This window comes from Bubalus bubalis, chromosome 10, assembly GCF_019923935.1.
Source record: "Bubalus bubalis isolate 160015118507 breed Murrah chromosome 10, NDDB_SH_1, whole genome shotgun sequence".
In the NCBI taxonomy this organism is placed as follows: Eukaryota; Metazoa; Chordata; class Mammalia; order Artiodactyla; family Bovidae; genus Bubalus; species Bubalus bubalis.
In genome coordinates this window covers 41,643,606-41,782,976 of record NC_059166.1, presented here as the reverse complement: position 1 = coordinate 41,782,976, position 139,371 = coordinate 41,643,606, and the positions used below count along the sequence as shown (strand labels likewise).

At 40.2% G+C, this 139,371-nt stretch overlaps 4 protein-coding genes across 11 annotated transcripts; 1 reads left to right on the top strand and 3 right to left on the bottom strand.

Annotated features, from left to right (window-relative positions):
- Window positions 1-826: 826 nt before the first annotated feature.
- CFAP206 (cilia and flagella associated protein 206) lies at window positions 827-39,302 on the bottom strand. 5 transcript variants are annotated; one of them, XM_044924268.2, is made up of 13 exons: window positions 38,552-39,302; window positions 34,844-34,952; window positions 34,102-34,185; window positions 31,217-31,307; window positions 29,403-29,591; window positions 28,448-28,606; window positions 26,735-26,943; window positions 17,969-18,088; window positions 12,895-13,093; window positions 10,817-10,957; window positions 7,947-8,140; window positions 5,603-5,746; window positions 827-1,286 (listed from the first exon to the last, which is right to left on the bottom strand). In XM_044924268.2, the coding sequence occupies exons 2-13, from the start codon at window positions 34,949-34,951 to the stop codon at window positions 1,056-1,058; spliced, it is 1,869 nt and encodes a 622-aa protein (XP_044780203.2). In that variant the 5' UTR covers window position 34,952; window positions 38,552-39,302; the 3' UTR covers window positions 827-1,055. The 5 variants fall into 5 exon arrangements, with proteins under 5 accessions (XP_044780203.2, XP_044780202.2, XP_044780205.2 ...); XM_044924267.2 differs by having other exon boundaries at window positions 38,560-39,302; XM_044924270.2 differs by lacking the exon at window positions 5,603-5,746 and having other exon boundaries at window positions 38,560-39,302.
- A 39,373-nt stretch (window positions 39,303-78,675) lies between these two features.
- On the bottom strand, window positions 78,676-98,880 carry C10H6orf163 (chromosome 10 C6orf163 homolog). 2 transcript variants are annotated; one of them, XM_006041741.4, is made up of 5 exons: window positions 97,846-98,880; window positions 93,661-93,755; window positions 90,760-90,867; window positions 83,508-83,710; window positions 78,676-79,180 (listed from the first exon to the last, which is right to left on the bottom strand). In XM_006041741.4, the coding sequence occupies exons 1-5, from the start codon at window positions 97,991-97,993 to the stop codon at window positions 78,745-78,747; spliced, it is 990 nt and encodes a 329-aa protein (XP_006041803.1). In that variant the 5' UTR covers window positions 97,994-98,880; the 3' UTR covers window positions 78,676-78,744. The 2 variants fall into 2 exon arrangements, with proteins under 2 accessions (XP_006041803.1, XP_025150362.1); XM_025294577.3 differs by lacking the exon at window positions 90,760-90,867.
- Window positions 98,881-101,538: 2,658 nt separating this feature from the next.
- On the bottom strand, window positions 101,539-112,835 carry SMIM8 (small integral membrane protein 8). Of its 3 annotated transcripts, none has more exons than XM_006041739.4 (3): window positions 112,705-112,835; window positions 103,652-103,809; window positions 101,539-102,006 (listed from the first exon to the last, which is right to left on the bottom strand). In XM_006041739.4, the coding sequence occupies exons 2-3, from the start codon at window positions 103,784-103,786 to the stop codon at window positions 101,848-101,850; spliced, it is 294 nt and encodes a 97-aa protein (XP_006041801.1). In that variant the 5' UTR covers window positions 103,787-103,809; window positions 112,705-112,835; the 3' UTR covers window positions 101,539-101,847. The 3 variants fall into 3 exon arrangements, with proteins under 3 accessions (XP_006041801.1, XP_025150363.1, XP_025150364.1); XM_025294578.3 differs by having other exon boundaries at window positions 112,594-112,724; XM_025294579.2 differs by lacking the exon at window positions 112,705-112,835 and adding an exon at window positions 105,412-105,433.
- A 17,401-nt stretch (window positions 112,836-130,236) lies between these two features.
- On the top strand, window positions 130,237-138,821 carry GJB7 (gap junction protein beta 7). The gene is made up of 2 exons (XM_006041742.4): window positions 130,237-131,012; window positions 137,988-138,821. The coding sequence occupies exon 2, from the start codon at window positions 138,015-138,017 to the stop codon at window positions 138,819-138,821; it is 807 nt and encodes a 268-aa protein (XP_006041804.3). The 5' UTR covers window positions 130,237-131,012; window positions 137,988-138,014.
- The last annotated feature ends 550 nt before the right edge of the window (window positions 138,822-139,371 follow it).

The following is a 139,371-nucleotide window of genomic DNA, read 5'->3' as shown; positions in this document are numbered from 1 at the left end:
GAGTATGTAAGGCAGTAACAAAACAACGGCTCTAAAATTCAGCTCTCAGTAATTCACAGAGGCCTGAAACACAGCTGCCTGTGGAGTCAGGCAAACAGGGCAAAGGAGTGAAGCGGGAGCCCCGTAAGGTGGCCGGAGTTGCCCCCACTGCCTTACATTGCAACCAGATGCACCTGCCCTACAAAAGAAGGGCATAGCCACTACTTACGGAAGGCTGACCAAGTGCTGCCAGATATTCCAGTCTTTTCAAGCAGCCATAAGCCAGACTCCAAGTAAAATTTCCAGATTTTAAAAGACATCATGTGATCACAACTATGATTTAGGATTACATTTTAAGTACTATTACAATTAGAAAAGAGAAATGAGAGGTTAAAAAAAATGAAGAAGTGTTCAACAAATTTGTGCTAGATAAAAGATAAAAGATAAAATAATCTGAGTAAAGGAATACTGAATTATTAAAATCAAGACCTCAATTGGGATAAATAAAAATAAAAACATCATGTGGGCCTTTGTTCTAACTGTTCCAAATTAATGAAATCTTATACCAATTTAATTCATGTTACATTGGATAGCTAATGAAGCTGAAACTATTAACTACATTTAAAATTTTTAATGTTCAACATTAACTGTGATTTTAGAAATAAACTTCTATCCCAGGCATAATAATCTGATATTAATGTATAAAAACTTATCTAAATAAATTTCCATCCCAAGCATAATAATATTATATATATAAATATCTAATCATATGTTAATACATTAATATCTAATAATTTCAGTCTCGATGCTGCCAAACGTTTTCTTAGAAGTCAAAGAGGAATGGACAGAGTTTTACTTTTCAATTTTAATAGAATGAAAAATGTATTACAAAAAACAATGTTTCCTTTTTTGTAGGAGTTTGACAGTGCATATAAATGAGAATCCAAAAACATTCATACCACCAATGAATGTACCAGCCCCCCAAAATCAGTGAATTTTCACGGATGCAAACATACTCCTAAATATTTGCCACTGTTCATAAGTTGTGGCATCTACATTAAAAACTAGGTCTCTAACTAGGTTTCATCAACCGCTCTAGTTAAGTTCACCTTGACTCCATAGGTGGTCTTAGTTTGGCCCCCGCGGAGACCAGCTATGTAAATCTGGGGCCGGGGCACTCGGCTGCTGCCCTCCCTCATGGACTGCGTACCAACATCCTTTGAAGGGTACACCTGGGAACAGTTTTCTCTTCTCATGTGACTATGATCAGTCTGTACCGAGTGAGTAACTTTCCGACGCAAATTGGCCTAAGTAGAAAGAGAATTACACTGGAATGAACATTCCTCTAAAGAACAAATAAAATACTCTAAGATACTAGTTAATATCTACTTTTTACTCTAAGGTAATAGCTAATAAAAGGAAAGTTATGACCAACCTAGATAGCATATTCAAAAGCAGAGACATTACTTTGCCAACAAAGCTCCGTCTAGTCAAGGCTTTTCCAGTGGTCATGTATGGATGTGAGAGTTGGACTGTGAAGAAAGCTGAGTGCCAAAGAATTGATGCTTTTGAACTGTGGTGTTGGAGAAGACTCTTGAGAGTCCCTTGGACTGCAAGGAGATCTAACCAGTCCATTCTAAAGGAGGTCAGTCCCGGGTGTTCACTGGAAGGACTGATGCTAAAGCTGAAACTCCAGTACTTTGGCCACCTCATGAGAAGAGTTGACTCATTGGAAAAGACCCTGATGCTGGGAGGGATTGGGGGCAGGAGGAGAAGGGGACGACAGAGGATGAGATGGCTGGATGGTATCACCAACTCAATGGACATGAGTTTGAGTAAACTCTGGGAGTTGGTGATGGACAGGGAGGCCTGGCATGCTGCGATTCATGGGGTCGCAAAAAGTTGGACATGACTGAGCAACTGAACTGAACTGAACTGAACTGAATAGCTAATATCTGCCTTTTTTTTTTCCCCTCCTCTCCATCCACAAAGAAATTAGTCCTACAACACAGCATGTTTCTACAAAACATTAAAATATTAGACAATTTAGAGCATGTTAGAAAATAAATACCCTTTGCTGAGAAGTAGGAAAATAGATTAATGAAAATGGACATAAAAACCTAAAGAGAAAATGTACAGATTCAAATGTACAGTGAGCTCAATTCATTATTATACTTTGAGAGTCATACCACTTGGATTTTTTTCCCCCACCATTCTTGGTTTATTTGTTTAAAAAACAAAAATTTTAAGATTTCCACTGTCTTACTTAAATGAGCTTCACCCAACACTTAATTTGAAATGCTCAGATGTTTCCAGATAATATTTTATATTATTCTACATTTTCCTTACTCCTTTTACAGATTAGTAGTAAACATGAGGTTAAACAGATTACTCCAGCTGGGAAGCAAGGAAGAGTTTATATAAAGGAGAATAAGGGTTTTACTGAAGCTGTGGTGAAGCCCCAGGAAAAAACTCAGAAGGGATTAGAACATGTGCGTTAAGAAGGACAGACCTAGAATTAGAGGAAACATTTCAGAGTTTGAGATACTGCAGATGATGGAGAACTACTTCTGCCTACAACTTATTGTCTACATTAGCAGGGCTTTACTATTCCTATGTCTTCATTAGCATATTTTTACTATTCTGAGCATCTCTTGCCAAAGCAAATCACTTGACTTCATTATAGACCATCCTGAAAGACGCATCAACTGTTCAGTAGTAAGCATTAACACAGAGAAGAAACCCTAGGACTCTTTGTATCAGTTGCCTTCGGATTCACCTTGCTTACTTCCATCAATCCTGGACTGCTTGTTCATGATCTTTACCCAACCCAATTCAAGCCCCCAACCCATCACCCAGTTGATCCCAGGCATTGGAACACCTACCCTCAACTAAACTTCGAAGTCTCAATAAATCCTGACCTTACTCTTCCTCACTCCAAGACTCTGCAAAGCTCTGCTGAAGGGGTGGTTTCCCTCACCACTGTAAGCCATATACTCAGTTTTGTCTTATCAACAAGTTGTACTGGGTAATATATGGGGAGCTGGCATTCAACATGCTGCAAATCTAGGGGTAATTTGGTCTAAGGTGGGGATCAGAATGAAGCTGAAAAATGAGAAGAGAGAATCCAGTTAGTACAAAGTTCCGCCCCACTGAACACTCCATTCTCTTTTTAAAATTTCCAGCCCAGATCTAACAGTTACTTCTCACAGTCTGTCTAACCATCACTCCTCTCTTCTCCATTGCCTATCTGTATCTCAAGGTCAACTTAATAAGTCACCTATGTCAATGGGATAGAATTTTTATTTCACTTCTGTTAAACCACTTAACAGAAATGTATCAATGTCACCTACTAGACTATTAGTTTCTGAAGAACAAAGCAGCAGGGTAAGTAAGCTACCCAGTACACATCTGATGACTTCATGCAAGTCTAGTAGATAACAGAAAAGAATACAGGGAATGGGAGCTTCAAGAACTACAAAAGAGTAACTGGTGAGAATGCTAATGGGACCATGATTGGAAGATACACCAGGAAGCTGAAGCTTTCTCATCTCGAGAAATCAGGGGCTGAAAAGTTGCCACTAGAGAGGATAACAAGGGAATTGATATGGTTAGTGACAAGAGAGACTGAATATACAAACAGACATAGGCTGGACCTTATATGAAACAGAACTCTAACCTACAACCTCTGCAGCAACCAGTCTCAGAAGATAAACCACAACCTCAGTAGCTGTAGCAATCAGCTCAGAACAGCCCTATTTTTTTTTTTGGCTGCCTCCCCTTCCAACTCTGAGCCAATCAGAGAAAGCCTAATGCTCACTAAGCCAATCACATGAGATGCCCTGCTGCTAGTTAGCCCACCTCTAGTTAGTCTGCCTCTTGTTTCCTGTCCCTTGGACAGCAAGAAGATCAAACCAGTCTATCCTGAAGGAAATCAGTCCTGAATATTCATTGGAAGGACTGATGCTGAAGCTGAAACTTTGGCCACCTGATGCAAAGAACTGACTCATTGGAAAAAGCCCTGATGCTGGGAAAGATTGAAGGCAGGAAGAGAAGGGGATGAGAGAGGATGAGATGGTTGGATGGCATCACCAACTTGATGGACATGAGTTTGAGCAAGCTCTGGGAGTTGATGATGGACAGGGAAGCCTGGTGTGCTGCAGTCCATGGGATTGCAAAACGTCAGACATGATTGAGGGACTGAACTGAACTGAGTTTCCTGTCAACTTCCTCCAGAGGAATACCCAAGCCTCCCCCTTTTTCACTATAAAACTTTTTCACTCCTCTCCCCAACTCTGAGTCCCTGCCCAATGCAAGTGATGGTGACTGACTCCCTGGATACAGCAATCTTTAAATAAATAGCCTCTGTTCTCACATGAGTAGTCTTCGTTTATTTCCATACCTTATTTCAGTTGAAGAGATGGATAAAATATACTGAGAAAAGGCTACAGATAAAAGAGGTCTGTTCCTTCACACTGTATTTGCTGTTTAAAATGACAAGATGCCATAAAAAGGATTAGTGGAGGTAATTCCACTGAGTCAGATAAGGATGAAAGTTTTAAAGACAGACTTCAAGGGTAGGTGCATGCCTGAGTGCTAAGTCACTTCAGTCATGTCCAACTCTTTGCAACCCCATGGACTATAGCTCTCCAGGATCCTCTGTCCAAGGGATTCTTCAGGCAAGAATACTGAAGTGGGTTGCCATGCCCTCCTCCAGGGGATCTTTCCAACCCAGGGATTGAACCTGCATCTCTTATGTCTCCTGCATTGGCAGGCGGGTTCTTTAGCACTAGCATCACCTGGGAAGCCCTCAAGGGTAGGTACCTGCTGTGATTAAGATGACTAAGAATCAGAAGGACAGGCGTGTCAAGTGTCTGGAAAGAACAAGTTGACAGTAAGAGGAGAATGTATCTGTAATATAATAGAGGTAGTATTCTGCTTCTCAAGAAAGTCCAAAAAGGAGACGAGTATGCTTTAAATGATTAGAAGAAGCTAAGCTAAGCTAAGTCACTTTAGTCATGTCCGACTCTGTGTGATCCCATAGACGGCAGCCCACCAGGCTCCCCCGTCCCTGGGATTCTCCAGGCAAGAACACTGGAGTGGGTTGCCATTTCCTTCTCCAATGCATGAAAGTGAAAAGTGAAAGTGAAGTCGTTCAGTCGTGTCCGACTCCTAGCAACCCCATGGACTACAGCCCACCAGGCTCCTCCATCCATAGGATTTTCCAGGCAAGAGTACTGGAATGGGGTGTCATTGCCTTCTCCTAGAAGAAGCTGGAGGTCTTTAAATACTAGCATCCCATAGGTTGGCACGATAGATTAAAACCATTATATAGATCAATATAGAGACAGAAGGATAGCAACTATTACAGTTATAGTTGCTGACTGATAAAATTTGAGAGCAGCTTCATGCTTTTATATTTCTACATATGCTTAATACTAGAAGATAATGTTGTAAAGCTACACATTTATAAATTATGCTAATTATTTTTATTTTAGCAAAAAAACTGTACAACTCACTATTTCATGTAAATCATTTAGCATACCAACTCTATGAATAACAGATTAAAATTCTTCAAAATTCTCCAACTATAAATAATTTAGAAGATAATATTGTTACAAACCAATTTTATAGCTTTTCTTCTTAATTCCCATTCATTCCACTCATACGATCTCACAATTGTTGGTGGCAACAAGTGTGTATCTGTCTGAGTGCCAGTTTCACATTTTGTAATTGGTTTTATATAACGTTTGTCAACCTCTTTCATCTAAAGAAGTAGAGTTTTATAATTAATACTTATTAAAAAAAACATTGTTTTACAGATAACTAAAATATTTAGCTAAAATTAACAAAACATTAGAAAAAGAAGAATATGAAACTTACTTGTAAATATCAGCAAAGAAAAAAAAAAGAAAAGCTCATAATTAAAGTAAGCCAAATGTAATTAATTTCCTGGGCATTGTGGATTTGTGCCCAATTTTATTTTATACCTCCTTAATGTAGGAGGTATATTTTGAAAGGAGAAAACATAACATCACTCATTCCCAAATCAAATGCCCCTCTCCAATTTTCACAATTGAAGCATAAGTGAATACCTTATTGGAAATGGACTGAAGCTTAGAATAGCTATTAAGTATTAGGTATAAATCATGTTTGTTTAAGGTATCAGAACACCTTTAGAATATATCTTAAACAATGTATACACAGCAGATTATTATCCATTTTAGTTAAATAGATTCATTTTTCTGCCAAAGCACCCAGAAGCTCACTACAGTATTAAAATATTGAGTATTCAATAATTCCAGGCTAAACAAGTTATGATTATGCTGGAAATGAGGCTGCTGGAGCAGGTAGAGAGGCCTAAAAAACTCCAGTCCTAGAGAAGAGGAGGGCAAATAGATTAACTTCTTTCTCCAGATCAAGAAACAGATGATTTACTAAATGCCTACTATTTAGCATAAGATATAATTTCTGCCTTCAAAATGACCTTATGATATAATTAAGTAGATAAAAAGATGCTGAAAGATAACAATATTATATCAATACAAGTAAATGGCAAGTAAAAATTATGAATATAGTATTGAAATATGTAGAGGGAATACTCACTTCTAAGGGTAGTGAAGGTTAGTGAAGGATTAAATACACAGAAAGGGAAAACCAGGAATATAGGAGGAAATTGTCCTTTAATAGAAAAGATATCCACACTCAGCATACCTTTCTGATTATCTGAGTCTAGTCTTTCCCTGTCTTCCTGCTACCTTAAAAGGACAGCTGCAGTGTCACATCAACAGACTGGCAGAGGGGTGTCAGAACAAGAGTGCCAACAGCAGATCCCTTTCAACCATGTCATCCCTGGCTGGTTCTCAGTCTCCCTGCACAAGCATTCAGACCACCCTCTGTGCTCACAGTCACCAGCCCCATCTTCCTCCTACCAGTTACTGCTGGGGTCCTTGCCAACCCAGTTAGTCCAGCCCAAACCCACCTGCTTGATCATTACAATGTTGATACATATTAAAAAAAAATTCATAAATTATGCCTTGCAGGATTTTACTTTAGTGAGTTTAAAAGCGGTAAATTAAACCAGAGAGGATGACAGAGTTATTAAAAGTTGGAACAGTAAAAATGAGAGGCAAGAAGAAAACAAGGATCTACAACAGCAGAATGGGAACTCCTGCAGGCAGGGATTGTTACCTGCTTTGTTCACTGTGCCAAGAATCATGCCTGGCACATGGCAAGCAGTTCAGGAAATGTCTGTTGAATGAATTAGGGGATAGGCACCAATTCACACAGAAACACACCTTCAGATTCATTCTGCAGCCTTTCAGACTACTGCCATTTAAACTTGTTAAATGATTTCACACCTCTGAACGTGAGTTATCACCTGTATTACCTGTACTGAGCTACTTCAGTTTTAGACAAGGAAATACTGTAGTTTCAATGATTTATCTCAATTGGCACCCCACTCCAGTACGCTTGCCTGGAAAATCCCATGGACGGAGGAGCCTGGTAGGCTGCTGTTCATGGGGTCGCCAGAAGTCAGACACAACTGAGCGACTTCACTTTCACTTTTCACTTTCACGTACTGGAGAAGGAAATGGCATCCCACTCCAGTGTTCTTGCCTGGAGAATCCCAGGAACGGGGGAGCCTGATTGGCTGCCGTCTATGAGGTCGCACAGAGTCAGACACGACTGAAGCGACTTAGCAGCAGCAGCAGCAGCAGTCTTGTCCTTCCAGATTTTTTCCAGTCTAATTCATCAGTTTGACTCCTTATCTTGTTTTCATTTACTTTTTGTGGATTTCCTTAGTTTCCATCTTTGGATGTAAACGCCTTTCAGATAACCTGTAAAGGCCCTCGTCTGACCATGTCTCCTGCCTGGACTTGGGGAGCATTCTACAACAAAATGTAACTTTTTTATCAACTACATTTTTAAATGTCATAAATTCTTAAAATGCCAACCCTGCTTACCTGAGAATACTGAATAAGGCTTTCAAACTGTTGATGAAGTTCCAGTAGCTGAATCAATTCTGCATTTCTTTTGGCTTTTTCTCTAATTATATCAATGTAATTTTCAGGATTTTCTGCAAACGAATATGCAGCATCTCTGGTATTGAAAGTATAATACTTATCTTTATATTTCAAAATTCCAATTGATGGATTTCCTGAAAATTAAGAAAAGAAACTAAATTAGACAGGAAATACTCAGTGATTCTATGTTTATAATATGCTCATAGAACCCTTCCCTCATACTCCATTTTTAACACATCATATGTCTTTATTTAGCTAAAATGTTACAACTAGCAGTTTTAAGGTACACATTTTGTTAAATTATATTTATGTAAAATTCAAAAGAAATTTATTTTATATTTTTAATTTGGGGGGGGGGTGCCACACCATGCCACATACAGAATCTTCGTTCCCTGACTAGGGATTGAAACTATGCCTCCTGCATTGGAAGCGTGGAGTCTTAACCACTGGACTGCTAGGGAAGTACCATATTGTTAAGCTTTAAATTATGATTTTATCTAAATATAGTTCACTATCCAGATATAAGTTGCTTAAAAATCTTCTATGGGAAGCCACTTAGTCATCTAGCAGGTTTTTCAAATCTCCTTAAACCAAACCAACTACTAGAAGCATTGTTTTAAAAATAATTTGGTAAGAACTACAAAAATGAGACATTTTTCCCAAAATGCACATTTGCATGTTAGGAAGTATTTCCCACTATGAAAAGATACTACATATAATATGGGTTATAAGTATCCACAGTTTGTGGGAATTATATAGGAAACAGTAACACTCTTAATTACTCATTCTTTCACTTATTCAACAAATATTTATTGACCCTGTTCTTGGCACTGAGAATACAGTGAAAACAAATCAATAAATATAGCATAGGCCAGAAAGTGATCAGTGCTACAGAAAACAAATAAGTAAACAGGTTAAAGTAAAGCAATTTAAACAGTCAAAGGAAGGAGGGTGGGATTGATATTTTAAAGTGGGTAAACAGAGAAGGCTGAATAAGATGAGGGAGCAAGGTATGTAGCTATGTGAGGGTGAGGGGGAGAGTGGTCCAAGTAGAGGGAATAGTCAGTGCAAAAGCTCTGAGGTGAAAAATGGACTTGGAATGTGTGGGAATAGCAAGAAGGCCAGTGGGGCTGGAGCAGTGTGCAAGGGAAGAAGGGGCAGACAACAAAGTCAACGATGTCATCTGAAAGGACTCTGTCAGGTAAGCCCCAGCATCACCTGGGGACTCAAGCCCTGTGATCTGCAGTCTTGAGGAAGGAGAGACTCCTAGAGCATTCCTCCCAGGCAGTGTAGGTGGCTACTGCCCAGAAAACAATGTAGACGTAGAAGCAATGGAATAAGCAGAAATAAAGTCTCCAGACTAGCTGATTCAGAAAGGATGCTAAAACCCAAAGCCCCACAAGTCTGTCTACTTTTCTCATTCTCCCCGTTTCTTAGAATCATAGTTGATGGGAGCTGGAAGGGACCAAAGAGATTTCCTAATTGGTCCTTCTCCTTTTCTGGACCTGGAAAATGAGGTCCAAAGCACAAGATTTGCTCAAAGTTACCCTGTTTACTAACAGACAATGGGGACTAGAAACCAGGCTCTCCAAGTGCTGCTGCTGCTGCTGCTGCTAAGTCGCTTCAGTCGTGTCCGACTCTGTGCGACCCCATAGATGGCAGCCCACCAGGCTCCCCTGTCCCTGGGATTCTCCAGGCAACAACACTGGAGTGGGTTGCCATTTCCTTCTCCAATGCATGAAAATGAAAAGTGAAAGTGAAGTCGTGTCCGACTCTTTGCAACCCCATGGACTGTAGCCCACCAGACTCCTCCGTCCATAGCTTTTCCAGGCACGTGGTGGTACTGCTCTCTTCACTCTGCATCCATGTTTCTCTCTGTCTATCTCATGACTCCCTTCCTTTTGTATTTGTGAACAGAGAGAGAGAGAGAAATTGGGGAGAGAGGAGGAAAGGGAAGGAAAAAACAGAACAGAGAAGAAAGAAACCATCTCCATTCCATTGCTTTTCATTTCTTCATGGCTCTTGTTTGGTTTCTCTCCACTATCAGTGACCCTCATGGGACCTCAGAATACTATTCTCTCAGTTCCCCAAGGTAAACCTTTTATTACTCCCATAATAAAAAAATCTACTACCATAAAAAAATGAGTCAAAGTGTATGTTTTCTACCCCGCATATATACAATCCCAATAATTCTTTGTAATGATTCTATTTCTAATTCACATGGCACTTTTTGAATAATAATTTATTTTCCTCTCAATTTCTGATTTACTTTGTTTTGGAGAAGCTCCAGTAATATATATATATATACCTCATAGGGGAATTTGACTTGATAAAATACTGGCCATTTCTTTAGTGGGATCTGACTTATACAGAAATACTGATCTATGTTAATGGAATAGAGCCATAAAGTGACAAAGAATATTTTTTAATAAACATATCAGTCACACTAGTGTTGCTCTTTCAAGTAATCACTTTGGAAAATGACATATTTTAGGAATGCCATATAATGTTTCTGGAATCCTTCACTGACATATGAGTCATCCCCCTCTTATGACATTGCAGCACTTATATTTCATTATATACATTCCATCACTTATCACTTGCATTGTAACTTATTTATGTCAGTTTATCAGGTTATACTGCAAGTGCTTCAAAGATAAATACTTCATTTGGATCACATTTGTAGCTCCTTTCCTAGTTCAACATTAGATTCCATTAAGTTTTACAAAGTGAATGAGTGACAATAAGCACACTTCATTTAAATAAAAAAAATTGGAGAAGGGAGAACAGCATTATTTCCAATGATGTACCTGGAAGGAGAAGACCATCTGTTGTAGCAAAAGTGTAAGCACAAAATCCCCGATACTGAATCAATAATTTATCAAAATTGGCTGTTGTTTCTGGGAAAAGCCACTCCAGTTTTTTGAAATCTGCCACGTTTACTTTATCTTCTAAAATGAAAGAGAAGTACAAGAAAAACCTTATTAATTGGGTAAATGAGCAGAAGAGACTGGCTGCTATGTGACTAAAACAGAAATAAATTAACTAACAGCATAGCTCTTAGGAACATAATATGCTAGGTGACAAAATACTTGGAATACGATGCTCATACACTAGGACCGTCCCTTCTTGAAATGGTTGAGAATGAGCAGAAAGAGTCACAAAAACATCTTTCAGTAACTTAATTTTGATACAAGGAGTGCAATTTTTGTTCTTCACACTTGTAAAAAGTCTTCTTCATGTTGCTACTTTTTTTACACAAATAAAAAAGAGCGTTTACAAAGCACTGATGCCTGAGGGCCTTTGCTTTTGCAATGCTACCTACACTTCTGTTTCTGGCTCTGTATCCAAACAGTAGACACTATAAACGACCCTGTGGCTACAGCTGGAAGTAAATGCACACTTTAGAAAAAAACAAACCTTCTTCCCTCTTCTTTCCTGATGTGCCTGAAAGCTTCAAACAGTGATGAGATGTGGCAAGTATAAATTAAATTTTTTCAGAAGAACACTGGGTCTCCCAGTTCACTGGAGCAGTGACTTGATAAATTGTGTTCTAGTGCATAAACCATTCTGATTTATAGTACGAGATGACACGTCTTGCCAATATGGTTGAATTTAATATCTACTGCTGAAGTGGCTTTAACTTTTCAATTTCATTTAGTATTTGCATAGATATGCTGTTTTAAAATGACATGAGTAGGAAAAACTTTAACTGGGAGGATGTTTTAAAGTCTTTCTGATTTAGTGTTCAGGTTTTACATATTCTAGCAGTTTAAGAGTGAGTGTTACCACTATATTTTATTTTTCACTTTCAAAAACATAGAATTTGAAAAGGAAATTTAAAGAGTAAACTTTTTAATTTCATTTTCTCAAAAAACTTTCCATTTTAGGCAACAATTCAATTCCCAAACTCTATTTTGACATTTCTTATGAATTTTGAGTTGTATTTAACTCAAATTATAGAAGGGGCTACAAATATAAAAAGAAGTTTATTGGTAAAGACAGCCTTTCTATAAGAATCAGTGCATCTCTTAAAGGGTCTAAAATAAGCTCAATTTTACAGGAGTAACATTTATTAATTCATAAATTTCCACCTGAATCTGGGGTAGATATATGGCAAAAAGCACCCTGAAAAAGTGGAGCTTTGTTTGCACAAATAGAGCAAGGATTAACATCCTTTTCTACTACAAACCAATTAACAAAATCACTAAGATTACAACTGAAACCCATAAGCACATGAAATCACTCTTAACCAAAACACTAATAACATCAGGAATGATTATTGTTGTTCAGTCGCTAAGTCATGTCTGACTCTTTGTGACCCCATAGACTGTAGCATGCCAGGCTTCCATGTCCTTCACTATCTTCTGGAGTTTGCTCAAACTTATGTACATTGAGTTGGTGATGAAATCTAACCATCTCATCCTCTACTGCCCCCTTCTCCTTTTGCCTTCAATCTTTCTCAGCATCAGGGGCTTTTCCAATGGGTCGGCTCTTTGCATCAGGTGACCAACGTATTGGAGCTTCAGCTTCAGCATCAGTCCTTCCAGTGAATATTCAGGACTGATTTCCTTTAGGATGGACTGGTTGAATCTCCTTGCAGTCCAAGGGACTCTCAAGAGTCTTCTCCAACACCACAGTTAGAAAGCATTAATTCTTCAGCATCAGCCTTCTTTATGGTCCAGTGGTTATTGCTGGATAGCAGACTCTTCAGTTTATATATTTAGTTTTCTACATTTTCTATAATGAACATTAGTAGTCTTATAATCAAGAAAGATATTCAAAACTTTATCAGAAAGATAAAAGCTGAAAATTTTAAAACAAAAGAGTGACTTTATTCTAGAGGTAATTTTAACAGGAAGAGGAAATAATAGATGATTTCTATTACCTATGTGCTCTTTTATTCTACACACATCAGTTTTCACAGTCACTCCATCAAGAAGAACTTGTATCACTTTCTCAGGAAAGAACAGGTCATGAGCCCCCAGGAATGGCTCAAGATGAGTAGTTAAATTACTAAGGATGCTAATCAAGACAGTTTCATCTTGAAAGCTAGTCCACAGGTTGGAAAGGGCAATGAAGATGGGCTGCAGAAGAGACAAAAATTTTCAAAATGTCACTGTTTAATAAAATTATAAATCACTCTTAAAAATTAGTACAAATTTCTGTTGTGATAAAGAGATTAATTCTCTTGTAAGACAAGTGAAAGTCTCATGAAGTTAGACAATAGAATCAGTAGAAATTGGACTCACAAATTACAAGAAAATAAACTTGTATTTCGAAGTATATTATTTTGGTATAATTGTTAGAAAGTTAGTTTATTCAAAAGAACCAAAGACATATGATCATGTAAGAAACATTCACGGACACTTCACTTCAAAAGGTCTAGAGGAAAAAAATCTTTTTTTTTTAAAATAGCTAAATATGACTCATTATAATTAGATTTATCTGGCTCAATTATGATTCAAAAGAACTTGGAAAGTCAGGGATACATCTTGGGGCATTTTCTTGTAAGCTATAAGTTAGAGATTTTGTGTTAGTGAGATAAAATATTTCTTTTTCATATTCATATAACAAAAAATTAATCAGGCCCTACTTATAAGTGAAATAACTTAGGCTTTTGTTCCTTGGTTTTTAAAATCAAATATCGAGAATGATTACAGAAAATTATCAGAAACTCAAAATGCTCCATAAAATATTGTAAATGCATATTGTATATCTTTGGGGCTCCCTGTGCTTAATTGCTCACTCATGTCTGACTCTTTGTGACCCCATGGACTGTAGCCCTCCAGGCTCCTCTGTCCATGGGCTTCCTTAGGCAAGAACACTGGAGTGGTTTACCATGGCCTCCTCCAGGGGATCTTCCCAACCCAGTGATCGCTCCCAGATTTGCCTAAAAAGGTGATGCAGATAATCAGAAAGTCGGAATACGTGCAGGTCTTGTAAACAAAGTGATTTTATCTATCTTTTCAGAAAGGCCACAAGTTACATCACCTCTTTGCTGGAGGCAATTTCTAACTAGCTACTGTAAACATGCTTTCAACATTGCACTATGCATTATTTCTGTTGCCACAGACAATACTATGGACCACAGCCTTACCTAACTCAGTGAACCTATGAGCCATGCCGAGTAGGGCCAACCAAGACAGACGGGTCATGGTGAAGAGTTCTGACAAAATGTGGTCCACTGGAGAAGGGAATGGCAAACCACTTCTGTATCCTTGCCTTGAGAACCCCATAAACAGCATGAAACGGCAAAAAGATATGACACTGAAAGATGAACTCCTCAGGCTGGTAGGTGCCCAATATGCTACTGGAAAAGAGTGGAGAAATAACTCCAGAAAGAATGAAGAGATGGAGCCAAAGCGAAACAACACCCAGTTGTGGATATGACTGGTGATGGAAGTAAATTCCGATGCTGTAAAGAGCAATATTGCATAGGAACCTGGAATGTTAGGTCCATGAATCAAGGCAAACTTGAAGTGATCAAACAGGAGGTAGCAAGAATGAATATTGATATTTTAGGAATCAGTGAACTAAAATGGACTGGGATGGGCAAACTTAACTCAGATAATTATATCTACTACTGTGGGAAAGAATCCCTTAGAAGAAATGGAGTAGCCCTCATAGTCAACAAGAGTCCAAAATGCAGTTCTTGGGTGCAATTCCAAAAATGACAGAATGATCTCTGTTCATTTCCAAGGCAAACCATTCAATATCACAATAATCCAAGTCTATGAACCAACCAGTAATGCTGAATAAGCTGAAGTTGAACAGTGCTATGAAGACCTTCTCACTGTTTCCATTGTTTCCCCATCTATTTGCCATGAAGTGATGGGACCAGATGCCATGATCTTAGTTTTCTGAATGTTGAGTTTAAGCCAGCTTTTTCACTCTCCTCTTTCACTTTCATCAAGAGGGTTAGGGTTAGGGTTAGTGTTACAGTCAGTGAAAACAAGACCAGCAGCTGACTGTGGCTCATATCATGAACTCCTTATTGCAAAATAAAGACTTAAATTGAAGAAATTAGGGAAAACCACTAGACCATTCAGGTATGACCTAAATCAAAACTCTTATGATTATACAGTAGAAGTGACAAACAGATTCCAGGGATTAGATCTGATAGAGTGCCTGAAGAACTATGGATAGAGGTTCGTGACATTATACAGGAGGTGGTGATCAAGACCACCCCAAAGAAAAAGAAATGCAAAAAGGCAAAATGGTTGTCTGAGGAGGCCATACAAATAGTAGAGAAGAGAAAGAGAAGCAAAAGGCAAAGGAGAAAACGAAAGATATACCCATTTGAATGCAGAGTTCCAAAGAATAGCAAGAAGAGATAAGAAAGCCTTCTTCAGTGATCAGTGCAAAGAAATAGAGAAAAACAATAGAATGGGAAAGACTAGAGATCTCTTCAAGAAAATTAGAGATACCAAGGGAATATTTCATTCAAGGATGGGCACAATAAAGGACAGAAATGGTATGGACTTAACAGAAGCAGAAGATATTAAGAAGAGGTGGCGAGAAAACACAGAAGAACCATACAAAAAAGATCTTCATAGCCCAGATAACCACAATGGTGTGACCACTCATCTAGAGCCAGACATCCTGGAATCTGAAGTCAAGTGGGCCTTAGGAAGCACCACTACGAACAAAGCTAGTGGAGGTGATGGAATTCCAGTGGAGCTCTTTCAAATCCTAAAAGCTGATGCTGTAAAAGTGCTGCACTCAATATGCCAGCAAATTTGGAAAACTCAGCAGTGGCCACAAGACTGGAAAAAGTCAGTTTATCAACCCCAAAGAAAGACGATGCCAAAGAATGTTCAAACTACTGCATAACTGCATTCCTCTCACATGATAGCAAAGTAATGCTAAAAATTCTTCAAGCCAGGATTCAACAGTACATGAACTGTGAACTTCCAGATGTTCAAGCTGGTTTTAGAAAAGGCAGAGGAACCAGAGATCAAATTGCCAACATCTGTTGGATCGTCAAAAAAGCAAGAGAGTTCCAGAAAAACATCTACTTCTGCTTTTTGACTATGCCAAAGCCTTTGACTGTGTGGATCACAACAATTGTGGAAAATTCTTCAAGAGATGGGACTACCAGACCACCTAACTTGCCTCCTGAGAAATCTGTATGCAGGTCAAGAAGCAACAGTTAAAATTGGACATGGAACAACAGACTGGTTCCAAATTGGGAAAATAAGTACATCAAAGCTGTATATTGTCATCCTGCATATTTAACTTATATGCAGAGTACATCCTGCAAAATTTCGGGCTGGATGAAGCACAAGGTGGAATCAAGACTGCTGGGAGAAATGTCAATCTCAGATACACAGATGATACCACACTTATGGCTGAAAGCAAAGAACTAAAGAGCCTCTTGATGAAAGTGAAAGAGGAGAGTGAAAAACTTGGCTTACCTCCTTTGTCGAATGGAAGCAACCTAGATGTCCATCAGCAGATGAATGGATAAGAAAGCTGTGGTACATATATACAATGGAGTATTATTCAGCCATTAAAAAGAATACATTTGAATCAGTTCTAATGAGGTGGATGAAACTGGAGCCTATTATACAGAGTGAAGTAAGCCAGAAAGAAAAACACCAATACAGTATACTAACGCATATATATGGAATTTAGAAAGATGGTAACAATAACCCTGTGTACGAGACAGCAAAAGAGACACTGATGTATAGAACAGTCTTATGGACTCTGTGGGAGAGGGAGAGGGTGGGAAGATTTGGGAGAATGGCATTGAAACATGTAAATATCATGTATGAAATGAGTTGCCAGTCCAGGTTCGATGCACGATACTGGATGCTTGGGGCTGGTGCACTGGGACGACCCAGAGGGATGGAATGGGGAGGGAGGAGGGAGGAGGGTTCAGGATGGGGAACACATGTATACCTGTGGCGGATTCATTTTGATATTTGGCAAATCTAATACAGTTATGTAAAGTTTAAAAATAAAATAAAATTTAAAAAAAAAAAAATAAAATAAAAAAAAAAAAAAAAAAAAAAAAAAAAACTTGGCTTAACACTCAGCACTCAAAATCGAAGATGATGGCATCCAGTTCCATCACTTCATGGAAAATAGGTGGGGAAACAGTAGAAACAGTGACAGACTTTATTTTTGGGGGCTTCAAAATCACTGCAAATGGTGACTATAGCCATGAAATTAAAAGCCAAGAAAAGCTATGACCAACAAAAGCAAAGACATTACTTTGCCAACAAAGGTCTCTCTAGTCAAAGCTATGGTTTTTCCAGTAGAGTCATGTATGGATGTGAGAGTTGGACCATAAGAAAGCTAAGCACCGAAGAATTGATGCTTTTAAACTGTGGTGTTGGAGAAGATTCTTGAGAATCCCTTGGACTGTAAGGATATCAAACCAGTCAATCCTAAAGGAAATCAGCCCTGAATATTTATTGGAAGGACTGATGCTGAAGCTGAGACTCCAATATTTTGGCCACCTGATATGAAGAACTGATTCATTGTGAAAGAGTCAGTTGAATCAGGGAAAGATCGTTGATGCTGGGAAAGATTGAATCAGGAGAAATGGGGACGACAGAGGATGAGATGGTTGGATGGCATCACTGACTCGTTGGACAGGAGTTTGAGCAAGCTCTGGGAGTTAGTGATGGACAGGGAAGCCTAGCATGCTTCAGTCTATGGGGTCGCAGAGAGTTGGACATGACTGAGCAAGTGAACTGACAGACAATACTGGTATCGTGTACTTTGGTAGCAATTGCCTACTAAGAGAATCCTCTCATTCAACTTACAACAACCAAGTTCTATGATTATTAACTACAAAATAAGCAAAAAAGAACAAGATCAACTTGTATAAAACTAATATTATATTTTCCATATTAAATACAATTAAAATTATTTTTGATCCAATTTTATGGGACTTCAAAGTTCCTTCACCCTTAAACAAGTTTCAAAGCTGATGACAAATGGCTTACAAAGACTTGTGATGTTGGGACAGCCGTCTTTGACTTTACAGTCAATTTTAATTGTTCCAGCTGGGCTTCTAACTGCTTTATCATCATTTCCACTTCTTGAGCACAGGTAATTATATCTGACTGTGAAGACAACATAATTTGCATTAATATTTTGCTACACAATTATATATGTCTTAAGCCCTACTTGCTCCCCACATCTCCTGAAGGTGAGCTCAGTGAGGGCAAGGATTCTGCTCTCTGGGGTATCCTGAACACCAAGAACAGTGCTAACATATGAATGGGGCCCCAGAAACGTTTGATGGATTGATGAACCCTTTGAAGTACAATGGCTATAATTTTTCTCAAATGCATACAGGTACTCTGATATTCCGGAGAAGGCAATGGCACCCCACTCCAGTACTCTTGCTTGGAAAATCCCATGGATGGAGGAGCCTGGTAGGCTGCAGTCCATGGGGTCGCTAAGAGTCGGACACGACTGAGCGACTTCACTTTTACTTTTCACTTTCATGCATTGGAGAAGGAAATGGCAACCCACTCCATGTTTTGCCTGGAGAATCCCAGGGATGGTGAAGCCTGGCAGGCTGCTGTCTATGGAGTCACACAGAGTTGGACACGACTGAAGCGACTTAGCAGCAGTAGCAGCACTCTGATATTCAACATAACTGCATTTCTAAGCAGTGGATCCTGTGACACATTAGCCCCACAATAAATATTTAGAAGTACAAAAAGAGGTAAGTACAAATAAGAAAAGTAAGGCACAGAAAGGTAAGTAAATTGCCCAAGGATACACAGTGAATGAGGGAGAGAATCATGGTTCTACACCAGATCACCTGAGCCCCTGGCTCCTACCCCAAGCTGTGGCCAGAAATGGCAGTGTATAGGTTTATTAGTACAAACAGTGTTCAAGAGTAACAATTACTGGAAGAGAAAAAAAGCTGCATTTGAGTTCTCAGATATCTGCAGACTAATGACATGCTTTACTAGACTATTTTTAAATGACAAAAAATAATTATAAGAAATATCAAATATTAGCCCTGCATTTCACCTAATGAATTTTTTCATTCACTTCTGTAATATGTATCCTGTTTTAATTTTACCTGTACTATTCTTTAAACATCTCCCCTCCTCTTTCCTCATTCTCCCATTATTTATTTGTTATAATTTTATAAATATTTTCTCAAAATTATAATAATTTACATATCATTTATCCTATCTAATAAGTCTCTTGTCTACCCTTCTGTTCTTCCTCCCTTGACTGCTAGTTTTGTTTTAGAAATCAAAATATGAAAATGCAGTCCTTAACTTACTTAGATTTACATACAAACAACCAGAAACAAATAAATCTGCCTACTCCAGTAGGTCTGGAGTAGCTTTACTTACGGGTTTTAAGAGGTGTGATATATTAAGTAAAGCTACTCCAGAGCTACTCCCCCAAGCTATGCCTGTAGGCTCCATCTACAGATTAGATACACAGAACTTCTTCATTTTTCCTGACAGTGTCCTAGAACAATCACACTGTTTACATTTTACCAAAAAGAACTTGTTCATGACTATACAGAATTTTAATTGCAAAGCAAGTCCTCATAAATAAAGGGAAAAACATTCTGTGCTCCGGGATTAGAAGAATTAATACTGTTAAAATGACCATACTACCCAAAGGTACCTACAGATTCAATATGATCCCTATCAAGATTCCAATGGCATTTTCAAAGAGATAGAACGAACAATCCTCACATTTATATGGAATCACAAAAGACTTCAAATAGCCAAAGCACCTTGAGAAAGAAGAATAAAGCAGAAGGCATCATGCTAACTGGTTTCAAACTACTACAAAGTCACAAAGTCACAGTAATTGAAACAACATGGTACTGGCATCAAAACAGACACATAGACCCATAAAACAGAACAGACAGTGCAGAAATAACCCATACATATACAATCAGTTAATTTACCACAAAGCACCAAGAATATTCAGTGGAGAGTGGATAGTCTCTTCAATAAATGGTGCTGGAAAGACTGTACAGCCACCTGCAAAGAACGAAACTACACCACTATTTTACACCACACACAAAAAGCAATTCAAAGTGAATTAAGGACTTGAACATTAGACCTGAAAACATAAACTCCTAGAAGAAAACATAAGCAGTAAAGTCTTGGTGAATTTTCTTTTCTGACATCAGAAACAAAGGCAACAAAAGCAAAAATCAACAGGTAGAACTGTATCAAACTAAGAAGCTGCACATCCAAAGAGACACAGATGTATAGAACAGTCTTTTGGACTCTGTGGGAGAGGGAGGGGGGGATGATTTGGGAGAATGGCATTGAAACATGTATAATATCATATAAGAAATGAATCACCAGTCCAGGTTCGATGCAGGATATAGGAAGCTTGGGGCTGGTGCACTGGGATGACCCAGAGGGATGGTTATGGGGAGGGTGGTGGGAGGGGGGTTCAGGATGGGGAACATGTGTACACCCGTGGTGGATGCATGTTGATGTATGGCAAAAGCAATACAATATTATAAAGTAAAAAAAAATAATAATAAAAAGCTGCACAGTAAAAGGAAACCATCAATAAAATGAAAAGGCAACCAATGGAATGGGAGAAAATATTCACAAATCATGTATCTGATCAAAAATATATAAAGAACCCATACAACTCTAGCAAAAACAAACAATAAAATTTTTTAATGGCCAAAGAATCTGAATAGACTTTTTTCCAAAGAAGACATATAGATGGACAACAAATACATGAAAAATTGCTCAGCATCACTAATTACCAGGAAAATGCAAATCAAAACCAGTATGATGTATCACTTCACATCTGACAGAACGGCTACTATCAAAATGACAAGAAAGAACAAGCATTGGCAGAGATACGTGGGGGAAAGGGAGCACCTGCGCACTGCTGGTGGGAATGTAACCCAGCGCAGCCAGTGTGGGAAATCTGTAGAGAGGCTCTTCAGAAAATTAAAACAGACCTACCACATGATCCAACAATTCCATTTCTGGGTATTTACCTGGAGAAAATGAATACCTAACTAACTCAATACTAACTAACCTAACTAACCTAATACTAACTCAAAAAGATATATTCACTGATACATGCCCCCATATTCACTGCAGCATCATTTACAAGGAAATCCTGCCATTTTGCAGCAACATGAATGAACCTTGCAGGAATTTTACTAAGGGAAATATGTCTAACAAAGACAAATATCATATGATCTCACTTATATAAGGAATTTTTTTAAAATTGAAGAATAGTTGATTCACAATTTTGTGTTAATTTTTGATATACAGAAAGTGATCTCGTTACACATATACAACTTTTTCAGGTTCTTTTTCCATGATAGATTATTACAATATATTGGATATTGTTCCCTGTGCTCTATAATAGGACCTTGTTGTTATATGTGGAATCTTTTTTTAAAAAATTGAACTCATAGATGGAGAACAGATTGGTAATTACCATTGGTGGGGGGATGAGGTGGGCAAAATGGGTGAAGGGGATCAAAAGGTATACATTTCCACTTATAAGATACATGTCATGGGAATGTAACACATAGCATGGTGTCTATGACTGTAGTTCATAATACTGTATTGTACAATTGGAAGTTGTTAAGAGAGGAGATCTTAAAAGTTCTCATCACAAGAAAAAAAACTAACTATATGTGCTGAAGAGTTTAACTAGATTTATTATGGTCACCATTTTGCAACATATTATAATTATGTTATACATCTGACACAAATATAATCAATTGTATCTCAATAAAAAAAACCTATTTTCACTATCCTTGATATTGCAGTAAGAAGTATTAATTTTATTGAATTTTGATCTTTATGTGCATAGTTTTTTAACATTCAGATCAAATAGAAAGTACACATAAAACACTTCTGTGAAAGTGGAAGTGAAAGTCACTCAACCATGTCCAACTCTTTGTGACCCCATGGACTATACAGTCCATGGAATTCTCCAGGCCAGAAAACTGGAGGGGGTAGCCTTTCCCCTCTCCAGGGGATCTTCCCAACCCAGGGATCGAACCCAGGTCTCCCGCATTGCAGGCAGATTCTTTACCAGCTGAGCCACAAGGGAAGCTCAAGAATATTGGAGTGAGTAGCCTATCCTTTCTCCAGTGGGTAGCCTATCCCTTCAGACCCAAAAATCGAACCGGGATCTCCTGCATTGCAGGCAGATTCTTTACCAACCGAGCTATCATGCATATTAAAACACATAGTTCTCTTATATGACTGGGTTGCAAGACGAATGAGCCTTTTTCTCCCCTCTCTAGTAGAAAAGCATTTTTATATGAAAGAACAACTGGCAGACAAACTATGATTTTTGAGCCTTATCTATTGGCAGATAGTTTCCTGAGAGTCAATGAAATGAGTCCATCATTTTGGGAAAAGGATAGCTTTTGTTACCCATGATAAAATTCACATTTTGAAAAACTTGCATCTGCCACCATAAACTTGACAGCCTCCTAACACAAAGCTATTTCTAATGAGATTGTTGGAGGCAATAAAAACCAAGAATAAAGTCACAAACCTTCGTTTCATAGTGCAGTCCAAAAAATGCTTGGGGAAAGTATGTGTACCTAGCATTATTCTTCCTCTCCCCTACTTTTTAAGTGATAAGTTTCTCATACTTTCTTCTATGAACATTTTTCAACAAATCTAAAACAAGTACAAATTCCACCTAACTGACATTTTACTTGCATTTTCAGAAAAATCAAGAAGCCCTGTGTAATCTATTCTGTGAATGGCCCTGCAAACACAGCTTGGGCAGAGGAAGCGTACAAAAGTCTTGACTTGTATATTTTAAGAAATGTTGTGTGTCATGCAACTTTTACTGGTACAGTAACAATAAGTGGCTTTCTCTCTTTGGTAACTGCCGTGCTCATCAAAAGCCCACAGAGGGTGGAATTCTGTTCTCTCAGCTAAGACAGTCAGCAAGACTGCAATCACCCCTTCCTTTCTCTTCCAGAATATTTGAATTTGTTCACTATAGCAGATAAAGTCCTGATCAAAAGACAATAACTCACCATCTTACCCAGGATATAACTGGATTTTCCAAATGTCTACACAAACTGAATGTAGCATTGACAAAAGAAAAATTTTTGAATCAAAATCAATATTTCAAAAAATCTTATTAATATTTGTTCAAATAATGTGACTTTAAAAAAGAGTATTCATAGATTTCATGGATAGGAAAAGGGTTCAGCTAAATATAAACTGAGGTATTTTATAACCTAGCAATAATACTCATTAAATTGTATCCATTCTGTAATGATCAACCTTAAACTGTAACTAAGGCAGATTGATGGGGGAAGGCTGGAGTATCAAAAACTACCATATCCTAGTCAGCCATAAAAAGAGATTTTGCCATCTGCAGTGGCATGGATGGACCTGGAAGGTATCATGCTTAGTGAAATAAGTCAGATAGAGAAAGACAAGTACTGTATGTTACCACTTATATGTGGAATCCACAAAATAAAACAGACTGCTGCTGCTAAGTCGCTTCAGTCATGTCCGACTCTGTGCCACCCCATAGACGGCAGCCCACCAGGCTCCCCTGTCCCTGGAATTCTCCAGGCAAGAACACTGGACTGGATTGCCATTTCCTTCTCCAATTCATGAAAGTGAAAAGTGAAAGTGAAGTCGTGTCTGACTCTTAGCGACCCCATGGACTGCAGCCCACCAGGCTCTTCCATCCATGGGATTTTCCAGGCAAGTGTACAGGAGTGGGGCACCATTGCCTTTTCCGATAAAACAGACTAGTGAATATTAAAAAAAAAAAAAAAAAAAGACTTGCAGATATAGAGAACAATATAATAGCTACTAGTGGAGAAGCGGGAAGGGCAAAATAGGGATAGGGGATTAAGAGATAAAAACTATAATGTAGAAAATAAATAAACTACAGGGATATATTTTTATACCACAAGGAACATAGCCAATATTCTATAATAACTAAAAACAGAGTACTATCTTTAAAAATTTTGAATGACTATGTTGTACACCTGAAACTAACATTGTAATTCAAGTATGTCTCAATAAAAATAAAAACAATAACAACAAAAAGAAACAGTGATTAAGCAGCAAGAAAGTCAGAAACTTAAAGAAAGCTCATTCTGACTGACTAAAGGGAGAATGAAAGAGTCATGAAGAGTGCTAAGATCAGAATGTGAACTTTCTCAATAACATGAGCAACAAAGGGTTTGGAAAGGAGCTATTTCAAGAAAAGTAAGAGCCCTTCAGCTTGTGCCCCTATTGAAATGAAGTTAGAACTGCTCTGCTAACACCCTGATGATGATGATGGTAAACACTGTGTTTCTCGTCATCATCATCTTCATCTGTCTGACAACACTGCTCTACCTTATTTACCTAGTGGGGACTATCAGTAACCCCTTTTTTACAGATGTGAGGACTAAGGCACAGAGAAGTCAAGCAACTTCATCAAGGACACAGATTTAGTAAGTAGCAATGGCAGGATTATAACCTAGGAAGTCTGGCTGTAAGACCCACACTTGGCACTTCAGCCCTCTACTCACCATCTCTCTAGTAAGAGATGTAAGAGTAAGAACTCCAATGAGAATTCAAAACTGTCAGGGAATTTAAGACTTTCCTGGTGGTACAGTGGCTAAGACTCCTCGTTTCCAAAGCAGGGGGCACAGGTTCAATCCTTGATCGAGGAGATAAGATCCCACTGAATGGCACAGCACCAAAAAGATTTTAAGACTGTCAGTTGGCTGAATACGATTCATGAGCGAAAGCTGTGAGAAGATACTATAGAATGAACACATCCTCCACAACATCCTTAGAGTATATGTGACAGTTTCCCGAAGTTCTTTCTTATAATATCCCTTTTGAGCATAAAGGACAAAAGTAAATATGAGGTTCTTCTCCTGTGGACCCCTATGCACTCAAACTGACTGTGAAATCCTCTTAGTATCTGACTAATTACAAAGGCTGCTAGCCACAAGTCCACTTCAGGGGAATATCTACCCTAAAGAATGGTTTGGTTCCAGGGAGCTGATTTAGAGCCCTCCCTTCTGAAGGCAAACAGATAGTAGACCAGCTGTGAGGACCCCTCCTAGTTTGTTGCTATGAATTCATGTCTTTGGATGTTATCCTTCTCTCCTCTGTAGTGGAGGTAAGGAGAGAAGACAGACCTAGGGCATCCAAAAATAGTATCAAGGGATTTCCCTGGTGGTCAGTGGTTGGGAATCCATCTTGCAAGGTGGGGGACGTGGGTTCAGTCCCTGGTCAGGAACTAGGATGCCACGTGCTGTGGAGCAACTCAAATGGTACGCCACAACGAGAGAGCCCGTGTGCCACAACTACTGAAGCCCGTGTGCTCTGGAGCCTGCACGCTGCAGCTACTGTGCCTGCGAGCCACAAGTAGGGAGTCCATGCATCGCAGTGAAAGATCTCACATGACACAGTGAGGATCCTGAGTGCCGCAACAAAGACCTGACACAGCCTTATCAAAACAAACGAACAAAGTACTACTGAGTAATCAAAATACACGTGAAAACAAAAAGAGGGGCAGAACACAGCCTGTTGTATCCCTCAAGACATTAGTATTCACTTGCACAAAAGACAGTTCCACCAATCCTGTGGTCTTACGGGTACTGGAAAATAAGAGGCTGTGTGAAGGTAAACAGCAACCGGGGGGTGGATGTATTAATCAATTCAGCGGGGGAATATAGAGGTGTACCAAATCAAAACGTTGTACAATTCAAATATCCTACAACTTTGTCAATAACACCTCAATATAGCTAGGGGGAAAAAAACAGAAAACAAAACAGTAACTGGTAGAAACTTAGTTTGCTGCCATGACACAGTTAAGAAACTGTGTTTCCTGGAATCTTAGGATGGCTTGGGAATGCTCCTTGAGGAAAAGGGCCTCTGATCCTTTGGTCTAGAAACTTGCTTTATATTTTAAGGAGTAAGTAAACTTCTTCTGGGTAAGTTTCTATCAGAAAGGGCTCTGATGCTTTTTAAAAAAAAGTTGAAAATCACCACTTTACCATACCATATTTTCCAACTCTTTGCAGGGAGAGTGTTTGGTTTGTTTATTAGATCTAGAGAAGCAGGAAAAAAATCTTCTCCACCAAATTTTACAATTAGAACAAGTAATTACATAAAAGTTCTTTGAGTGCCAACAACCTGCCAAACTATATGTTAGACACTTGCTCTGAATGAAAGCAAACAATGCAAGATGTCTTATACACAGACATATACCTGCATTACCATAGCAACCATGCAACAATCATATTACCAAGGACCAAAGAGAATCAACTATCAAAAATCCTCTCAACACACCTTCATTAAAATCAGCATCCAACTCTCCCATTTCTATTTCAGTCCTTGATCCTATAGACGCAATATATGCTGAACACTTATTAAGGTTGCTTTCTTTATCAATGACCTGGTCATCCCATAATGTATAAGGAGGTTGTGATAAACAGCAAACAAGGCCCTACTATATAGCATGGGGAAATATATTCAATATCCTATGATAAACCATTATGGAAAAGAATGTTTAAAAAGTTGGAACCTGGATCACAGTAAGTGGAAAAGTTGGAACCTGGATCATAGAAAGTGCTAAAAAACAAACAAACCTATTTAATCAGTGGCTTTTTAAAAAATTAAGCTCAACATTTAATTCAAAGCAAGTGTATATATGTATATATATGTATACATATACATATATGAGGCTACATTCTGTGGAAATGGCCAGCTCTTAAGACAATAACTCACCAAAATGACCCGAAGGAAGATCTCGCATTGCCGCACATTATATAGGGCTTCTCTTAACATATAGGGCTGAAGTTCTTGACTCATGAGGGGATTCTTTGCTACCTTCTCCAGGATGGCTGTGTAGCGGTATGCCTGTTCCTGAACCACCTCAAGCTGGGAATCAACGTGCTGAGTGGTGGCTGGGATTGCTTCCTGTAGAATAGCTGGCACTGGTTTGAAAGGTATAATAAAGCAAACATGAGGCAAGCTAAAATAATTCAGAAAAACAAAGCCTAGAAAGTAGTCATATTTAAACAGTAGGTTGAGTCAGTTTTTTTTCCTTAACCAAATTAATAATAAAGAGGCAGGTGTTTCATCACTTCTATATCAGGAAGGAAAGAACAAAAAAGAAAAACTTATCAAAAAACAAATAAAACAAAACACCACACTGCTGGAATAAAACAAAAAGTTAAATCAGATCACCTTTTGTCAATAAAATATAGAAGAGTCTAAAGAACAGACAGGCTTTGGTGTTATGTGCTATTAATTACTTGCTTCTAGAAAAGCCACTATTAACTCTTCTGTGAATCTTCTTTACTGCTTGTAAAAAAGGAAATAAAAGAGTACCACTTAAGAAGCTCACTGGGATACAGAAAAACAACAGAATCATCTAGCAAAGTAGGGAAATGTATGAAGAATGGGAATTGGACTTTTCAGAACACTTTTTAAATTGCAAAAACAATTACCCTATTGTACTAGATCAGTAATCTGGTAATAGACACTAACACCTTCTCAGTGGGCCTGCATGTGTGCCACACACACAAGGAATTTACTCCTACTGGTTGATCTTTGAGCAAATATTTCAACAAATGCTTTCAAACTTACAGATAATGAATGCATTAAGTATGTAACAGCATAGTAGAGGCTCTGGATTTATAGACTTGCAAATATTCTCCTCTTATTCTATTTCATTCCATTAACCACATCAGCAACAGTTTTCTTTTCAGGGTGATTTTCATATTTTGAATGACTGAGTTTTATTCCATTTTGATTATTTGGCTTGGAGGGCTTCCCAGGTGGTACCAACAGTAAAAAATCCACCTGCCAATGCAGGAGATGCAAGAGATGCGAGTTTGATCTCTGGGTTGGGAAGATCCCCTAGAGTAGGAAATAGCAACCACTCCAGTTTTCTTTCCTGGAAAATCCTATGGACAGAAGAGCCTGGTGGGCTACAGTCCATGGGATCGCAAAGAGTCAGACACAACTGAGCATATATGCATGCAAAGAACATAGAGGTCCATTGAATTGGGGAGGCTGGACTCTGGAGGTCCTCTTGATCCTTTTACTGATTCATACCCCATACTAGCTTCATGTGCAGGGCATGCTCAGTCGTGTCCGACTCTTTGTGACCTAATGGGCTGTAGCCCACCAAGCTCCTCTGTCCATGGAATTTCCAGTAAGAATACTGGAGTGGGTTGCCATTTCCTACTCCAGGGGACCTTCCCAATGCAGGGATCAAAGCCCCTAGCTTCATGATACATAAAAATGTATGGTCTTGCCCCAATAACATGAAAGATTACTGTACATTATGAACAGCAGCAGTACCTAAGGTATAATCAAAACTGCAAATGTTAAATCTAAGAATGCCAGTGATGTACTGTGTATTATTTTCCTCTGTTCCCATTAAAATTTAAACCTGTGTAACCTATAGAATTAACCTAATGATATACCTACAGTCATCAATGCCTTCTCCTCCCTTTCCACAGTCTCGGTTAAATAAACGAATTCCAGTCACAATCATGGTGAGTTCTTTCAGCTGGCGTTCTTTGTCTTTCTTAGAAAGAGTTAGAAATGTCCCAAGTTCAGTTTGAGGAAATACACTCTGTAGGGCAGCTAAACAAACCACAAAAAGGACAACAAAATGGTAGAATAAAGATACCAGAAGTTAAATAGCAAATCTCTTTCAGCAGAAAGCTAAGGGGCTTGTCTTTATAGAGTTACTTAGATGATTCTTTAACTGTCTGATACCTGATTCCACAATACTTGGCAAAATTTAGCATACATCAAAGCTGAGCTGCTAAAAATAATGCCATTGCCTCACATCTTTTTCTACAATTATGCATCCATCAGTAATTTTTTGGCAATGCGCATTAAAATAAGCTTTCTAAGTAGGATTCTGAGTAGAAAAAAAAAATGATGCTTTAAAAGCATTATGGAAGAAAGCCGTGGGAAGATTAGTGATATTGCCTATTCCTTATCTTATATACGAAACTGGGCAAGTATTTCCTAAGGATAAAACAGTGTTGTTTACCTTCATCCATCCTAGATGACAAACTCAACTCCTTTCACCAGTATGAAATTTACTCTCCCAACATTTCCCACTCCTCAGCCAGCCTGGTACTTTTAATCATACTGCCAATGCTTCTCTAGTGAGGAGTAATACGTCCCTAGGTACACACAGCTCTAAGAAGATGAACATATTCACTTCCCAGAGGTGATACTTGAGTTTTAGTGATGCTACACTGTGTAAGAGGAATGTGGGTAAATTTTAACCTCTTATTTGTGCTAATTTTTTTTTCAGACAAAAGGAGAAAACTTCAACGTTCAGCACTTGTAATTCACCATATTTTATAAGATACGATGTTCATGTATGTTCACACATGGAATGGAAATGATGTACATTTTTTACCTGTTGCCTCTCTGACAATCTTGATGTCTGTTGGGGACCCCAGCCCAGAACGCAGTAACACGTAGCTGACGATCTTGCGGTAGAGGCTTTCCAGCTCCTCTCGGACACATGCTCGACTGTCTGTAATCTCTCTGCTAACAGAACTTAATCTAGACTCTATGACCCGGTGATGTTCTTCAAGAAATTCCTCTAAAAATGGCAATAGACAATGTTCCATATATTGATACTTAGAATTCTTCTCCAATAAGAAAATAGGACCAGAGGGGGAAATGGCATGGTATGGAAATTCTACTGCATGAAAACAAGTATTTGCTTAGGATATAGTCATCAAAACAAAAAAAATAAATAGTGGCCAGCAAGTAACTTCAAGACAAAAATCTGGTGGCAAAGATGTACTACAGTGATTTAAATGGCATACTTTGTCAAAACATGTAAGACTTTTAAACAGACAATCCAAACATAATAGATAGGGCTAAGACCTCCTAGTTAAGCAGGAAGTATACAAGACATTTTATAATATACATTATAAACATTATATACATATATTACATATGTATATACATTATAAACATATACAGTATAAATTATATGTACTATCTATATGCAATTGGTAAGCACATACAGTATACTGTATGTAAGCAAATATAAATACCCATAAAGATAGTATAAATTTTCCTCTTCAACTATGTGTGTTTCTATTTTAGTTCTAGATAAATTTCCTTTGAATGGCATTACTGTAATACAATATTGCATCAAGAACTGTATCCCTCACCCTTCTTCCTGTGATATAATGAGGTTTAAGCTTAATTGTGGCAGAAGCCACACTTCACCAGCACTATAAGTTTTGCAACTAAGTCAATTAGACACCCTTTAACAAGGGCAATAATTAAAATATCAACCATATACAATTTATAGCTATAATTTTACCACAAAACCTCAACCTTTGAAATTAAGAAAAATCTAAATTACATCAATTCATTACTATTGTTTTAAAATGTCATTGTGATGGTTTAGTCACTAAGTCGTGTCCAACTTGTGACTCCATGTACTGTAGCCTGCCAGGCTCCTCTGTCCATGTGGATTCCCTAGGCAAGGATACTGGAGTGGGTTGGCAGCTCCTTCTCCAGGGGATCTTCCCAACCCAGGAATCAAACCCAGGTCTTCTGCATTGCAGGCAGATTCTTTACCAACTGAGCTACGAGGGAAGCCCTAAAATGTCATTATGATTAATCAAAAAAGCAAGATAGTGATTTTACACATATAGCATAAGTAAAAGTTTAATACATAAAGAGAAAAAAGACAATGAAAATAACCAAATGGTTAATAATGATATCATTACAGTCAGCAGAGGCAATCTTTATTTCCCTTTTTATCTTGTTTCCAGTTTATCTCGGATGTATGTAATAAACGATTTACATACAAAATATGTTCTGAGCTTATATTTCCCATCATTAACTTCATTTTTTTGTAAGTTACATAATTTAGGAAAGCATTGTGAGATAATAATATAAACCAGGAACCAAAAAAATCAGCAAATTAAAAATTTTAACTTCAGTGGGCTGGTTGCTTTATGATATTATGTATTAGTCATATAACAGTTAAAGCACAATAGACTCAGAAACTTTTGACACTCATTAAGGCCAATGGTCTCATTTAACATCTCCAATATTATTACATTCTTCAAAGTTGGAAAAAATTTCAAAAGACAGACAAAAAAGTTAAATTGTTCTTAATCAACCAAATGAAGCCCTGTAACCTGAAATACAACATGAATCTTCTTTTAAAGGGTATCAATATAGGTAGATATACGTTACCTCGACTTGTATAATTCATATCAAAATAGACTTGCATCTTAACGGTGTCCAGGGAAGGATTTTTGCTGTCCAATAGCCGATTCACACAAAGCTAAAAGAGAATATCCCATAAATGCTTCTAGTTATATTTTCTGAAGCAATTAAAAGTATTTTCCAATGTTATTTTTAAAATCAAAGAGAAACATCACAGCAATAGCTTCTGATATTTATCTACCAATAACCCCTTTTATTATTTTTTTTACTCAGAACTTCACGCTTTATAGATCATTTAACCAATAACATTTATTAAGTAATAAGCTATTTCCCCTGAGCTAGCCAATATTACCATACCCAGGTGGCTAATAGTCTAATTGGAGGCAAGGACCTCGACAAGGTTAGTCTCCGAAGACTGAATGTGGGTGGACATTGCATGAAGCTTATGCTCATGTCTGGAGTTCTTCTTGAGTTCCTCATTACCATTTATTTGAACCTTCATGCTCCCTTTTTTTTAGCTGATGCTGGAGGTCATGTCCATTGTATAAGAAGCTGCTGTGGCTACCATCCTCTGGTCACGGACAATCTCTGACCCTGCCTCCTGTTTCAAAATTTCTTCCTCTGGTCCATTTTCTCCCATCTGCCCTCCTCTGTCCCCTCCCCCCACCGATACACACACAGATAGCTTATCCTCCTCCTCCGTGTTGCCTTGTTATGATAGACAGTTAACCTGAATTTTTCTTTTCTCCTCTCTTCGCCATCCCCCAACCCCACTCTTCCCTCTCTCATGTTAGACTTTATGTCTGTACCTGGCAGGCACATCAACAGCTTCACTCAGCCCGCCTCCCAGGGCACCAACACTACTTTCCTGGGAGAAGGGAGAGGAGAAAGCAGGAGTGAGGATGGGACACCTGGACTGTTCCAGGTGGAGAGGTGCCGGTCCAAGCACAGACTTTACAAATGCAAAAATTAGCACATCCACATGATTCTTAATTGAGAAAAAAGGAAACACTTTTTATCACTTGAATTATGATATAAATTGACAGTTAATGTCCCTGTCACATTAAAAGTACACTGAGCATAGGGAACTATATTCAATATCCTGGGATAAACCATAATGGAAAAGAATATAAAAAAGAATTTATATATGTGTGTATAACTGATTCACTTTGCTGTGCAGTGGAAATTAACACAATATTGTAAATCAACTACACTGCAATAAGAAAAATAAAATTCAAAAAATGTATCAAACTCTTGCCAACTTAGTTGAGTTAGAGGGGGAGGAAATTGCTTCTTAAGCCATGAAAAGGAGAAAAAGACTTTCTGCCCCTCCTTGGTTCTTCTCCATGGCTTTCCAACAAAATTTCTGACTGACCATTAGTCATTTCCCCTATTGCTAAGAACAGGCTTTATAGCACATTCTTAGTTTCAGCACAGAAAGACCCAGCTCTCAGCTGCCATAGAGAATCATGGAGTTTCTTCTGCACGTTATCCTAACAACATATTCCCTAGTTTCAATCTTCCAAAGCTCTCTTGATCCTCGAACATCTGCGGACAGACCTGTGTTTCACTATGCAAATTGCTGGCTGAGAGAGAAGATGGAGATGATGAAAATTTTCTCTGCCATTTGTTTGAGCTCAGAAAATATCCACATACAAGTCTGGGAAAGCTTGTTTCAAGTCTTTTGTATGAAGGAGGGAATTAAAATCATTAAGCCCAGGGGAAAAAATAATGTTGAAATTTTAGGAAATCCATTCACAAATATTTAGAAAATAAACATGTAAGTATCTAAACCCAGTGAGTCAAACTTAAAACATATGGAAAAATTAACAGTATCTAAAGTTCCTGCCTTCTTTAGTTCTTACAACTGCTTTTCAGGCACATCTACTTGATTTCTTTCTTTTTTTTTTCTTTTATAGTAGATCCTTTATGGTTAGCTCTTCATCTGTTTTAAATACAGCAGTGTATAGATGTCAATCTCAAATTCCCAAACTATTCTATGAATCATTTTGCTCTTGGGTTCAATTTTCCTTTTAGAAAACACAAATTATATTGAATCATTAATTATATGAATATGAATTTGTATATAACTTAACTGTATATAAATCAGTTAATTTTCTCAATGTCTCATTAGATGAATAAGATGTCTCTAAAATACTGTGGCAGACACTGCTACCTACCAGCATCCATACCCCTCCTTCCTTACTAACAAAGCCTCAATCTGGATTAAGGCAGAGATTTTCTTACAGCTAAAAAAGGAAAGAGGAAAACAATCAATATCCCAGGCTCACTTGCAATATCATTCTATTCAATAAATGCAAGGGCTTCCCAGGAGGCACAGTGATAAAGAATCTACCTGCCAATGCAGGTGACACAGGAGATATGGTTCAGCCCCTGGGTTGGGAAGGTCCCCTGGAGAAGGAAACGACAGCCCACTCCAGTATTCTTGCCTGGAAAATTCCATACACAGAGGAGCCTGGCAGGCCACAGTGCATGGGCTGGCAAAGAGTCGGACATGACTGAGTAGGCAGGAAGCCACAAATGGAGAGAGATGGGAGGGGTCCTGGGAAAGCCCATTATTTTCCAAAAACAAAGTGACAGATCCAATTGCACATACATTTTGACCTTTGTCCTCTCACCTTATACCTGCCTAAAAGTGGAAGAGCTTTCTTGTGACCCTGGGGTGAAAACACATGCATGATGGTGACCTAGGAAGTCAGGGAAAACAACCTATGAACCTTTAGACTTCATCCTATGAGAATAAATTTAATCTCTCATTTGTTTGCACCCCTGCTTGGTGGGGTTTGGTGGGGTTTTGTTTAATGGAGCTGAAGGCACTATTGATCAACACAAATCAAATATTTAGAATTGTGAGTAAATCATTCAAAATTTGAGAAATGTTAGATAATCACCTTTACCAGTTTCTGCACATCACTTTTTGTGAGCGTTCTATCTGTGTTAAAGCCATTACTCGGGTCCAGAACAACAGCTTTCACCTGAGAGTAGGAAAAAGTCCATTACATTTATTTCATATTACTACAACATTAGTTTAATATTTTTCCATTTTTAAAATAACTCCCTCTTGATTACCCAGGGGTTGATCATTCAGCTGAGTTTCTTACAACCCAGTTCATCAGCATCTTCATCAGAAACTGGAGAAAGGGAGGAATTTTACATTGGGAAACTAATTTGAATATTTTTACCATATTTTTATTGTGTATTATTATACCAAAAGCAAGAATAGAGAGATATCAAGGAAATGAGAAATTTTTACAACAGTGAACAATACATGTTAAAAAGAAAAAAACTTACAACACAGGAAAAACATTATTGGTGTTTCTAAGATACTTTGAGATCTTCTAAATTAGTCTCTTAAATCTAGAACTAACATGCTTTATAGACTTAAAAAACAACAACAACAGTATTTTTGCCTGGAAAAATCCCATGGACAGAGGAGCCTCGCAGGCTACAGTCCATGCAGTTGCAAAGAGTTGGACACGACTGAGCACACCCAAACACAATTTGTCTACCAATCGCCATAGGTTTTCAATGGAATAAGTTAAGAAAACATCACAGAATTCTAAGAGCAAGATAGGCACTGCTGAAAAAAATTTTTTTAATAAAGCAGTAATTCACAAAAATATTTATTCTTACCATAAAAGCAACCAGAGTTTCAGGAACAATCTCTCCATGGGCTGCACATTCTTGTCCTATTTCTCGAATGATATTCTTTATAACACTTTCAGCCTGAGTGGGAGGCATTCTAAATAAAAAGATTTTTAAAATTGTATTTATATATTATTTTTTCCTTTTGAGATTTCACCACTAATATATTTGTAAAGAGTCATATTATTTATTAACTTAATAATATTTACTAGTATAGGCCCCTCTTGTTTTTCATTAGTTGGTTTCATATTTATAAAAAGGAAGGACTGATGATAAAAGTGAAAGCAATTGGGACTTAATGATTGAAACATTTCTTAGTTTTTTTTTTCTTTTTTTTAATTTTATTTTATTTTTAAATTTTACATAATTGTATTAGTTTTGCCAAATATCAAAATGAATCCGCCACAGGTATACATGTGTTCCCCATCCTGAACCCTCCTCCCTCCTCCCTCCCCGTACCATCCCTCTGGGTCGTCCCAGTGCACCAGCCCCAAGCATCCAGTATCGTGCATCGAACCTGGACTGGCAACTCGTTTCATACATGATATTTTACATGTTTCAATGCCATTCTCCCAAATCTTCCCACCCTCTCCCTCTCTCACAGAGTCCATAAGACTGTTCTATACATCAGTGTCTCTTTTGCTGTCTCGTACACAGGGTTATTGTTACCATCTTTCTAAATTCCATATATATGTGTTAGTATACTGTATTGGTGTTTTTCTTTCTGGCTTACTTCACTCTGTATAATAGGCTCCAGTTTCATCCACCTCATTAGAACGGATTCCAATGTATTCTTTTTAATGGCTGAGTAATACTCCATTGTGTATATGTACCACAGCTTTCTTATCCATTCATCTGCTGATGGACATCTAGGTTGCTTCCATGTCCTGGCTATTATAAACAGTGCTGCGATGAACATTGGGGTACACGTGTCTCTTTCCCTTCTGGTTTCCTCAGTGTGTATGCCCAGCAGTGGGATTGCTGGATCATAAGGCAGGTCTATTTTCAGTTTTTTAAGGAATCTCCACACTGTTCTCCATAGTGGCTGTACTAGTCTGCATTCCCACCAACAGTGTAAGAAGGTTCCCTTTTCTCCACACCCTCTCCAGCATTTATTACTTGTAGACTTTTGGATCGCAGCCATTCTGACTGGTGTGAAATGGTACCTCATAGTGGTTTTGATTTGCATTTCTCTGATAATGAGTGATGTTGAGCATCTTTTCATGTGTTTGTTAGCCATCTGTATGTCTTCTTTGGAGAAATGTCTATTTAGTTCTTTGGCCCATTTTTTGATTGGGTCATTTATTTTTCTGGAGTTGAGCTGTAGGAGTTGCTTGTATATTCTCGAGATTAGTTGTTTGTCACTTGCTTCATTTGCTATTATCTTCTCCCATTCTGAAGGCTGTCTTTTCACCTTGCTAATAGTTTCCTTTGATGTGCAGAAGCTTTTAAGGTTAATTAGGTCCCATTTGTTTATTTTTGCTTTTATTTCCAATATTCTGGGAGGTGGGTCATAGAGGATCCGGCTGTGATGTATGTCGGAGAGTGTTTTGCCTATGTTCTCCTCTAGGAGTTTTATAGTTTCTGGTCTTACGTTGAGATCTTTAATCCATTTTGAGTTTATTTTTGTGTATGGTGTTAGAAAGTGTTCTAGTTTCATTCTTTTACAAGTGGTTGACCAGATTTCCCAGCACCACTTGTTAAAGAGATTGTCTTTAATCCATTGTATATTCTTGCCTCCTTTGTCAAAGATAAGGTGTCCATATGTGCGTGGATTTATCTCTGGGCTTTCTATTTTGTTCCATTGATCTATATTCCTGTCTTTGTGCCAGTACCATACTGTCTTGATTGAAACATTTCCTATTTAAATGATGTGGCCATCAAAAATACCCTTCTAACATGATATTTTTTAATTAAAAAAAAAATGTTAAACAGTATTAGAAATGGGGGATGGGTGTAGGAGTAGAATTAGTAAGAAATTCCACTATGTAGGTGGCAAAGTCAGCTTGAAACAGGACATGCTTATTTTATCATATTCTCTAAATGACCTTTCATAATTATCAGAGACTCTTGGAACACAATTCTTGCTCGAATCATCAAAATTCTACTTCTTGCACATCCAAGTGAAGGTTTAGAATCTTGATTAAAAACATAAAAGCAAAAAAACCAAAACATATAACGAGTCATGGATCACGGGGAAAAAAATGAACTCCTGGTGAAAAGATGGTAGGTTTTAATAGTGATCAGGTTTTCTGATCTAAGCACAGGGGAAATTAGCATGCAGAGAATAACAAAGGCAATCCCAGATAGGTAAAGATCACTTTCAGCATATTAGGGTTCAGGTAAGGTTAACAACACCTGGCATCTAGTCCAGGAGAACCAGAAAGCCTGGTTTCCATTGTGCCCCATTTTCTAGCTGAAACTTTGGCCATTTCCTTAACTTCTCTTTGAAGTGATTTTCTCATCTGAAAAGTATAAATCCTACTACTACTCTCTCCCTGGAGCTGTCCTGAGGACTGAGTTCTATATCAGTTCAATTGCTCAGTCGTGTCTGATTCTTTGCGACCCCATGGACTGCAGCAGGCCAGGCCTCCCTGTCCATTACTAACTCCCAGGGTTTACTCAAACTCATGTCCATTGAGTCGGTGATGCCACCCAACCATCTCATCCTCTGTCCTCCCCTTTTCCTCCCGCCTTGAATCTTTCCCAGCATCAGGGTCTTTTTATCAGGTGGCCAAAGTATTGGAGTTTCAGCTTCAGCATCAGTCCTTCCAATGAATATTCAGGGTTGATCTCCTTTAGGATGGACTGGTTGGATCTCCTTGCAGTCCAAGGGACTCTTAAGAGTTTTCTCCAACACCACAGTTTAACAGCATCAGTTCTTCAGCGCTCAGCTTTCTTTAATAGTCCAACTCTCACATCCATACATGACTACTGGAAAAACCATAGCTTTTACTAGATGGACTTTTGTTGGCAAAGTAATGTCTGTGCTTTTTAATATGCTGTCTAGATTGGTCATAGCTTTTCTTCCAAGGAGCAAGCATCTTTTAATTTCATGGCTGCAGTCACCATCTGCAGTGATTTTGGAGCCCAAGAATATAAAGTCTGGCACTGTTTCCATTGTTTCCCCATCTATTTGCCATGAAGTGACGGGACCAGATGCCAAGATCTTAGTTTTCTGAATGTTGAGTTTTAAGCCAATTTTCTCACTCTCCTCTCTCACTTTCATCAAGAGGCTCTTTAGTTCCTCTTCACTTTCTGCCATTAGGGTGGTGTCATTTGTGTATCTGTGGTTATTGATATTTCTCCCAGCAATCTTGATTCCAGCTTGTGCCTTATCCAGCAGGACATTTCACAAGATGTACTCCGCATATACGTTAAATAAGCAGGGTGACAATATACAGCCTTGACGTACTCCTTTCCCAGTCTATATACTTAGTGGTTAACATAGCGTTGGCAGAAAGTAAGCGCATCAAACAGTACCTGGTAACTAACAAACGCCTGCTCAATGAACATAAGCCGCGCGTGTGCGCGTGCGCCGTCGGGCACCTGGTACAGATCTCTCCGGGTTCTCCTCAGTCCCCACCCCCCGACCCTCCCCACACCCCCCGCCTCAGCCTAAACCTCCCGAGTTCTGGCCGGCTGGGGTGCGAGCGATGCCAAGCAGCGGTGAGCAGCACGGATTAGCGATCTGACCTGCGGACCTGTGAGCCTCCGACCGGAAGCGACCGCTCTTCACGCTCAGCGGCGGGGCCTGAAGAGTCCTCACTGTCAGTTTCGCCTGAACCAGGTTAGACGACATGCTCCCGCGGCGCAGGCTCCGTCCGCTGACCCATGCTCGCCTCCTCGCGAGGTACACTCCGGGATCAAGGGCACGGATGACCTTGGCCGTAGTGAAGAGCTGGAGCCGGGTCTACCCGATTTTTCCCTGGGGCTTTCACGGCAGCCTAGCACTCTTGGCGTAACCATGGAGACCAAACGCTAGGGCCCGAAAGGGGCGGGGCCTGGGCGTGGGTAGAGCCAAGGTGGGGAGGCGTGGCTGGGTCCAAAGGAGCCTTTACTGGAAGGAATGGGCGAGGATAACTTAAAAAACAAAACAAAACAAAAAAGACTAGCAAGATACAGAGAGACCCAAAGCCCAGACAGAAGAAGACAGGTTCACTACACCTCAGTGAGCTAAAGGATGCCAAAAACTAGATTTCTTAAACAACCGTATTAACTTAGCAGCGTGGAAACCTATGCAGTGTTTAAAAAAAAAAAGAGAGAGAGATGGGCAAATTCTCTGCAAGTATCAGCAGACTCATGATTAAGAATCTCTAATGTATCTGGGGAAAGCTGAGCGCCGAAGAATTGATGCTTTTGAACTGTGGTGTTGGAGAAGACTCTTGAGAGTCCCTTGGACTGCAAGGAGATCCAACCAGTCCATTCTGAAGATCAGCCCTGGGATTTCTTTGGAAGGAATGATGCTAAAGCTGAAACTCCAGTACTTTGGCCACCACATGCGAAGAGTTGACTCATTGGAAAAGACTCTGATGCTGGGAGGGATTGTGGGCAGGAGGAGAAGGGGACGACAGAGGATGAGATGACTGGATGGCATCACTGACTCGATGGACGTGAGTCCGAGTGAACTCCGGGAGTTGGTGATGGACAGGGAGGCCTGGCGTGCTGCGATTCATGGGGTCGCAAAGAGTCGGACACGACTGAGCGACTGAACTGAACTGAACTGAATGCATCTGAACAGTATTTATATGGATGTTCACTTTATAACTATTCAATGGTGCATATGTTACATTAACCTTTTCTGTATATGTTATATCTCATAATAAAAAGCAAAGAAAAGGCACAATAATGGAGAACTTCTCCACTTTGGGTTATGCTTTTGGGCTATATAGATCATTAAAATAGAGCTGCATCCTGTTTTCCAGAAATCCTCAAAGTTAAAATAAAATTCAGATCTCGTGCTTTTCACCTATCTCACTCATATTCTCTATTATTATCCATGCACTATGCAACAGTTGGCTATTTTTTCAAAACACAAACCATCATGTTAGTCTATGTAATATATGTGGTTTACCAGTTTTGAAATGGAGGAAGTCATAGTCTTAGAATTAGCTGACAATGTGCTTTTCCAGTTAACTTTCCTTCTCCACAGAAATGCTTGCTAATGGAGTGGGTAGCTGAATTTTCAGAATAATGATGAAAAAGAAACCGTTGCCCAAGGAAGACAATGCAAGTCATTCTTACTGAAGTTTCCCTTAGAAAAAGCATTAACTATTTTTAGTCTGCTTTCCCACATCCTTTCAGTCAAGATTCACAAGTTCATTTCTTAATCATCTTCCTTAGAGAGATTCCTCTTTAGAGTTAGTTACATGGGCACAGATATAAAGAGTCAGAAAAAAAGCAAATTTTGAGTTTCCCGACACAAAAACAGCAAGCTTCTTAAGTTCATTAGTGTGCATGCATGCTAAGTTGCTTCAGTTGTGTCTGACTCTGTATGACCCTATGGACTGTAGCCGGTTAGACTCCCCTGTCCATGGGATTCTCCAGGCAAGAATACTGGAGTGGATTGCTGTATCCTTCTCCAGGTGATCTTCCCAACCCAGGGATCAAACCCATGTCTCTTACATCTCCTGCAATGGCAGGAAGGTTCTTTATCACTAGCACCACCTGGGAAGCCCAAGTTCATTAGACTTACCCCTAAAAATTGGCCTTTCTTTATGGTTGTCAGTTACCTTTAAAGGTAAGATGAAGGATGAGCAAAAGCATTACTTATTGGTTTCCCATCTTTTTCTCCATCACATGTCTCAGCCCTTGGGGAAACAGCAAACCTTAGGGTCAGATTTTCACAACCAAGGTGGGGGTGGGGCTAGGGGGTGACTTGAAACACTTAACTGCAGATCCCCAAGCATGGGGTCCTGTTCTTTCAAGTGTTACAAGAGAAGTGAAATTGCAAGAACACAAAACGAGAAAAATTAAATCAGCAAATTCTGTTACAATCAAAACCAAACCTCTAAAAAAGGGCGGAGGCTAGTGGTTCTTTCTTAAAAGTATTTTCTCCTCAAAAGAGGTAAATTTCATATACATAGTCCTGATGAATAAAACAGGATCTAAAACATAAAACCCTTTACATTATAGCCTCTGTGACAGTGATTCTCAACACTGGAGAGTGAGAAATAGCATATCAGAAATTCCTTGGGAGTCCCCCATGATGAATTCTGAGATCTATTTATCTACTTTGTATATGCAGATAATGTTACTAGGTAGCTTTTTAAAAGGTGAATTTCTCCCTGTCTTTCACCCATCCACTCCCACACTCATCTTCTCAATCCTTAAATTAACAACCCAATCTTCATTATTGTCTCTTGAATCAATTCAAGTCTCTCCATTCCCACTTCTGAATTAATTAAAGCAACTAATTTTTCTTCATTTTTTTGGCCTGGATTACAACAGCCAACTAAATGAGCTCCCCTCTCCAGCCAGGGACCCCTCCAAATCCTTGGCTATATTAAAATGATACTTAAACAATGAAAATCTGATCAAGTCCCCGCGTAAAAGCTTATGAAGGCTTCTCAGTGGCAAAGTGCAAACTTCTTGGCGTGGCATATAAGATGCCCACGACCTGCTCTCAGCTCTCCCACCCAGCATCAGCTCTCACAACTACTTCCCCTCCCCCGCTCCAGACCATACTCTTTCTACTCGCTGGCCATGCTGCATTACTCACTGGCCTCCAGATCTCTGGAGAGTTCACTTCCTCTATCTGAATGTCCTTCTTCCCTCTTCATCTGGTTAATTCCTCCATGTTGTCAGAAGCCATGTCTCCTATGAAACTTTCTCTGACCTGTCAATTGGGGTTAGGGTCCTAAACCTTCACCTTCATCTGATTTCAAAATATTTCCACCTACCCCAAGAGGAATGTCCACAGTCACTAAGCAGTCACTCCCCATGCCTGTCCCCCAGTACATACATCCGACAGGGTTCTCAGTACTCCCAGGGAGTCTGTTTTCTTGTCTGTCCCCCAACTAGACCACAAGCTCCTTGAAGGCAGGGAACATATTCTGCAGAATCCCCAGCACCAAAGAACAGCCTGGGACATAACAGTCATGCAAGACAGGCTGGGTTAGGGAGGTGAGTTTAGGAGTGGGAGAGTGAAAAAAAAAAAAAAAAAAAGAGAGAGGGAGAGAAATTTTAGATTCTTTACTATCTTTACTGAAAAGTTAGGGTGATTTTGGAGGGAATTATAATTGTGGAGGGAAACGAGGAGGCATTTAAATGACAGGTCTTCAGAAGATCTTCCTCTGACTCCACTTTTGACTCTCATGCTTTAGGATCTGCTACCCACCTCTAAGCACCTCTTTCTGTGTCCCCAGGAAGAAAGGTTGCTCTCAGGTTTGCTGCTTTTGATCATGCCTCAAACTAGAGTCTACAGTTTCCAGTGGTGCCTGGGCTTTAGAAGGGTGGGACCTCTAGGCTTACAGGTTTCTTAGAAGAGCAGGTATTGGAGGTGGGGATGGTGCCTGGTGATTGGGCTCCAGACTGATTTCATCTTTGTGCTTCCCTTCCTCTGTGAAGGACGCTATGGCTTATTGGCTCCCAAGGACAGACTTTGATTTGGTAAAGTCTTAACCCTTATTTTAAAAAAATAAAATTTTCACGATCACAGACATAGAAAATAAACTTATGGCTACCAAAGGGGAAAGGAATAAATTAGGAGTTTGGGATTAATAGATACATGCTGCTGCTGCTAAGTTGCTTCAGTTGTGTCTGACTCTGTGCGACCCCAGAGACAGAAGCCCACCGGGCTCCCCCATCCCTGGGATTCTCCAGGCAAAAACACTGGAGTGGGCTGCCATTTCCTTCTCCAATGCATGAAAGTGAAAAGTGAAAGTGAAGTCGCTCATTCATGTCCGACTCCTAGCGACCCCATGGATACATGCTGCTATATATTAAATAGGGCAACAACAGGGACCTACTGTATAGCGCAGGCAACTATATCCAATATCTTGTAATAACCTACAATGGAAAAGAATCTGAAAAAGAACGATCTGTACAACTCCCTTTCCTGTATACCTGAAACTAACACAACTATAAGTCAACTATACTTCAATCTTTAAAAACGAAATAATTTTTTTCTCAATTATCAAAGAACTCACCTTACTCTGTAGTCCATGAGTCCTCATTTTTTTTGAGGAGGAATTTTTTTGACCAGTTTGCTGAAATTATAATAGAGCTGCATTCCACTTTCAGGAGCTATTTTGTTGTGGCTAGATAATGGTCAAAGATTCCATCAGTTTATTTTAATATAGTTGTTCCTCCAATGATGAGCGCTGGACTGCCAGTCCCTCCTGGCCCACTGCAAGAAGGAAGACTAACAATTCAGCCAAATTTCTGACGTATTCCAAGCTCATTATCTCTAACATGATCCAACTCATTATCTCTAATATGAATCTTCTCTCAAAACCCATTCCAGTCGACATTCTTTATTGGGATGAATTGTCAGTAATTAATAGCAGACGCAATGACTGAAGAATGACTGAAGCAGCCCAAACCTGCTTCAGATAATTCTCCTGTCTCTCCATCACCCTTCACATGCAGACTTGTCACCAAGCCAGGCTCTTCTTCCTTCTGAGCATATCTAAAGTCCATTCCCTTCCCTAATTACTTCTCTAGTTACTGTGTTCTGAGGGCTCTTAAATGTTTCATCTGCTTCTTGTCTGCACCCCCTCCTGAATGCAAAGCTGATCAAAAAATTTCCTATGTGCAGCTCTTTGAAGACTTCCCACTACCTACAAGAAAACAGTCCCACTAGAATGAGATATAAGTTCTTTCCTGATCTGACCAGAGAGATCTGGTCTCTACCTGCACTGTCCAATATGGTAGCCATCAACCACAAGGAACTATTTGAATTAGTCAAAATTACATGAAATTTAAAACTTAATTCCTCAGTTGCATGAGCCACATTCAGTTAGTGGCTACCATATCTGACAGTGAAGATAATAGAATTTTTCCATCATTGCAGAAAGTCCTACTGGGCACTTATGCCTGCTGTTGTTGTGTAGTCACTAAGTCATGTCCACCTCTTTTGCGACCCCATGGACTGTCACCTGCCAGGCTTTTCTGTCCATGGGATTTCCCAGGCAAGAAAACTAGAGCAGGTTGTCATTTTCTCTCCAGGGGATCTTCCCAACCCGGGGATTCAACCCCCATCTCCTCCCTTGGCAGGCACGTTCTTTATCACTGAGCCATAAAGGAAACCCATGCCTGCTGTACCTGAACTCAAACTTCCAAATGACTCACCCCTTGAGCATTCTATGCTTTGGCTAAAGCAACTTCCTTTAATCAAATTACTTGCCCTACCCAACTGTGCTTTTCAAGACAAAGCTCAAATGTCACCCTATTTGGTGGAGTCATTACCAACCAAATCTCCCACTCTCACATGGTTGACTGATTCCCCCTTTGGGCCTCCATTGCACTCTATGCAGACTTCTACCCTGGCCCTCCTAACCTCCTTGTCACCTACTGGTGTTCATGTCTGATTCCCTTTACTATGACGTGAGCTTGCTCAGTGGGGAAATGGGCCTGATCATACTTTGTGTTCCTAGCTCCTAGACCAAAGCCTGACGTATAATACACACTCAACTTTTTGTGAGTAAATACATATTACAAATAAATATTCAAAAGGCCAAGAGTCTTCATAAATGGCTAACATTCCAATTTAAATCCTTCACTGACAGGTAAAAATCTGGAAGAAGAAATATGTTGTCAGTCAGGTCATAAAAATACTGTATATCCTCTCTTAAATCAGTCTTATGCTAGAGTTGCATTTCATTTAAAATTAATCCATGAGCAGTATGACAGTTTGAGCAGGTAATGGAAGTATTTTGACAGGTATAGCAAGGTGAGACTAACTGTACAAGGAAGCAATTCTGGTTTCAACAATTATTAGATACACACTTGTAACATTAAAAGCATGAAAATTTGGCTAGTGTTTTAATATTTATTAAGTGCCTAGTATAAAAATAGTTTTTTGGGACCAAAAAAAAAAAAAAAAAAAAGCCCAACACAACCCAATCAGAAAATGGACAGAAGACCTAAAAAGACATTTCTCCCACCCATTTCTTATGGGTATGAAAGACATTCCTTGTATCCACACACTGAGGGTGGAGGGGGGCAGCAAGTCCTTTGGTGTCTCTTATAAGCACACTAATTCCATCACAGGAGCTCCACCCTCATGAGTTTAACTAAACCTAACACCTCCCAAAGGCAGAACTTCCCAATACCATCATATTGCTATCCAACCTGCAACCTCAGCTCAAGTCCTATCTCTTCTATGAGGCTTCATTAAGCTGCATGAACCCCTGCTCTATCCCCACACCCCTCTTATTGGTACTTCATCATACATGCACTGCTTCATGGTGGGCTTCAACATAATAATCTGGGGAGGACAAAACATTCAGGTCATAACACTGCCCTTCAGAACACTCTGACAGAGATGTCCCTCATTGCGGCTGAAGGACATTGCCAAGATCTGTAAGTCCCTCTCTGATTCCCCTCCCACAGCTTCCTTTGTCCTCTTCCCCTTTATTCTTGGACTTGTAATAACCTATGGTGGAAAAGAATCTGAAAAAGAATATATGAGGAAACCAATCCCACTTTTGCCACTATGGTACAGTCTTTTCGTGTTTAAAATTTTTTTATTGATGTATATAGTTAATTTACAATGTCGTGCTAGTTTGGAGTGTATAGCAGAGTGATCATATATATATGTATATGTACATTTATATATGGACATATTTTTGTGTGTATAGACGAAGTAACTTCCCTGACTTTCTCATTTTAGAAAACCATAAAAGGAGGTGTATGAACCACAGGAGCCCTAAGTAAACTCTCAGCTCTGTAATCCTGTTATTTTAAATCGACAGTGGCCTATATTTGCTCTATTTGTGGACTTTCTCCAGCAGCATCCTAAAACAGAGAACTGTAGCAAAACTCAAGCTGAGGTGGATAAACAATACCAGACAAGGGCTGAGCTGATCAGGGTGGAACCATGCTTACACTGGTGGGTGTCAGGAGGCCCAACTGGAAGAAAACTGTTCCTTCTCATGCCAAATGAAATGAAGTTGAGGTCTGTGGAACTGAAATATCAAGAAGTGATTAAATGAAAGGTGACTGGTACATCATCGGTGCTGTTACAAAAATTGTACTCTAATGTTGAAAGGTGGGAAGTCCAAATTTGTGATGCTCCCATCATGTATAAGTGAAGTACTACTAAAGTCCTTCAATGATAGAAATAAGGGAACATGTACTGCCAAGTATATGACTTTCACTCACAGAAAGAACAGTGATCAGATTGTGATCCTCAGAGGTAAGCATAGCTCCTAAGAAAGAAGACATGTCTTCTTGCTGTATGAATGTCATCTTTCAGACAAAAATCAATGCAAAAAAAAAAAGTCAATGCAAAAAACTATTTCCAAATCCAGCCTCAATAACATAGAACTGCTCAGATGACTTAAATGATCCCTGTGTAGACCACAGGGCCACTTTTGTTACCTGTATGTGAGGGAGCCACCTGCTGTTGAAATAGGATCCTATAGCTACAATTTCTTTCATTTTTTTCCGAACTACATAAACTGCGTAAGTTTAGCTCCAGTGATCCAGACCAAATATTTTATAGAATTTAAGAAACCAACATAACTTTTAGGGATAAGTAACACACAGTACCTGCCCTGTCTCTTTTCAAGTCAAAAAATATTTGTTAAGCATCTATATCCATTTATTAACACATTGAAATGCTCAAGTTTCTGGCATGCAGGAAATAATGAAGCAGTCTGTATTTTAACAAATACAAATAACAAATGTCCCTGCCAATTTCCTTCTCAGTGTTTTGGGGAATACTATGAACTTGTCTTGCCTATCCCAGTGCTATCCAACCTGCAACCTCAGCTCGAGTCTTATCTCTTCCATGAGGCTTCATGAAGCTGCATGAACCCCTGCTCTATCCCCGAGACACCCCTCTTATTGGTACTTCATCATACATGCACTGCTTCATGGTGGTATATGCCAGGAAACTAACATTTACCATATGTCAGCACTGTGTAAGCATTTTACCTTTATGAACTTATTTACTTCTCACATTAACCCTATGACATAGTCACTATTATAATCCACATTTTTCAAAAGAGGAAACTGAGTTCTAGAGATATTTTTAAAAAATCTTGTCCAACATCATCAAGGTTATTAAGCAATGGAGCCACATTGTATCTACCTTTCCAACTTGTTTGTAAGGCCCCAGAGGACAAGAACTGTGTAATAAAATTCTTTTGAGTTCTTACAGTGCCTAGGCTGGTGCTGGAATCTTAGGAGCTGATGTTTATAGTTTTATTATAGTTCGCTAAGTTTCCAAGAAGTCAGAAGACCCATGGAAGAAGATGGTTTGGTCCTGTTAATCAGCATGATATAGAACAAGTCTGGGGAGAGACTACAGTAATAAAGAGGACTGGTACTGAGGATATACTGTAAGCCTGACACTGTGCTAAGTAATTTTATATAGTAACCTATTTAATCCTATTAATAAATCATTTCAGAGAGGTCGTATTACACATATTGTATCAATAAGGAAACTGAAGCACAGAGAGATGAAATACCTTGCTTGAGGTCACACAGACTCCAGCCTAAGCCTAACCTGTATGCTATCTATCAGCATTACACCCTTACTGTAAAAGGATGTTTATCTGCAATGGATTTAGAAATTGTGGAGAACACACCGTGATGAAGATGGCCTTCCCCACTGAACACCAGCTCTTAATCTCAATCTCCCAGTAGGTTTGCACAGGTTTTTAGGGATTCCTCGGTTATTGCTGGCAGCACTAAACTGGCCTCAGGGGGGCACTGCTTCCCTTTTAACACCTCAGTTTTAACATGCCTGCTTTTAAAACCAGTGGCAATCCCGAAGCAAGGCTGGAACATTTTAATCAGAATTTACCAAAGTCAAGGGTATTAACTGAGACCCGGGTTTGATCTTCAGGTCAGGAAGATCCCCTGGAGAAAGAAATGGCAACCCACTCCAGTATTCTTGCCTGGAGAATTCCATGGACAGAGGAACCTGGCGGGCTACAGTCCATGGGGTCACAAAGAGGTGGACACGTCTGAATGATTAACACCAACACAAAGGGTAGTAACACAAAGTAAAGAAAGCATAACAAAAAGTACCACAACCTGGTTACAAGCTGTGACCCGCTCTCTAACCTTCAACAAAGTGGAAACTCTTGAGGTTCCTTCCTGCTGAGGCTCCATCCTTAGGTCTACCACTTAAAATCACTAACCTGGCACCTCTTCAAACTCAGGCTATTAGAGCGCTGGGTCCAGGGCAACGTGGGACTCTCCCGTGGGTTGAGACAGAATTCAGAATTCCTGTTTCCTGGACGAGGGTCTGCCTTTCCCACAGATGATGGACACGGGAGATAAGTGCCCTCTTGGGAGATGCCTCCCCTTCAGCCACTCCTCCAGAAAGGAGACCTATTCTTAAGCCTCCACAGGACAAGTCCAACGTCTGTATAAGATATTTACATGTAGTAGGTGGTCACACACCAACTCCTTTGGTCAAGAGAATCAAGAGATGAAAGAAATCCTCACACTAGGACGACTGAAAGATTGGAGAAGCCAGCAAAACGGATAGAGCCAGTCAGGCGCACAGCTGGACCTTCCAGAGTACATCTGGCATGGCCACAGTCTAGGGGGTGGGGATACACGTTTTGTTTCCAGATACACTAATTTAAGGTGCTAATGAATGAGAGACCACCAAGAAGACTGCATGTGGAGACAAGATCAAGGACAGTGCGTCTCTGATCACACCAGCTAATACTGCCTCCTAAGCTGCCAGGAGCCTCACTGCTTTGAGAAGAACCAGACTTGTAATTGTTGATGCTCAAAAAGCTATTCGCTAATTTTACTGAATGCCAACATGATGCAATTTATCTTTTAAAACCAACTATTTCTGAATCCAGCAACAATGCTTTACTTAGCAATTTCTCCTTGGAGCTTGAATCTGGGATTAATTTGCTTTTTGCCTCTCCAATGCACCCCATCTAGGTCAGTTCAGTTCAGTTCAGTCTCTCAGTTGTGTCCGACTCTTTGTGACCCCATGAATCGCAGCACGCCAGGCCTCCCTGTCCTTCACCATCTCCCGGAGTTCACTCAGACTCACGTCCATCGAGTCAGTGATGCCATCCAGCCATCTCATCCTCTGTCGTCCCCTTCTCCTCCTGCCCCCAATCCCTCCCAGCATCAGAGTCTTTTCCAATGAGTCAACTCTTCGCATGAGGTGGCCAAAGTACTGGAGTTTCAGCTTTAGCATCATTCCTTCCAAAGAAATCCCAGGGCTGATCTCCTTCAGAATGGACTGGTTGGATCTCCTTGCAGTCCAAGGGACTCTCAAGAGTCTTCTCCAACACCACAGTTCAAAAGCATCAATTCTTCGGCGCTCAGCTTTCTTCACAGTCCAACTCTCACATCCATACATGATCACTGGAAAAACCATAGCCTTGACTAGACAGACCTTTGTTGGCAAAGTAATGTCTGTGCTTTTGAATATGCTATCTAGGTTGGTCATAACTTTCCTTCCAAGGAGTAAGCGTCTTTTAATTTCATGGCTGCAATCACCATCTGCAGTGATTTTGGAGCCCAGAAAAATAAAGTCTGACACTGTTTCCACTGTTTCCCCATCTATTTCCCATGAAGTGATGGGACCAGATGCCATGATCTTCGTTTTCTGAATGTTGAGCTTTAAGCCAACTTTTTTCACTCTCCACTTTCACTTTCATCAAGAAACTTTTTGGTTCCTCTTCACTTTCTGCCATAAGGGTGGTGTCATCTGCATATCTGAGGTGATTGATATTTCTCCCGGCAATCTTGATTCCAGCTTGTGCTTCTTGCAGCCCAGCGTTTCTCATGATGTACTCTGCATATAAGTTAAATAAACAAGGTGACAATATACAGCTTTGACGTACTCCTTTTCCTATTTGGAACCAGTCTGTTGTTCCATGTTCAGTTCTAAGTGCTGCTTCCTGACTTGCATACAAATTCCTCAAGAGGCAGGTCAGGTGGTCTGGTATTCCCATCTCTTGAAGACTTTTCCACAGTTTATTGTGATCCACACAGTCAAAGGCTTTGGCATAGTCAATAAAGCAGAAATAGATGTTTTTCTGGAACTCTCTTGCTTTTTCCATGATCCAGCAGATGTTGGCAATTTGATCTCTGGTTCCTCTGTCTTTTCTAAAACCAGCTTGACCATCAGGAAGTTCACGGTTCACATATTGCTGAAGCCTGGCTTGGAGAATTTGGAGCATTACTTTACTATCGTGTGAGATGAGTGCAATTGTGAGGTAGTTTGAGCATTCTTTGGCACTGCCTTTATCTAGGTCAGGATACTATAAAGATAGACACTCAAGTGCTCCAGCAATTCCTTCTAATATAGGGCACACCACAAGCAGAAGACACGGCACAGCCAGCAGTTACCGATGAGAATAGATTGAACAGTTTCTTTTACTTGAAAAGCATTTCCTTCCTGATTATTTAGAAATAACGTTACCAGTTGTCTAAGAAAAGCTTCTGTGGACACAGACATTTGTGATACCTTCACATAAAGTCAAGTCTTCAAATGACAGCCTTACTTCACTTAAAGGAAGGTCTGCAAATGACAGGATGACAGCAAATCCATCCCCCGCCTGTTTATGTATGGCTTTCAAGCTAAGGAGGATTTTTACATTTTCTTAAACAGTTGGGAAAAAAAAAACAAAGAACAATATTTTCTGACATGTGAAATTCAAATGTCAATGTCCCTAATAAAGTTTGATTGGGACACAGCCACGCTCATCCTAAGTCGAAGGCCGCTTTTGCTCCACAAGGGCAGAGTTGAATAGCTGCAACAGAGGTGATAGGGCCTGCAAAGATGAAATAGTCCGTATTTGATGCTTCACAGAAAAAGTTTAGCAACTCCTGACATAGTGTGACAGACACTTTTCCTTTGATGCATAAACTACATCTTCATTCTTTTTCAAATTACCTCAGTGGCTTTATTTTACAGACAAAGAAAGGAGAGGCTCAAAGAGGTTATAAACAAAATGATCTAAAGCTTGAATAAAACATTTGGCCAAATCATTTAAGTTCTCTAAACCTTAATTGCATCATTTATTAAAAAATAGCATTGACCTCACACAGCTGGGGTGGAGGTGGAAGGAAATAATGCATATATATGAGGCTTAGCACAGTGTCTGTGCATCGGTGCTTAATAAACAGCTATCTTTATTAGTTAGTAATATCCTTATTACTATTAAAACTCAGATCTTCCGCTTCAGTACCATTTTCATTATCATAAACTCAAAAAAAACAGGTTATATAATTATTGGCTTTAAAATGTTGTGTTTCATCAAGACTCTAGATAGTTTCCACTTACTCTCCAGACATCTAATCCACTCACGTGCTCAAGTTTCTACCAAGGTGACATCATAACGGCTACAGACGGCTTGTGGGGAGATGGATATCACTGACTCAGGAAGATCCTACGGCCATTTTACCTTTTCTGATCTGTAAAAGGAGGAGAATGCTTGTTCTGCATAACTGAAAGCTCAAAGGAGATGAGAGACAGGAAGGCATAGTAAAACCATACATTTATGATGTCTTTTGTAAAAGTAGGCAATTCTTAAAATCGTTATCCTTTTATTGGCCATCAGGAGGCTTGTCATCATGTGAACTATGACCTAAATATAAGCCTTAGGTTTTCTTTATTCCTTGATTTGGAGAGGAGCAAGCAGAACTTTTGGAGAAGGAAATGGCAACCCACTCCAGTGTTCTTGCCTGGAGAATCCCATGGAGAGAAAAACCTGGTAGGCTACAGTCCATGGGGTCGCACAGAGTCAGACATGACTGAAGCGACTTAGCACACAGCAAACACAAGCAGAGCTTTGGAAAGGGTCCCAGTGATGGAAGAAGAGAGGAAGTTGTTGGAAGAGGAAGAGGGAAGTGAAAAGATCAGGGATTTTTTGAAGCTTCTTGCTATCTGTGTACCTAACCATTTCTCAACTACTCACCCCATGTCTCTCTCCTAAGGACTCTCTTTACCTCCATCAATCCACTTTCCTTTCTTCCTCATCTTTCTTTCTCCTCCTGTCTTCCCTGTTTCTTTCTTCTCTCTTCCTCCACTCCATCCTGCCTCTCCTTTTTTCTCACTTTGTCTGAAGAATGTTATTTATTATTAGTTTTTATAGGATAAAACACTATTCCATGTCCTTAATGTTATATGATTCTTCTCATCATGTAAATTATTGTTGTTATTTAAGAAATAAAAATTAAAGAAATAGGACTTTATTGTTTGCAAATACGTTGTTTTGTTAATAATAGGTTCTCTCAAAACCCTATTGGAAAATAGTGTTCCAAGTTACAAAAGTGATCATTGATAGCTTTCACTCTATTTTTTTTCCTAAATAAGAAAGTATCTCTTGACAACAAAAGAGCTTCCTGCATTGTGAACTTGGAGTATCATTTGGTTAATTTTGCTATTTTTGCATTTTATTGTGGACATCTTTCTCTGATCCATTTTGAAGGAGTTCATAATAATGCCATTGCCTAGCAAATAAATTCTGAATTCTCCAGGATGGTGTGGGAGAGGGTCTGTGGTTAACCTTGACCTCACTCTACAGCCTTATTTCTCACAACCTTCACTTTATGTACCACATCAGGTGACTTTTCCTGACTGTGCCTTGCCTTCTCAATTTCTCTCTGCTTGGAATACCCTACCTTCTTTCACCAAATCTGCCAACTGAGATTGAACTGGTCTTTCAGCCCAGATCAAAACTAGCCATTATATTTCTCTGAACTCCTATGTGCACGCTGTCACTTCTGTCGTGTCTGCCTCTTTGTGACCTTATGGACTGTAGCTCACCAGGCTTCTCTGTACTTAGGGTTCTCCAGGCAAGAATACTGGAGTGGGTTGCCATGCCCTCCTCCAGGGGATCTTCCCCACCCAGGCACTGAACTCACATCTCTTCTGGCTCCTGCATTGGCAGGCAGGTTCTTTACCACTAGCACCACCTGGGAAGGCCCTGAATTCCTGTACCCCTTTATTAACTCCTCCATTGGGGCAGTCCCCAGATTTGGAATTGTGTTGTTTCTATCATTGTTTATGAATGCATCCTCTACGCTACTCTCTGATCTATCTCTGTGGTCCTTATGAACTCACACAATGACTGCATACAGTAGGTTTTCTGTGAATGCTTAAAGAATGAACAACCTACCATCTCCAACCTAGATTCCTTAAGATCTGAAAAAAATTTTAATTAAAAATGTTTTCATTTTTTATTTTCATTCCATTTAGGAGTCAAATCCTTATATAATACCAGATTTTACGTTAGTATTTTTGACATGAGCTTGGTATGCCACTGCTAGGTGGTTCTCTACCTAAAATCTTAGTTCTGGGAAAAATAAAAACATCTGCCATTGGTACTTATTTAAGCGCCATAATCACAGAGGACTGGAAAAACATGACTATGAATCTGACTGTGACCTTTAGGACGGCTTTAGGTTTGGCAAAACTATTACATGACCTCAAAGCTGGCTTTACTTTTAAATTCCAGTAATCCAGAAAACATTCTGAATTATTTATTTCTCTGTAATGGGTCTTAAAATGTGATGTTAACATCCTGGAAAAAATTACATTTGAATCCATTTATAATTGAAAGACAATAAGGTTGATGGTATTTTTTGGAAGTGCCCCTCTCTACAAAGAAAGTAAGAATAGGTTATATAATCATTTGTTTTCAAATGTTATTGGTGCTTTATTAAGACTCAAGACATCTGATCCACTAACGTCCTCAAGTTTCTGCCAAGGTGACATCATAATGACCACAGATGGTCCTTTGGGAGATGGATATCATTTACTCATGAAGCAAAAGCAATATATTTTTGTCTCAGATTCTTAGCAACATAAATTAATTTTGTTAAAATAAAAAGTTATTCTAAAATCTGCTGTTTTTTCTCTTTTCAAGTTCAGCAATTTCCTCCCAAACCAAGCCTTTTCCGTGACATTTTAGAAGTAGAAACTCTTTTTTTTAGAAACTCTTTTTTTTGCTCTTGTTAGACATTCAGTTGTGTCAGACTCTTTGTGACCCATAGACTGTAGCCGTCAAACTCCTCTGTCCATAGAATTCTCCAGACAAGAATACTGGAGTGAGTAGCTGTTCCCTTCCCCAGGTGATCTTCTCAACCCAAGAATTGAACCCAGGTCTCTTGCATTGCAGGCAGATTCTTTACCGTCTGAGCCACCAGGTAAGCCATTATCCACCCCCACCCCCTCCCCCCGCCCCTTTTTTTTTCTTTTACAAGGTTCTTTTTCTCTAAATAGATAGAATTTCCCTGGTGGCTCAGACGGTAAAGCAACTGTCTACAATGTGGGAGACCTGGGTTCGATCCCTGGATCGGGAAGATCTCCTGGAGAAGGAAATGGCAATCCACTCCAGTACTATTGCCTGGAACCTGGAAAATCCCATAGACAGAGGAGCCTGGTAGACTACAGTCCATGGGGTCACTAAGAGTCGGACACGACTGAGCGACTTCAATTCACTTCTATCTAAATATAAATAAACGTATATGGGGCAGCAACACTATACTGACTTTATGTAAAATAGGAACCAGCAAAGCAAAGGAGATGGACTTGGCCCTGCGATTACAGAGGGTGTGATGTATCTGTGATGGAGGAGAAAGTCATTGTCATCTTTCCTGTCCTCTCAGTCACCTTCTCCCTCTGCAGAAAACCTTAGTGTCCCTGACAGCGCCCCTAGTGGTACTAAGCAGGAATGCAAGCATTCCTAAACCAAGGTCCCTGATGGCATCCTTTGGGATGAAATGGGTCTTAAGTATTCCATAATATCCCCCAAGCCGAGTTCCTGGTTTCTTGGAAGGAATGACTTATAGGTTAAATCTTCAGAAATAGGGCTTATGAGTGAAATCTGGTTGATTTGTTAATCATTAAAAACCATGCCCCAAATCTTCCTTTTCTTCAACATGTTTCCCTCCCTGACCCTCTCTCGGTGCTTGCCCTACTTCTGGTACAAATAAATAACTACATGCACATTCAAGGTTTATCATAGTCTGAGGGGCATTTTTGGTGAAAACCGTTTATTTGAGGCATTTTCTGTGTGTTTTTTTTTTTTTGGCCCACACCACATGGCATGCAGGATCTTAGTTCCCTGACCAGGAATCAGACCCAGGCCTCCTGCATCAGAAGCACTTTTAACCACTGGGATGCCAGAAAAGTCCCTGGAACAATTTAGATACTATCTTAGGCAGTTTGCCAGAGATTTAAAACACTAAACTATTCCTTCCAGGTGTTCCCTATTTTATCAATGAAGTAGATAGGTTTGCGAGGCTAGGCTAATTAGTTTCTTGGAGGAACTCTGCCTGAAATTATTGTAGTTGTACACCAAGTTGTGGGGCCAGATACACAAATTCATAGGTTCCTTATTCTTATGTAGAGATTTTCAAATTTTCTCAGTTCCTGGTGACTTTTAGTGTCTCGATAATTTCATTGCATCCCTAGGCCAAAAGGAGTGCCTAACTATCTGAACCTAGGCCAGAACCAGTACCTAGTAGGCTTAGATGAGCAATAGTAGTGTGTATCTGACAAACGTCACTGTGTTTTCCTTGAAATTTAAAAATATCCTGCTTCACCCCCATGAGTTTGCTACAGTATCCTGAAGAAACTTGACACACAGTTTGGGAATACAGTTTTAATGTTTTAAGGCATTTAGCAATAAAGTTGAGTCACTCAGTAGTGTCCAACTCTTTACAACCCCATGAATGCTGGAGTGGGTTGCCATTTCCTTTTCCAGGGATTTAGCAATAATCCAGTTCCAATTCACATATGGTTCCCTTATAAAAAATAACCATATAAAAATTGCTGTGATTCCACATCTCTCTAGATAATAAAGCAGTGACATATATCTGGATAGCTCTCAAAAATAATGTTAGGTGAAAATAGGCAAGTTAAAAATTAATGTATACAAAATAATAGGGTCTTTTAAAGTTTATATCTTATTTATGAATACAAATGTGTAATAAAATGAGGGCTGAAAGGATGCAGTCATTTAGGAGAGTGGTTATCTCAAGAAGAAAGGGAACAGGATTGAAAGAAGAACAAAGAAGATCCAGGTTTCATTTGTAATATTTTATATGTGTTATTCGGAGAAGGCAATGGCATCCCACTCCAGTACTCTTGCCTGGAAAATCCTATGGATGGAGGAGCCTGGTAGGCTGCAGTCCATGAGGTCACCGGGAATCGGACACAACTGAGCAACTTCCTTTTCACTTTTCACTTTCATGCATTGGAGAAGGAAATGGCAACCCACTCCAGTGTTCTTGCCTGGAGAACCCCAGGGACGGGGGAGCCTGGTGGGTTGCCGTCTCTGCGGTTGCACAGAGTCGGACACGACTGAAGTGACTTAGCAGCATCAGATCAGATCATATCAGTCACTCAGTCGTGTCCAACTCTTTGCGACCCCATGAATTGCAGCACGCCAGGCCTCCCTGTCCATCACTAACTCCCGGAGTTCACTCAGACTCATGTCCATTGAGTCAGTGATGCCATCCAGCCATCTCATCCTCTGTCGTCTTCTTCTCCTCTTGCCCCCAATCCCTCCCAGCATCAGAGTCTTTTCCAATGAGTCAACTCTTCGCATGAGGTGGCCAAAGTACTGGAGTTTCAGCCTCAGCATCATTCCTTCCAAAGAAATCCCAGGGCTGATCTCCTTCAGAATGGACTGGTTGGATCTCCTTGCAGTCCAAGGGACTCTTGAGAGTCTTCTCCAACACCACAGTTCAAAAGCATCAATTCTTCGGTGCTCAGCCTTCTTCACAGTCCAACTCTCACATCCATACATGACCACAGGAAAACCATAGCCTTGACTAGACAGACCTTTGTTGGCAAAGTAATGTCTCTGCTTTTGAATATGCCATCTAGGTTGGTCATAACTTTCATTCCAAGGAGTAAGCGTCTTTTAATTTCATGGCTGCGGTCACCATCTGCAGTGATTTTGGAGCCCAGAAAAATAAAGTCTGACATTGTTTCCACTGTTTCGCCATCTATTCCCCATGAAGTGATGGGACCGAATGCAAATTCAGACTTAAATTGAAGAAAGTAGGGAAAACCACTAGACCATTCAGGTATGACCTAAATCACATCCCTTATGATTATACAGTGGAAGTGAGAAATAGATTTAAGGGCCTAGATCTGATAGATAGAGTGCCTGATGAGCTATGGAATGAGATTCATGACATTGTACAGGAGACAGGGATCAAGATCATCCCCATGGAAAAGAAATGCAAAAAAGCAAAATGGCTCTCTGGGGAGGCCTTACAAATAGCTGTGAAAAGAAGAGAAGCGAAAAGCAAAGGAGAAAAGGAAAGATATAAACATCTGAATGCAGAGTTCCAAAGAATAGCAAGAAGAGATAAGAAAGCCTTCTTCAGCGATCAATGCAAAGAAATAGAGGAAAACAACAGAATGGGAAAGACTAGAGATCTCTTCAAGAAAATCAGAGATACCAAAGGAACATTTCATGCAAAGATGGGCTCGATAAAGGACAGAAATGGTATGGACCTAACAGAAGCAGAAGATATTAAGAAGAGATGGCAAGAATACACAGAAGAACTGTACAAAAAAGATCTTCATGACCCAGATGATCATGATGGTGTGATCACTCACCTAGAGCCAGACATCCTGGAATGTGAAGTCAAGCGGGCCTTAGAAAGCATCACTACGAACAAAGCTAGTGGAGGTGATGGAATTCCAGTTGAGCTATTCCAAATCCTGAAAGATGATGCTATGAAAGTGCTGCACTCAATATGCCAGCAAATTTGGAAAACTCAGCAGTGGCCACAGGACTGGAAAAGGTCAGTTTTCATTCCAATCCCAAAGAAAGGCAATGCCAAAGAATGCTCAAACTACCGCACAATTGCACTCATCTCACACGCTAGTAAAGTAATGCTTAAAATTCTCCAAGCCAGGCTTCAGCAATACGTGAACCGTGAACTTCCTGATGTTCAAGCTAGTTTTAGAAAAGGCAGAGGAACCAGAGATCAAATTGCCAACATCTGCTGGATCATGGAAAAAGCAAGAGAGTTCCAGAAAACCATCTATTTCTGCTTTATTGACTATGCCAAAGCCTTTGACTGTGTGGATCACAATAAACTGGAAAATTCTGAAAGAGATGGGAATACCAGAACACCTGACCTGCCTCTTGAGAAATCTGTATGCAGGTCAGGAAGCAACAGTTAGAACTGGACATGGAACAACAGACTGGTTCCAAATAGGAAAAGGAGTACGTCAAGGCTGTATATTGTCACCCTGTTTATTTAACTTATATGCGGAGTACCTCATGAGAAACGCTGGACTAGAAGAAACACAAGCTGGAATCAAGATTGCCAGGAGAAATATCAATCACCTCAGATATGCAGACTTAGCAGCATATGTGTTATTAAATATAAAGGGCAAACATGGCTGTGGCATAAATGTGGCATATAAAGCAAAGTATGGACTTAATGTGTTCTCCCAAAATTCATATGCTGAAATCCTAAGCCTAATGTGATGGTGGGGACTTCGACGGGTAATTAGGTTAAAAGGATGGCATCCTCATGAATGAAGTTAGTGCACTTATAAGAAGAGACCTGAGAGTTGGCTTCCTCTCTTTGCCTTCTACCATGTGAGGATACAATGAGAACAGTCATCTACAAGCCAGGAAGTAGGCTGTCATCAGACACCAGATAGGCTGGTTCCTTGCTCTTGGACTTCCTGGCCTCCAAAACTGTGAGAAGTAAATCTTTGTTGTTTAAGCCACCCAGACTATGACACTTTGTTACAGCACTTTGAGCTGATTAAAACAATGACCAAATGTTGACATCTGTTGTTAATTCTGGACAGGAGACCATATAGGTGTTTCTTATATGATTTATATTTTTCTATATCAAAACAAAAAACACACAAATCAGAAAGTACTGAGAATTAAAAGAGATAGATCAAACATTATTTGTCTAGAAAAGCTATGATCAACTGTATCTTTAGCTATTTAATTTAGGATCATAAAATCTGAATCTTTTCTGAGGGTCCAAATAACCATGTGATAACCTACTTTATTGTATTAAAAAAAAAACCACCCAGCAGCTGTGGGTGTTTTAAAATATAAATTTAAAATATAAAATTCATAATTTTAATATAAAATTTATAATTTAATTATAAAATTTATAATTTTAAAATATAAAATTCATATTTTATAAATCAGTTGTTTGCCAATACAAATAAGGTATAGCTTTTGCTACTAATTAGTTCTAACAGGTAGATTTACTCAAATTTATCACATTATTATGTTTAAAAAGAGACCATATCTTGTTAATTTTTTTAAAATTTCAGTATCATATATGACAGATGTTCAATAAATGTCTTTGGAATCAGAAAAACTAATATCCTTTTCTCAGTATTAAAAAAGTTTCAACAATGAGGAAAAAAGTGTTTAGGCATCATTATACAGAAATTGTATAATGCAGCTTGTAATTTTTATTACTGTTAAACATTATATTAATTTTTACCATAATATATTCATATAGTTCAAAATTTATAGGTCTAAATTCACTATAGAATGAAATCTAAGGCTCCATTCAACACTTGATCCCTAGCCACTTAATTCTCTCCTAAAGAATCAATCAAAATCTCCAGTTTTTTATATTTCTCTAGAGGTATTTCATCGGAGAAGGCAATGGCAACCCACTCCAGTACTCTTGCCTGGAAAATCCCATGGATGGAGGAGCCTGGTAGGCTGCAGTCCATGGGGTTGCTAAGAGTCGGACACGACTGAGCAACTTCACTTTCACTTTTCACTTTCATACATTGGAGAAGGAAATGGCAACCCACTCCAGTGCTCTTGCCTGGAGAATCCCAGGGACAGGGGAGCCTGGTGGGCTGCCATCTATGGGGTCACACAGAGTTGAACATGACTGAAGCGACTTAGCAGCAGCAGCAGCAGAGGTATTTCATACATATACTAGCAAATACACAGTAACATACTCTTGGCTCTATATACCATCTAGAGATGACATTGATTAAATAGTTGTTTGGATGTCTAATAGGTGTTTCAGATTCAACTTGTTCAAGCTGAATTCCTACTCTTCCCCCCACAAAAACTCCTCCTGCAGCTTTCCTATCCTGTCCATGCCGGCCTGTGTTCATCTAGCCCATCATGACACCAGCCCATCACGACCCCAGCCTTCAAGCTGCTCAGCCATCCCTGACTCCTCTCATTCATGGGCTACATCCAGTCTCTCAGAAAAGCCTGCTGAAAAAAAAAAAAAAAAGAAAAGCCTGCTGACTACTTTGAAAATGTTTCTGGAATCTGGTCTCTGCTTGCCCCCTCCTCTGCTGTCTCCCAGATGGTGGCCACCAGCCCCTTAACAGGATCACTGCCTCCATGGCTCCCAGAGCTCTGTCCCCTTTACAGAATGTAAGCTCCACTATGGGTGAGATCTTTGCCTATGTGGCTACAAGCACATCCCAAGTGTGGAGCGTGATGCCTGATACACAGCAGATGCTCAATGGTATTTGCCTAATAGATGAACATATATGTAGATTAGACTGTGCATATCATTCACACCTTGACTTTACACTTAATGACATTCATTCAACAAATACTCTCAGAAGTCTTGGAAGTTTTTTTTAATCAGCACATATGTTTTTTCCTCCTTTCTTATAGAAGCTTATTATTTCATTGGAATTGCATCATTGGAAAGATGTACCATAATTGACGTAACCAGTTCTATTGTTTCTAGTCTTTTGATTTTTACAAATAATACTGTAATGACAATCTGGTCCGTATATTGTTTTACATATATAAGAATATCTGTAGGATAAACTCCTAGAAGTGGAATTGCTGGGTCAAACAGTATACGCCTTTTAATTTCAATAGGTAGTGCTAAATTGAATCCCATAGAACTTGTATAATTTATGTTCCTTCCAGCAATGCATGAGAGTGTTTTTCTCACACTTTCACCAACACAGTTTTATAATTTCTCATCCTTTCCAGTCTAATAGGTAGGAAATAAATTTTAATGTAATTTTAATTTACATTCCTCTTATTTTGATTATAACATTTTTCATACATTTAAATGATGTTTGACTTTTTCCATTTTCCACTTATATTTTTGATCTATTTTTATATTGGATTGTTGATCCATTTCTTATTCATTCCTAGATATATATAGTAAAGAAATTATCCCTTTGCCTTATTAGGAAATGCAAATATTTTCTTCTTATTTATGGTTTGTCTTTTGTCCTTGCTTATGATTTTGACCTAGCATATTTTTAAATTTTTTATTAAGTTAAATTAATCATTTTTATTAATACTTTTTTCTTCTAGGCTTCATGTCAAACCTAAAAGGCTCTCCTCAATCTGAAATAAACATTCTCAAGTGGCTTCTTCTAATATTTTTACGGCTTTGATTTTACTTTTAAACCTTTGATCCACCTAGAGTTGGCTTCCCTGGTGGCTCAGAAGGCAAAGAATCCACCTGCAATGCCAGAGACATGGGTTTGCTCCCTGGGTGGGGAAGATCTCCTGGAGAAGGGAATGGCAACCCACTCCAGTATTCTTGCCTGGATAATTCCATGGACAGGGGAGCCTGATGGGTTACAGTCCATGGAGTTGCAAAGAGTCAGACATGACTGAGGGACTAATACTTTCACTTTTTCACTTCTTCCAACTGGAATATACTCTGATGAACTGAAAAATAGGATTCAATCATTTCTGCCCTCAAAGACTATCTGGTTACCTCCAAACAATTAATTAAATAAGGCATCTTTTTTTTCACTACTTCAAAATGCCATTTTTGTCATATGCTTAATTAATAAGCAATATTAAGGAGATTCAGAATGGAATATTCCATGATTTGGGACAGCATCCCTAAGTTTCTCCTATACCTTTACACTTTATTCTCAGGTCCTATTCTGTGACATTTGTTCTCTTTTCCTGCCCCAGGACTACTGTTTCAGATTCTAATGGCACAGAGTGAAAAGGTGAGTGGCCCATCACTGCATTTATTGTCAGAATTTCCCTTAAAATACTTGCTGCTTATTTTTCCACCTAAAATTTAGAATCAGCTTATCTATTATGTCTCAAACAATGCCAAGACTGAGCTCAAAACAACAGTAACAACAGCAACCCTGCGGTATTTCGGTGGGTTTCTATTACATTCACTCTCTCCATGTCCAGTTTTAGCTATTGCCTTTAGTGTATTGAAATCAATGAAAAACAGGCTTTTTCTGTTTTGTCTCTGAGCTAATTCTTGCTGGACTTCTGGTTGCAGGGACATGCAGAGTTTCATCTTTATGACTGCCTTGCAAAGTTGTTTTGGGCTCTGAGCCCCAACAATCCTGATGTCCCTCTATTTATTTTTTTCGTGTCAGTTCATGCTATTGTATAATTTAAAGTAGCTTGTTCAAAATCACAATTATAAGGGACTTACCTTAATATGCCTTTTATTAACTTCTTTTACATGGAAATCTTACAATCCTGAAACAATCTCACAGTCATTCCAATCCAATCTGTAGGTTGTGATTATGCCCTTTAAACTTGTAAACATACTTTCCATTGGAGTTCTTATAGATTCAGACACATGCTGGTTTCTATGCCACCACTCAGGTGAAGTACATATTTTATCTTGCAGCTGTCTGTTCCTTAACAAAGTGCTTAACATCTGTAGTCAATAAACAGATTCCACAGGGTACAGAGATAAAGGAACTGAATAGAACAATTTTAAATGTCAGCAGGCATCTCATAAGATTAAATTTTTAAAGCTAAAATAAAGTTATATTACATTGACTAAATAGACTTTAAAATTTTCAAGCAGTAGATAAACTATAATTCACACCCATCTATATCTATAAAAGGCTGAAGAAATAAGACTAATAAAATTGGTACATTTTAAAATTTAGAATCAGTGGCTATAGGATCTGCATGAGAGATGACGAGCCATATATGACTTGTGATCTTATTTTTGTAGGGATGAAAAATAATAACAGTTACCAATTACTACTTGTTTGTCATGGAGTCTTTTTTAGGCATTGAGTTTCCTTATGTTGATGACTAGAAGAGGCAGAGAAAGGCCTGGAGATAAGACCCAAGGAGAGACTTGGTCATACCCTTCTAAAGTGGCACTCTCCCTGAGCAACTCGTCTAAATCATTCAGCAATAGAACAGTGGGGTTTATTCCTGCAATGCTCTCATTACTTGGAGGAGGCTCCCTGGTAAAAGTCCACTGAGTATATCTGTGAGACCAGAGAGTATGGAGCCAGACCATGAGCCCAGACTCTCTGGAATGGGTGACAGCAGTTGCAGCATTGTCTTTTGTGTCTTCCTGAGGCCTCTCCCAGAGATGCTGGAATTCCCTTGTATTCTGAAGAAGCAGAGATGGTATTTGGTTAAGTAAGAATCTGTCAGCCTGAACCAGTGTAGGAAACAACCATCTTCTCCTGGCCAACTGACCACCTAGAGATGAACAAAACCATATGAGAACTAGGAAAATTTAACTTTGAGATTGTAGACTCCACTTTGCAGAAAACAAAATTTAAATCAAGCCATTCCTTAGCCTAGATGGGAGGGGAGTTTGGGGAAGAATGGATACATGTATATATATGGCTGATTCCCTTCACTGTTCACCTGAAACTATCACAACATTGTTAATCAGTTATCAGTTCAGTTCAGTTGCTCAGTCGTGTCCAACACTTTGCAACCCCATGGTCTGCAGCACGCCAGGCTTCCCTGTCCATCACCAACTCCTGGAGCTTACTCAAACTAATGTCCATCGAGTCATGAAGCCATTCAACCATCTCATCCTCTGTTGTATCCTTCTCCTCCAGCCTTCAATCTTTCCCAGCATCAGGGTCTTTTCCAATGAGTCAGTTCTTCAAATCAGGTGGCCAAGGTATTGGAATTTCAGCTTCAGCATCTGTCCTTCTGATAAATATTCAGGACTGATTTCCTTTAGGATGGACTGGTTGGATCTCCTTGCAGTCCAAGGGACTCTCAAGAGTCTTCTCCAACACCACAGCTCAAAAGCATCAATTCTTTGGCACTCAGCTTTCTTTATGGTCCAACTCTCACATCCATACATGACCACTGGAAAAACCATAACTTTGACTAGATGGACCTTTGGCAAAGTAATGTCTCTGCTTTTTAATATGCTGTCTAGGTTGGTCATAGCTTTTCTTCCAAGGAGCAAGCATCTTTTAATTTCATGGATGCAGTCACTATCTGCAGTGATTTTGGAGCCCCCCCAAATAAATATTGTCATAGTTTCCATTGTTTCCCCATCTATTTGCCATGAAGTGATGGGACCAGAAGCCATGATCTTCGTTTTTTGAGTGCTGAGTTTTAAGCCAACTTTTTCACTCTCTTCTTTCACTTTGATCAAGAGGCTCTTTAGATCTTCTTCTTATGGCTTTCTGCCATAAATGTGGTGTCATCTGTGTATCTGAGATTATTGATATGTCTCCCAGCAATCTTGATTCCAGCTCGTGCTTCATCCAGCATTTCTCATGATGTACTCTGCATATAAGTTAAATAAGCAGGGTGACAATATACAGCCTTGATGTACTCCTTTCCTGATCTGGAACCAGTCTGTTGTTCCATGTCCAGTTCTAACTTGTTTCTTGACCTGCATACAGATTTCTCAGGAGGCAGGTCAAGTGGTCCATATTCCCTTCTCTTTAAGAATGTTCCACAGTTTGCTGTGATCCACACAGTCAAAGGCTTTGGGATAGTCAATAAAGCAGAAGTAGATGTTTTTCTGGAATTCTCTTGCTTTTTCTGTGATCCAACAGATGTTGGCAATTTGATCTCTGGTTGGTATAATCAGTTATATGCCAATATAAAATAAAAGGTTTAAAAGAAAGAATGAAGGAGCACTATTCTGTTTTCTTTAATTAATTTTTTATTGAAGGATAATTGCTTTACAGAATTTTGCTGTTTTCTGTCAAACTTCAAAATGAATCAGCCATAGGTATACATATATCCCCTCCCTTTTGAAACTCCCCCCCATCTCCCTCCCCATCCCACTCCTCTAGGTTGATACAGAGCCCCTGTTTGAATTTCCTGAGCCATACAGCAAATTCCCATTGGCTATCTATTTTACATATGGTAATGTAAGTTTCCATGTTATTATTTCCATACATCTCACCCTCTCCTCCCCTCTCCCTATGTCCATAAGTCTATTCTCTATGTCTGTTTCTTCACTGTTGCCCTGTAAATAAATTCTTCAGTATCATTTTTCTAGATTCTGTATATATGTGTTAGAATACGGTATTTATCTTTCTCTTTCTGACTCACTTCACTCTGTATAATAGATTCTACGTTCATCCACCTCATTAGAACTGACTCAAATGCATTCCTTTTAATGGCTGAGTAATATTCCATTGTGTATATATACCACAATTTCTTTATCCATTCATATGTCCATGAACATCTAGGTTGCTTCCACTATTCTAGCTATTGTAAATAGCTATAATAGTTCTAGCTATCATAAATAGCACTGCAATGAACAATGGGATACATGTGTCTCTTTCAATTTTGGTTTCCTTAGGATATATGCTTAAGAGTGGAATTGCTGGGTCATATAGTGGTTTTGTTCCTAGTTTTAAAAGGAATCTCCATACTGTCTTTCATAGTGGCTGTATCAACTTACATCCCCACCGACAGTGCAAGAGTGTTCCCTTTTCTCCACACCCTCTCCAGCATTTTTTGTTTGTAGACTTTTTGATGAGGGCCATTCTGACCGGTGTGAGGTGATACCTCACTGTAGTTTTGATTGGCATTTCTCTAATAATGAGTAATGTTGAGCATCTTTTCATGCGTTTGGCAGCCATCTGTATGTCTTCTTTGGAGAAATGTCTGTTTAGGTCTTTTTCCCACTTTTTGATTGGGTTGTTTGTTTTTCTGGTATTGAGTTGTATGAACTGCTTGTATATTTTGGAAATTAATCCTTTGTCAGTTCTTTCAAAATTTCAAAAATTTGCTATTTATTCTCTCCCATTCTGAGGGTTTTTTTTTCACTTGGTTTATAGTTTCCTTTGCTGTCCAAAAGCTTTTACGTTTAATCAGGTACCACTTGTTTACTTTTGTTTTTATTTCCGTTACTCTAGGAGGTGGGTCATAGAGGGTCTTGCTTTATGTCATTGAGGATCTTGATTTATGTCATTGAGTGTTCTGCCTATGTTTTCCTCTAAGAGTTTTATAGTCTCTGGTCTTTACATTTAGATCTTTAAACCATTTTGAGTTTATCTTTGTGTATGGTGTTAGGAAGTGTTCTAATTTCATTCCTTTACATGTAACTGTCCAGTTTTCCCCCACCATTTATTGAAGAGGTTATCTTTGCCCCATTGTATATTCTTGCCTGCTTTGTCAAAGATAAGGTACCCATAGGTGCATGGGTTTATTTCTCGGCTTTCTATCTTGTTCCATTTATCTATATTTCTGCTTTTGTGCCAGTACCATACTGCCTTAATGACTGTAGCTTTGTAGTATAATCTGAAGTCAGGAAGCTTGATTCCTCTGGCTCCATTCTTCTTTCTCAAGACTGCTTTGGCTATTCGGGGTCTTTTGTGTTTCCATATGAATTGTGAAATTTTTTGTTCTAGTTCTGTGAAAAATGCCATTGGTAATTTGATAGGGGTCACATTGAATCTGTAGATTGCATTCGTAGTATAGTCATGTTTACAATATTGATTCTTCCTACTCAGGAACATGGAATATCCCTCCATCTGTTTATGTCATCTTTGATTTCTTTCATTATTGTCTTATAATTTTCTGTGTACAGTTCTTTCATCCCCTTAGGTAAGTTTATTCCTAGATATTTAGTTCTTTTTGTTGCAATGGTGAATGAGATTGATTCCTTAATTACTCTTTCTGATTTTTCATTGTTAGTATATAGAAATGCAAGTGATTTCCGTGTATTGATTTTGTATCCTGCAACTTTGCTAAATTCACTGATTAGCTCTAGTAATTTTCTGATACTATCTTTAGAGTTTTCTATGTACAGTATCATGTCATCTGCAAATAATGAAAGCTTTACTACTTGTTTTCTGAACTGGATTCCTTTTATTTCTTTTTCTTCTCTGACTGCTGAAGCTAGAACTTCTTGAAATATGTTGAATAATAGTGGTGAAAGTGGACACCCTTGTCTTGTTCCTTATCTTAGGGGGAATGCTTTCACTTTTTCACCATTGAGAATAATGTTTGCTATAGGCTTATCATATATGGCCTTTACTATGTTAAGGTAGGTTCCTTCTATGCCCATTTTTGGAAGAGTTTTAATCATAAATAGGTGCTGAATTTTGTCAAAGGCTTTTTCTGCATCTATTGAGATGATCATATGGTTTTTATCTTTCAATTTGTTAAAATGGTGTATCACATTGATTGATTTCCATATATAGAAGAAACCTTGCCTCCCTAAAATAAACCCAACTTGATCATGGTGTGTGAGCTTTTTGATGTGTTGCTGAATTCTGCTTGCTAAAATTTTGTTGAGGATTTTTGCATCTATGTTCATCAGTGATATTGGCCTATAGTTTTCTTTTTTGTGTGTTGTCTTTGCCTGATTTTGGTATCAGGATGATAGTGGCCTCATAGAATGAATTTGGAAGTGTTCCTTCCTCTGCAATTTCTTGAAAGAGTTTTAGAAGGATAGGCATTAGCTCTTCTCTAAATGTTTGATAGAATTCTCCTGTGAAGCCATCTGGTCCTGGGCTTTTGTTTTTTGGGAGATTTTTTTTTAATCACAGCTTCAATTTCAGTGCTTTTAATTGGGTTGTTCATAATTTCTATTTCTTCCTGGTTCAGTCTTGGAAGGTTGAACTTTTCTAAGACTCTGAACATTTAAAAATCAAGCCATTTTGTCACTATCATGGACAGGACTTGGCACAAAGCAAGATGACCAATTTGGCTAGAAGGCTACTGGTGGTAGATAGTAACCCCTTGGCAGTACAACATGACATGAATTAGGAAGTGAGCTGTGAGCACATTATTGCTACTTCTCCAGCCTTCAACAATATTATAACACATGTATTCACTATCCTTGTACCTACTTAACTGATTTCTCTAAGACTAAGGACCACCCTTACTTCTTATACCAAGAAACCTGAGCGTCTAACACAGTACCTGATAGAGTAGGTTGCTCCCTACTGCATGTTGAATAAACAAAGTCAATCACTAATATCCCATACATCTCTATGCTTTCTAAAGATGTAGATTCTTTAAAACAGATTGTAGAGCTTCTAGAGATAAGTATATTTCTAGCTAAAATGCATAACTCTGTGGATATATTCTATTATGTAATTAAATGATAATCCTTCAAATGGACCAATAATAGAAATAACCCTTCTTGGGAACACTGAGTGGGGCGGGGGTGCAGTGAGGAGATGAAAAATACTTGCGCATAGAGTGATACGTCAAAGACACTGTCTGGCCCTGGAGTTTGCTATGGGTCCTCAGCAGAGAGAGTCTAGTGAATTTTAAGGTTCAGCGGTAGGAAATAGACACCCAAAGCAGGTGAGATGGAAAGAGTGCTATGAGAAACAGTAAGTATCACATATAGTTACAAATAGGGAAAGGCAGACCAATGAACTTGGATCCCTGCCAATTTTAAGACCTAGCATGCAGTTGCTATGTATTAAAGAAAAATTTGAACTTCGTTCAATTCAATATTAAAGTGTTTCTATTTAGAACTAACCACTTGGAATGTGAAGTCAAGTGGGCCTTAGAAAGCATCACTATGAACAAAGTTAGTGGAGGTGATGGAATTCCAGTTGAGCTATTTCAAATCCTGAAAGATGATGCTGTGAGAGTGCTGCACTCAATATGCCAGCAAGTTTGGAAAACCCAGCAGTGGTCACAGGACTGGAAAAGGTCAGTTTTCATTCCAATCCCAAAGAAAGGCAATGCCAAAGAATACTCAAACTACTGCACAATTGCACTCATCAGAGAAGGCAATGGCTCCCCACTCCAGTACTCTTGCCTGGAAAATCCCATGGGCAAAAGGAGCCTGGTAGGCTGCAGTCCATGGGGTTGCAAAGACTCGGACACGACTGAGCGACTTGACTTTCACTTTTCACTTTCATGCACTGGAGAAGGAAATGGCAGCCCACTCCAGTGTTCTTGCCTGGAGAATCCTGGGGACGGGGGAGCCTGGTGGGCTGCCATCTATGGGGTCGCACAGAGTCGGACACGACTGAAGCAACTTAGCAGTAGCAGCAGCAGCAGCACATGCTAGTAATGCAATGCTCAAAATTCTCCAAGCCAGACTTCAGCACTACGTGAACCATGAACTTCCAGATATTCAAGCTGGTTTTAGAAAAGGCAGAGGAACCAGAGATCAAATTGCCAAGATCTGCTGGATCATCAAAAAATCAAGCGAGTTCCAGAAAAACATCTATTTCTGCTTTATTGACTATGCCAAAGCCTTTGACTGTGTGGATCACAATAAATTTTGGAAAATTCTGAAAGAGATGGAAATACCAGACCACCTGACCTGCCTCTTGAGAAACCTATATGCAGGTCAGGAAGCAACAGTTAGAACTGGACATGGAACAACAGACTGGTTCCAAATAGGAAAAGGAGTACGTCAAGGCTGTATATTGTCACCCTGCTTATTTAACTTTTATGCAGAGTACATCATGAGAAACGCTGGGCTGGGTGAAGCACAAGCTGGAATCAAGATTGCCGGGAGAAATATCAATCACCTCAGATATGCAGATGACACCACCCTTATGGCAGAAAGTGAAGAGGAACTCAAAAGCCTCTTGATGAGAGTGAAAGAGGAGAGTAAAAATGTTGGCTTAAAGCTCAACATTCAGAAAACGAAGATCGTGGCATCTGGTCCCATCACTTCATGGGAAATAGATGGGGAAACAGTGTCAGACTTTATTTTTCTGGGCTCCAAAATCACTGCAGATGGTGACTGCAGCCATGAAATTAAAAGACGCTTACTCCTTGGAAGGAAAGTTATGACCAACCTAGATAGCATATTCAAAAGCAGAGGCATTACTTTGCCAACAAAGGTCCATCTAGTCAAGGCTATGGTTTTTCCAGTGGTCATGTATGGATGTGAGAGTTGGACTGTGAAGAAAGCTGAGTGCTAAAGAATTGATGCTTTTGAACTGTGGTGTTGGAGAAGACTCTTGAGAGTCCCTTGGACTGCAAGGAGATCCAACCAGTCCATCCTAAAGGAGATCAGTCCTGGGTGTTCATTGGAAGGACTAATGCTGAGGCTGAAACTCCAATACTTTGGCCACCTAATGTGAAGAGTTGACTCATTGAAAAAAGACCCTGATGCTGGGAGGGATTGGGGTCAGGAGGAGAAGGGGACGACAGAGGATGAGATGGCTGGATGGCATCACTGACTCGATGCACGTGAGTTTGGGTGGACTCCAGGAGTTGGTGATGGACAGGGAGGCCTGGCATACTGCAATTCATGGGGTCACAAAGAGTCAGACACGACTGAGTGACTAAACTGAACTGAACTGACTGAGAGTAAAATAATTTGTTTTCAATCCTGCTATTTGGAATCAGATGGCAATGAGCTGAATGCATTTGCACTTTTCAAATGGAGTGACTTGATGCAGAATACCCAACCGCAATGTGCTTAAATTTCTTTACCTGGTTATTGTGAGGCAGAAGTTGAATAATACAGGTGAAGCACTCATGCATGGCCTGACTTCTGATAACTGGACAGCAAATGTCAATGGTTTCTTCTTTTCTCTTCTGAGTGATTTCAGCCAAGCAGTCAAGCAGAAAGGAGAGCTTATTAGAGGTAGAAGAATGTCAAAATCCTCTGTTCTGTAAACAAACTGGAGTTGTGCCAAATAGTGTCTACTAATCTACTATGGCTTCAGTAAATAAGGCCCCCAAAGCTAGGCTATGCAGGCTTTAATAGGTCAAATGGAAACCAAAGTTAGATAAAGACAATATCAGAGTGACTTCTTGATCACATAAAAGTCCAGGGATTACTATACAGTCCAATCCCAGTGCTTTGTGACTGTTATGGGTGTGGGTAGCTTCTTCATCTCTCCTAGGGATGCTAGGCACCTGTTTCCCAGTCCACAGGGTTATTGTCTCTAAAAACTAGGTTCTTGTCTTGGTGGAATGACTTCTAGAAAATTAAACTACAGTAATTTCTAAGGGTCTTCACATTAAGTTTCCAGATGGTCTCTAGGAATTAACATACCTTCCTAAGTATTAGAAACCATGGAAGCTGGACTTCCCCAGTGGTCCATTGGTTAAGACTACTGCTTCCAATGCAGGGTGTGTGCATTTGATCTCTGATCTAGGAGCTAAGATCCCTCATGCCACAGGATGCAGCCAATAAATAAATAAATAAAACTTGTTTGTTTTAAAAGAGAGAGAATTAAACAACAACACAGAAACAGACTTACAGACTTTGAGCATGAGCTTATGGTTGCAAAGGTGTGGCGGGGGGAAGGTGAGGGGAGGAGATAAGGAGTTGGGGATGGACATGTACACACTGCTATATTTAAAATGGATAACCAGGGCTTCCCTGGGGGCTCAGTGGTAAAGAATCCACTTGCCAATGCAGGAGGCATGAGTTTGATGCCTGATCTGGGAAGGTCCCATGTGCCACGGAGCACCTAAGCCCATATACTGCAACTATTAAGCCTGTGCTCTAGATCCCGGCCCAGGAGCTGCAGCTACTGAAACCTGCACACCTTAGAACCTGTGCCTGGCAACAAGAGAAGCCACTGCGATGAGAAGCCTGCGCACTACAACTAGAGAGTAGCCTGAGCAGCAATAAAGATCCAGCACACCAAAAATAAATTTTAAAACATTATTAAATAAAAAAGTAAAAAAAAAAAAAAAGATAACCAACAAGGACCTACTATACAGCACAGGGAACTCTGCTCAATGTTATGTGGCAGTCTGGATGGGAGGGGCGTTTGGGGGAGAATGGATGCATGTACATGGCTGAGTTTCTTCGCTGTTCACCTAAGATTATCACAACATTGTTAACTGGATATATCCCAATGCAAAATGAAAAAAAAAAAAACCATAGGAACCACATAGACACCACATAGACTCCCACTGTACGGGGAGCATCTAAGACAACAAAGAAAAATGCACTCTTTATGTGCTTTTTAAAGTAACTCTCTAGGAATTCCCTGACGGTCTGGTGGTTAAGACTCTGAGCTTCCACTGCAAGGGGAGAACAGGTTCCATCCTTGGTCGGGGAAATAGGATCCTGCTGCTGCTAAGTCACTTCAGTCGTGTCTGACTCTTCACGACCCCATGGACTGCAACCCACCAGGCTCCTCTGTCCATGGGATTTTCCAGGCAAGAGTACTGGAGTGGGGTGCCATTGCCTTCTCCGAGTAGGATCCTAACAGCCTTAATAACTTATGTGGGGCTTAGTATCAAAGGTCTAGAGCAGCCTCTCCAGGCATGGTACTCAGAGTAATTGGTATCAGGAGAGTCACTAAGTGTTCTCAAGATAAGTTATACTAAAAATTGGTTCACTCAGGGCATCTTGCTTTTCGAAAATACCCTGATGTAGTTTCAATCAGGTTTTGCCAGAAAACTTGAGTTAAGGGTTCCACTGAGATTTCAAAGACATCTCTCACTTTCAATTTTCACTTGACATTGAGATTCTCACCTTTGAGCATCAGGCAGTTGATCTCTCTCCAGAACCCTGAGGGGAACCTGCCCTTCTTGATGCTGGTGTGAGGAGGGGGCACTCCAGGCTATGCCCCTACATAAATTCCTCCCTGGGCTCCACATTAGGAGGGCTCCGCAAGCACATTCAGTGAAGGTTGATCAATTCTTGACTCTCGGCCATGTCCATTGAAAGAGTAAGTGTTCTGCACAGTCATTTAGACTTGCCCACTACAATTCCAATATATTTTGAAAGCAGTATATTTTGATACCTCCTCAGTGTTTGCACAGGCACAAAATTAGGCTGATGTGCTGTAGTTGCAGAACACACATGGGTTTGCAGTCAAACAATTCTGTGATTTTTCAGCAATCGATTTTACTTCTTTGAGTCTCAGGTTCCTAATTTTCAAATCAGAGGTAACAGGAGGCATCTTACAGGATTGCTGTGAGATTTCAGTTAAGACAAGGTTTAGAAGGAACTTAGTGCAACAGCTGACACACGCAGCAGACGCTCCATCAGTGGTCACGGCTATATTTCCCATTCTTTTTTTTTTCATCCACAAGGACCATCCTTATCAGTGCCATAGAAACAAGAGACTGCTGAGAGGCACTGTAGGTGGGATAATCTCATTTTCAGTTTACTCTCAGCTTTTTCTGCTGAGATTATCCATTCACTTTGAACTTTAATTCTCAGGGGTCTATCATCTTGGAGACATTCAAGTTAGAAAGAACTGTGGTGTGAAGTGATCAACTCAAAGTGAAGGATTTGGATAAGAATAAAGATGCTATTTCTCTAACTTGACCTTGGGACAGGCAGAGCTGAGTGAGGAAAAGGAATGAAGAGGTCCCCTCCCACCATGCTTAGTGCTGACTCCAGGCTACAAGGTGAAAGGCAAGTGAGGGTCAGGGATCAGGTCAGTCTGTCCTGACAGGGCCCCCTGAGATCATCCACACAACATGAGGGCTGATTAGCATTTTGGGGGAGGGGGTGGAGGAGTCCTCTGGTGAGCAGATCAAGCTGGGATCAGGACAGTAAGAAGATCTCTAACTCTACCCTTCTCAAAAGCATCCTAATTAAAATACTTAGGAAACTTCCCCGGGTGGCTCAGTGGTAAAGAACCTGCCTGTAATGCAGGAGAAACGTGTTCGATCCCTGGGTCAGGAAGATCCCCTAGAGGAGGAAATGTCAGACTACTCCAGTATTCTTGCCTGGAAAATCCCATGGACAGAGGAACCTGGCAGGCTACAGTCCATGGGGTTGCAAGTCGACATGACTGAGCATGAGCAAACACAAAACAAAAGGAAGCTAAGACTTGGGATTGGGGTGGGAGCTGAAGGTGAAGTATGAACAAGGAAAATACTGAAGACTACAAACAGGGATCATGTAATTATTCCAATCTGGTTGCAACCTGATTGCATTTTCCAAAATAGATTCCTTTTTCCAAACCAAAAAAACAAGTCACCTGCTTTCTTTTTATGTTACTCACTGTATCACTGATGCCAATAGAGACACCTTAATCGTGGCAACAAAGTGAACCCCTTCAGAAGATGCTTTTCTTCTGCTCTTCTACTGAAAATCTGCTGGGTAACTCCAATAATTCAGACACAATCCTAGGTACAACTTCCTCTCCCTTCTAGAAGAGACAAAAATGATGCATGACAGACAAGGACAAACCACGTCCTTCCAGTCCTAATCATAGATGCCACAAAGACACACACCCAGAGATTCAACCAACCAGGCACAAAGGCCTTTATCTCTGAACAAAATAGTGATGAAATGCATGAGCTAAAGACTCACTTTCTGGATTTGAAACTGGCTATTACCTTTCCTTACTGTATGACACTGAGAAAGTGATTTGACCTGTCTGTACCTGAATTAATGGTTCCACGTGAACATGAATGAGTCCACTTGTATACACCTGTCTGGCACACACTAGCATTCCCCAGTGTCAGCTGCTGTTCTTATCTATTCACGTCTGAAAAACCCAGGTCCAGGTCTCTTTCAAGCAGCCATCTGCCTGTGCCTTGTGATATTTTGAATTCCCACCCTGTCACCAGCTATGTGCCCTGGGGAAAGTTTTTGAATCTCCCCGAGCCTCAGTTTCCCTCCTGATAAATTGGGTACAATTACAACTACTCTCAGAAATTATTGCAAAGATTAAATATTAATGTCTGTAATGTGCTTCTCTGTTGATTGGAATGTAAATTGGTGCAGCCATTATAGAAACAGTATAGAGGTTCCTTAAAAAATTAAAAATAGAACTACCATATGATCCAGCAATCTCACTCCTGAGCACATATCCAGAAAAGATGAAAGCTCTAATTTTAAAACACACATGCACATGCATCCCAATGTTCACTGCAGCATTATTTACAATAGCTAAGACATGGAAACAATCCAGCTGCCCATCAACAGACAACTGGCTTATATCACACACTGGAACATTACTCAGCCATAAAAGTTGCCATTTGCAGCAATGTGGATGGACCTAAAGAATAACATATTGAGTGAAGTAACCAGACAAATATTATATGGTATCAGTTACATGTAAAATCTGAAAATAACATAAACAAAGCTATATACAAAACAGAAACAGAGTCACACAGAAAACATCCCCTTTGGTATGGTTACCAAAGGGGAAAGTGGTGGGAAGAAGGATAAATTAGGAGTGTGGGATTAACATATACACATACTATATATAAAATAAACAATAAGGATTTACCATAGAGTGCAGGGAACTATATTCAATATCTTATAATAACCTATAATGGAAAATAATCTGAAAAATAACATATGTATTATATATAATTGAACTTTGCTGTATACCTGAAACTAACACAACATTGCATATCACCTGTACTTCAACTTTAAAAACGTGCTTCACACATGTAAATATATTAGTACATAGTAGTCTTCATTTTATCATTTGTCAAAAGAGGGATAACCTCCACCCCTGTCTTGTCTATCCCATTGATTGCTGGGAGAAGAATGTATTGTGAGGAGAATGTACTGGAAAAAGCAGTGTAAAGTACAATGTAAATGTTCTGGTTTCCAGCCCCTAGGCAATCGATGGTAGAGGCTGCAATAGTTCTGCAGAATCAGGAAGCTAAACACTAGGAGAGTGTAGTCCATTATGCAGTTGTAAACAAATCGGTGCTTTTACCATTAGGAAATCCCAGACCAGTCAAAGTAAACAAGTCCACCTAAGGCTTGCTTGACAACAGCACTTTTTAATTTACTGAAAACTGCTTTCCAGGTATTTAATTTTAAAGCCACCAGTATAGGCTGGTAATTAATAATTTAAGGATGTTACATTAAAATGGATAATTTTTTTTTTTTGGAGAGTTCTTTATGGCTTGGGTTTTCTTCTATTTTAATTCAGTAGATGTTGATATGTTGGTTCGCATTGTGGCATATTGCCGGGGTCCAGCCCCGGCTGATCCAGGGTATTCGAAGTGGGGACGGCGTCGGCGACCTATTTAATTATTTATTCATCAAAGATATAAAGAGTAATAGAATGAGGATAGCTCAGTAGGAAAATTCAGTGGAGAAAAGAGGCTGAGTAGCTTGGTTTACGCGGGAGACCAATAAAACTTCAAGACAAGAAGTTTGCACCACTTACGTAGGCCACAGGCATCCTTCCGTTCTCCCGAAGGAGAGGAGACACTGAGGCCTCCCCGATCGGATCTTAGAAGCCCAGGCATAATTAGTAAGCATGGTGGGTTCCGAGCTCCAGATGGAGACTCAGCCAGAGTGAGAGAGAGACATGGGGAGACCAGTCTTTCGAGGAACTGATCCCAATTCTTTATTTTCCATGGTCTACTTTTATACACTGAGATGTTATGCAAAAGTCACGCGGGGTCAGCAGTCCTGACTTTTATCAAAGTCAGGTGCTTCATACAAATGTATACAGAGGTCTTAGGGGTGTTACATCATCTTCTGGCCAGGGGGGCCTGCTGACAATTTATGACCCTCTCCTTGTGACAGCATTCAGTCAACCAGGACACTTATTTCTCCAGGGGTGATTATTCTTAAACAGACGCCACCCAAATAAAGTTACATTCCTATAGGGTGAGGGTGTAGTGGGTTTTAGTTAAGGAAAAAATTTACTTAGCCTAAGGTCTAACATGATTAATATCAAAGGTTGATACTTATTTCTTCTATATATTCATTAATGTGTGTAAGGGCAGGGGATATGGAGACTTAGCAACAAACATTGGCTCAACAAATGAAAAAACCCTTCACCAATACAATTTCTAATCAGCCCATTATACTTATACTAATAGCTTTCTAACTTTTCTAAGGAACCTGTTTTTAGAAGGTTTAAAGCATCTCGTGCCTCTCACGGTTGGGAGGCTGTGAGCAATCACATGTGGCCGGACAAGCCTGTCAGGCAGGCTAGAGAACCTTCAGAGGAGTTTGTAGGTTGAAACACTCCTATCAAGCCCAGGAATTATTATTAACTGGAGCTCTAAGTTAACTCCTTCTCCGAAAGAGGTGGTGGGGGACAGCCCCCCGTAAAGCCAGAGGTGTAGGTGAGAGCACAAAGTAGTAAAGTAGGCAGGCTCTGGTTATGGGGGTAGATGCTCGAAGATTTCCAGGGGGACTCCTGAGGCTCGATCCCTCCTTTGCGTATGTCAAGCCTCCTTCCTCATGACCTTTGCCATGGGCGGAGTGCCTCACGCCGGCCCCCAACAGCATATAATGATTTTCTGCATTTTGACTCAAAGAAGATGAGTTCGAAGTACTCCTGGGCTTGGGTATAAAATAAGGGGACCGCCCCCCTCAATTCCTGAGGCAAGGAATCTGACCTCAAAAGACATTTATCCTTCACAAATGGCAAATATGAGGGAATTCTTTCTGAATTATTTTACATAGGGTTCCCAGAATTTAAGTTTTTTCCTATTGAACTTGAGAAACATTGCTGTTTTCCCTACAAAGCTATTGCAGTTCACCAAATAATAATCTCTAGACTAGGTTACTAGACATACTGGAGGCCAGCACACCTCTCCACAATGGAAATCCTTGAAGAACACGTCCTTTTATTTGTTTTTAACTGCAACAAATATTAAAAGAGTTAAATGTCTGATGGAAACATGAGTAAAGCCAGATATACAAGTTTGTTTAGACTTCCATGAAATCTTTTTTCCTCCTAGCCAGTTTTGTTTGCTTTTTGTTTTTGATGTAGACCATTTTTAAAGTCTCTGTTGAATTTGTTACAATATTGCTTCTGCTTTATGTTTTGTTTTTTTGACTCCAAGGCATGTGGCATCTTAGTTCCCCAACCAGGGACCCAACTCACACCCCCTGAAGTGGAAGCAGTCTTAACCACTGGACTCCCAGGGAAGTCCTAAAACAGACTTTTTAAACAACAAAGTATATAACTGATATGACTGCATGTTCCAGGGTTGACTGGAGATGACCTGGCGGTAAGGAGAGCTTTGGGGAGGCCACTAGGTTAGATAAGGAAAGCATTTATGTAGTCTAGGACAAAGCAATGACGCTGAAATTTAAGAGAAGGGACAAAATTTGGGAAATACTGCTAAAGTGACTGTGAAAAGAATATTGGTAGAGGGAAGGGAGAAAGGGGAGTGGGGAAGTTCAGGTTTTAGCTTAAGAAGACAAAGTACGAACAGTGCAGCAGGCATTTGGAGACATAAAGAGAGAGACAGGTTTAAGAAGCTGTTGTCGTTCAGTTGCTAAGTCATGTCTGACTCTTTTTGATTGCATGGGTTGTAGCCCACTAGGCTCCTCTGTCCATGGGATTTCCCAGGCAAGAATACTGGACTGGGTTACTATTTCCTTCTTCATGTTCTGTTTTTTTAGCTGTGAGGCATGTGGGATCTTAGCTTACCCACCAGGGATTGAACTCACACTTCCTGCTCTGGAAGGTGACTATTTAACCACTAAATTGCCGGGGAAGTACCACCTCCTAGTCCGTGTTGACCCCTCTCACTGTTTTCTCTCCTCCATTAGACTTGGAGCCCATTGTAGCCTGAAATGTGCTTTTGAATATTTTGGTTTTCCATCAAAACGCTTACAGCTCAATAGTACCATGCACATAACTGGGGATCCGTACATGGTTTTTGACTGAATTTATTTAGTTTTTTGAATTGTGTCTTTTGTAGTGAAATTTCAGATGAAGACTTCTAATCAGGAGTTGTTTGGTTCTCTGGAATAATAAGATTGGAAGGTGTTTTCTTTCTTTCTGGCAGAATAAAATCTGCATGTCCTGGAGAGAGCTTTGGAAATGTATAGTTGATGTATTTTTGAAATGCTGCCCTGGTTTCCTGTAACTCTTCCTCCAGGAAGTCTTTCCAATTCGTCATAATTCCCAGTTGCTTCGCTATGGACAGCAGCTCCCCCTGAGTGTTAACCAGTTTGTCCATCACACTTCCAAGTTTGGCCTGATGTGTTTTCTCTGCTTCTTGAAGCACTTCCTGAACCTCTTCTTGCTTCTGCCTCTGAGTCATGCAATAGTAGAGGTTCATTTCGTGTTGTTTTTCCTTTATCAATTGGTTCACACTCTTCTTCTGATCCTTCACAACTGTGACACCAGAACTCATAAGTTCCTCCATGGCCTTTCTATCGAAAAGAGTAAGAGTTGAATGTTAGTGGTTAGATGGATTACCCACTAAAAACCAAAAGATTTTGTCTTTCACCACAGATGGAGAAGACATGACTGTATGGTTTACATGAGTCCCAGTCTGAGACAGACTGGTCAAGATGAACTTTCAATTAAATGTTAACAATAAAAAAGTACTTTTCAGAGCAGGGAAGGAACACATGGATTTCCTTGCTGTGGGCTAGAGTGAAGCCACCAGTCTACTGACTAATGGTAACTTTAGGGAGTCTACCAAGGTCAGAAAATATGAATGGAGAGTTCTACAAAGATGAAGAAATAAGGTCAGAGCTCCAAACCCCTAGAGAAAGTATTTCTATATATCAACATAGCTACTCACCTTTAGTTAGAGAGCAGGAAACTATCTCACAAAGTGAGTTTAGCCTTAATTTTGATTCTATCTGAGCAATATTCTATGACAGCTAAACTTTTTGGTCTCAAGATCACTTTCACTCTTAAAATATCCAAGAAACCCAAAGAGCCTTTGTTTATATATATAGTTTATATCTACTGACCCTAACATTTTCAAAAATTCAGACATTTCACAAGCATTATAAATTCATGTGAAATATTGGATAAATCCATTAAATGTTAAAATAAAAAGCTTACCTTGTATGAAAAATATTTTTTTGTAAATCAAAAATCATTTGATGAGAAAAGTGGCATCATTTTACATTTCTGTAAAACTCTTTATTGTCTGGCTAAATAGGAGAAAAGCTAGATTTTCATTTTGCTTCAATCTGTTGAGGTATCACACATCATAAAACCCTGGAAAATGCCACTATATACTCCTGAGATGGAGTTAAAAGACAAATCATGTCTTAATATTATTAAGAAAATAGCTTTGACCTTAGTGTCCTACTAAAGGATCTGGGATCATACTTTGAGAACCATTGCTGAACAAATTCATATGCCTCTGATTATAATGTATCTAAAGGAAATCAACCTTGAATATTCATTGGAAGGACTGATGCTGAAGATGAAGCACCAATACTTTGGCCACCTGATGTGAAGAGCCAACTCATTGGAAAAGACCCTGATGCTGGGAAAGATTGAAGGCAGGAGGAAAAGGGGATGACAGAGAATTAGATGGTTGGATGGCATCACTGACTCAATAAACATGAGTTTGGGCAAACTCTGGGAAACAGTGAAGGACAGGGAAGCCAGGTGTGCTGCAGTTCATGGGGTCTCAAAGAGGTGGACACGACTGAGTGACTGAACAAGAACAACAAGAGATCCACAGTGGAATTCTAAACAGTGGGCTTCCTTAGTGGCTCAGCTGGTAAAGAACCCACCTGCAATGTGTGAGACATGGGTTCAATCCCTGGGTTGGGAAGATCCCCTGGAGAAGGGAAGGGAGTGGCTACCCATTCCAGTATTCTGGCCTGGAGAATTCTATGGACTGAATAGTCCATGGGGTTGCAATGAGTAGGACATGACTGAGTGACTTTCACATTCACTCCACATATTAGTTTCTGCAAATGTTCTAAAGAATGCTGGAATCTAGCAAAATCTCTAAATGAGATCTGGTGTGCTGCAGAGTGGGTTCAGCTGACTGGAACAAATTTGAACCTTTGACAATTATTTGAAGAATGCCCACTGTGTGCCAGGCTCTCTTATAGGCACTAGGGACACATCAAAGAACAAAATGGACATTCTAGGTGGATATACTTACATAACAGGCAGAGCAGTTTCCTAGTCTTAGTCAACAGGTTCAGTGAAAGATGGCCATTGAAAGTCTTCCACCTTTAAACTTCATGGAGGAAGGGGCCAAAGGTGGGCAAAAGTTAAGGAGTGAAGGAGGGAGCAGGAGGCTCAGGGGAGTGTGAGGAGAGACCCAGATGTTCCTTTAGGATGGGCAGAGTTCCTGAGATGGAGCGGAGGAGGCAGAGGGAGAGAACCACCCTCCACTGCTTTGGACAACTCACTCAGGAGTTACTGTCTTCTCTAACTTTCTCCCCAAATCCTCTATTGTCTTCCTTCTCTACCTCACAATGACTTACAGACTATGCAGGTAGGGAACCACTGAAATAGCCAAGGCTGCAGCCTTCATTCCTATTTATCCATACTTCCTATAGGATTTTACTTTTGGCTCTCTTCTGAACAGTTCTAACAAGGAAATTTTGCCCATTAATTATATACAAATCAGATCAGATCAGTCGCCCAGTCGTGTCCGACTCTTTGCAACCCCATGAATCGCAGCACACCAGGCCTCCCTGTTCATCACCAACTCCCAGAGTTCACTGAGGCTCACGTCCATTGAGTCAGTGATGCCATCCAGCCATCTCATCCTCTGTCGTCCCCTTCTCCTCCTGCCCCCAATCCCTCCCAGCATCAGAGTCTTTTCCAATGAGTCAACTCTTCACATGAGGTGGCCAAAGTACTGGAGTTTCAGCTTTAGCATTATTCCTTCCAAAGAAGTCCCAGGGCTGATCTCCTTCAGAATGGACTGGTTGGATCTCCTTGCAGTCCAAGGGACTCTCAAGAGTCTTCTCCAACACCACAATTCAAAAGCATCAATTCTTCAGTGCTCAGCCTTCTTCACAGTCCAACTCTCACATCCATACATGACCACAGGAAAAACCATAGCCTTGACTAGACGAACCTTTGTTGGCAAAGTAATGTCTCTGCTTTTGAATATGCTATCTAGGTTGGTCATAACTTTCCTTCCAAGGAGTAAGCGTCTTTTAATTTCATGGCTGCAGTCACCATCTGCAGTGATTTTGGAGCCCAGAAAAATAAAGTCTGACACTGTTTCCACTGTTTACAAATAGATTTGTTAATTCAAGCAGTGAAGCAAGAGACAAGTCCTAGACCAGGAGGCCAAACGGAGAGGTTTCAGTTTGGGTCCAGCTGTGTCAGCTACATGAGCTTGGGCAGGTCACTTAGCACCCAGAAACAGGTTTGGAACCTCTGGATCCTGATAATTACTAGGGTTCTTGAATGCTGACTTGTTAAAACTGGCCAAACCCATCAAATGTTCACTACATATATAAAATGGTTACTTTGGTATTTTTCACATATATATTAATAAGTGTATATGTGATCTGATATATGTAAAAGTTATTTCAAATTATGCACATATATAAGGCAGTTCAGTTCAGTCACTCAGTCATGTCGGACTCCTTGCGGCCCTATGGACCACAGCACGCCAGGCCTCCCTGTCCATCACCAAGTCCTGAAGTTTACTCAAACTCATCTCCATTGAGTCGGTGATGCCATTCAACCATCTCATCCTCTGTCGTCCCCTTCTCCTCCTGCCCCCAATCCCTCCCAGCATCAGGGTCTTTTCCAATGAGTCAGCTCTTCGCATCAGGTGGCCAAAGTATTGAAGTTTCAGCTTCAACATTAGTCCTTTCAATGAACACTCAGGACTGATCTCCTTTAGGATGGACTAGCTGGATCTCCTTGCAGTCCAAGGGACTCTAAAGAGTCTTCACCAACACCATAGTTCAAAAGCCTCAATTCTTCGGTGCTCAGCTTTCTTTATAGTCCAACTTTCACATCCATACATGACCACTGTAGAAACCATAGCCTTAACGAGACGGATCTTTGTTGGCAAAATAATGTCTCTGCTTTTTAATATGCTGTCTAGGTTGGTCATAACTTTCTTTCCAAGGAGTAAGCGTCTTTTAATTTCATGGCTGCAGTCACCATCTGCAGTGATTTTGGAGCAAATATATCAAAAGAGCAAGGATACTGAACTACATTCTTTCAAATGATTGTCTCTGGGAGGCAGTGGGCAGGAAGCAGGGAGTCAGGACTTAGTAAATTTTGCTCTCTCTGTATTTCTAGAAGCTCAACTTTGTTTATAGCATTATGACTTGTGTAAAAATAAAGAGACCAAAAGTAACACATCCACAGTAGTATACCATGTGGGCTAAGGGATGTGAAGACCGTTATGTGTTTGTGGAAAAACATTTCTTAATACCTTGCCTCCCCTAAAATTGGAGATATGGAATGAAAAGCACAATTTTTAGGGCAGTAGTTACCTTGCAAGATAGGAGGAGAGGAAACAAAGGTGGTTGAGGAAGAACATGGGACTTTCCAATCCGCTGAAAAGGCTGGTAGGCCTTGAGTATTCATGTTATTTTTCTTTACATCTCTCTCACACACACACACACACACACTCTACAATATATTATATACTGTTCCCCATGTTTGATATATTCTGTAATAAAAATGTAAAAGCACAAAAAGTAGGAAGTATCTACAGCATCCACCCTATCCTCTTTCCAAGGTGATTCTGACAGGGGACACACTGATTTGAAGGGGTGCTCCCTGGAGTACCTTCTCTGAGACTGGATCTCTTCCTGGGCCATGAGCCTCTCCTGCTCTCTTGCTTCCTGCACAGCCTGGACCTTCTCTCGGTGGCACTCCATCATGATCCTTTGGATCCTGTGGACCATGCGCTGCTCGGCAGCCAGGTGTTCTCGCTGCAGTTCTTGTTCCAAGTTTTTATGCAGTTGCATCTTGGTCCTACTTGCCATTTCCTTAAACAACAGGAAAACCAGGGTCAGATGCTACAGCTTTGATGTTTGAAAATGAATACTAAGAGGGTATTCAGATCATAATTTATCTGCCTGATGCCGATTAAGCCTGATGATTTAAGAGTGTATAACAATTAGAAAAGGCAGAGGAACCAGAGATCAAATTGCCAACATCCGCTGGATCATGGAAAAAGCAAGAGAGTTCCCGAAAAACATCGATTTCTGCTTTATTGACTATGCCAAAGCCTTTGACTGTGTGGATCACAATAAACTGTGGAAAATTCTGAAAGAGCTGGGAATACCAGACCACCTGATCTGCCTCTTGAGAAATTTGTATGCAGGTCAGGAAGCAACAGTTAGAACTGGACATGGAACAACAGACTGGTTCCAAATAGGAAAAGGAGTACATCAAGGCTGTATACTGTCACCCTGTTTATTTAACTTATATGCAGAGTACATCATGAGAAATGCTGGACTGGAAGAAGCACAAGCTGGAATCAAGATTGCCGGGAGAAATATCAATAACCTCAGGTATGCAGATGACACCACCCTTATGGCAGAAAGTGAAGAGGAACTGAAGAGCCTCTTGATGAAAGTGAAAGTGGAGAGTCAAAAAGTTGGCTTAAAGCTCAACATTCAGAAAACGAAGATCATGGCATCTGGTCCCATCACTTCTGGCTCCATCACTTCATGGGAAATAGATGGGGAAACAGTGGAAACAGTGCCAGACTTCATTATTCTGGGCTCCAAAATCACTGCAGATGGTGACTACAGCCATGAAATTAAAAGACGCTTACTCCTTGGAAGGAAAGTTATGACCAACCTAGATAGCATATTCAAAAGCAGAGACATTACTTTGCCAACAAAGGTTCGTCTAGTCAAGGCTATGGTTTTTCCTGTGGTCATGTATGGATGTGAGAGTTGGACTGTGAAGAAGGCTGAGCGCCGAAGAATTGATGCTTTTGAATTGTGGTGTTGGAGAAGACTCTTGAGAGTCCCTTGGACTGCAAGGAGATCCAACCAGTCCATTCTGAAGGAGATCAGCCCCGGGACTTCTTTGGAAGGAATGATGCTAAAGCTGAAACTCCAGTACTTTGGCCACCTCATGTGAAGAGTTGACTCATTGGAAAAGACTCTGATGCTGGGAGGGATTGGGGGCAGGAGGAGAAGGGGATGACAGAGGATGAGATGGCTGGATGGCATCACTGACTTGATGGACGTGAGTCTGAGTGAACTTCGGGAGTTGGTGATGAACAGGGAGGCCTGGTGTGCTGTGATTCATGGGGTTGCAAAGAGTCGGACACGACTGGGCAACTGATCTGATCTGAACAATAAGAAGCAGATCCACAGATATAGAGACCAAACAAATAAGTTACCAGTGGGAAGAGGTCAGGGGGAAGGCGTGATATAAGGGTGGGGAGAAAAGGAGGATTTTTATGGGGTTGTATGAAATCAAGTGTGTGAAACTTTTGAAAATTGTAAAGTACCATAGAATTTAAAGAATTTTTCATTCAATACAAAAATAATTGTTTAGAAAAGTGAAGGAATACCAAAAAAGAAAACTTTAAAAAACTTGGGGGGCAGTGGTTGCGAGGGAGGCTCAAGGAGGAGGAGATATATATATATATATATATATATATATATATATAGTTATGACTGATTTGCATTGTTGCATGGCAAAAACCAACACAACATTATAAAGCAATTATCTCCCAATTAAAAAGAAAAACTGAAATGGTATGTCTATACCATGGAATATTATTAATATACAACTATTGAAAAGGAAAGAAAAGGAGTATATACTATATGGGAAACTTATAAGATGCTAGGTAAAACCAGAAATGTACAAACTATATAGCATAAGTATGTATACTATAGCTGTTGTTTAGATGCTAACTCATGTCTGCTTGTTTTGCAACCCCATGGACTGTAGCCCACCAGGCTCCTCTCTCCATGCAATTTCCCAGGCAAGAATACTAGAGTGGGTTGCCATTCCTTCTCCAGGCGAATCTTCCCAACCCAGGGATCAAACCCACATCTCCTGCATTGGCAGGTGGATTCTTTATCACTGAGCCACCAGGGAAGTCCAAGTATATACATAGATAATATTGAAAAGGAATATGCAAAAGGAAAAGTAATTGAGTCATGGTCATTTTTTGATTCTTCAAATATTCTATAGCATCCTATTATCTTTATCCATGATTAGAAATACAGACTACAATTCTGCTTTAGGAAGTCAGTCCTGGAAAGTGGCAGAAATAATGACCAGGAAAGTCTCTTGGGTAGGAGTGGACCTGAGCAAGCAGTCCAGAGGACGGCAGTCTCAGGAAGCTGCCTGCATGCCCTCACTGTCCTTCTGCAGTATTCCAGCTCATTCACCTTGAGAAGCCCGTCCTCAGTCATGATGGAGACAGAAACAAGAGTTCCACCACTTGTTCCTGTAGAAGGACCTATGGAGCCTTCAGCTAGGTAAAGAGAGGAGACACTTGTCAAACCAGGACTAGGGACTTCCCTGGAGATCCAGTGGTTAAGACTCTATGCTTCCAATGCAGGAGGTGCAGATTCAATTCTTGGTCCAGGAATAAGATCCCACATGCTGTGCAGCATGGCCAAAAGATAAAAAAACAAAAACAAAACAGAACTTGAGGGCAACAGGCTCTCAAGGGAAACCCTGTATCCCTGGAAATGCCCAATGAAGGCATGGTACGCCAGGCACAGTGCTGGGCCCACTGCTCCAAGCAGGAGGAGGCTGGAATTCCATCCTCAGGACTCTGCCTACTGAAGGAGACCCAAACTGCATCCTGCAACCACTGTTCTAAAAGAAATACATGCCAGAAAGGAAGAGCAGTTAATTCTCTCCAGTTGTTTCAAAACTTTCATTTAAAGGGAAATGTGTATCTCTATTTTAGGGATAAGAGAGAACATACAGAAACTAAGTTGTTCAACATTCTGTAATAACCTAAATGGGAAGAGAATTTGAAAAACAATAGATCCATGTGTCAATATATGTATAACTGAATCTCTTTGCAGTACACCTGAAACTAATACAACATTGCTAATCAACTATGCTCCAATATAAAACAAAAAAAATTTTAATGTAAAAACAAAACAAACAAAAAAGAAATTAAGTTATTTCACAGAGTGAGTCATTGGAAGAACTAGGACCAGAAAGCAGGATTCTCACCCACCAGCTTCTCACTTCATTGCTGGCTGTGATGCTGGGGTCTTTCCAGAGATTCACCGGTTTGTTTTCATTCCAGAAACTCTGTCCAGTCTTATCAGACAGTTCAGTAAGTTTCCTCCCTCCCTTCGAACCCCTCCCCATCTCCCAGAGACAATTTCTGAGCAGAGTATGGAAGGTTCTGCTATGGGTAATAAGTCTAAGTCTTTATCTTGTAGTCAGAGGCTGCTGTTGAACATCTTAGGGGATATTTCAACTTCTTAGGTATCATTTCTGGGTTTTCAAGTACATTTTCAGCAACTGAGATTGACGAATGGTTGCGCCTTATAAAGATGATGTATTACCGTGATACATTTCTATTTGAATCACAGAACTTAAAAAGGATACCTCAGCCCTTTATTTTGACTGGGTTCTGAATTTAATTCAGAGAATGAAATCCTGTTCCTCTTTCATGTAATGATTTAGTGAAACTGAAATCATTTTACTGTATCACATGGCATGTCCAATAGCTATTTAAAGCTACAAAAAATAACTCAATGACCTACTGTTTGGCAGTGTTCCTATTCAACAGAAAGCCTTCCAGTCAAATTACTTTTATTGAAGTGCATTTTGGGAGAATGGGCCTCTATTGTGAAATAAGAGACAGCCTCGCCAAATCCATCATCTTGACTGTGCAGACGTGTGACAGACCTTTCTTCATGCCACCATGTCTCCCTCAGGAGAAGTTTCTCTCATGTATCACAGGCAGCAAGATCTTGGGCCTTGAATCTGTCTTTAGCTGGGGGACGTGGTGATTTGTAGCACTTTCCTCTTTGAACTGACTGTCAGAAAGCTCAAAGGCCCAGCTGTGATAACAGCACAGGACCTCATGGCTACTGACATTTCTGAGTCTTGGATTCACACCTGACTTGGTATTTCCTCTTCTCATTTTCCCTTAGCTTTCATTTTATTATTTACTTTTTAATATTATGGTATTTGAATAAGATAATATTAGCACTTTTTCAGAATCCTATCTGTCCATTGGACAAGACCTGGAAATTTGGTTTCACAGCAATTCACCTAAAACTTATCCCAAATTCTTAGCATCACAGAAGAGCAGTACCTGGTGAGCTCTATGTATCAGAATGTAAGGCTGTTTGGTGCTACAAATTGGTTTTCTGCTCTCTGTAGTGGTAATCTCAAACTTTCTTAGGCATGAGAAGCACATGGTTAAAAACACTGTCAGTGACTCTGTAGGACAGGTGGGACCAGGAATCTGTAGGGAGACTCTAGGGAGGTGGTTCAGAGGCACGCCCTGAGAAGCAATAATGAGGTCTATGTCTGGGGATCCTACAGCTGAAACAACCCTATGTACTCCACTTAGACAAATCTTCATTATATGAAAAAAGTCACTAAAACTTTTATGGAATAATTTGGAAAGGCCAACCTCCCTCTAACTATCCCCCTTAAATTTTCTTAGGACTTCCATTTTAACACTAAGTGGATTAACTCAACCCAGACATGTGCGTGTGTGCATGGTCAGTCATGTCTGAGTCTTTGTGACCCTGTGGACTGTAGCCTGCCAGGCTCCTCTGTCCATGGAATTCTCCATGCAAAAATACTGGGAAGGGTTGCCATTTCCTGCTCCAGGGGATCTTCCTGACCCAGGGATCGAACTTGCATCTCCTGTGTTCCCTGCATTGGCAGGCAGATCCTTTACTACTGAGCCACCAAAGACTATATGTGATAAAGTGAAGTTGCTCAGTCGTGTCCAACTCTTTGTGACCCCATGGACTGTAGCCTACCAGGCTCCTCCGTCCATAAAATTTTCCAGGGAAGAGTACTGGAGTGGGTTGCCATTTCCAGGGGATCTTCCCGACCCAGGGATCGAACCCGGGTCTCCCACATTGTGGACAGGCTCTTTACCATCTGAGCCACCTGGGAAGCCCCTAAAGATGATACAGGGTACCACCAAATGACTTAAAGCAAGACTGTGATGTGAGCTCCTGGAAACAGGCATCACATCTAAGTTACCTTGTGTTGTCACAACCAAATGCCAGCAGCGATGTTTAAAATATCTGTCCTCTGGTTGCAGCACAGAGCAGGGACATAAGGCCCCCACACCCATGGAAATGGTTACCCCTTGAAATTGTTGGTTGGGGAAGTTCAGGGTGGGCTTGGGCATGGTGATTTATCAACTGATAAAGAAGTATTTCACTGTTCAAGAACCGGTGTGGCCGTTCTGTCCCTGCTGGGTGAGCAGCAGGCCTCTCCAGACATGCTATAAACGCTCCTCATGTTTTGAGCTGAAATCAAGGATGGGCAGTGGTCCACTACAGCCAGTCCATCAGGGACCATGGCCCCTGGAGTCAGGCAGGGAGGGCCCACCACGCTTCAGGAGCCCTGGGATGGAGCTCTCTTTCCTACTAGCAAGTTTTCTGAGGGCAAGGATGGTCCATTTAACCTCCCTAGTACAGAGCTGATCAATGATAGGTGTGCATGGCGTTGACAATGGACAAATGGGCCTGTGGTCCCTGAACTGTTTATGAGTTATGTTCTTGCTGAATGAGGCCAACCTGCGGCCACACTTCTGTTGCTTTCCCTCCAGCCTCTGCCCAGGAATCATGACCTGGCACTGTGTCCTGTCCTTCCCATGACCCACATGTGAAAGGAGTGCTGTGTGCTTTTCCTTTGAGCAGCTGTTGGACTGAACTGTGTGAGGAACCCTGGGGCTCTGCCTTGATAGTTTACTAACTACCCCAAGTCGTGCAGTCGTGTAATGGTACCAGGTACAGCCTGCAAAGAGTTTCCCTCATTGTGTGACTTCTGATCCTGCAGGAAATACCTGAGAAACAGCTCAGGGATCTCTCTTACCACCGCAGTAAATGCAAATGTAGGGAAAAGGATGCAATCAGAGAGCCCGCTTCCTTTGTCCAGCCTGCTTTCACACTTATAAAGTCAGGGCACCACACTGGCCCCCGGATAAGGGTGGTAGTGAGTCAGATGTGCCCTTGTGGAGACTGCAGGAGTGTGGCGACCAGACATTCAATAAGTAATCAATCCTCCCATCTATGTACCTACACCAGTGCTGGGTGGGGATGCTGTGAAAGAGGGTGGGGTGACAAGGACAGTGAATGGGTGTCAGCACAGAGCTGACTGGATAAGGCTTCCCTTGACCAGTGATGCTGGGTGTCTGATGAAGTGCATGAAGAACATTCTGACAAGGTCTCCAAGGTGGGAAAGAGGGTGGTGAGTACAGATTTGAGGATCCAGAGAAAGGGCAGTAAGAGGAGGTGTGCCAGTGACAAGAGATGTAGAGACTGACAGGCAGGGGTGCCTCCTTCATATCTAACCCCATAAAGGTTTGGGCTCATCCAAGGCCATTCATTATGGTTCATTATGTCAAAGGGATTCTCCTGCACCCAATCATCGCTCTTTCCATAGAGTCCAGGATTTCTTCTGTAAAAATCCTGGGCCTCCCAACCAACCTCCATAAAATACTCATCTAGACTTTCTGTATGATTGTTTTTCTCCCATTCCCTTGCCAGAGCTTTTTACAAACTTAAGTACTTCTTAAAAGATAACAAACAGGCCACTATAAAAACCTGTAAATCTCAGGAGACAAGTGGATGCAGCAGGGGAAGAGGAGAGTGGGATGAATTGGGAGAGTAGCAATGACATATATATACTACCATGTGGGAAGCTGCTGCACAGCACAGGAAAGTCGGCTTGGTGCTCTGTGGTGACCTAGAGGGCTGGGATGGGCATGGATGGGAGGGAGACTCAGGGAGGGGATGTGTGTATACTTAATAGATGATTCACGTTGTTGTACAGCAGGAACTAACACAAAACTGTAAAGCAATTATACCCGAATAATAATTTTTTAAAAAACCTTTAACTCTTTTTCATGTTCCTCTTTCAGAAACTGGATTTGCATTTTGTACATATCATTTGCTTCTTCAAGGGCTTTCTTCACTGCTTGTCTTTGGCGTTCATCGGCCTTTGAAAGAGAGTTCATTTATTTGTTAATATACAGCAGGTTTTCAAGTTTAATGAAAATTAGCTACCACCATGGGGCCCCACTAACTGACTCTGTTCCCATCTCAGACCTCCCACAGCACACTGCTGTCTCAGGCAGAGATGTCCCTAACACAGCCGTAGCCCCTGGCTAACATTACTGTTTCAGGAGCTGCCCAGGAGAGCTTTACTGCAGGCTGCTGGGTGGTTTTTTTAATTTGGCACTCTATTTCTTGTTGACTAACTATCAAAGTAATGTAGGCTCATCCAAGAAATTATGGAAAATACAGAGAAGTAGAAAAATGCACAAAGTCAAAAATTTGCTGAGAAGGGAGGTTGAGTACCACCCCAGATCCCCTGCATCAGTTCAGTTCAGTTCAGTTGCATCCGACTCTGCGATCCCATGGACTGTAGCACACCAGGCCTCCCTGTCCATCACCAACTCCCGGAGTCTACTCAAACTCATGACCACTGAGTCGGTGATGCCATCCAACCATCTCATCCTCTGTTGTCCCCTTCTCCTTCTGCCTTCAATCTTTCCCAGCATCAGGGTCTTTTCCAATGAGTCAGTTCTTCGCATCAGGTGGCCAAAGTATTGAAGTTTCAGCTTCAACATCAGTCCTTTCAATGAACACTCAGGAATGATCTCCTTTAGGATGGACTGGTTGGATTTCCTTGCAGTCCAAGGGACTCTCAAGAGTCTTCTCCAACACCACAGTTCAAAAGCATCAATTTTTCGGTGCTCAGCTTTCTTTATAGCCCAACTCTCACATCCATACATGACCACTGGAAAAACCATAGCTTTGACTAGATGGACCTTTGTTGGCAAAGTAATGTCTCTCCTTTTTAATATGCTGTCTAGGTTGGTCATAGCTTTTCTTCCAAGGAGCAAGTGTTTTTTAATTTCATGGCTGCAATCACCATCTGCAGTGATTCTGCAGCCCAAAAAAATAAAGTCTGTCACTCTTTCCACTGTTTCCCCATCTATTTCCCATGAAGTGATGGGACAGGATGCCACGATCTTCGTTTTCTGAATGTTGAGTTTTAAGCCAACTTTTTCACTCTCCTCTTTCACTTTCATCAAGAGGCTCTTTAGTTTCTCTTCACTTTCTGCCATAAGGGTGGTGTCATCTGCATATCTGAGGTTACTGATATTTCTACTGACAATCTTGATTCCAGCTTGTGCTTCTTCCAGCCCAGAGTTTCTCATGATGTACTCTGCATATAAGTTAAATAAGCAGGGTGACCCCTGCATCAGGGTCTTAAGAAAGATGTTTCATTATTTTATTTGAAAAGAATGCCCAGAGCATTAGATAAACTTATATTTAAATTGTACATTATTCAAAAAAGCATTCCCTTGTATTAGGGAATATAATTAATGGCTCACAGTCAATTTAAATTGTATTATTATTGATAAGGATAAATGACTACTAAGACTTTTATATCTATTACCCTTCACACTGAAGCATTTTGTACTTTTGGAGAACTTTCATACAAAGCTTTTGCTGGAACTAATACTGGACAATTCCAATACTCTTTGCTATGATGTCTATATCATAGAGAAACTGAGAAATAACTTCTAAGCACTGTGGCTTATCCTGCTCTCAAGGAGTGTTAATCCACTTTAAGGAAGTCACATATAGCCTTTTCTTTCTTACTGGAAGAAATGGGAGCTGGAGGATAGAGGTTTTGCATTAATGAAGTGTCTGGGATCTGACTGTGAGCTCCAAGGCACTCAAATTGCTCCCATGGCCCTCAGCAGTCATGTGGACAAGGTGTCAAGGACTTTGGAGCAAAGAGGAGCTGGGAGAGGCTTGAAAAAAGAGACTCAGCTATGATGCAGTATTTGGGAAAAAAAAGCCACTTGGGGTATTACACGCTCCACAAATTGATGGTCTACATATTAAATATTAAGCAATAAGCATATTGAAAAGCAGAGACATTACTTTGCCAACAAAGGTCCGTCTAGTCAAGGCTATGGTTTTTCCAGTAGTCACGTATGGATGTGAGAGTTGGACTGTGAAGAAAGCTGAGCGCCGAAGAATTGATGCTTTTGAACTGTGGTGTTGGAGAAGACTCTTGAGAGTCCCTTGGACTGCAAGGAGATCCAACCAGTCCATTCTAAAGGAGATCAACCCTGGGTGTTCTTTGGAAGGAATGATGCTAAAGCTGAAACTCCAATACTTTGGCCACCTTATGCAAAGAGTTGACTCATTGGAAAAGACTCTGATGGTGGGAGGGATTGGGGGCAGGAGGAGAAGGGGACGACAGAGGATGAGATGGCTGGATGGCATCACCGACTCGATGGATGTGAGTCTGAGTGAACTCCGGGAGATGGTGATGGACAGGGAGGCCTGGCATGCTGCGATTCATGGGGTCGCAAAGAGTCGGACACAACTGAGCGACTGAACTGAAATGAATAGACAATTATCAACAAGAATATCTTTTTTTGAAGTTTTAATTCAGTGAAAATAAAGGGAGCCAGAGTCATCCACACACAGGGGCAATTTTAAAGGATGGAAGCTCCTGATGATTTCTGCTTCTTACTCAGCATCTATGTGTGCTGGGCATGTCATTTCATTGAACTTTCTCAACAATTCTAGAGAGTATTATTATTCCTCTTTCACATTTGAAGATGCCAAGACCACAGAGCTGAAGAACCTGCCCCACAGATGATCAACATTCAAAGTCAGCCCTGCCTGACTCTAGCATATACAAATCCCCAAAGAGAAAGAACTGCCAAGAGGCATGCAGGCGGATTTCCGGTTTCCTTTACCTTAGCCCATATGTCAGCTTCTGCCTGTGCAATACGTTCTTTGAGTGCATCCTCTTGAAATTGCTCTTCCTTATTCAGAATATCTTTCCCAATATCTGTGGAGTGGAAGAGGAAAAAAAATCACATATATCCACGGACTGTATCTTGGCTTTCTTTTTCACTGCTATCAAGTTATTTACTAGAGTTATCTAAGAGATCCTTTTGGGAAATTTCAATCTCTAAAGACACCAGTGAAAGAGGGAAGTTATTCCCCCAACTGACTAGGAAGGAGCTCACAGCAGGGTGAGACCTGGATGGACTCAGTCCCCTTCACCACCACCCACACATCTAGTTGTTGTTCAGTCACTCAGTCATGTCTGATTCTTTGCTGCCCCATGGACTGCAGCTCCAGGAGCTTGCTCAAACTCATGTCCACTGAGTTGGTGATGTCATCCAGCCATCTCATCCTCTGTCGTCCCTTTCTCCTCCTGCCTTCAATCTTTCCCACCATCAGGATCTTTTCCAATGAGTCAGCTCTTCACATCAGGTGCCCAAAGTATAGAAACTTCAGCATTAGTCCTTCCAAAAAATATTCAGGATTGAATTCCCTTAGGATTGACTGGTTTGGACTCCTTGCAGTCCAAGGGACTCTCAAGAGTCTTCTCCAACACCACAGTTCAAAAGCATCAATACTTCAGCACTCAGCCATCTTTATGGTCCAACTCTCACATTCACACCTGACTACTGGAAAAACCATAGCTTTGACTAGATGTAACTCTGTTGGCAAAGTAATGTTTGTGCTTTCTAATACACTGTCCAGGTTTGCCATAGCTTTTCTTCCAAGGAGCAAACATCTTTGAGTTTCATGGCTACAGTCACCATCTGCAGTGATTTTGGTGCCCAAGAAAATAACGTCTGTCACTTTATTTTAGATGAGGAAACACTGACAGACTTTATTTTCTCCTTCTGGTAACAGGACCCATTTTCCTCAAGAACTTCCTCCCTCACCTGTTCTGGGACTGCCAATCACAGCAGCCAACCTGCTTGGCCCATCACATGCTCCCCACCTTCCAAGCCCTGTTAACTAGAGCACAGACTCAAGCCTGGCCAAACACACTCTTCTTTATTTTATATAAGGCTATAAGGAGAACAGAGCTCTTTCCCTCTAAGGTTTCAAAGCTGGAGATCAGAGCAGTTTGGAACCACGTCCACTCCTTTCTCAGCTGCTGGAGTAAGCTTGGCTGCAGCAGTAAAACAACTAAGCCAACGCATGGAGACAGTGAGTGTGGACAGACTGCCAGCCCTGGTACCAGATCCCTCTTGGATACCACTGTTATAAGGGTCAAGAAATCCTCTTTTATAAATAGTCTAGTCTGAGTTGTGTTTCTGTCACCCGCAACTGAAATACATATTATTGGCATTGATTTAACAGTCTTTGCTACTAGATTATCAGTGAGTCTAAAAGTATAAAGCAGTGAATACTATGAGGAGGATGGACATCTACTACACACGGCCAACATTGTGAAGAGATCATTATGAAAGATTTAGAAAGAAATAGGACTAAGCATGGACTGGCAAAGTTTTGCACTTCATAAAAACGTGATACAAGTGTGGGCTGCTATTATCCTTTTTTATACATAAGTTCCAGTACTTTGTATTAGTCATTCTCCACCCTAACTGTACAACGGGATCCCTGCATAGCTTTTTTAAAATGCTGAAAAAAAGGCACACACTATTAATATGAAGAATAACTTGTATCTTAAGGGCATGCTGAGTGAAAAAAGTCAATTTCAAAGAGTTACATACTGTATGGTTATACACACACACACACACAGGATATATAGAGAGAATATAGTATATTATATATATGTGTTTTATATATAAAACATTGTCAAAGAGCTTTAATTATAGTGACTGAGGACAGATTAGTGGTTGCCAGGAGTTTAAATGAGGCGGTATTAAGAGGTAACATGAGCGAGTTTCTCTGTGGTGAAGAAATATTTCTGTGTTACGACTGCAGTGATGGATGCATGAATCTACATGTGATAGATTTAATAAAACTACACACCAAGGAAAAAGAACAAATAAGGTCTGCACCTAACTTAACAGTATTGCTCCAACACCAATTTCCTGGTTTTGACAATGTACCAGTGTTATGTAAGGCATCAGTGAGAGAACCTGGGTGGGAACTCTGTTCTATTTTTAAAATGTCTTCAACTATTTCCAAATAAAAACCTATTAAATATGTAAAAACTATTGGCAAAATTTTTTAAAAGCCCACATGCTGAGGGCCAATTCTGAAGGTTCTAATTTAGTGGGTCTGTGTTGGATTAGTATTGTAATAGGGAAGAACAAACCTGACTCCATATTAGATGTTTTCATTTACTTTAACCTTTGTATTCAATTGCCTTTGCTTAGAGTGAAGAAAGTTGCCTATAGCCTGAAATATACAGGGTAGCCTGCTCTCAAGGTTCTGACCTTTAAAGGTATAACGCTTTTCCATTCATGTAAAGCCGAAAAGTTGCAGAACAGAAAATAAGATTTGTCTTGCTGGAGGTTTACAGGAACATCATGAACTGACCCATAATGGACAATTGCAAGAACAAAGGATTCCTGCACCAAGAGTTTGCACCAACCAACCCACCCCTCCTCCCCTTTTAATATGAAAAATGCCTGCATTCTGAAAGGGGTAAGAAGGTTCTTTGGCACATTAATCTGCCATCTCTGTTTGCTGGCTTTCTGAATAAAGTCATTCTTCTTTGCCCCAACAACTCATCTCCTGATTTATTGGCCTGTCATGCAGTGAGTAGAATGAATTTGGACTTCGTAACTATTAAATCCAATGAAGTTTGTGTTTGGATTTAAAAATTCCGTAGAACACTGCCAATGTTGAGAACTACCCTCTGCAATACTTATTAGCATTGATACATGTTTCAATTTATCCACTTAATGTTTCGATTCAACTATACTAGGAGGCATAAGGAATCAACCAAAAAAAAGCATATCTAAAAAAAAAAAAAAAGCATATCTAAAAATGGATATCCACTGTTCTGGGTGTAAAAAGCCAAATCATTATAGAGATTATAATTAATAAGTCACACTAAACAGTTACTAGAAGTTAAAATCAGTAATCAATTTTGGTATTGATATTTTTAGAGGATGATCCCAATTTGATCTCCCTCTACATTTTAGTTTTTTTTTTCAACACACTCTCCATTCTATAGCTTTTTACATTTTCAAAGATCAGGAGTAAAATTTAATCACCACTAATTTAACACGTTAAAGGAAGACAGGATGTGAGAAGTAGTTTGAGAGTACTTAGGAAAACACTTCCAAGGCTTAAAACCTGACTGAAAACCTTACAGGAATGAGGAGAAAAGGAAACCTGTAATTAAAATTTGATTTGCTTATTAGAAGTGCATATATAGGGGGAAGAGATAAATTAGGAAGTTGGGGATAACAGATAATACTACTATATATAAAATAGATAAGCAAAGACCTACCGTATGGCACAGGGAACTATATTCAATAGCTTATAATAACCTATAATGGATAATAATCTGAAAGAGAACATATATATATAATTTAATATAAAATATATTGAATATAATACATATATGTATATATAAAACTGAATCACTTTTCTGTACACCTGAAATGTCATAAATCAGCTATACTTAAAATGTTTTTAAATACAAAAGGAGGACTTAAAAGATAAAAGAAGTATATACACAGTACATATTCTCATGCTATTTATAATCTATTTTATGTCACCAGTACTAACAAAGAACACAGTTTCTTTCATCTGTTTATTAAGGTGTTACTTGGAGATATTTCTCTCCTACGTGTATGGAAAGTGCCCAAGGATGGGCGAGGGCAAAAAGAACTCCAAGTTACTATTATGTACCAGGCTTTAGAATAGGTACGAATATTTCATTAAAGCCTCAAAAGAAACCTGCAAGAAAAGTATTATATTAACAACCCTGTTTACATATAAGGAGACAGTTTGAGAGGCTAAGTATCCTGCCAAGGCACACAACTGGAAAGTGGAGAAGCAGGATTTCAACCCATATTCTTCTCATGCCAAACAGACACATCTGCAGGACAAGGAGCTTTGATTAGGACAGCTGATCAAAGTCTATACAACAAGAATAACATACAATGCTATGAAACATTAGGACAAAGAAAACCAGCAAAGTCACTTACCCAGTATATCTTTGTGAGTGTAAAAACGTGTCTTAAATGGCTTGTATTCATGGATCCGTTTGAAGGTTTCCCCAAAAGGGGCTGGTGGAATTATTTTATTACAAACAGCACAGCAAACAAAGTTTGTATAATTTGGATTTCTGATCATAATTAAAGTTGTCTTTTACGATGTACAGTTAAAACACTCTTAGGATTAGAAAAAGTAGTTTTAAGAAAAGTTCAAGTTTGAGAAAGCAGAAGAGATTCAAGGTTTGAAGACAATGCTAGAGGCTTATCAGGATTAAATGATTCACCATGATTAGGTAGTGGTTATATCCCTAGTGGTAAAGAATGGTACTGAAAGCCCCTGCCCATAGAAGGTCTGGGCACTGGATTTGGGAAGATTTAAGCAGCTGCTCCCTCCTAGAGTCTAGATTAAATTGTTAACTTACTTAGCAACTGTTGCTAGGTAAGACAAGCTTTGCTCATAAAAGCAACTAGAAATCATGACAAAAGGCAGCATGGTACAGCTCTTCATTTCCCAGATACTTTCTGTATGTTTCCTTCTGCTGCTGTAACAAACGACTACATAACTGGTGGCTTAAAACCACACAAATTCATTCTCTTGCAGTTCTGGAGGTCACAAGTCCACAACGGTGTTGGCAGCACTGCTTCCTTCTGGAGGCTTCAGGGAGAATCTATTTCCTTGCCTCTTCCAGCTCCCAGAGGCCGTCCGCATTCCTTGGCCCATGGGCTTGCATCAATATAGCCTCTTATCCTCCTGTTTGCAGGGTGACATTGCTTCTTCCTCTCATCATCTGCCTCCCTCTTATAAGGACTTTTGTGATTATATCAGGCTCACCCAAATAATAAAGGGTCATTTCCCTATTTCAAATCCTGAACTTAATCATATCTGTCAAGTCCCTTCTGCCATGGTTTTTCTTTTTCCCAGTAGTGTCTGACTCTTTGTGAGCCCCCGTGGACTGCAGCACACCAGGCTACCCTGTACTTCACTCTCTCTTTCTCATGTCCATTGAGTAGATGTTACCATCCAACCATCTCATCTTCTGTCACCCCCTTCTCCTCCTGCCCTCAATCTTTCCCAGCACCAGGGTCTTTTCCAACGAGTTTCTTCCAAGGAGCAAGGGTCTTTTAATTTCATAGCTGCAGTCACCATCTACAGTGATTTGAAAACCCAAGAAAATAAAGCCTGTCACTGTTTCCATTGTTTCCCCACCTATTTGCCATGAAGTGATGGGATCTTTGTTTTTTGAATGTTGAGTTTTAAGCCAGCTTTTTCACTCTCCTTTCACCTTCACCAAGAAGCTCTGTAGTTCCTCTTCACTTTGTGCCATTAGGGTGGTGTCATCTGCATATCTGAGGTTATTGGTATAACCTTGACCCTTCTGTCATATAATGAACATGTTTACAGGTTCTGGAATTAGGATCCAAACATCTCTAGGGTGGTGTGGGAAAAGAGGTCTATTATTCAGTCTACCATACTTTCTGTTAAATGTTTACTTAAAGAATTGATTTTTTAAGCCAGAACAAAAAAAAAGGAGTTTAATTTTTTTTAGGTTATCTATAATGCTTTTGTGCCAGGGCAATAAAGCTGGGAAAATCACACAGTACCTTAAAGGAAAAATTACTTTCAGTAAGCAAGCACTCAAAATTACTAAGGTTGGCTTTTAAAATCATAGTTAATTCATTTGTTGTCTTGTTTTAAAATGGAAAGAACTGCATCTCAAGAATCCCCTCCTTGCTTAGAAAACTAGGAAGGATTGGTTGCCTTACAGAAGATAAGGCTATTAAACAATAAATAACTTCACTGTTTACACTGGGAAATTCTTAACAACTAAACTGTTGCTCTTCTGGGCAAATGGCTCTTCTATCAGAAAAGATTACTTCCCTGGGCTAAGAGGTTGCTTGCAGCTTACCAGTAGTTCATTTATCAATACTTGCTTCAGGACAATCTATTATGTTACAGTTTGCCCAATCTCAACCAGATTCCTGCATTGGAAAACATTCCTCCTACCACTTGAACTCAGGCTCCAAGATGCCCTGAGCATCTTGTCCTGAGCATCCCCTCCTTAGACCACTGATTTTGTCTCATTTTCCTTTAGAGAAGGACTGAAAACATCCACAGCCAAGCAGTCTTTGACACTGCACATAGAAGACCGTGCTACAGAACTTGTAACAGACCTATGAACAGTAGCACAGTTAGGTTGAAAGTGAAATTGAAAACGCTCAGTCCTGTCCCAACTCTTTGCAACACCATGGACTGTACCCTACCAGGCTCCTCTGTACATGGAATTTTCCAGGCAAGAATACTGGAGTGGGTTGCCATTTTCTTCTCCAGGGGATCTTCCTGACCCACGGATCAAACCTGGGTCTCCCACTGTAGGCAGACACTTTTACCGTCTAAGCCACCAGGGAAGTCAGGTTGTTTCTAAAATTCAATGGAATTCTTCCCTTGCACTATTTTTCGCAGCTGTGCACCTTGTGGAATCTACTGCTACCCTGGTTCACTCACACACAGTCACGTGGTTTAAGGCTGCCCTCTGCCCAGTTCCTGCAGCCCTTCTTTGCTGCAATAACCTCTTGATAGCTTACTAATACTTCCCCCACCAAAGAGTAACTTCTTTTGTTGAATATTAGAAGAACTCTAATGATGATGACGTGGCATTAAATGCATAAGTTGAAAACAGAAGAACTCTAGTTCTTTACCAACCAACAGCAAAAGATAATACTTTAAATTAAAAGGCATTGTATACCACCTAAGTGTATTTAAACTGTATGAAGTGTACTATATAGAGAGACCTCACAAAGAAATATTTAAGGGTCAGTAATAAAGATTTAATTTAGTTGCATGCAGATAACTCAATTAGCTAAGCTCTTTAATATCTACAAATCAGACATAATTACTTTTTCATGTATCTTACAAAACTACCATAAAGCACTGGAAATTAAATCTTACATTATGATGATAAACTCTGCCTGTGCAATTATTTTACTTGTTAATAATATATGAAACAAAATTTCAGAGACAAGATTTATTTACTAAGATGCAATTCCAATGATTTGGAGAATGTGGTAAATATCTAGAAATAAAACACATCTAGAACCCTCATCAGAAAAGTATAAGGTAAACCCCATATATTTACGGTTACTTTAAATCTAGAGCTTCTTATCTACTGAGCAGTTCTAGTTTTCAAGTAACTATAAGAACATTTGGTCTTACATTTATAGTATCATTGTAACATTAAATTACAATGATAACAATGAAATGAAATAACAATGAAATACAAATAACAATGAAATAACAAATTACAATGAAAACAAAATAGATAACATTTAGTTGTCAAATAAAAACATCATACTCAGTATAACATATTGTCTGGTTATTTTTTTTAAACAACTCCAATTACTCTGGGTTATTCTTTCATTTAATCTTTATTTTAGTAATTGAGTGGGAGTATCTTTTCAACTAAAATAAAAATCTGGACCAAAATTAGCTGAAATGGAAAACTGAAATATACGACCCATCTGTAATTCTGTAAAAACTGTTTTTAACTGCAGGCTTTACAATAATTTATAATCATTTTCTTCTTCACCAGAGAGAAAAAGAACACTGCCTTTGCAAAAAGCAAAACTAAACCTTCACAACAGCTGTAAATGCACATTCCCCTTAAAATATTAACAATACCAGGCAAATTTAAGAGCAGCAGTACTTTTATTGGACAGAACTTTATAATTTACAAAAATGACTTCCATTCTCATGGCACTTTTTAAAAGAGGATTTAATAAAATTAAAATACTGAACAGCTCTTTCTGTGGAAAAAAGAACACGATAATGCCTGCCATTTTGAAAGGACAACATTCACTCTAGGGGCCTGGCTGCAATCGGCATCCTTCTTCCTCAGCAGCATCTTCTGAACAACAAACAAGACACTGTGCGGTCCTAATCTTCAGCTGAAGATTTCAGAGCCCCCAGTAAACCTTCATCTGCAGCAACCAGCTCAATCAATCCCATTTAGATGTTTTCCTCCTCATATAACTGTGTCCCTCACTATCAATAGCTTCATAGAGGTCCTTCTTATTCTCCTGTGTCGCATGTAGGTAACCGATATAAGCCACGCAAAGTGAAAGGGTTATTAATCCGAAAGCCATTACAGGTTTGTTCTGTCAAAGAAAAAAAAAAAATCACGAGGTCTCAATAAGACCAATTTGAGGAGACTCAAATATCTCCTGCACTTTCCGCTCATCATGCCAAGGCTTTAGTACCATACCAGCATTCCTAGGGTAAAATTTCATTTCTAATATTTATCCATTTCTTTATTCAGTTAATTCAACTCCTGATAACTTAGATACTATGGAAGACTTTTCCTTCTTCCCTTCACAGCTGGGACATCTCTGACCTTCACCTTTAGGAAGGAAATTGGTCTGGTGCTCAGTTTTCAGTTACCTATGTTGTGAAGAAGTTGCTTAACTTTTTTGGGCCCAAGTTTCCCATCTGCAAACCTTAAATTTTTTATTTTTATTAAGAAGTGAGGAATGAAGTCTACATGCTTTTCTTGTCACCCAGGATCATGAAAAACTGGCAGAATGCCTTTCATGTTATATACCAGGTACAGCAAAACAGACACACCCTTATCTGGGAACTTAGTCTATTACCTCAAGAAACACAGTCATAGAACAGATATGCTGTTATAATAACTCTGATTTGCTGTGTAAAATCCAAGAGGCAAAGGGATGCTACTTTGATTTTTTTTTTTTTTGTCACACCACAGAATTTTGGGGATTTTGGTTCCCCAGCCAGGGATTGAATGTGGGCCCTTGGCAGTGACAGGGCAGAGTCCTAACTACTGGATAGCTAGGGAATTTCTGAATTTTTTTAAAAAAAGCTTTTCGATTCTGTATTTTCTGCTTCTGTTTCACTACTATTCTTAATCATCAAAAAAATCAAGGTCAAACTTTTTCAGTGGGATGGACATCTGAGAAAGGCCACTCACTCAGAGCAGCTTACTTTTGCAGTTCTTGAACTGTACTTGGCAAGTAAAAAAACACATTAGCTCAAAGTTTTTAAAACATTCTGCCTTGATTTAATGATTTGATTGCTAAATTGACCTATTTAACTTTCAAACAGTTTATACTGGTAACTATGTTATTAAAATTCTAATCAAATTCAAACATTTAATTAAATTTTATGACTTGATTTGCATTTTTCAAAAAATAAAACTTAACAAATCAAATGTATTCAGTAACTTGCTACAAAAATATTATTAGCTAACTCCCTAACAGTGTATAAATGCATGTTTTCATATTTTTCAATATATGTTTGCAAAATCTCCTAGGTTAAAATATTATTAATAAGCCTGGAATTGTAGACTGATCAGATTTTCATTCTGTTTTCTTTGTTTCAATGGAAGGTCTTATTTACTTAATAATACCCAATCAAAAAGTTTCCTTAAAATCAATGCAGCTATTAAAATAAAATTTTAAACAGGAATTTGATCAGTTGATTAAAATTCAACTATTTACCATTTAAATTCTCAAACACCCTCAAAATAATTAGTTTTATATGTATATTTAGTGAAACAGCATTTAAGATTTTCCTTCCATCTACTTCTTATCCACAGAGAGGTCTTACTGCTGCTGCTGCTGCTAAGTCGCTTCAGTTGTGTCCAACTCTGTGCGACCCCATAGACGGCACTAGTTAACATCAAATATCCGTGATAAAATCAAATGTGACAGGAAAATTAGAACTTTCTATTTCTGAAAGCCTAGGTAAATTGAACATAAAGTCTTATCCCAGATGATTTCTTACAGGTTTAATGAAGAGCTCTGGATTCACAGCTCGAAATAAGGTTGTGGTGCGGACCCCTCTGAGCCCTACGTTTCCCAGGTCTTTCTCCTTGGGCAGCTCCTTTTTAAAGGCTGGAGGCTCAGGTGCTGAAGACATCTTGACTAACGATGATTTAATACCTAAAAATAAAATCAGAGACTTTTTTTCCCTTCAAAGTTATGTTTTTCTGATAATGCTCTTTAAAAAATCATTCTATATTCAGTCTTTTTTCGAATTCCAGTCTAGATATATACCAAAAGTGATGGTCAATTCTTTTATTACTTTGTATAACACATACTTTGTAAATGGCCTTTAGGTTTTGTTTGGTAAAATGGTTCTTTTTCATCTCATGGAACTAGTGAGGTATGAGTCATGCTGTATCTTGCTATATGAAGGGGGTACTAAGGGTAGGAGTGGCCAGTGGGTTATCCACACCTTAATTTCCTTCCATTTTCACTGTTCCTCACCTTCCAACAGCCCTTTCAGGGCACCAACCTAAGAAGCATGAACATTCTTTTGCTCCATTCCTCCTACAGATTGACTCCTCTCCCACTTTCCCTTCCCACCCCTCTGCCTTCCCCCACTGGGTCACCCCAGCACCAGTACCATGCAGGAAGGGTGAGCAGCTGTTGTCCTTACTCCTCTATCGCCCACTCTCTGGCAACAAACACTATGCTACCTCCTTAATTGGAAATCATTTTTCTCTTAATTAGAATCTATCCTAATCCTTAATTGGAAATCATTTTTCTCTTAATTACTCAGAATCTACACTAATAGATCGAAGTATGTCTTTTGGCTTCTGGTTCTCCCTGCTAGAATGTCAACACTTCGTGAATATTTTTTTCTTCTACATACTACTGGGCAAAAGGTTATTCTTACCAATCCTGCCACCAAACGCTGGTGGGGTGGGTGGGGGGAAGCTTGGAAGGGAAAAGATAGGGAAAGAAGCTTTCCAAAGAATGGCTGAGATTCATGACAATATAATAAAATTCTCTGGGGGAAATGCTGAACCCTCAGTAAATGTTATAAAATGAGAGTCAAACACTCACATTTAAACATTTGTTGGGGCTTTGTTTATTCAAGTATTAAGTTTTCCATTTTACAGTCTTTATAAAAGCAATATTTCTGCAACCTTATTACTTATGGAGAAACTTAGGAGTCCAGTTTTTTCAAAAGTGAAAAAGATTAGTCAATGAGAAAACTCAACACATGTGATCCAAACACAGGAGTGTGTTGGGCAGAGCAGGTGTCCATCAGCAAGAGGATCTTGCTTTTCACTCTTATCTTCCTCTTGCCAACCATTCTCAGTTATTCATCAAATAAACCTCATGTTCTCTAGACATGTATACTGGCTTCATCATCACTGGGGAGCAAATGAACATTTCTGAAGCCCTGGGAGTTAACTGACTTGCCAATGACAAGTGGTCTCATCTCTTCCGACCATGATGCATTACAGCAGAAAAGAATGATCATTAACCTCTATTTACCTCTTCTTTGAAGTCCACTTTGGACATGAATTATGAGGTAACAACTCATAAAACACTTGGTTCAACAGCATTTAACACATCATTCAAGCAGTAACTAGCAATTTTTTAAAAATTTCAACAGCATTCAAGTTACTAATTTTCTCTATTGGAACAGTGATTTTTTTTCCACTACAGACAACTTCTGAAACAATTCCATAATATGCCTGAAATCTGTTCAGCCAGCACATGCTTCCAACACATCATGCCCAAGGTTACCAAAAAACTCCAATGTTTTCTGCTGAACCAGGGGTCCACTCACATGCACATTTCTTAGGTGAATTTCTTGAAACTGTAAACTGAAGAAAAATGCACAAACTTAAAGTTGCAAGATAAGTTTTATTTGGGGATCTTACTGAGGTCTATCGCCTGGGAGACAGCATCTCTGCTATATATATAAATATTGTATTTGCACAAGATTCTCTCTTTACTTAGCTGAACCTACACTTACTTTGTGATGAAACAAATAAATAAGCAATCAAGGTAGTATTTATTTGTAAACTGTAGACACCAACATTCCATTTACGTTAAACTGTTCATGTTAAACTCTTTGCCAGAAATGACAATTAAAGAATACATAGGCTGGAAACTACTGCAAATGTTTATTGAAAGGGACTTTTACAAATTAAAGGGCTTCCCTGGTAGCTCAGATAGTAAAGAATCCACCTGCAATGCAGGAGACCCCTTTTCAATTCCTGGGTCAGGAAGATCCGCTGGAGAAGGCATAGGCTACCCACTCCAGTATTCTGGCCTGGAGAATTCCATGGACTGTACAGTCCATGGGGTCACAAAGGGTCGGACATGACTGAGTGACTTTTACAAATTAAAGAATTACCTACCACACTATATTTTAAAAGATTTAACATACCACAATTTTCATTGTTCGTGATATTTTTAGGAACATATGAGAGTATTGTGCTTAGTTGCTCAGTCACGTCTGACTCTTTGTAACCTCATGGACTGTAGTCTGCCAGGCTCCTCTGTCCATGGAGAGTCTCCAGGGAAGAATACTGGAATGGGTTGCCATATTCTCCTCCAGGGGATCTTCCAAACCCAGGTCTCTCATGTTACAAGCAGATTCTTTACTGTCTGAGCCACCAGGGAAGTCCAAGAATACTGGAGTGGGGAGCCTATCCTTTCTCCAGGGGATCTTCCTGACCCAGGAATCAAACCAGGGTCTCCGGCATTGTAGCTGGATTTTTTACCAGTTGAGCTACCAGGGAAGCCCAATGAAAGTACTACTTTCTATCATATAGCACTCTTTTACTAGGCCTGGGATAAGACTGCCCAGTTCTGTTGCCGCTTCTCTTTGTATGTGCCACAGTCACTGCAGATGCTCCAACAGTTCTCCCCAAAGTTCATGAACTTGTTTATACCACTCACGGAACTAACAAAAAATTTAACAACCTTCTATTCTTCCCTGGAGAATCTCCATGGATGAGGGAGCCTGGTGGGCTACAGCCCATGGGGTCACAGAGTTGGAAATGACTGAGTGAGGAAGCGGGCATGCGCGCAACCACACACACACACACACCCCCCTTACATTTATGAAAATAATGATACCAATATTAGTTAAATATAAAACTATTTATTTATTATTCTTAGGACTGGTCAGTGCATTTATATTACAGTATGGCAAAATACTCCCTAAATATGACAAATCTTTGATTTGGAAATTATTTTAGAATCTTATACTTTAGAACTACTGACTTTAATTCATGTATGAATGTGGAGCTGGACCATAATGAAAACTGAGTGCTGAAGAATTGATGCTTTGGAACTGTGGTGTCAGAGAAGACTCTTGAGAGTCCCTTGGACTGCAAAGATATCAAACCAGACAATCCTAAAGGAAATCAGTCCTGAATATTCATTGGAAGGACTGATGTTGAAGCTGAAGCTCCAATACTTTGGCCACCTGATGTGAAGAACTGACTCAATGGAAATGACCCTGATGCTGGGAGATTGAAGGCAGGAGGAAAAAGGAGATGACAGAGGATGAGATCGTTGGATGGCATCACCGAGTAGATGAATATGAGTTTGAGCAAGCTCCGGGAGATGGTGAACAGGGAAGCCTGGCGTGCTGCAGTCAATGGGGTCGCAAAGAGTCAGACACAACTAAGTGACTGAACTGAATGACTGACTGATACTTTAAATAAAGAGAGACAGATTACTGAGGCCAAAAAGGGATTTATTAGGTAAGAATTTGTAATAAGAACAGAACAAAATGAGACTTTTCATGTAAGAAAATGTTCTTTTCTATCTCCTCACATGCCTGGCCCACAGAACGGTAGGAATATGACTGTGAAGGACATGCAAGATGTGGTGGTTGGATAAGTACATAAAATGCAAAACCTTAGTTGTTTCTTCACAGGTGTATTAATCAGAGCTGATGTAAGTTCTAATTTTAAAAGCTACAGAACTAATCATGAATTCAAAGCACAGCAACAACCTATTCCAACACTGAGTGGACAGTACCTCAAAAACAGTTACCATCTGACACACATCCATTAGAGCTTCTAAGTCCCCCCATCACTTTCTCCCACTTCTTCTTACTCTTTTTTTTCCCCACTGCAAAGTGTGAGGTAAATCACATTTACTTATTCACATAAGATATTGATCCATCTCTAGATATACTTGCTTTCAAGATGAGTTTATTTTTAAGCAAGGACCTGCATTTATTGTGTTAAAAAGGGACTCTCTCTCTCTAGTGTGCACATGTGCGTGCATGCACACGCACACACACACACACACACACACACTAGCAGGGATGATAGGAACTTGACACTGCACTGCTGCTGGCCAATTTGGTGATTAATTTCTGCGCCAGTTGACCTCTAAAACACTCAGTAAGTTAGGTGTCCCAGGGGCCACCCCATGGCTGTGCAATCTGTCCAGCTGCCCTCTTCTTATTTCTTCTTCATTTTTTTCCATCACCCATTTCTTGTTCCCTTAAATAAGAAATTGTGTACATAACTTTTTTTAATAGAAGAGACATGCATTTTTCATACCTGCCTATAAAAAAAGATCTAAACTAAGCTGTATTTACTTCATACGTCTCTCCTGGACAAAAGACAAGTCTCTTCAACAACTGGTGCTGGGGAAACTGGACAGCCACATGTAAAAGAATGAAATTAGAAGATTCTCTAACACCATACACAAACACAAACTTAAAATGGATTATAGACCTAAGTTTAAGACTGGATACTATAAAACTCTTAGAGGAAAATACAGGCAGAACATTCTTTGACATAAGTCTCAGCAATATCTTTTTGGATCCCAAAGGATCCACCTACTACAGTGATGAAAATAAAAACAAAAATAAACAAATGGGATCTAATTAACTTAAAAGCTTTTGCACAGCAAAGGAAACCATAAACAAAATGAAAAGACAACCAAAGACGGGAAAAAATACTTACAAATCATGTGATCAAGGGATTAATTTCCAAACATACAAATAGCTCATGCAGCTCAATATCCAAAAAAAAAAAAAAAAAACAAAAAACAAACAACCCAAACAAAAAATGGGCAGAAGACCTAAAAAGACATTTCTGCAAAGAAGACATACAGAAGGCCAAAAACCACATGAAAAGGTGCTCAACACTGCTAACTATCAGAGTATCAAAATCACAGTGAGGTATCACCTAGCACTGTTCAGAATGTCCATCATTGAAAAATCTACAAATAATAAATGCTGGAGAGGATGTGGGGAAAAGGGAAACCTCCATCACTGTTTGTGAGAGTGTGAACTGGTGCAGCAGTATGGAGGCTTCTTTAAAAACTAAAAATAGAGCTACTATATGATCCAGCAATCCCACTCCTGCGCATATACCCAGAGAAAACCATAATTCAAAAAGATACATGCACCCCAGTGTTCACTGCGGCACTATTTACAATAGCCAAGCCATGTAAGCAACCTAAATGTCCATCAACAGATGAATGGATAAAGATGTGGTACATACATACAATGGAATATTACTTAGTCCTAAAAAATGAAAGAAGAAAAACTATGACAAACCTAGATACTGTATTAAAAAGCAGAGACCTTACTTTGCCGACAAAGGTCCGTAGAGTTAAAGCTATATAGATGTGAGAGTTGGACTAAAAAGAAGGTTGAATGCTGAAAAATTGATGCTTTTGAGCTGTGATGTTGGAGAAGACTTTTGAGAGTCCCTTGGACTGCAAGGAGATCCAACCAGTCCATCCTAAAGGAAATCAGTCCTGAATATTCATTGTAAGGACTGATGCTGAAGCTGAAGCTCCAATACTTTGGTCACCTGATGCGAAGAACTGATTCACTGGAAAAGACCCTCATGCTGGGAAAGACTGAAGGCAGGAGGAGAAGGGGACAACAGAGGATGAGATGGCTGGATGGCATCACTGACTCAATGGACATGAGTTTGAGCAAGCTCTGGGAGATGGTGAAGGACAGGGAAGCCTGGTGTGCTGCAGTCCATGGGGTAGCAAAGATTTGGACACAACTGAGCAACTGAACAACAAAAAAATGAAATAATGCCATTTGCAGCAAAATGGATAGACCTAGAGATCATACTAAGCAAAGTAAGTCAGAAAGAGAAAGACAAATACCATATGATATCACTTATACATGGAATCTAAACGATACAAACAAGCTTATTTATAAAACAGAAAAAGACTCACGGACATAGAAAACAAACTTATGGTTACAAAAAAGGGAATGATAGCATGGGATAAATTAGGAATCTGGGATTAACATACATGACTATATATAAAATAATCAACATGGATGTACTGTATAACACAGGGAGCTACACTCAGTGTTTTGTAATAAACTATAAGGGGAAAGAATCTGGAAAAAACGTATGTATAACTAAATCATACATTGTGCTGCACACCTGCAGCTAACACAGCATTGTAAAGAAACTATACTCCAATCTAAAAGCTTTTTTTAAAAAAAAGATCTAAACTAAACTGCATTTACTTCATACGTCCCTCCCAGCAAAAGGTTCCTTACCTTTTTCTCCTGCCCATTCTCTGGGGAAGGCAACATGTGATGAGAAAGGAAGCAGCAGCCTCTTTGTAGCAACGCCCTAAAGTATGAGTGAAAATCGTGCCCCCAGAACAAATACACTGTGCGAGACTGTACAAAGATGATCTTAAGCAGCAGAAATTTTAAACCATTTTCTCTCCTTTATTAAAATTCCAGCTCTGTGGGATAATCCAGAATGTACTTGGCAGCTGATATTAAACAATTTGCTGGCACAAAACTGGCATGACATAAAAATTAGCCCAAGATATAAAGAATATGAGTTACTTTGGTGAGAAACTTAATCCTTAGTTATTCATTTTGAAATAAGCATCTGAACAGAAGATAAATGAAAAAAAAAAAAAGGTCAGAATCACAGAATACTGGTGAAAAGGAATACCAGCAATAAAGCCTTGCTTTTATTAAATAAAAGCCTTAGGGGAATTATAAAATGGATAAAATACTTTAAGGATATATAATGTACTTGTTATTTTCGTTTCACATATCACACTATTTCAGAATTTAAGAAAATAACTTGAAGTTTGGGGCAGGACACCTTAAAAATAATTTGATTTAGAATAAACAAGTTCAGGACAGAATCAGACAGCTTTCTGTCTTAAGGGAATGTACCATTGCTGCAAATTCCAATTTTGCTACCTATTAAGTGTATGTTTTTGAGTGACAACTTCTCTGAGCTTCAGTTTGCACTTTTATAAAAGGGATATTACCTACTGCATAGAATGACTTTGTAGATTAAATGAGGTAACATTTTTTAAAGGACATAACAGAAGTTCAACGAATAGTAGCTATTTTCATCTCCACCAATTAATTCAATCCCTTTTTCTAAACAAATCTAAACCAAAAGAGATTGATTGTCCAGCCAACCACTGGTCCACCACTTCACTCCTAAATCGCTAAGACTCAGCATTTCTAAGTCATTATACGATTGAAGAAATGTAACAAAATGTTTCAATTGGAGTATAATTGCTTTAGTGTTAGTTTCTGCTGCATAACCACAGTGAATCAACTATATGTATACATATATCCCCCCTCTCTTGAGCCTCTCACCCCACCCTTGTCCACCCCTCTAGTCTCATAGAGCACTGAACTGAGCTTCCTGTGCTATACAGCAGCGTCTGGCTATTTTGTCTCTCATTTGTCTCACCCTCCCCTTCCCAGCCCGCCTCACCATCCACAGTCTGTTCTCTACATCTGTCTCTCTATTCCTGTCCTGCAAATGGCTTCATCAGTACCATTTTCTGGATTCTATATACATGCATTAATATACAATATTGGTTTTTCTCTCTCTGATTTTCTCCACTCTGTATGACAGACTCCAGGTTCAACGACTTCTCTACAAATGACCCAATTTCGTTCATTTTTATGGCTGAGTAATTAATATTCCAACGAAGCATAAAATTATAATCACTTAATTTTTTTAAATTTATTTTTAATTGAAGGATAATTGCTTTACAATACTGTGTTGGTTCTGTCATACATCAACATGAATCAGATAGATACACATATGTCCCCTCCCTTTTGGGTTTTAAAGATGAACTCTGTATTTGTTGTTTTTATTGGTAAAAGTTATTCTTTTTTTAATCCCTTGAAATTTACCATACCTAGAGACAGATACTGACAAGGAATGTTATTTACAAAGGATGTTGCCAACAATCTGAGGGCTGTAAAGTATTATTTGGGTCCGCTGCCTTCCCCATACTGTGGGACCTACACTGCTGCTGCTGCTGCTGTTGCTTCAGTCGTGTCCGACTCTGTGCGACCCCATAGACAGCAGCCCACCAGGCTCCCCCGTCCCTGGGATTCTCCAGGCAAGAACACTGGAGTGGGTTGCCATTTCCTTCTCCAATGCATGAAAGTGGAAAGTGAAAGTGAAGTCACTCAGTCGTGTCCGACTCTTTGCGACCCCATGGACTGCATGCAGCCTACCAGGCTCCTCCGTCCATGGGCTTTTCCAAGCAAGAGTACTGGAGTGGGGTGCCATCGCCTTCTCCGGGACCTACACTACATCTTGCTATTAGTCAAAGACAGATGCCTTTGAGGCCTCCAGAAAAAGAAACTGCATTCAATTAAGTTCTAGACATTGTCTTGCAGGGGAGACACAGGACTGTAAACACACTTAAAAAGCAAAGAGGAAACTCACGTGAAAAAATTACAAAACCACTTTCCCCTAATTAGGAGTTTGGTGAGGTGGGATACCAAAAAAACTGTCCAGAATATGAGAAGGTTCTTTGGGTGGATGTGTCCACGTATGGGGCGGGACACGCGCCCCGTGGGGTCAGAAACCTCCAGATCCAGCTGTGGGAGTTCACCGAGTGCCGACGACTGTACCGGGAAAGAGGGGGCCTCGAGAGAACGCCCCCGAGTCCGAATCCACGCACCTGGGAGCGAGGTCCACAGGGCGGTAGGGCCCGCCAAGGACAGGATCAAGACCGCTGTGGAGCGGCCACCTCGTCCTCGACCCCGCCACGCCAACCCCTTCCGCCGCTCACCTGTCGCGGGGTCACCTCTGCCTGCCCGCCGCACTCCGTCTCGTCTCCTCCTGCGGGAGAGAGCGTCTCAGCGCACTCCGCAAACTCGGCGCTGCAGCGGCCCCTACGGCCTGGAGGCTGCGACGCAGGGGAGCGGGAGTTGTGGAGATGAGTCCTCCAGCCCAACGGAGGGATGAAGTTTGCAAGGGGCATTTTAGGTTTCTTCCCTTTTTTGCCTTATGTTTTCAGTCCCCTAGGTTCCAATAACTTTCCAGTTTCGCGTGTGTGTTTTGTATAAGTAAAAGAAGAAATCACTTAGAACTACGTTTATTTAATGGAAGGGGAAAGCTTTCTGATTTGGGAAAGAACACTTGAATCTGGTCTCCTGCAGGCCCCATTTTATGGGCACAGTCTTTCAAATGCACAGTTAGTGCTCTGCCATTCTATTAGTGCCTTGAAATTCCAAGATGTGGTTATGGTTGTGATTTGCACACACTTTGCTGATGGTGATGGAGTGGGTTGCCATACCCTCTTCAGGGGATCTTCCCAACCCAAGGATCCAACCGGGCTCTCCTGCACTGCAGGCGGATTCTTCACTGCCTGAGCCACCAGGAAAGCCCAAGAACACTGGAGTGGGTAGCTTATCCCTTCTTCGTGGGAACTTCCTGACTCAGGAATGGAACCAGGGTCTCCTGCATTGCAGAGATTCTTGACCAGTTGAGCTACCCAGGAAGCCCTAAATGCCAAATACCACTATGCAAAGAAAAGCACTTTTACTATCATGATCAACCTAAAGTGATCAAGTAAAAGAATAAGTGAAACCTAAGAACCTGTTTAATTAAAAAAAAAAAAAGCATAAACTATAGGTAATTATAAGAGAGAAAAGCCTAAAGATCTTGTCAGTTTAATGGATATGAGTACAATGCAAATGATATGAATAGACAATAGTTCTATTTTATGATGCTTTTAAGAAATTATTTTGAAGAATGATGCTAGTCTGAATGCAGCTTTTATAATCCTGTTTAAAATAGCATCATCAATATTTAATAATATTTAACAAGAGATTTGATATTTGCTAGGGTTAGGAGATTTTATATTTGATGGGACTAGCTGCATAAAACAAAGTTTCATCCATGTGAAAATTCGTTCAAGTTTACCAAAGATGTCTGTTTTAATTAGAAGTTCCCTGGTGGTCTGTGAGCCCTTTCAAGGGAATCTCATATGTGCTGGTGCATTTTTTTTCAGGCAAGAATTAATAGTTAATTTATAAGGTGTAATAAAATTGTATTAACTTATTACTATGATGTTAATATGGTGTTTTGTCAAAGGCAGGGTTTGTTTTATTGCTGCTGTAATTTTTATATAATAAATGCTGGCTTCTTTTCCCTAGCATCAGTCCATGTCAAAGTAGTTGATATGATTAATGTGGGCTCAGCATACAATTATTAATTTCAGCTGCAAATAACTGAAAGTAACTCAAGTGTGAAAGGATCTGTATTACCTCATGTAATTAGGTACAGGGAGGAAACTTGTTGGGGGAACAATGAGACGTGGTACATCCATATATGCCAACAGGGCTCTCTTGTCTCATTTCTCTATGTGCTTCAGTTGCTTCTTACATACACTTACTCCATGTCTTGGAGTAGGGTTCATCACGTTAAGGTTCATCCAAGTGGAAAGAGAGTTTTTCTAATCATCTATATATCAAATCTCATAAAAGAGCTCTGACTAGCTTTCATGACTTTTGGGTCATGTACCATTTTTCAGGACAAATTGCTGTGGACAGGAGGAAGGGATACCATGGCTGGCCCAGCCTGGGTCAAGGTCATATCATCATACCTCTTGAGATTTAGGATGGGGTAGAGGTACTGCTGCTGCTGCTGCTAAGTCACGTCAGTCATGTCTGACTCTGTGTGACCCTATAGACAGCAGCCCACCAGGCTCCCATCCCTGGGATTCTCCAGGCAAGAATTCTCCAGGCAAATGGAGTGGGTTGCCATTGCCTTCTCTGGTAGAGGTACTAGGAAGACAAAACCAGCAGATTTCCACCTTACCGGTAGACCTGCTTTCTAGTCCAGATTACACAGAACTCCTGAGAAGCAGCAGCCAGCAGGGACCACAGAACAGAACTTTTCCACCAAGGGGTGCCACAGCCACGCCCTCACATGGTGGTGAGGGGATGTGTTCTTATGGTGAGAGAAAGTCCAGAGTGAAAGAAATGGGTGGACCTGGTGCTGAACACACATGTGAGACTCCCAAGGGACTTGAAAAAAATAGTGTCACTACCTGCCACTATACAATTTATTTCTTTATTGTCTTTCTTTTCCATTCTTCTTCATGTAAGCTCCATGAAGACATGAATGTGGAGTCCTATTCCAAGGCTACTGGTGCAAGACCTGGCATGAAGGCTACAAAAGGGGAGCCCAGAAACACGGTCATCTCCAGAACTGAATAAGCCCCTTTGTAACCGTTGCCAAAAGGCCCCCGATCATCATCAGTGAGCTTCCTGACTCCATATTAGGCAAAATGCCCACCTCAGTGCTCACCCTATAGCACCCTAACCAATCACCTGATGCCAACCTCCAGCAGGAAATTTCTCTGTCTTGAGGCTATAAAAATTTCCTACAAACCCATGAAGTGTTGGCTTTCCTAGTTCTGTCAGGAAGTCGGCCCGCTGTGTTTGCAGCATCCACATGACCTCTGCTGTTTACTCTTAATAAACTCACTCCCTTCTGAAATGCTCTGTGTCTGGAAATTCTTTTCCAACCTGTGCTAGGATTGCCATGACAATGAATACACCATGAAAGCTCCATGGAGCTTCTTCAAGGAAGCTGCATGAAGGCTCTATATTTTGCTCATAGGTGTATTTCCAGACATGAAGAGCTCCAGAAATACTCACTGAAGGGATGTTAAGTGGACTAGGGAGATGGTGAGGAGGAGGTTCCATGATGAAGAATAGCCAACCAACCCATTGCACTGTGCCTCTGGACCATGAGGAACACTTTCCCAGAATGGGGTGCAAGTGAGATATTGTGAAAGGGGGCCTAGTGGAGGAGGGTAGAGCTGTTAGGATGGGCCTGCAGGCCCACAGTTGTGAAAGCAGAATCAAAATGGGGTTGGTATTGCTGAGAGAATGCTCTCAAATGGAGCCAGGAGGCCATCGAGAAAGTGTGACTTGACACACGTCTTAGCCTGGATGGAACCTGACTTTTGATCACTTACCATCTAAAGCAGGTGTCCAGAGAATCTTCCCAGTGTTCCAGAAACTCAAGATACTTATTGGATTTCCCTAAAATAACTGGTGATGGCCTATCCCTTAAGGACAAATATTTCCTTTCTTGGACTTGCCTGGTGGCTCAGTGGTAAAGAATTCACCTGCCAATGCAGGAGACACAGATTTGATCCCTGGTCTGGGAAGATCCTACATGCTGCAAAGCAACTAACGCCTGTGCCACGACTACTGAGCCTGTGCTCTAGAGCCTGCGAGCTGCAACTACTAAGCCCATGTGCTACAACTACTGAAGCCCACGTGCTCTAGAGCCCGTGCTCCCAACAAGAGAGGCCACCGCAATGAGGAGCCTGAGCACACAGCTAGAGAGTAGCTCCCACTCAGAGCAACGAGAGGAGAGCCCTCGCAGCAACGAAGACCCAGCACAGCCAACATCAACTAATTAATTAATGACATTTAAAAAAATTTCCTTCCTTGCACCAAAGTCAATCATAATTATTGAACAATCTTATGGCTTTTGTTTTTATAAGTGTCTGACTCTCTTCCCCAGAAGAGTCTTTCATTTGGTTTTTACCTGAATCTGTCTCCCAAATTGTAATTTTTAAGACCCCTCAAAAAGCTCTTTGTTCTTTGCAGCCTTGATACTGATTATTGTTGGACATCAATTCTGTGACTACCTCCAACAGCAACCAAGGCTGCAGAACCTTCTCTGAACTGAGGCACAGATGTTTCATTCCTTTATCAATCTGCTCCCATCATTGGTAAAACACAAACAAATCCCCAAGCCCACCTTTCTTACTCTTCCACCCTTGCCCAAACCCAATTTCCAAAAATAGGGGGAGCTCCCTGAGGTAGAGAGGGGCCCATGCAAGGCTTTGCAACCTGCCTGTTTAACTAGCCATGCCCTTGGGTGGGGAGACCCTGAGATTTACAGGTAGGACAAATATGCCAGTGAAACACCGGTATCAATGTTCATGAGACCTTATTTTTATCTAGATGCTTGAAAAGCTTGGGGATATTTGGGTTGTACTAGAAACTACTGTTTCCTGTACATATGTTTGAAATAAAGCAAATTTAATGTAGTTATAAAATGCAGTATATTTAAAAATTTGCAAACATTTAGAGAGAGGTTGCAGAGCCTAACAAATGAACTCACAAGATGCTTAGTGTTTGTGAAGTCTTGTCAGTTGGTCTGACATCCACATACCCTCAGCATTTTCCCACATGAAGGGTTTGCAATTTGAGCAAGCGTGAGACTCAAAGGGCTTGTTAAAACATCAATTGTGAATGTGTGCTCAGTCAGTCGTGTCCAACTTTCTGCCACCCCGTGAACTGTGGCTGGCCAAGCTCCTCTGTCCATGGGATTTCCCAGACAAGAATATTGGGGTGGGTTGCCATTTCCTCCTCTAGGGGATACTCCCAACCCAGGGATAGAACCTGCTTCAGTTACCAGTGTCTCAGAAAGGAGGTCTGGGGTGGGGCCTGAGAAATTCCACTGTAAGTTCCCAGGCGCTGCTGTTCCTCCTCCTTGGACCTCACCTTGGGAACCACAGACATTCGTGGTGAGTCACTTTCCTTCTTCATCCGCCAGGTAAGACATAACTGGTTTTTATAATATAGTTTCTACCCTGGGGAGAGAGATGTGTCATATTTTAACTCATCTTAAGAAATTCCTCTGGAGATTTATATGTCTGACTGGATGAAGCCTCCAGCAAATCAGACAAAATGGCCATTTCAGATGGTGGAGATTTAAATACAGTTGCTGTTGATCCTAGGTCTGCATGGATTGGGATCAGTGCAAATATAATCAAGTGAGTGGGATAATTTGGGGGCAATGACATTTATCTTGAGAAAATGCTTCCTAAGCTTTGAAAACAAAGCAGAGATTTGGACCTACTGCATAGCATAGGGAACTATAATCAATATTTCATAACAACCTATAAGGGAAAAGAATCTGGATAAATATATATGTGTGTATGCATATATATATATATGCATGCATGTATAACAGAATTATTTTGCTGTACACCTGAACTAACACAACATTGCAAATCAACTATACTTCAATTTAAATAAATAAACAGAGCTTTTCGGAAGATTAGAAACTCTATTCTAATTATTTTTAACTCTATCCTTTTAGGGCATAAAGCAACTAATTGAGTTACTTCGATGAATAAACTACAATAAAGACCTTTATTGCAATGTCTCTAAAAGAATGTCATGACCTTGCTTAAACAAATAAGAAAAGTCTCTTTAAGTTCGAATAAGAAAGATTCCCTTTTCTTCTATTTTCTTTGACTCTCTCTCTTTTCTCCTGTTCTTTCTTTAGTTTGAAAACACTTGGAGCTTTTCCTCAAGTCATGTGGAAGTTGTTATACAGCAGATGACACACAGGGCAGGTTATGTGTGGATTACGGTAAGTGTTTTTATTCACAGGAAAGCTGTAACTGTGCTGAAGTAAGGTGACCTGGTGACAAGCTAAGTGCTTTTCTGGATTAATGACAGCATTAATGTTGTCAAAATCCACAGTGAAAAGGCAAAGCAAGAGGCCAGCCTCCGTGTGAACAGGAGTAGAGGTTTTCTAATCTGACCCAGAGGCTCGCTCTATTTCTGTTTTTTGTTTTTAATTAATTTTTACTGGAGAATAGTTGCTTTACAATGTTGTGTTAGTTTCTGCTGTACAGGAAAGTGAATCAGCCATATGTGCTCAGTTGCGACCCTATGGACTGTAGCCTGCCAGGCTCCTCTGTCTATGGGATTTTCCAGGCAAGAATACTGGAGTGGGTTGCCATTTCCTTCTCCAGGAGATCTTCCCAACCCAGTAATCAAACCTGTGTCTCCTGCATCTCCTGCATTGGCAGGCGGGTTCTTTACCACTCTGAGCCACCTGGGAAGATCCCCTTTATTTTGGACTTCCTTCTCATTCAGGGCTCCACAGTACATTTAAGTAGAGTTCCCTAATCTATACAGTATGTTCTCATTAGTTATCTATTTTATATATGGTATCAATAAAGTATATATACCAATCCCAGTCTTCCAGTTCATCCCACATACCCCTTTCCCTGCTTGGTAGCCATATATTTATTTTTGACCTCTGTATCTCTGTTTCTGCTTTGTAAATAGGATCATCTACACTGTTTTTCTGGAGAAGGCAATGGCACCCCACTCCAGTACTCTTGCCTGGAAAAGCCCATGGACAGAGGAGCCTGGTGGGCTGCTGTCCATGGGGTCGCTAAGAGTCGGACACGACTGAGCGACTTCCCTTTCACTTTTCACTTTCATGCATTGGAGAAGGAAATGGCAACCCACTCCAGTGTTCTTGCCTGGAGAATCCCAGGGACGGGGGAGCCTGATGGGCTGCCGTCTATGGGGTCGCACAGAGTTGGACACGACTGAAGCGACTTAGCAGCAGCAGCAGCACACTGTTTTTCTAGATTCCACATATATGCATTAATATATCATATTTGGGGTTTTTTCTTACTAACTTCACTCTGTCTGACGTTCTCTAGGTCCACCCACATCTCTACAAATGATCCAATTTCTGTTCTAGATCAATCAGACTCTACCACTCACTCCAAGCAACCAAGAGTGTCTGTCTCTCTTCAAACCCGCAGATGTACTCTGCAGCCTATTACCAAACTTACAAACATTTAGAGAGAGGTCCCAGAGTCTAACAGAGCATCATGAACATCATATTGTACAATGTTTGTTTGTTTGCAGAAAGGATGCAGAGCTTTGATCAATATAATTGAGTGGGCAGGCAGAGAAAGAGCGCTCTGCCATTAGTGCCCGGATGCCTGATGGAATAAAGCCAAGTGACACAGGCAGAGAATAACAGAAAGCACGTGAATCAAGGCAAACAGACCAACAGGATTGTGTAATTATGAGGAATTGTTTCCTTTTGTTCAGATTTTCTTTAATATTGTTGGTATACTTATTTTCAGTAGCAATAATTTAATATACACTGGTGATAGACTTTAGACCTTTCTTTTACTCACTTCTATTCTTTCTTCCCAGGTGGCTCAGAATCCACCTGCCAATGCAGGAGACATGGGTCTGATCTCTGGGTTGAGAAGATCCACTGGAGAAGGAAATGGCAACCCACTCCAGTACTCCTGCCTGGAAAATCCCACGGACAGAAGAACCTGGTGGGCTAGAGTCCATGGGGGTGCAAAGAGTCGGACACAACTGAGTGACTGAGCACACACATATGGTGCTGGAATTTAGACTTTTCCTTTTTTCACCTCTATTTTTAAAATAATCTTGTTTAATTAAAAGAAAGTATACAAATCCTAATGAACAGCTTGACGGATTCTTACCAAGTGTACACACTCAAGTGACCACCACTTGAGTTAGGAGCTAGGATATCTCAGAATATCCCATAAGGGCATCTCAGAACCCCATCACAGCTCCTCTCAGTCACTATCCAGCCCCTTCTCTGGTAACTGTTATTTTGATTTTTATCACTATGTATTAATTTTTTAAACTTTTCTGTTTTAAAATTTGTTCATATTAATGCACTTAGTCTGTTATTTATTTCCATTGCCACACAGTATTACATTGTCCTGAGAAGTGAGATTTCCTGCCTCAACATGAACTTAACTAATGGGACTGATTGCTGAGACCACCCAGTGTCAATATAACAAGGAAGATACAATAGCAGATCAATAAATTACATTACTATTTATATCAGGAAATTTTTTGCTAACCAATTAATAAAAATGAACAGTTTTCCTGTCTAGGTAAACAACTCATTTACCAAGACAATGGTTTTATTTCTTGAAAACTCACCTGCAGAATGTCACTTTGCTATGACCACCACTCCTAAAATATGGTATCATGAACTTGACCCAATCCTAACCAGTTCCTTACCTTGAAAGACCTGCCATTAATCTTGTGAGCCCAGAATTCCAAACCCTAAAAACACTATTCCCTAATTCCCGCGTTACAAAGACTCTGTAAGCTTTACTTGATCAACAGTTTTTCCTGGTAGTCTTTGTGAGGAGGTTGAAAATATGAATATGTCACAGTTCATGTACCCATTCTTATGCTGATGGACATTTGGGTATTTTTGGTTTGAGACTATTATGAACATTAGTGTATTTTGATGCACATATATACACACTTGGCATTAGAACTGCTGAGTCATCAGTGGGTGTATGTTCAATTTTACTACATTTAATAGTTTCCAAAGTGATTGCACCAATTTATACTTCACCAGCAGTGTATGAGAGTTTCAGTGTTGCACACTCCCACCAATATCTTAATATTGTCTGTCTTTTCAATTTCAGTCATTCTGGTGGGTGTGTAGTGGTACTCCTGGCAAAGCCTTCTCCTTTCTCTACAGTGCCTGACACAGGTCATTACATATGCTGGGTTTCCTTCTCAGCCTTTCCAATAGGCTAAAGATGCTTAACAGTCTCTGAGATTGCTATGAAGCTTTGACTCTGGGTGCCATTGTGTTAATTCTGTGTATACCCATATGCAGGCTGGGTGTAAAATTAACTGTGTGGAGAGTTGCACCATAAAGAAGGCTGAGCACTGAAAAACTGATGCTTTTGAGCTGTGGTACTGGAGAAGACTCTTGAGAGTCCCTTGGACAGCAAGGAGATCAAACCAGTCAATCCTAAAGGAAATCAACCCTGAATATTTATAGGAAGGACTGATGCTGAAGCTGAAACTCAATACTTTGGCCACCTGATGCGAAGAGCAGACTCACTGGAAAAGACCCTGAAGCTGGGAAAGATTAAGGGCAAGAGGAGAAGGGGGCAACAGAAGATGAGGTGGTTGGATGGTATCACTGATTCCATGGACATGAGTTTGAGCAAATTCCAGGAGATAGTGAAGGACAGGGAAGCCTGGCATGCTGGAGTCCATGGGGTCACAAAGAATCCAACATGACTTAGTGACTATATAACAACAAATTATACTACATGGAGCAAAAGGTAAGCATACTTAGGCATGAAAACTTAGAAGAGTGTATGGCTGTTTTATGTCCATGTTTACTTTACAAAACACCATCTGCTGAAATGTTTTGGCAACACATGGAGTGGTCAAGCCACAGCCTTTAAGCCCTGAATGGAATTTCAAGTGTGTGCCTCTCATTTGAATCACACACACACAAAAAAGTCCGAGATAATTTTTAATATGGATGTGGTTTTGTTTTGATTTTTTAAAGTTTAGTGTAGGCACTGGAGGAAGTATTTGACCCAATTATTTCATCTTCTATAGTTACATATGTATTAATATTTTTGCCCATCGATTGCATTGAAATAACCAGTAGCTCCTGCTTTTAACCTCCTGAGATCCCCTTTCATATGGGAATGTCAAATTGTTTCAACTATGACTCATTAGTCACCTTTTTAACCGTAAATTTAACTTTTATCAAATGCCTATTGCAGGTCAGACACTGTTATCCAATACCTGCACATTGTTGCCAGATGATGGAGCTAACTCCTGAGCACATAATGAAGTCATAGTCAGTGAGTATTCCAGCCACCCTGGAGTGGGGGGTACTTACTCATGTATGTATCTATTTATATTTCATATTATTAATCTACAGGGTACATTTACAGATTTCTATAGACTTTTCTATACACAGTGGGATTTTGTTGCCGGTACTTGTGTCTCCCATCTAGAATCTAACTATCAAAATAGTAATATTTTTTGGAAGGGTGGGGAGGCATGCAAGGATTAAATTAGGAACCATTTGACACAAATTGGTGGAGAAGATATAAATCTGTAGTTTGTTCTCCAATATCTGCATTAACATTTACATATACACAAAGCCATTCATATTATTATTTTTCTTAAAGAAAATTCAAATAATAAAGGGAGAGAAATGAAAACCTAGGTTTATTTGGCATACAAGTCTAGTATCTGTTACACTGTGTGTACTTTGAACATATCCAGGTGGATCTAAATGTTTTCTGATACTGCATACTTGTTTTCTTAAGTAGAGGTGTGTAAAATAGGGCCTTCTAACCGTAGACTTGACAGCTAGAAAAATCAAGTAGAAGGACTTCCCTGGTGGTCCAGTGGCTAAGACTCCTGACTCCTAATACAGGGGGCCTGGGTTTGATCCCTGGTCAGGGAACTAGATACAGCATGCCACAGTGAAGATTGAAGATTCCACCTGCTGCAACTAAGACCGAACACAGCCAATATATAATAAAGAAAACTCAACCAGAGCTAGAGGCATATGCATTGATTAACTTAGAGCCCACTCAAACCCAGAAAATTTTGAAAGCCTGGTGCCTGGGGAATATGTGACTTCCTTTTATTTAGGAAAAACAGTATCTCAAATAGGAAAGCAGTATCTCCTGGCTATGGAAAATGCTTAGAAAATACCTGATGCTCTAAGTGCAAATATTGAAAACGTGAGTGCTTTCAGTGACCTGGTGGGGAGATGTGGTTTCTGAGCTGGGTCTCTGCTGATGACTGCCTGGTGTGGGGCAAGCCCATTGTGCCACTGGATCCAGAAAGGGCTGATTTAGGAGGAGTTACAATCAGGAAAGGGCTTCCCTGGTGGTTAAGATGGTAAAGAATCTGCCTGAAATGCAGAAGACCCAAGTTTGACTTCTGTGTCAGGAAGACCCCCTGGAGGAGGGCATGGCTACCCACTCCACTATTTTTGCCTGGAGAATCCCATGGATAGAGGAGCCTGGTGGGCTAGGCTATGGGGTCACAAAGAGTCGGACATGACTGAGCAACTAATTTGCCTGGAGCATCCCATGGATAGAGGAGCCTGGTGGGCTAGTCTGTGGGGTCACGAAGAGTCAGACATGACTGAGCAACTAACACACAATCAGGAAATGATGCTCATATTTTCATTTGAAAACTGCTGAAAATTCACTTTAGATATAGAAATGTGACCTTTCCAACTCCTCGGATATTCTGTATCCACGAGGCATTTTTCCTCAATCCTTCCCTACATCAGTCAGAAGTTGAATGAATCACCAATGGCACCAGAATAAGAGGCAGCAGCTCAGGATACAGAGCCCTTTGGCTCATTCTTACCAGAATCTGAAACCTAGGAAGCACTATATTGCTCTCATCAACTATTACTTACTGAGAAATACATAGGAAGGGGAGGGATAAATTAGGAGTATGGGATTAACATTCACCTCTCTCTTTCTCTTTGCTAAGAGAAAAAATATTTCTAAATTATTGCTAAGTCGTGTCCGACTCTTGCAACCGCATAGATTGTTGCCTGCCAGGCTCCTCTGTCCATGGGATTCTCCAGGTAAGAACACTGGAGTGGGTTGCCATTTCCTTCTCCAGGGGATCTTCCCGACCCAGGAATTGAACCCAGGTCTCCTGCATTGCAGGCAGATTCTTTATCAACTGAGCTATGAATGAAAGTGAAAGTGAAGTCACTCAGTTGTGTCCGACTCTTTGCGACCCCATGGACTGTAGCTCGCCAGGCTCCTCTGTCCATGGGATTTTCCAGGCAAGAGTACTGGAATGGGTTGCCATTTCCTTCTCCAGAGGATCTTCCCGACCCAGGGATTGAACCCCGGGTCTCGCAGACACTTTACTGTCTGAGCCACCAGAGAAGCCCTAATACTATGAATACTATTATATAAAATAGATAAGCAACAAGGATCTACTGTATAGCACAGGGAACTCTACTCGATATTCTGTAATAATCTAAAAGGGAAAAGAATCTGAAAAAAATGTATGTATAACTGAATCACCATGCTGTACACCTGAAACTAATACAATATTGTAAATCAACTATGCTCCAATAAATAAATAAATGAGAAATATTTATTGTGTTCCTGGAGTCGTTCTAAATGCTAAAAATCTTCCATGAGCTCCTGATATAACTGAGGATTGCATGTTAGAAAGAGAGAAGTAGGGACTTCCCTGGTGGTCCAGTGGTTAAGACTGTGCCTCCACTGTGACGGGTTCAATCCCTGATTGGGGAACTAACAGCTTGCATTATAAGAATGAAATTAGAGGCAACTTTCTCTCAGAGTTCACCCATGTGTATATCCACCTGTACCCCTTTTCCTCCTGAGAAAATATTTTTTCTCAGGAGGAAAAAAAAGAAAAGAATGAAATTAGAACACTCTCTAACACCATACACAAAAACAAACTCAGAATGGATTAAAGACCTAAATGTAAGGCCACATACTATAGAATTCTTAGAGGAAAACATGGGCAGAACACTCTCTGACATAAATTGCAGCAATATCTTTTTTGATCCACCTCTTAAAGTAATAAAAATAGAAAAAAATGAACAAATGGCACCTAATTAAACCCAAAAGCTTTTGTCCAGCAAGAGAAACCATAAACAAAATGAAAAAGCAACCTATAGAATGGAAGAAAATATTTGCAAAGAGATGGACAAGGGATAAATCTCCCAAATATACAAACAGCTCACGCAGCTCAACAACAAACAAACAAAAAATACAATCGAAAAATGGGCAGAAGATCTAAATAGACATTTCTCCAAAGAAGACATGCAGATGGCCAACAAACACATGAAAAGATGCTCAACATCACTAATTATTAGATGCAAATCAAAACTACAATGAAGTATCACCTCACACCAGGCAGAATGACCATCATCTAAACATCTACAAACAATAAAAGCTGGAGAGGGTGTGGAGGAAAAAGAATCCTCTTACGCTGTTGGTAGGAACGTACATTGGTGCAGCCACAATGGCGAACAGTACAGAGGTTCCTTAAAAACTGAAAATAACCTGTTTGGGAAAAGCATCTTGTGAACTTGTTTGGAAATCAGTGATTCTTAGAAGATGGCTGCTCTAAATCTACAGATCCTGCATTTCAGTTGCAAAATTTCCAGCCTCCAGCTAACTCTTCTTGCTTCAGACTGGCCCCCACAATCCAAACTGGCTCTGGCAAATCTATCCTGTTACTGTTTGGTCTGAATTCAGTGGGTTTTTGTACACAGACTCCCTCAGTTTGTCTCAAGTCTGAAGTCAAGGGGAGATTCTGTCAGCAACCAAGGACTTCTGTTCAGTCCTGAGTGGCATGTTTTTCCTCCAATTTCAGGGTTTGTCCCTAAACTTTTGCTCCTAAGTGTATAGATTGTCTAATTGTTGGGTACATTGTGCAGTGTTAAATTCATTGCACCCTTAAAGCTGTACCTCCATTTTATCTTTATTTCAAAAATCTGAGCACATGGCTAGCAGATACTTGAATTCATTGTTAGTGAAATTTAAATGTTAATAAAATAGCATATTCCCCCCCACCAAAAAAAACTATAAATAGAGCTACCATATGATCCAGCAATCCCACTCCTGGGCATATACCTGGAGAAAACCGTAATTTGAAAAGACACATGGCACCCCAGTATTCATTGAAGCACTATTTGCAATAGCCAGGACATGGAAGCAACCCAAGTGTCCATTGACAGAGTAATGGATAACGAAGATGTGGTACACATATACAATAAAAAAGAATGAAATAATGCCATTTGCAGCAACATGGATGGACCTAGAGACTGTCATACTGTGTGAAGTAAGTCAGAGAAGGACAAATATCACATGATATCACCTACATGTGAAATCTAAAAAAATGGTACAAATGAACTTATTTACAAAACAGAAACAGAGTTACAGACATAGATAATAATCTTATGGTTACCAGGAGGGACGGGGACAGGGATAAATTGAGAGATTGCAATTATCATATACACACTATTATATATAAAATTTTGAGCATTACTTTACTAGCGTGTGAGATGAGTGCAATTGTGCAGTAGTTTGAGCATTCTTTGGCATTGCCTTTCTTTGGGAATGAAAACTGACCTTTTCCAGTCCTGTGGCCACTGCTGAGTTTTCCAAATAATATAGATAACTAATAAGGATCTACTGTATAGCACAAGAAACTCATTATTCTGTTATGATCTATATGGGAAAAGAATCTAAAAAAGAGTGGATATATGCATATATAACTGATTCACTTTGTTGCACAGCAGAAAGTAACACAATACTAAATCAACTATATTCCAATAAAAATTAAAAAAAAAATTTTTTTAATAAACAAATGGGACCTAATTAACCTTAAAAGCTTCTGCACATCAAAGGAAACTATTAGCAAGGTGAAAAGACAGCCTTCAGAATGGGAGAAGATAATAGCAAATGAAGCAACTGACAAACAACTAATCTCGAGAATATACAAGCAACTCCTACAGCTCAACTCCAGAAAAATAAATGACCCAATCAAAAAATGGGCCAAAGAACTAAATAGACATTTCTCCAAAGAAGACATACAGATGGCTCACAAACACATGAAAAGATGCTCAACATCACTCATTATCAGAGAAATGCAAATCAAAACCACTATGAGGTACCATTTCACACCAGTCAGAATGGCTGCGATCCAAAAGTCTACAAGCAATAAATGCTGGAGAGGGTGTGGAGAAAAGGGAACCCTCTTACACTGTTGGTGGGAATGCAAACTAGTACAGCCACTATGGAGAATAGTGTGGAGATTCCTTAAAAAACTGAAAATAGAACTGCCTTATGATCCAGCAATCCCACTGCTGGGCATACACACTGAGGAAACCAGAAGGGAATGAGACTCGTGTACCCCAGTGTTCATCGCAGCACTGTTTATAATAGCCAGGACATGGAAGCAACCTAGATGCCCATCAGCAGATGAATGGATAAGAAAGCAGTGGTACATATACACAATGGAGTATTATTCAGCCATTAAAAAGAATACATTTGAATCAGTTCTAATGAGGTGGATGAAACTGGAGCCTATTATACAGAGTGAAGTAAGCCAGAAAGAAAAACACCAACACAGTATACTAACGCATATATATGGAATTTAGAAAGATGGTAACAATAACCCTGTGTACGAGACAGCAAAAGAGACACTGATGTATAGAACAGTCTTATGGACTCTGTGGGAGAGGGAGAGGGTGGGATGATTTGGGAGAATGGCATTGAAACATGTAAAATATCATGTATGAAATGAGTTGCCAGTCCAGGTTCGATGCACGATACTGGATGCTTGGGGCTGGTGCACTGGGACGACCCAGAGGGATGGTACAGGGAGGGAGGAGGGAGGAGGGTTCAGGATGGGGAACACATGTATACCTGTGGCGGATTCATTTTGATATTTGGCAAAACTAATACAGTTATGTAAAGTTTAAAAATAAAATAAAATTAAAAAAAAATTTTTTTAAAGAGGGAAAAAAGAAAGAGACAGGTACTTTTTCATGTAAGTACCTTGTGTTCACAGATTGTACTGGAGAGCAATTGTTCTGAGACGTGAAGGCACATTCTCCCCATATGTGGTTTGCTGCCCAGGGCAATGCTTTTCAAGTCTCTGCGTATTTCTCTATTTCTGGTCCCATTTCTTAAATTTATTTTTTAATTGGAGTGTGATTGCTTTACAATGCTGTGTTGGTTTCTGCCATACAAAAGCGTGAATCAGCTGGTCCCATCTTTCTTGACAGGAAATCTCACAACTCTAAAGTCAGCATTGCTTTCAGTGGACAAAGATAACAACAGCTACTATTTACTGAGGAGTTATTATTTTATTTAAGCACTACAAGAAAAACAAAGAAGGGAATGCCCTTCCCATTTTGCAAACACAGAAACTGAGGCTCAGAGAATTCAAGCACCTTGAGTAAGTTCACAAAGTTTGAAAAACAGGTCTGGAATTCCAACCTTTGTATATCTGAACTCAGGTCTGTGGGATTTCTACCTCTGCCCAAAAAAAAAAAAAAAAAAAAAAAAAATTCTTAATAGAGAATTGACACAAATTCTGATAAGTAACTCCCTTGAACTTTGCCTCTCTAGGCTAAACAAACACCTTCAATCCATCTTTTTAAGATTTGTTTAGAGACACCCTCTCCACTCTGGTCACTGTCTTCAAGACCTACTTGAGTTCATCGAAGGTCTTACTGAGGCCAGAAAAAAACGCAGTGCTCCAGTTGTGTCTAAAATGAGCAGGAAGGACTGCTTACCTCCCTTGGAAGAGAAACTATGCTGGGAAACAATCAAGGTTGAGTTCAGAGCACAGCACTCTGCATGAGGGTTCCCGACACACAGGAGAGCTTAGACCTGCATCACCACCACCAGCTGTGATGTTAACTCTTAGACCTTGGCTGTCATACGGCTCTGCATTCAACACATCTCTGTACCCAAGCAGGTCTTCCTGCAGCCCCGACCCCTGTGCGGTTCATCCAGGGGGCACACTGGACACTCGATGGCTCGGGCTCATCCTGTTCTGGGCTCTGCTCCTGCTGACGCCCTGCAGGGCCGCATTTTCACACTGAAAACAGAGAACAAGGCAAACAGCATTCATTCCATTCTCTTTCCAGCTCTGGCTCTTCTCTTACCTCTCCCCGCCCTTAAATTTCTAACTCTAAAATGTTATTTTCCCTACAACATGCCACTCCTTTTTCAGTTCTTATTATGTGTGTTTCTCAACAACAACAAAAAAAGGAGGGTGGGAGTATTAAATCTGGCAAAAACAATAAAACATGAGCGTGATTAAGAAAGTGTCAGGTTCAGCAGAGCAAACCCATATACTTTCTTCTATACAATCTCTCCTGATGGCCCCCTGCCCCAGCAATTTCTGCCTCCTCTAGCTTATGTTACATGACCCCTGAGGACAGGGACCTTTGCCTAGAAAATTACACCTCTGCCACACTAGATCATCAAATGCTACCTTTGTTTGGGTTAGTGCTAACATTATCTGAAGGCTGGGATCTTTCAAATCATTAGTGCTGGAGCTTTCAGCAAAGCCACCTGAAGTTCATTACCCTAACAACACACCACACCTTCCTGGCAGCAGGTGTCTTAGTACAACAGGTAATGTTCTAAGGCCAAGGGTGAAGTATAACAAAGGAGTGGAAACTAAAAGAAATGGTCACGTCTGGAAACAAGCTTTGGGATCTTGTCATGATAGTAACCATGGACAGAAGAGCCCGGTGGTCGCAAACAGTCGCACACGACTGAAGCAGCTGAGCACACACAAACCTTTGGGTCACTATTGTGGGATCCTGGGATCTCTCTGTAAAAACAAAACCAAATCAAACAAGATTTGCTTCATTAGGTATGGAAAAGGTTTATCCAGTAATACAATTCATAGTGTAAATCAATGCTTTTTCAAAGTAAACTGCGCTTCTAATTTTGGATTAAATATGTGAACATATGGAATAATTTTACAGGTCATGCATGTTAAGAGCAGTTAAGAGAGAACTGAAATCCACATGGTCTGTAGAAGTGGCTATCACAGTGTGGAAGTCTAGGACTTGGGTTTCCTGCTTAGCCCTTCTCTACACTTTATACCCTGGCTCTGGGACCTGTGGCAAGCTGCTTGCTGTGGTTCTGTTTTTCTCATCTCTAAAATGACGGCATTCGATTTCATGACATCTAATATCATTTCTAACTGTGAAAATTCTGTTTCTAAACTATTCTTATTCCAAGAGAGAGGGATTTCATTTTCACTTCTGCACGTCTTTAATTTTAGCTGAACTCATGCCTAGAAATGGCTCCATAAAAAGATAAAGTACTTTCTTTCTCTATTTATATACATAGAAAATGTCTATTATCAATGCTCCCTGGGTTTAGAAAAGTGATTTTTACTATGCCTTTTAACTTTCAGGATTTCTAAGATTAGAACCCATGACGTGAAGTTAAAATAAGCTCATTAAAGATAGATTGACTTATTCTTTCACCTAGTTTTTTCCCCCAGTCAATGTCTTCTGATAAATAACCTTTGGAAATCATTTGAAGAGATGAAACACCCTCTCCTATTGTCCCGGCTTCTTTGTGTAGATGATGACAAGGTTTTTTTAAAAAGGCATGTTCAATAAACTGTGTGTACGTGAACAGCTTTGAATTCGTTTTTCAGTTTCAATTCTCTTCTAACGTTTACTGTAAACAGCAGAGACACCAGATTTCTCATCAAAGTTATGAACCAAAACAAACGATCAGGTTACACCTGTTCAGCTTACACTACCTTGGAAACCAATAGACTCCATTTTCCTCACCTTAAAACACCATTCCCTCTCAGGGAAATAATATAATCAACTCATGGTTTTTAAATTGAATGAGCAACGGACCGGATTTCTTCTTAATCTTCACATCTGTGTCAAGAGGTAAGTTAAGCTTATTTCTCCTGTGGTAAGATTTGTTTATTTAATGGGAAGGTAAGCTACTTATTGTAATTGAGTAGTCATTCCCTCTTTCCCTTTAGGAAGGAATCCTAATTACTGTATTACAAACCTAGACAAGCTGCTTTGCAGTTTTGTGTCGCATCACAGGTGCCCTTTCTGGATGAGCTGCTTCTTAGTAAAGTTGCCCATTTGGAATGTGGAGGTGACAAGGGTTTTGGGAGGCTCTGGCCAGGGCAGAAGCCTGGCAGGAAAATGGGACATTGGCTGATGTAAGTGGGGTAATGGGGGCACAGAGGCACAGCCCAGGACCTTTCAGTGGCCTTTTCTGTGTGGCCTGAGGACAACCTTTGCACTGTTCCTATGAGGGGATACTCTGAAAGTGTCAACACTTTTATTCATATAGGAAAGTGAAGTAGCAGACAAGTGCTGTGTACGGACATGTGTCAGCCTGGGTGGGTTCAGTTCGCCTCAGTTTTAGTATACTGTGATTGATAGGTACAAAAAATAAAATTAGCTGTAAAATAATTTTACACCTAATTTACAGGCTAATCTTTAGACTTACAACTTTAAAATACATATATTTATATGGCTGCACCAGGTCTTAGTTCCCTGACCAGGGATTAAACCTAGGCCTGCTGCACTGGGAGCACAGAATCTTAGCCACTGGACCACCAGGAAAGTCCCTGAACTTACGAGTTTCATGAGGCTATATTTACCAAAGGAAAATCAAACATCACAAAACCAATAAATTAAAGTTTAGTGGACAAAAGACATCATTTTGCCTGAAATAAAATTGCTACTCATTGAGAGAATGAGATTCTGACTGCAGAGTCCTTGCAATGGGCCTGCCTAATGGCAGGTCAGTCCTGGCTGCTTCTCCCATCGCTGGTCCCCATTCTAGTGCCCAGCACCTTGGTTCCCGTTGCCCTCCCCACTGCTTCCTGTGGCCTTCCGTTGAGCACAACCCATCCTGTGCTGTTGCTCACAAGCCTAGATGATTAAAGTTCTGCAACTTTTTGTTCCAAGATGCTTTAAAACACACTTTAAATATCAGAGGTCAACAAACATTTGCTGCAAAAGGCCTGAGAGTTAATATTTTAGGCTTTGAGAGCTGTTATATCTCGGTTGCAACTACTCAAGTGTGCTGTTTTGGCATGAAAGTGCCCAACAATAGTAAATGAATGGGCATGACTGTCTCCCAAAACTTTATTTACAGAACAGGTGGTGGACTGGATTTGGCCAGAAGGCTTTGTAGTCTGCCAGACACTGGTAAATATGAGTGCTGAAAGCCTGGGGCAGCCTGGGTTATGAGCTGGTTGTCCAGCGTTGCTTCTGTTTTTTTTGTTTAAAGATCCTAGACCAAAGGCACACACATTCATACACTTCTCACACACCCTTGAGAATCTAACAACAGGCCTTCAGGGGCCACAAATCTTGAGCTAAGAAAATCTCTGGGGGATTTTTCCGAGCAGGCATCTCTAAAAATGAAATACTTTATATTCAAACAAGAGGTTAGAGAGTTCACACACGTCAGGGTCTCAGAGGTGGAAAGAGGCCCTTGAGAGGAAGCTTTTCTTTAGGGGTTAAATGATTTGTGTGCAAAGTAGGACAGAAACCAGCTGCAGGGGGAACTGGAGACCCGTCCTGCAGCATCTAGTTTCTGCTGCTGGACTTCCACCTGATTGCTGGGCGTTGTAGACTTCCCCCTCTGTGTTTCAGCTTCTTTATCACTGCACTGAGGGTCCTACTGTACACTGCCAACTACAGAGGATGGGGCGGGGGACAGACGAGATGCTGTGAGATGTTTTGGAAGTAGTCAAGCCCTATCCAAGGATAATAATATCCAAGGTGTTATTATTACTGAGAAGGGAAAGCAGCTGGGCACGGAGGCTGATGATGTTGTCCTTGGTAATGATGGAGCAGGTCCCTGGCTTCCAGCAGTGCCAGGGTTTCTTGAACAGTGCCATCTGGAGCCCTGGGAGGGCACTTGGCTTGCTGATGCCTGAACCACACAAGAAGCCTCCTGTGTGGGAAGTTGCTAGCATGGCAAAGGCTCATCCTGCAATAAGAGAAGGATGGGAAAGGCTGGTACTCAGGCCAAATATTCAGAAGTTTGGGTGTATAGTTAGTTCACCCCAAGCGGAGTCAGCTTTAAGGGACTCATCCACAAGGGACTCATCCAGATTAACCAAGCCCTGGGAAGCCTGATTTATAAAGTGCCTCTCCAGGGACTGGAACTCCTGTATCTAATGTCAGGAAAACTTCTTTGGACAGCTTAAGGAGTCTTGGCAAGGACATGATTACTCAGAAGGTCACTTGGAGTAGTGAGATGCAAATGATTGTGATGGACATTTACTCCAGGATGTAGAGATGCCAGATGCATTAGCCCTCCTTGCTCTGCCAGGTGGTTAATGGAACTCATTTTCTGCACCTAAGACTTGCATATGTTCTCAGTAGCTCTGACAAGAGCTCAGCACGTTTGCAATGGGGGTTGTCTCAGAAAATCCAGTATCCTTGGTTGCAGGAGAGTAGTGTCCACACATTTCAGTGTTCTCTCCATGTAGAGAGCCGTGTAGACACTGAGCAGGTAGGTATATGTCATTTTAGGTCATTTCTGCTCACCCATCTTTCACACAGAGCTCTAGTCCCTTGTGAATCTTTGCTGCTGTATCATGATGCCAGTCACAGGACCACACGATTGATTGTCTTCTGTTTCTTTCTTTACTTCCCACTTTACTCAGGTACCCTCTGGTTGCTATGAAATTCCCAATTCTTACCTTGCTGTTTGAAGTCCTGCATACTCCTACTCCTTGTTATCTACCAACATTCTAGTACTTTCCAGCGTATCCCAGGAATACAGGACAGATGATCTCTTTGGTGTGGGTTTCTTCTACAAAGAGCTAGTCCTTTTCCATAATGGTTTTTACTCATTTCACACTCAAAGGAGGTATTTGTCTCCAAATTCTGAGTTACTTAATTTATCCTGGCTATACTCTCACTCCAGGGTGTCATGTTTTATGGAGGGCTGTGATTCCATCAATTTTTCTTTTTTTTAAATCTCTTCTCATTTTTTTATTTAAAAAAAAAAACAGATTTAGGATTTTGTAAGAAACTACTGTTATTTTTTTTTTAATCAGTCAAGTACTACAGTAATGAAATAAATAAATAAGATTTTAAAAAATTCAATGTTTACAGGCATATTTATTAAAAATGGCTAAATTAGAAGACATTGAATAATGCTGATACACATCAGGAAGGGATTAGGCAAGTAAAGGCACATCATTTCATCACAAGAAATAAAGACCAGTTGGAAGTTAATACCCACCGAAGCTCTAGGTCTGTGGTAGTTTTCCTAACTCCAGAGGGTTGTTATGGTGGAACCTTCTTTATGGTACTTAGCTGAAACAGATAGCAACTGGAAAATTTTACTCAGTGACCTCAATGTATTGTTAAAATAGAAAGCACTCTTTCATTAAGTCCAGTGTGTGAGGAGGGAAGGAACAAAAGTCTAAAATGGTCTGGTGATACTGGAAATCCTATTGACATATTAAAGATTAAAAAAAAAAAAAAGTAAAACAAGGTTAATCCTTTTGTCTGGATGAATCAGTTCGTAGAACCTTAGAATAGCTGGTGGAGGATTTTGAGTTTTATGGTTTTTGCAACCCACTCCAGTATTCTTGCCTGGAGAATTCCCATGGACAGAGGAGCCTGGGGGGGTTTTGTCCATAGGGTCACAAAGAGTTGGACACGACTGAAACAACTTAACACACATGTACGCACGGTTTTAGCTCTTTAGGCCATCAGTCCATTTTGAGTTCATTTTTTTAATGGTGTGAGGAAGTGATCCAACTTCATTCTTTCACATGTGGAAATATGATTGTTCTCACACCTTCTTCCCACTCTCACTTTTAATTGAGATCAAATGTTTGGGGGAAATTTCTAATTTTCAAAATTATTCCTTATATTAGAATACTGAACATTTTACTTTTAAAAAATATTGGAGTTTTCCAAACTAAAATTCCTGTGCAGTAAACTGCTGCTTCTTAAGGGAAAGGAGAAAGTCACAGGATAATTTGTACATTAGAAATGATAAGTGGAAACTCTTCAAAAATTGGGAGCAATACTTAGTGATTTAAGAAAAGGGATAAATTAAAGACCCTTTTTAAAATTAAGGAGGTGATCTACATTATTAAGAGATTAAAATGTTGAGCTGATGACTTCACAGCTTTCAAATGCTCAAAAGGGCTATTAGGAGATTCCTATTACCCACATTCATAGGAACAGAGCTAGAGGGGGAAAAATGCATTTACCTTGCAATTGGAAAGACTTCACTTTGACATCAATAAAATGGCAAAACTAAAAATTATAATGATAATGCTTACCGAGTACCTAAAGTGTGTCAGTCTCTGTTTTCAGCCCCATGAGGGAAGTACTGTCTGCATCAGAGATGAACTTGGACTTGAACCCAAGGGGTCCAACACTGTGCCCAGGCTCTTATCCATACTGCAAAAGCACCCCCGTTTAAAATGGGTGTTAGAACACCCCTCCCTCCTGAGAAAATGTGCCTTTCTACCAGCAGAGAGATTCAAAATAGGATGGACATTAGTCAGATGATACTCATAATCCCGGCACTTTTGATGGCAGCAGTCTGATTCTATTTAAACACTGGTCACTTTCTTACTACTTTTGGAAAAACAGGAAGATAATCTCTTAACCTTTATCCCTTCTCCAAAATGTCCAACAGGCTACTTTTAAACGTTTTGCAACATTACATACACATCCTCCTGAGTAACATGGACAAATGCCCAGTGACACATGTCATAGGAAACATAATATCCCCCTTTCCCCTTTTTAATCTCTGAGGCTTTGTTTTAATAATTCATGGAGATGTTAACCTTTGAGGTGGATTTGAGAATCCTTTTTATTTAATGCAATTTTGTTTGTGTTCTGAAGCCAAGGACATTGAAGTATTTTATTCCCTACTGAATAGGGCATTGTGTACCTGTGTCTTTGTTTTTTCTGAAAACACCTCTTTACTTTCATACATCTCCTCGGGGCTCTAGCACAAGGGCTCGTTACATATTGTTCCCTCTGGAAGAGACCATGTGATGTGCTCTGATAGGAATGTTGTTGCCACAACATCCCCATTTTCTTAACCCCCTGGTTTCCCTTACGTCATCATTTCCATGATACTCCTTTAGCTGAGTCTATACAGAAAGCAAGAAGTAATTCATCTTTGTAATTGGAGATAGAACCTGAAGTGGCAAGATTTTCACCTGAGAAATAATGCAGTATCTTAGTGGCAGACCTGGAGCTCCAGTCCATATATTTTGATTGTGGTAGAGAGTTAAGACCAATGGTTTTTTGGTGTTTTTGTTTTTTTTTTTTTTTTTTTTTTTTTTTTTTTGTCACCACCGTGTGACATGCAGGATCTTAGTTCTTCAACCAGGGATTGAGCCCATGCCCTCGACAGTGGAAGCACTGAGTCTTAATCGCTGGACTGCCAGGGAAGTTCCAAGAGTAATGGTTTTAAACTGGAGAGATTTTTCTGTCCCTAGTGTACATTTGGAAATGTCTGGAGACATTTTTGGTCATCGCAAATGGGGTGGGAGGTGATGCTGATATATAGCTGGTAGAGGCCAAGGATGCTGCTAAACAGTCTACATACACAGGACAGCTGCTGGAACAAAGAATCACCCAGCCCCCAATGTCAGTGTTGACCGTGGTGAGGGACTCCGTCTTAGCATAATGGAAACTGGATTTGAACCCTGCTCTGCCTCTTATTTTGTGAGCCTGGCAGATGACTTTATTTTTCAGAGTCTGCTTTCTCATCTGAAAAAACACTACCACCACCACCACAAACAAAACCCCGCCTTTTCGGGGTGACTGTGAGAGACCAACTCAAAAGACTGCTAAACAGAGAGTGCTGAGCACACTGTGGGCCCAACACACAAATCAGGGCCCAGACCAGAGTTCAGTTCTACAGCAAAATGGAAGCAGAGTGCAAGAAAGACCATGTCACCGAGATGACAGCTTCCCATCGGCTTTTACAGGGAAGAGAGCAGAAGAGGTGGAGAGGTGGAGAGGGGAGCAAGAGAACTGAGCAGCACAGACAGCGTACTAGGAGGGGAGGGATACATTAGGAGTTGGGGATTAACAGATACACATAGCTATATGTAAAACAGCTGAGTAATGAGGATTAACTGCATAGCACAGGGAACTCTACTCAGTATCTTGTAATAACATATAATGGAAAATAACCTGAAAAAAACACATAACTGAATCACTTTGCCATATACCTGAAACCAAGGCAATGTTTTAAATCTGCTGTGTGTGCTGTGCTTAGTCACTCAGTTGTGTCTTTGCGACCCCGTGGACTGTAGCCCACCAGGCTCCTCTGTTCATGGGGATTCTCCAGGCAAGAATACTGGAGTGGATCGCCATGCCCCCTTCCAGGGAATCTTCCCAACCCAGGGATAGAACCCAGTTCTCCTGCACTGCAGGCAGATTCTTTACTGTCTGAGCCACCAGGGAAGCCCAAATCTACTGTACTTCAATTAAAAAAAAAGAATATTATACAAAGAGAGAAAGAAGATGGCATGTGAAGGTTATCTGAAGGTACCCAGGTCACCTAGGGGGTCACATCTAATTCTTTCCAGCTCAGCCACAGAGCCCAACCACCCTGAGAGAGAAGCCATAAATTAGAAGGATTTGTTTGGAGATGGGGTAGTCTGGGTGACCAAACAAATTCCAAATCAAACTGGGCATAGGATCATTTATGTCCTGTAGACCAGCTGTGTCATCTCCTTGTATGAAAGTGAGGATATCCTATGGGATTTAGAGAGCCCTCAATATCCAGGGTTGTAATAATGCAAAATGTCAATTCCATAACCAACAGGTAGCAAAAACGATCAATGGAATCGAGATAAATGAATCATGAGGGATTTTCTTTTGCAGAATCTTGCCTTCTTTGGAACCTCAGCCATGAGTTGGATGTTCCTCAGAGACCTCTTGAGTGGAGTAAATAAATACTCCACGGGGATTGGGCGGATCTGGCTGGCTGTCGTGTTCATCTTCCGTTTGCTGGTCTACATGGTGGCGGCAGAACATGTGTGGAAAGAAGAGCAGAAAGAGTTTGAGTGCAACGTTAGACAGCCCGGTTGTGAAAATGTGTGTTTTGACTACTTCTTCCCCATCTCCCAGGTCAGACTTTGGGCCTTACAACTAATCATGGTCTCCACGCCTTCACTGCTGGTGGTTCTACATGTAGCCTATCGTGAGGGTAGAGAGAAAAGGCACAGGAAGAAACTCTATGTCAGCCCAGGCGCCATGGGTGGGGGCCTGTGGTACACATACCTTGTCAGCCTCGTGGTTAAAACCGGTTTTGAAATTGGTTTCCTGGTTTTATTTTACAAGCTATATGATGGCTTTCGTGTTCCCTACCTCTTGAAGTGTGATCTGAAGCCCTGCCCCAATACTGTGGACTGCTTTGTCTCCAAACCCACAGAGAAAACAATTTTCATCCTCTTCCTGGTCGTAACTTCATGCCTGTGCATTGTGTTGAATGTCACTGAACTGAGCTTTTTGGTCCTCAAGTGTTTTATTAAGTGCTGCCTCCAAAAATACTCTAAAAGACTCAAGTCCTCCATGTGTGAATGCCACAACCTCAGGTATGTTACATGTGCTGAGATAGGGGCCCCTCCCCTGCTCCAGAAGCACTCTTCAGACTTGGCCACAAGCATAGCCCAGGGAGGTGAAACAAAGTTACTGTGTGACACACAAGAGGCTTAAACAAAGCAAAGCCTGCATCTCCCTTAAGCAAGAACTAGGCTTCCTTGGCGGAGAAGGCGATGGCACCCCACTCCAGTACTCTTGCCTGGAAAATCCCATGGATGGAGGAGCCTGGAAGGCTGCAGTCCATGGGGTTGCTGAGGGTCAGACACGACTGAGCGACTTCACTTTCACTTTTCACTTTCATGCATTGGAGAAGGAAATGGCAACCCACTCCAGTGTTCTTGCCTGGAGAATCCCAGGGACAGGGGAGCCTTGTGGGCTGCCGTCTATGGGGTCGCACAGAGTCGGGCACGACTGAAGTGACTTAGCAGTAGCAGGCTTCCTTGGCAAACAAAGTGTGTCAACTTTAATGTCATTTGGGAGAAATTCTTAAAAATTTTCATGCTCAGTTGTATATACTAAACAGAGGTCTCATTGGTTGGTTGTAGGGTTCATGAGGCTACATGAGTTGTGTTTGAATAGTTAACTGCAAATTAGTTTGAAGAAATCCAACAACATTCTTCTAAGCACTTAGATCTATCAACTGGAAAACATAAAAAGTGACACT

Bases quoted from the DNA above. Each gene is read 5' to 3' on its own strand.
- SMIM8 (XM_006041739.4), bottom strand. From the start codon at position 103,786: ATGTCTTCAGCACCTGAGCCTCCAGCCTTTAAAAAGGAGCTGCCCAAG. The intron at 102,007-103,651 runs GTAAGAAATCAT...TTTCTTTGACAG, and splicing joins CAGAGCTCTTCATTAAACCT to AACAAACCTGTAATGGCTTT.
- CFAP206 (XM_044924267.2), bottom strand. From the start codon at position 38,657: ATGTCGTCTAACCTGGTTCAGGCGAAACTGACAGTGAGGACTCTTCAG. The intron at 34,186-34,843 runs GTAAGAATAAAT...TCCTACTCTCAG, and splicing joins AAACTCTGGTTGCTTTTATG to GTGAAAGCTGTTGTTCTGGA. The intron at 13,094-17,968 runs GTAAGCCATTTG...TCTCTTCTGCAG, and splicing joins TCCCAACATCACAAGTCTTT to CCCATCTTCATTGCCCTTTC.
- C10H6orf163 (XM_006041741.4), bottom strand. From the start codon at position 97,993: ATGATCAGAAATCCAAATTATACAAACTTTGTTTGCTGTGCTGTTTGT. The intron at 83,711-90,759 runs GTTTTTTAAAAA...CTGTTGTTTAAG, and splicing joins AACATGAAAAAGAGTTAAAG to GAAATGGCAAGTAGGACCAA. The intron at 79,181-83,507 runs GTACTCCAGGGA...TCTTTTCGATAG, and splicing joins GAGATCCAGTCTCAGAGAAG to AAAGGCCATGGAGGAACTTA.
- GJB7 (XM_006041742.4), top strand. From the start codon at position 138,015: ATGAGTTGGATGTTCCTCAGAGACCTCTTGAGTGGAGTAAATAAATAC.